Genomic DNA, 143,040 nt, shown 5'->3' with positions numbered 1-143,040 from the left:
TCACAGAATTTGGAGACGAGTGAATTAGATAGGTTTGCATTAAAATATGAACTTAATTTCTCCCCCGTCCCTCCCCCAATGCCAAGGGCTAGAACTGGTCTCAGGATTTGCCAAAGGTAAATCTACATTGAGTGGTGCCCCCTAAACATATCCAGTGGCCTATGCATTTATTTATTTGAAGTATTTTTGCCTCACTCTTCAGCTGATAAAGGTTCCTACATCAGCTTACAATGATCAATATTAAGACAGTGCCTATCCTCAGGCTTACAAACTAAAAGACACGACACAGAAGGAATTGGGAGGAAGGAGGGGAAAAACCAAACTCCAGCACTACTTCTCATTTACAAAGTCCTGATAAGCTTTCTAGTAGGCAGGGGTGAAGCAAGCCTCCTACAGTTGCTCCCTCTCTGGCCAACAGATGGACTCGGGCTGTGTCTCCCCATTGCCATGAATGCTCTTCTTGGGAGGCGGGCAGCTTCCGAGCAACGCTCATTCCCCTTACAGATGGCCTTCACCTCTGCAGTTGCAGAGCAACTGGCACTTGCTGAATGATGTCCCAGGCACTAAGAGAAGAGTTCCAGCTTTTCTAAAGAGACTACAGACAAGGATGCAGATCAGAAACTGTTTCAGGGAATAGGCAGGGACGGAGAGGCAGACACTGGGCAGTCTTAAACCACAAAAGCCTTTTAAGTAGAGATCTTTCCCATTGGAATTGTTTTTAAGATATTTTTATTGTTTTCTCACTTGTTTGTTGCACTGGGCTCCTTGGGAGGAAGGGTGGGATATAAATTTAATAAATGATAAAAACATAATAATATAGCAGTGATGGGGAATCTCTGGCCCATGGGCCTAATTAGGCCTGGCACAAGTCTCCATTTGGCCCACAAAGCCACACCCACCTGCCCCCCCCAACATCAGGTATGGGGCAGGTTACAGATGTGGCTACAAAGGTTCCATCAGGAACTTAAGGTGAGCTCTCATCTGTTCCTTTGCAAGCAGGCCTTCCTGTCCGTGCTGATTAGCTGATTGGCGCTGACAAGGAACTCTGTGGCACTGGGAGCTGCCTTCATGGGGGCTTGCTGTAATTGCCAATCAGGGTTACAAGGAGTCCAACTGAAGTCCCTTTGAATCCAAACCATTTCTTGCATACAGACTGCAAAGAGGCTCCCTGTAACCACAGATCAACCCATCGGCAGTTATAGCACGCCTCTCTGGAGGCACACTTCCAGCACCAGTCAGCTGATAGTACACTTTCAAAAGACGATGTTGTAACCACTAATCAGCTGATCCACAGCTATAGCAAGCCCCTGACAGTTGTCAGTCACCTGATGTCACTGTGGGTGGCCCTGCTCCCTATCAAAGTTGACCCATGTGAGTGGGGAATTCAGGATTCAGCCAGCAGCTTGGATTCCTTATACAATGCCTGCCTGGATATTTTGGGACATAGTCCTCAGCTGGTTAGTCCCCTGATGCCCAAGCTGGACGTGGCTCATTCCAGAGCTACATCTCTTCTTTTTAAGAGCTTTCCTAAGAAAAGGAGACAGGGAGAGAGATGGATAACCATAGAACAGCCACAACACAGAGAGTAAAGGATAAATAGTAACAAAGGATTCAAAAAGGACCACCTGACTATGACAGGGAACCGAGGGCTTGAAGGCCAAATGCAGGTCTCCAGGGATTTCTATGTGGCCCTCAGGACATTTCCTAACCCAAACCCCTCCCCAGACCACATCCCTATTTGCATCAGGATTAATTGATACTCCCCTCCTGATTCAAACAACAGCTTTGGGGAGGGCAATCTGTGTAGAAATCTCTACAATGAAAAGTATTTATTTTATTAATTTATTAAACTTGTATCCTGCCCTTCTTCTCAAAGGAGCCAAGTAAATCAATCAATAAATAGGACCCAGACTTGGCTCTCAGGTCTGGAACCGCTAACAAATAGGAGACTTGCTAAAACAGTTCCTCAGCAGCCAGTGAGGCTGCAAGTGGTCAATTCAACGCACGCATAGCGGAGACAGAGGCTCTAGAAGAGACCTCTGCTAGGCCAGGCCAGGAGCTTAATCTTGCTGCTCCTGTTGACATCCACTCTGAGAGATGTATCTGGGGTACGGTGGCCAAATGAAAAAGTGGACCGGCAGGGCCAGTCCTTTCATTAGGCAGAGTGAGGCAGCTGCCTCAGGTGGCAGTTGCTAGATGGGAGGTCGGAGAGACAGCCCCTGGATTTCCTCCTGAATCCCTCAGCTATTCCCCTGTATTGCCACCTTTAGGCAATGGGGAGAAATTCGATCCAGTTTTTTCCCCCACTTGGCCTGTCTTCCTGCCCCCCCCCCAAATCAGGTCCGCTGCTTCAGGCACAGTGGGGGATGCTGTCCTGAGGACAGGGCTCTTACATTTTCAATAGTTGTGTAGATCTTTTTCACAAGAGGAAGGGGACGTATTTACAGGAGATGAACATAAAGATATAATTTCTAAACCAAATTCTCTTGTCTGTCCTCTACAGGTTTGTCATGAAGAATGGTAAGCAGATCTGTGCTGACCCCGGAATGACATGGGTGAAGAATCTAATGTCACAGCTGAAAGAAAGGAAGTAAAAACAATTTTGAAGAATTGGAGAGAAATTTCTCTGGGACGTGAACGAAGACCATGAATTGTTCCCCCTTTTCCAGATTCTCCTTAGCAGCTTCTCTGCTTTGCACACTATTTCATCACTCAAAGGCAAACATCTACAAACATTTAAACAGCACTGAAAATAGCATAACTGGGGCCACTTATCCAGTGCCCAAAATGCAATATCAACAAAGAGGACTACATAATTTGTATGCATGCATGTAAATGTAGAAATAAGTGGTATAGTTTAAATAGAAAGACAATGCATCTCACCATCATGAGGAAGATGGGGGAACCCAGTGATGAGCAACTTCAAGGCTTCTCCCTTTTTAGGGTACTTTATCTTTAAACTGAACTAAGATAGCTCTTTAAATAGATGGCTGTCTTCCAATAGCTGTTCAAAAAGAGGATGGCCCACTCTATAGGTTTCCCCCTCTCCCCAAAAACTTTAGGAATTGTTGTTTATGGCCTGCAAATAAATGACTCACTCTTTATGCAACTCCAGTTCCCAGAATTCTGTGGGCTGGAAACCATGATCATTAGGCCACGATCAAAACATTTTTAAACTTTGCAGTGCAGACAGAATAATGGCTGAGAGTTGTATCTAATGTTAGTTATCATCAGAGTGGACCCACTGAAATTAAAGGACATTTATTTATTTAACAAAATTTATAGATCTCTTGATTGTAATAAAACCTCAAAGCGATTTACAAAAAAACATTAAAATGATTACTAAAAAGACAGTTAAAACAGATATTTATAAACACTCAAAAACGAATTAAAATTAACAATAAGCTAGAAACAAAACACATTATTTAGGCTTGCCTAAACAAAAAATTTTAAGCAGGTGCCAGAAAGAGTACAACAAAGGTGTCTACCTGATGTCAATAGGCAGGGAGTTCGAAAGTGTAGATGCTGCCACGCTGGAAGGTTGATTTCTTACAACTGCAGAACGATTGTTATGTGGCACCTGAAACAGTGCCAGTTCTACAGATCATAGCAGTCAAGTGGGCATATGTGGGGTAAGGCAATCCTGTGAGTAAACTGGTCCCAAACTATTACTCTCTGAGTAAAACTTAATTGGATATAACCCAGAGTCTTTGAATGCCCCCGCACTACCACTAGCACCGTGGCCTTTCTGGATATAACCTCCCATTTATGAAATAAGCAAACTAACACCAGATTATATATGAAACCACCAACAGCAGCAACTGACAAGCGGGTCATATTCACTACTGTACTAAACAGTGCTGCCATCACTGGGCTATCGATGCCTCCTTCCGGCCTCTCCTGATTTCACTGCAGCATCACCAAGTCCAGGCTTCCTCCCTCATCCAGCCTGCACTGTCCAAGATAGCTCTCACAGGAGGACTCTTCCTCCTCCTCTCCTCTTGGAACAAGACTTCTTCCATGTTTGGTGTACTCCCTCCTGAAAGAAGCTCAGCAATAGCTTCCAAAAGCAAGACACTTTTGGTCCATCAGGCCAAAGGAGCAGGCTGATTGTAACTCTTACTACTGATATTACTTTAGAATGTTCTCATGTTTGTAGACGTTTTAGAGAAGATGGAATATAAGCTTAAAAGAATAAAGATAAAACGAACAGTCAATATGTTGTTTTATTATTTATTTATTTACTAATTAATAACATTTGTAGGCCGCCCCCATTAAACATTCTTCACTTTAAAAGGGGGGGGGAATCCTATAGTCACCGTATGAAAACATTTGCTTTAGAAGCCAGGTAAGAACAGGCCACTGCAGCAGTGTCGACCAAGATAACACAGGTACATATCTGTCACATGTACTTCTGACTTATCTGATGGAGCAAAGATGCACTTCTCAGATGCCGTACTTTCGTCTTGAAGGAAATAGTGCATGGATGCAGCTTCAGAACTTTCTGTGGTAAATAGGGTAGATAGGGAATCTGTCCGTTTTTGTTTCTTTCAGTTTCTAATTTTTCCCGTTTAAAATTCAGTTTGGCACCTTTGCACAGCAATTTACCATTTAAAAAACATTTGTTAGGATTTTAGTGCATATTGCTCCTAACAACATATTTTTGTATGTAGTAATGACTAATACACAGACTTTTGCAAGCAATTTCCCTTAATGTGACACATTGTGTATGTTATTTTCCTAATAAATGCATTTTTATTCATACTATAATATACACATTTTTGTACACATTGTTTGGTGAGAGAACTGCATCACAAAGTTCAAAGAAGTGCAAATTTCAAAGTTGTGTTTAGTTCACGTACTGGTTTAAAAAGTAAGAATTTGGTAGTTTATCATTAAAATGGAAACAAAATTGCAACATTATTTATTGAAAACATCTCTTTGGAGGTGTGCAGATGCACAGGTGCACATGAGAAGTAGCATTCCCTCCTCCCAATTAATATAGTAAATGCTGAATATAGGGGAGGTGAGTCAAGTGTTCCCCTCAGAAGAAAACAAGCCTGCTGAGGCTACAGGTGAGCAGATTCCCTGTTTGTAGGAGACGAAGGAGGAAGCAGTAGGCTAGGACGCCAGCTCAGCATATTGAATGGGGGGCAGCCAGTATCCCACAGCAGTAAGAATATCGAAACAGTCCTAAGGGCCAGATAGAGAGGCCTGGAGGGCTTTATTTGGTCCCCAGGCTTGAGGTTCTCCACCCCTGAAAACCTCAGAAAAGAGTAGAAGCAGGAAGATCAGGAAGAAGAATGTTAAAATAATCAATTGTGGCAAATATTAAAAAATGAACTAACCTGTCTCCATGACCTTAATATTTGAGAAAATAGAAGAGTAGGTAGTAAAATCCTCAAAATAGGAGCCCCACACACACACCTCTGGAGCCCAGGGTAATGTCCACTCGTGGTGTTGGGCCATGGGATTCTCATTGTTTCCTCAGTTCTACAGTCTCCCACACAGAGAAGCTCTTCCTCAATCCACAGCCTGACTATTTCCAATTGCAGAACCTTGCCAGGAATGAACGGCTCCTCCAGGGCATCATAGAAACCTACAGACAGGCTTCTCTGGGAGGCAACAATGAGGTGGCATATTCAAAAGACCAGGCTGCCCAGGCCATCATGGTGCATGAGGTGCTGCCTGAGAAATCGAGCGAGGAGGTGGGCAGAAGGCAGGGGGAATTATGTGTTGATTGTAAGCAGCAGGGGGGAAGACACTGACTTGATTATCTGCGTTAATCTGCCTAATCTGCACTTCAAAAGGAATGTAAACAGGCAATAATTACAGAGTTCAGAATAAAGATTGATTCCAATGGAGACTAGTGAATAAATAGCGATTATAATATTGATAATTCTCTGCAAAGCAGATCGGAAAAATTGTGTGTGTGTGTGTACTGCCTTCAAGTCGATTCCGATTTATGGTGACCCTATGAATAGCATTTTCATGAGGCTGAGAGGCAGTGACTGGCCCAAGGTCACCCAGTGAGCTTCATGGCTATATGGGGATTCGAACCCTAGTCTCCCAGGTTGTAGTCCAACACCTTAACCACTACATCTTCCCTTAAATATTAGACAGGTGCCATCTCTTATATTTTCGGCACCTATTGAAGACCCTCCTCTTTCAACAAGCGTTTTAAATTGAGAATTTATCCCAGTCTGTGTCTGTGTTGGAATTGCTTTTTAATATGTTTTTAAACCTTTTTTTTAAACCAATATGTTTTTAACCTTTTTAAGAAAAGATGTCTTGAAAGCTTTTAAAAAAATGTTTTTAAAGATGTTTTGTTTTAATGTATTTTAAAGTCTGTTTTTATGATGTTTTAAAGTGTTTTTAGTGCTTTTGTTTGCCAACCTGGGCTCCTGCTGGGAGGAAGGGCGGGATATAAATCAAATAATAAATAAATAAATAATAAAAATCTTGAGGAAAAAGGAATCAGATTGTGGGAGGGGCAAGCTTAAAAATGAAGCCTAAAAAAGGAGAGAATTCCATCCCTACCCTAGGCTGTGTACATACCACACATGTAAAGCACATGACTTCCCCCAAAGAATCCTGGGAACTGTAGTTTGGTGAGGATGCTGGGAACTGTAGCACTGTAAGGTAGTACACTACAGTTCCCAGGATTGTTTGGGGAATGACATGTGCTTTAAGTGTGCTGTAAATTGCCCTTCTGGAACTCATCAGTGGGAGGTTGGAGGCAAAACTAGAGTTAGCTGCCTCTGCCTGTCATTGGTTCTGGCTCCACCTACTGTTGGGGTCTTTGCTTTCCACTCTACTAGGCCTAATGAGCACCCGCTAATGCCAGCCCAGGTGCTGATGCTGGGCCTGTTTGCCACTGCCTCTATCTGCCACTGTCCAGGTCACAATTGGGGGGCAGAGTTTCGGCCCTGAACCACAGCCTCATTTGTTCCACTGCCCTCAGAAGAGAACAGCAAGAGAGTCTATGGTGGCAGCCCTTTAGGCACCTCCAACGCTGGTTTCCATTTCTTTGTGGCCTGTGCTTTGTGTGTGGGAGTGAGCAACTATGGTGCCTTATTATTTATTTATTCTTTAGTCCCATTTCTGTACCACTTAATATATATAAAAATATCTCTAAACGGTGTACAGAAGAGTAAAACAACAACAGTTATAAACACATTCAATAAAATCACAATAGAAAATACATAGTAAGACATATACGGAAGGAAGAAGTCGAATCTCCGGTAAAAGGGGTCACTCAGCCTTCCATCCATCCGTGGTCGGTAAAATGAGTACCAGGCATACGCTGGGGGGTAAAGAAAGGCCAGGGACGGAACTGGCAATCCCGCCCCATATATACGGTCTGCCTAGTAAACGTCGCAAGACGTCACCCTAAGAGTCGGAAACTACTCGCACTATAAGTGCGGGGACACCTTTACCTTTTTAAATATAAAAGTCAATTCATTTGCACTCCCCTATTCAATATCTCTCCAACCACCTGTCTCTCACCCAGGACCCAACAAACACAAATCGCGCCTCCCCCCCCCCAAGTCTCAGGAGAAATAAGGTTCCAAGGGGATTCCAAAGATGCATTTAGGACATTTTTTGTAGGCCTGGGTGCCATCTTGAATGTTGGTTTTTCCTTTCTCCCATTAACTTGGTGCTTTTTTGGTGAATGCTCAGAACAGGAGCCCGGGATTGTTGCTCTGAGCTGGCCTGCTCCATTAATATACCACTGGTCAGCATCTTCAGCTTGCCTTTGGCTTACACTCTAGCCAGACAAGAAGGCTTACAAACATGGGGAGGGGAAAAAGAGGGGGGGACACCCTTTAGGCAGCTGAACTTACTTCCTTTGCAGAACGGTTCTCTATCAAAGCCTCTCTTGTTGCTTTTACTGAGAGAGAAAGGGTTAAAGTGCCCTTTGCCTGTATCTCAGCTTGGAAGAAAATTGCTGAGATGTTTAACAGTGGGGGGTTGTGGAGAATCCCGGGGATCAATGGTAATGCTGGGGGCCAGTTTGGAAGCCTTTAGGAGGCAGATTTGGCCACAGGGCTATTAGCTGCTGATCCCTAACCTACTTGGTGCTTTTCATGCATTGGTCAGAAGAGTGGGCAGTTGTCTCCAACAAGGAGCCTTGGCCCATTTTACCTTTTTTGCTACTGCTGCCGCTACAGACCAACATGGATTCTGGAACTTAAACTCCATAGAGGCCCATTAAACACACACAAGCGCACAGCCAAAGATCTGTAGATATTTTGATTTGTTGGTTCTGCCACATGGATATGCCACCTTGAGCTCCTTGGAGGAAATGTGGGATATAAATGTAATAATAAATCAAAATAAATAAATAATCTTCCCCTCCCTTCCCCCACAGCCTTGGTGTCAGACCCCCATAAGCTAGATGAAGTAAGCCTTATCAGTGACACTGAAACTCTTAACATGATAAAAGAAAGTGTTTGATTGAAAGAAGAGCGATTTGGCATCGCTCTAGATGTTCGCTATTTTCACAGCGCAGCTATGGCAGGTTTGCCCTCCTCTGTGCCTTTGTGATCCAAGCATCTCTTGCGTGGGTTACGAGTGTGACACATCTTTCCCCAGTGCCTAGTATGTGTCTTGGTCTTGGCTTTGTTTCTGAAAGGGCTGTTTAGCTTGGGGCACAGCTGGCTGCATTTTGCAGTGAACCAAGCAAGATCTCAGGTCAGGATTTAACTCTTTGAAGCAGCTGGAGTTGGACTGCACCTTCCCTTTGGGCGAAAAAGACAGCTGTGCTCAGAGACAGAGATGAAAAACTATTGGCATTGCCACATTACCAGGCCCACAAGGCATCTGTTTGGGACTTGAAATGGTTTCATGTTAAAATTATGTCTGGGGCTTATATTTTGTTGATTAATTGTGCACATATATCTGGTTTTAGGTGTGTGAGTGTGTGTCTGAGCACAGCTGTCTTTTTCGCCCCAAGGGAAGGTGCAGTCCAACTCCAGCTGCTTCAAAGAGTTAAAACCTGACCTGAGATCTTGCTTGGTTCACTCCAAGTTTTCCCAGGCCAATTCTGTACCACCCTTTGAGAAGAAGAGGGGAATATAGACATTAATCAGCAGAAAAGTCATGGTTCTAAACTCCATTAGGCCCGCTATGGCAATGTTCCCACATGAGCCAAGTTCCTTAATGTTTACATGAAGAGAGGTAGATATCAATATCGCCAGGCCTGCCTTCGGTCTACCTTTTCCTTTAGGAGGCTCGGCAAATAAGTCAATTACCGAGAAGCCATTCAGGTACATTTTTTTGGTAGACCAGGTTTCCTGGATAAAAATCACCTCGTAATTTCTTTAAAAATCCAGGATCCCAGGGCAGTTTTGCTTAGAGACCCATCCGGCTATGTTCCACGTAAGAAATGTAATCTGGTCAGTTTTCATGCCAGAGTTTCTCCAATTATCCCTCGGGCAGACAACATAGTGCCCAGGTGTAGATCTGGTCGGGGAATTGACACGGAGAGGTGTTTGTCAATTTAGCTCCGTAATCTGATTTAGCTCACCATCGTTATCCACAAATACAGAACCAGATCTTACAAGGGGCATAGCCGGCATCATTTTGGTAGTCACAATTGCTGATGTCCTAACGGAAGCGTGTCCCAGTTCCTCAGGGCCAAGATACCTGGATTGTAGCCAATCTGAGCCAGATGATAAGGCCCTAGTCGGGACCTTAAAGTGATGTTCCATAGAGGGAGCAAACGCCTCACCAAGTCTATTGATTGATTTTTGTTGGTGACTCACAGGGGCAAAGGGATTAAGTTCCTTGGGGGGGAGAAGAGATCTCTTCGAAGGTATTGTTCGCATTATGTTGGAAGATCACCTCAGGGTTCCCAGGGTCAGGTCTTACTTGGTTTTTCTCCGAATCCTGAGTCAGGTGCGTCATGTCTTTATCTTGACACATAGCATGGGTAAGAGTGTTTCTTAGGAGTGTGAGTCTGGCAATGATCTCCTTCTGAGGTTGTAGTGGCAGGGACTGAAATGATTTTAGATCTTTTTCTTCCAAAACAGGAGTAAACTTGGAGATAATAGGATGTTGAGGAGAGGAGCATTTTGAGTAACGTTCAAAGAGCTTGGAGTGCTCATTAGGCTGAGGTTCTTCCAGATGGATGAGAGAGCTACATGTATTAACCTTAGTAGCCTTTATAGAATAGGTTGGCAAAATTGTGATTCACAAATAGCCTGGCTAATGGCAGTCCTGCATAATAGAATTTGTCTTTCTCCTTGTATAGCCGCTTCATAGATGCCCAGCTCCCAAGAGTTACTACAGCTCCAGCATTTTGGTAGTCGTAGAATAAATACTCAGTGCCGATGATGTCTTCAATCAAGCCACATTGTGGGGCAATTTTGCTCACCAAATCCAGAAAGTGGGCTTTGCACTGGTGAAAGGGCAACATGCCTTTAGGCTTAGGGAAGTTGGATAGCACTGACTTCCGACGGCTTAGGGTCAATTCCCACTTTTGCTGAATTATAGGGAGAGGTGTATATCTCACATCAGCTTGTTCCGTGAGACCAACCTCGAGTACATGTTGCCATAGATCTTGTATTCCAACACCAGTGGGCATACATTCTGTTATATCACTTGGGGATGCCATTGGAAGCAAGGGTGTATTTATTTTCCCCGTGGAAGGCTGGAGTGGATTAAAACAGGAATCTATATCACCACCGGTGGAATGATCGTTATTGGCCTGTAGCCCTGCCTTACTTTTCTTGGCAGTCTGAGTTGGAGCCTGTTGTTTGTCTTCCAAAAAATTTAAAAGCTTTTTAAAATTAATTCCCTTGCATCGATTTGAGGTTTTTGGTCTTTTCCCCTTAGGGTGAATATTTGTAGACTTGTCCTGTGCCACCGCTTTACACTTTTCTTTACCAGGATTTTGCTTTACTACTTCCTTTTTATTTCTGTGATCCAAGTCTTTCGCCTTGAGTTCAGGAAGGCTTTGGCGTCGTTTTGTTTTCCCAAGTATCCTGGACCTTCTTCGCATACATGGGATTTATGGGATTTGGCTATGACAACCAAGAGGGCATAACATTCTGATAAAAAATTTTTGATTGAGTCTTGTTCTTTGGCTGGTAGCATCAAGCGCATCTCCAATTTAGGAGAGTCAGATTTATCAAGTCTCATCAGCTCAGTTTGTCTATGTGAAGCGGAGAGAGCCAGAGAATTTATATCCTTGCTAAGCCTGAAAGAGTCAAGAGGTGTCATATGTCCACAATTGTTCTGGGTCGATTCAGAAGTTATACACCCCCCAGGTTGGGGAAGAGGGTCCTCTGACTCTTGAACAGATAGAGAGGCTTGCAAAGGGGTGTCAGAGCAGGGGCGTCACTACCGGGGTGCGGAGGGTGCGGCCCGCACCTGGGTGTCACCATGAGGGGGTGACACCCAGAGCCGCGCCGTTGCCCGCTGCTCCAACTCCTCCTCAGAGGCAGGTGGGCGGGTGAGACCGGGAGCAGCGTCGGCGGGGTGAGGGAGGCGCACCGGCATTCCCAGGCCTTCTCCGGCTGGGTGCCCCTCCGGTGCGTGCCCTCCCAGGGGCATGGACGGGGTGGCTGGCATCGAGTGCGCGCGCACGCGCACGCAAGCCCAGCCACTTCGTCCATGCCCCTGGGAGGGCACGTGCCGGAGGTCCGCACCCCCCCCGCACTCCCGCTAGTGACGCCGCTGTGTCAGAGCTGCACACCGCCCCATAGGTAGGGCACGATGATTCAGCTTGTGCAATTTCCGTTGCCAAGTCAAGTCCCTGAGGGGGCCTCTCTGCTAAATATAAACCACACTTGGTATAGTCCACAGACCAGTCAAAACTAGAAGGATATTGAGTTGTCACTGCTTCGTCCTTACAGCCCATTTTCAAGGGAGAAGGGCTTCCTCCCTCTCCCCTGCATTCCTCTTTCATGGGGAAATACGAATTTTGGCTTCTTTCATGCTTTTATTTTTTGGAAGGTCTGGGACTGTAAGTATAGGCACCCCTAGCGCCTTACTTGCTTGGCGTGTAAGGACCATAATTATTGCTTTATTAGTTTGGAACTGAAATTTTTGTGGAACAGCTTGGTGTTGCTGTTATTATTGCAACTGCCGAGAGCCCTGTAAAAAATATGCCAGCTTCATGTTCTATCTTATTTTCTTAACATTGTCCTTATCACAGTGAAGGGGGGGGGATCCTTGGCGTCTTAACTGCTATCAGCTTCAAACTTCCACCAGTCCTCCCCCTCTGCTACTCCAATAGGATATACAGACTGTAGAAGCTATTTTAGTTAAGTTTCGCTGGCTATGTCAAGGTCAGAGCTCACCAGTTGAGATTAAAAGCTCAGCGATGTCCGGGAGCCATTTCAAACGCAGTCAGTATCGCCGCCATCAAGAGCTGATAAGCAGACCTGGGGCAATGTCTTCTTTTACCCCAGCAGGCTCCTCCATCCTCGCCAGGCATCAGTTCAGCTTCATCCTCTGTCTTTCTTTAACAGAGAGAGCCTGCTGTTGCAGTTATGATAATCTGTCCATAAGATTATGGCGAGAAATTTGATTCAGTTTGCATTGAAAGCCGAATCTATAAAATTCACACTTTCCAAAATAATACAAGTACCAAAACATAGCCAGCCTTCAAAATTCGCACTTATTCAAATTTTGTTATGCAGTTCTCCAACCAACCAATGTTTATAAAAATTGCATATACTACAGGGAAATGTGTATTAAAATGCATATATCGATGAAAATAACATACAAAAATACATTAAATTAGGATAACTTGTGAGGAGGATTCTGGCCGCCATTCCTTCTAGGTAGGGGAGTCATGTAGACAATAGTGAATAGAACTGCTGTAGCAGACTGAACATGTGCCAAGGATACTGATATCGCAGGAATGCATAGAGGAGGGTGGCTGGTACAGGGGGCAAGAGCATCACAGTAGCGTAGAATAATTGAATGAAACCGTTGCTATGGCTATGACGAATGTAGGGGTATATATGTGTCTGTACCCAACTTTAGTCGAGTTATGTACTTTGCTCCAGTAAAGCGCTTTGCTGAATAAATAACCATAAAACAGGCGTTGGCTTCGTTATTGAGTCTCCTCCAAAAGAACCTAGTCGTAAATTCCACAACACTCGCTTGCAAATATTAGTCAAAACTTCTTACAAAAATGTTTTCATTATGAGAAATTCGCACTAAAATGATGAACTTTCATGAGGATTTTTTTTAAAAAGTTCACAAATTACTGTAGAAATATGGAGAAAGAATTTAAAATGAGAAAAATGAGGAACAGAGAGAACTGAAACTGACACATCTAATTCTACTGTCTAAGAAGAACGGGGTCTTTTAGATTCTGCTAGCTGAAGTGGAATTTTATGGAGCAGATTTTAATTCCCTCCTGCCCTGGATTCCTGTTTCATCCATTACATCCAGTCCCTACAGCACATAGTTGGTCAGCACTGGTTCACTACCATCGGTTGTGATGGGGGGAAGCCAAAGGGACTGTACAGGCTGAGGGAAAAGGTTGGTATTTTTTCTAAGAACACTAAAAAAAGGAGATACTTCACTTCTTGGCCAAATCCCATGAATGTCCTTTATATTGTGATATAAAGTAAAGGATTTGCTTCTCTAAATGCCACTTAGGAGCTGGCTTGGGAGAGACATTACTTACTCCAAGGGTTGCCAACCTTTTTGAACCTATGGGCACATTTTGAAATCTGAGAAAGTGCTACAAGTGGCAGTCATAAAATGGCTTCCATGGGAGAGCAGCAGAACACAAAATGGATGCTGCGGGGGTGTGGTACAGTAGGGCCCTGCTGTACAGTGATTCGCTTTACAGCGGTCTCAATTAGACGCAATTAGACTAAATCATACGGCGCTTGTTCTGCTTTTATGGCGGTTTTTGGGCATCGTGTGTCATTCTATCCAATGGGTTCCACTTTACAGCGGGGGTCCGGAACATAACCCGCTGTATGAGTGGGGCCCTACTGTATAACACGAACATTAAATTTGTAACACAACATATAAAACACTCATTGCTGATTTTCACTTGCTCCTCCAATCCAGAAACGCATACACACACACTGATGCTACTACTGTCTAATAAGAAGCAGCATTCCAAAGTACTGGGGAAAATATAGAAGGTGGCCACACAGCACACTAACTCTTTCATGCACCCATAAACGCACTCAACGCACATATACAGACCACAGACACAAATCCATCTGTATCTCTCTCTGCCCAACTCCATCACTCCCTCTCTCTCACAGACCATACATACATACAAACCTTCTCCCTCTCAGAGGGACCACACGTACCTCCTCCCCCCTCTCCCATACATATACATGCCCTCCACTAAGTGATTAGGGCAGTCCCAATTCTTTCTTGAATTGTGAGTTGGCTGGGGGGGGAGCTCTGCCAGTGCTGGCAACTCCGGAGGTCTGCTGGTCTGCAATGGTTTCATATAGAAAAAAAATCCTTTGTATGCCTGTGAAAATAAGAAGGTAACTACAATTGTTTCTGTGTCTTTCATCAGAGCCATTTGCGTAAATTCAAACTGATGACATTTGTCAGGAAGGCATCTGAAGGGCTTTCCTCCTGGTTCAAGATATTCCAAATTGCTTTGATCTCTTGCCTTCCCCCTCTTCCTTTGAGGCAAAATATGTTGGGCACCAACATGGTCTATGCATTGCATGGAGACTTAGGAGGACTGGGTTCAAATCCTCTCTGCTGTAGATGTGCTAATAAGTTTCTTCTGGCTAGCCATTTTCTTTTCACCTTGGGCTCCATATATCACATTGGCTTAGGGATGTTGATTATTTGGTGACTAAACTGAATACTGCAAATAAACAAAGACACAGGATGCCACCCTCAATCTTGCAGATTAAAGAGACCACAGGGGAAGGGAACTGAAGGGAGAGGAAGTAAGAAACAAGATGAGATAGAGAATACCTGAGCAATTGTTTTACTATCATTTCAATCCAGTGGAAGCAAGGCTGGTTGTCCCTCTCGCTGATCATCTTCCTGAAACATTTTCACCATTATAACTGAAATGAAGGCAATAATTGCCCTTTTATTCCATCAGAGGATGCTCTATGAGTTGGTGACCTTTCTCCAAGATGTATCAGAATTGTGGAAGTATTTGACAACTTCACAGCTTCTTCATGCAAACTTTTTGTATTTGCTTTTATACAAAGATGGAAAGTGTTCTCTTCGTGTGGCCTCCACCTCCCCTTCCAGCCACCCCTGACCTCCATTCATGTAATCTTTCTGGTGTGAAAGTTGAGGCTGCTTTTCCTTTATGAGCCATGTCACATCTGGCTGCATGGATGTTGTTGCCACTCTCAGCTGCCTTCCAAGTTGTAAAGACACAAATCATGCACCAGCTTTCCAAACATGTCAGTAAGGCAGCACACAAGTTAGGCAGCCCATCTCTGCTGCATGACAATAATATCTTCTCTCCAACCCATTCTGAACTGCAATGGACCTATGCACAAATTTAGTATTTTCAATGACACACACACTCTGAGGGCTTATCCACATGGGAACATTACTGCTGTTTTTACCTCTGTTTTTTATTTGCTCTGTCCACAGTAAGGGTTCAATGCCAGCTGCAAACTCGGTGCTTTCTATTTACACTGAGGGGAAGGATCCAAAACAGAGCTTGCTAATGACAATGCCCTCTAATTTAACATTTCCACTCTCTCTGGTTGCTTGGCAACCAAGCATGCTCTGTTTGTTCTGCCAGCTGCAATAGGTTCCATTTAAAAAATAATAATCCAGAAGTGTGATTATTTGTATTTTCACTGGTACGATACAGCTGAAATACAAATCTTTGTTTGAGCAGTGTTATGCTTTTGTGAATAAGTTAGGGAGAAAAGAAAAATAACGGCACCGTTTGCAGCAACATAAAAAAGGCCAGCAGAACTGAGGAGAACAGCTGGAAATTGCTTGTCAGCCCATAGGAAACAAAATGAAAAAAGGGAGGAGGTGGTAGTGGAGAGAGGAACGATTGACACACCCACCTAAAAGCATCAGAGCAAAGCGTCTGCAAGGAGGAATGCAGTGCAGTGGAGAAGGTTTTTCCTCCCCTTTTGTATTATCAGCGGATTGGGTTAGTTCAGATTTACAGGGGAAAAACTGCGTGATAGCTTCTGTTTGCTAGTAACATCATGTGAACCATGCAAATTAAAAGGAGATGTGAGTAGCACCAAACAGACAGTAAACCACCGTGTAGATGAGCCCTGAATTTGGAGAGTTTGGGAGTGGTGTCTCATAGGCTCATGGTCTTCTTCTAAATGCATCAGAATAATTGAAGCATTCACATCCTCAGAGCTCCTTCCCGCAAATTCCTTATCAATGATGGTCCTTATAAAGTTGAATACAGCAGTTGTGAGCCGGAGAGAAATGCCAAATGGCAGAAGGCTGAGACTTTGCTTGATATCTCTCTGCATCCTGATAGCATAGTATAGGGTATGACTATTAAATGGTCAATATAGAGAAAACATGGTGTTTGGTGGATCCCACAGTGTGGCATCTTCTACAACATTTTTTACCAGAGATTTAGTCCAACATCAGAATATCCACTTTTGCCAGATGACGTGTGGTGGCACAATGTACAGCTGTTGCACAGCATAGACATTGGAGTAAGGAACCTAGATGGGAATGAGGAAGAACTCACCCGTGCACCATTCGAAAAGCTTTCCACCTCCATTCACACAGTTACGTTGACCTAATACTTAACTGTTGATAGTTACCTTTTGACATCCAATGGCTGCATGTCTTGGTCTATCACGTTCAGGGATTACTCCATCTTGATAGGAGCTACTTACATCCCCCCTTGTCCATCTATGGTAAAATAGGTTCAATATTAACAGAAGTGATGCCAGTAATTGCCAGCTGATTACGCCAAACTGCCTGCATCTGCCCTCATATCGCGACTGGCTCTGCCCCTGTGGCTTCTCTACATTTCTTGGCAGTGTTGATTATTTGTCAACCAAACTGAATGCGGCAATAAACAAAGGCAGATGAGGGAGGTTTTTTACAGGTCCTTCAATCCAGCTGAGGCCAGCCTGAGGCAATAATTTCCCTTCTCTTCCACCAGACGGTCCATCATTCTGTGGCCTTTCTCAAAGATGTATCAGAATCATGGAAGAATTTAACATCCTCAGATCTCCCTACCTGCAAATTTCTTACCCAATGACAGTCCTTATGAAGTTAAGGTATTGTTGAATACAAGCACCTGTTGGCTGAGACTTTGCCTGACCTCTCTGCATCCTGATAGCATATATGGGGTATGACTATTAAATGGTCACTATAAAGAAAACATTGGTTGCTGGACCCCATAGGGTGGCATCTTCTGCAGCATTTTGATATTTGAAACCTGCTGCAATATCACAACTGAATTAATTTGCTATCATCCACTTTTGCCAGATGGGGTGGTGGCACAATGAACCGTTTTTGCATAGCATAGGCACTGGGGTAAGGTACTTAGGGGGAAATGAGGAATAGCTCACCTGTGCATCATCCTGAAGGACTTTCCACCTCCATTCACACAGTTACGCTGGCCCATCACATTTGTCAACAATTTAGTGTTACTGGTTAACATCCAATGACTGTACTTCTACGTCCATCATGTTCAGATATGATTGAACCTTGACGGGAGCTACTGACATTTCCTCCCCTTTTCTTTCCGTAGTAAAATAGATTCCATATCAGTAGAAGTGATGCCAGTAACTGCCAGCTGATTATGCCAAACTACCTGCATCTGCCTCCATATTGTGACTGGCTCCCTGTTGCTTCCCACATTCCACTTGGGAGTTGGGAGACCCCTTACTTACTCCTCCAAGCCCTGGTCTCCTGAACTCTTGCATTCTCCTTCCATCACCATTGGGGGTCCCAACCCATCTAAAGAGTCAAATTAAGAGGAAACAATTTTATACCAGTACAGAAGCTGAAACACTTACCTCCCTATTACTGTCTTTTTCTTTGGTCCATTGCATGACTGGATGAAGAAATGCCTACACGGATTCATAGTTACAGCTGGACACAGTATCTTTGCCTCTCCCTTTGCTCATTATCCTATATGATCCAGATGTACAAATGTATGTTAACAAGGTCTTTCCCCACAAACGTTCGAGGAAAAAAGCCATTCAGTGATTTATTTTATAAATAAAATGATTGTCCAACTTATTTGAGAGGTTCTAGATGTGAATGATCACCTTTACTCATCTCTGCTGTGTCACTTTCTTAGGGATGTGGATTATTTGTCAAGGAGCTAAATACTGCAAATAAGCAAAGGCAGATGATACCACCTCAGTCTTGCAGTTTAAAGAGACCACAAAGTAGGGGAAGAGAATGCGGGGGGGGGGAGATAAGAACCAAGATAAGATGGAGAAAACCTGGCTGAATTTTTGACAGACATTTCAATCCAGTAGAGGCAAGGCTGGTTGTCCCTCTTGCCGATCATCTTTCTGCAGCATTTTCACCATGAAAACTGGAATGAATGCAATAATTTCCATTTCATTCCACCTGATGAGGCTCAATGAGTTGGTGCCCTTTCTCCAAGATATATCAGAATCATGGAAGCATTTCACAATCTTAGAGCTCCTTCCTGCACATTTCTTTGTGTTATACAATACAAACACCTGTTTATACTCACTTGTGGGTAGGGATGGAAGGATCTGTCAAATTCTGCAGGGATGGGGAACCTCTTTTGGGCCAAGGGCCAACCCTCCAATGGCCAAGTAGGCGGGTCCAAAGGATGACATATTAAATAAAGATGAACAAAGGTAAATTAAACTCTTACCTTTTATAAAAACAACCCAGAAAGTGTTCTCTTCGTGTGGCCTCCACCTCCCCTTCCAGCCACCCCTGACCTCCTTTCTTGAAATCTCTCTAGCATGAAAGTTGAGGCTGCTTTACCTTTGTCAGCCTTGCCAAATCTGGCTGCACCGTTGATGATTCAAGGGAAAGCTTTGCCCCTGTCTGAGCCTGCTAGGATTTTGTTTTGCTCAGGGAAGGCTGTTAGCATGAAAGTGAAGGGAGCCCAAATTAAGGATACATGCATGGACATGTCCTTGTGTGGAGGACTGTCTTTGGGGGGGGAGAGAGAGAGTTGGTGGCGTTGCAGAGCCATCAGTGCAGTGAGCACCAGGTAGGTCTTTTCCTCCTTGCCTCCTCCTTTTCCTGCTCCTGTCCCTCCAGGAGCTGCATCATTGCCCAGCTGCAGGGCGCAAGGAGGGTGGGAGAAGAGACCAGATTTCTTGTTGCAGGCAAACGAGAGAGAAGAGCAGCAACAGTGTTGAAGTTCTCGGCTTTTACAGAAAGATGGAAAGCGTTCTCTTCCTGTGGCCTCCACCTCCCCTTCCAGCCACCCCTGACCTCCATTCACGAAATGTTTCTAGTGTGATGATCATTAAGGCTGCTTTTCCTTTGCCGAATCTGGCTGCATGGATGTTGTTATATTTATTTATTTATTATTGCATTTATATCCCACTTTTTCTCCAAGGAGCTCAAAGTGGCATACATAGTTCTCCCCCTCCTAATTTAATCCCCACAACAACTCTGAGAGGCAGGTTAGGCTGAGGGGCAGTGAATAGCTCAAGGTCACCCAGTATGCTCCATGGCTGAATGGGGATTTGAACCCTGGTCTCCCAGGTCCTAGCCCAACACTCTAACCACTGTACCACACATTGTTGCCACTCTCAGCTGCCTTTCTAAGTTGCAAAGACAGAAACCATGCACCACCTTTCCAAATGTGTCAATAAGGCAGCCCGCAACTTAGGCAGGCCATCTCTGCTGCATGACAATAATCTTTTCTTTCTTTCATCTTTACCCCATTCTGAACTGCAATGACCCTGTGCACAAATTGAGTCTTTTCCACAATACACTCTTTGAATTTGGAAGGTGTTCAGGTGGCATCTCATGGGTTTGTAGCCTTCCTCCAAGATGCATGAGAATGATTGATACATCCTCAGAGTTCCTTCCTGCAAATGTCTTACCCCGTGGCAATCCTTATGAAGTTCATCTTACTATTGTTGCATACAAGCCCCTGTAAGCTAGCAGGTACTGTCAAATGGCAGAAGGCTGAGACTTTTCTTGACATCTCTCTGCATCCTGATAGCATAGCATGGGGTACAAATGGTCAACGGAGACAAAACAATGTGCTTACTGGATCCCATAGTGTGGCACCTTCTGCAGCATTTTGATAGTTGAAAGCTAGTCTAACCTAACAGCTGCATTCCTCTTGCCATCCTCCAGTTTTGTGAGATATGCTGTGGTGGCACAATGAACCGCTGTTGCACAGCACAGGCAATGGAGTAAGGCACTTAGGTGCGAACGAGGAAGAACTCACTGTGCACCATCCTAAATGACTTTCCACCTCCACATAGTTACATTGACGATAGTTACCTGTTCATAGACACCAAAAGGCCATGGCTTTTGGTCCATCATGTCCAGAGATTATTCAGCCTTGACAGGATCTCCCCCCATTCTTCTTCCCAAGGCAAAATGGATTTGATATCAATAATGATGCCAGTAATTGCCAGCAGCTCTGCTGGTCTGCAGTGTGTTCATACAGAAAAAAAATGTTTGTATGTCTGTGAAAAGAAAAGGTAATTACACGTTTTTGTTCCTTTCATTACAGTCAGCTGTCTAAATTGATAATATTTGACAGGAAGGCATCTGAAGGCCTTAACTCCTGGTCCATGGTGTTCCAAGATGCTTTGATCTCTTACCTTCCCCCTCCTTCAGTGGCAAAATAATTTGGGCACCAAAGGGGTCTATATATTACCCTGAAATGTAGAGAGGACTGGGTGTAAATCCTTTCCCTGCTGTGAATGTGCTGCTGGTAAGTTTTTTTTCCTGGCTAGCCATCTTCTCTGAACTTTAGGGCCCCATACTTTACGATGTTGGCTTAGGGATATCCTCACAGTGTTGATTATTGGTAGAGCCAACTGAATGCTGCAATAAAACAAAGCCATTGCTGCAGTTTTGCATTCCAAAGAAACAAAGGCAGAGAAGGGAAGGGAAGCAGTGGAGGTACGAAACAAAAAGAGATGGGAATACCTGTGGAATCTGTGGATTTTACAGTCTGAGAGCTTCTTCCTGCAAATGTCTTTGTAGTACACAGTGCAAAACTCTTTGTATTGTTGTCTATTCTCACCTGTAGATAGGGAGCTGTCAATTTCAGTTCTCTCAGAGCCTGTCCAGTCTTAAATTCAGTTCTTCACATTTCTGCAGCAATTGGTGGTTTTTAAAAAAACAAAATCCTAATTAAAATTCTCAAGCATTTCAACGAGAATTTAACTCAGATCCACACTCACATATTCAAATTGATTTGCACACTCAAAACCTTCATGAAAATGGCACAGCATAAGAAGGAATCTGTGCCTCATTGATAACTTCAAAAACTATGCCAAAACTTCTCACACTAGACCTGGTCTTGGGTTTTTAAAAGGTATTTTCTTTGTTGCCCTTTGGCACCGTGGCAATGTGCAGAACTGAAGTGCTTCTTTTTGAGTAGCCATTCCCACATACTTCCTGTTGATGCTGTTTTTGTGGGGCTGAGCAAAGGTTTGGCACAGCAATCACAGTCTGAATGTTAACGCTGTAAAGGTAAGCATGTGGTGCCGGCATGGAGTCACAGCGCAAATAACTTATGCTTAAGCGGGGTGATAAAATCGGTGCACGCCTGCTCTCTTTTGCAGTTTGGCGTCAGTGCCTTCGCTTGTGTCAGGAGGAGGTGGATCAAGGGAAAGCTTTGCCCCTGTCTGAGCCTGCTAGGATTTTGTTTTGCTCAGGGAAGGCTGTTAGCATGAAAGTGAAGGGAGCCCAAATTAAGGATACATGCATGGACATGTCCTTGTGTGGAGGACTGTCTTTGGGGGGGGGGGAGAGAGAGAGTTGGTGGCGTTCCAGAGGCATCAGTGCAGTGAGCACCAGGTAGGTCTTTTCCTCCTTGTCTCCTCCTTTTCCTGCTCCTGTTCCTCCAGGGGCTGCATCATTGCCCAGCTGCAGGGCGCAAGGAGGGTGGGAGAAGAGACCAGATTTCTTGTTGCAGGCAAACGAGAGAGAAGAACAGCAACAGTGTTGAAGTTCTTGGCTTTTACAGAAAGATGGAAAGCGTTCTCTTCCTGTGGCCTCCACCTCCCCTTCCAGCCACCCCTGACCTCCATTCACGAAATAATGCATTGCATGAAAGTGGAAGGAGTCCAAATGGAGGATGCATGCACACATTCAACAAGTGGAAGGCTGTGTGCTTGTGCAGAAAAACTTGGGTGGTGTGTGTGTGTGTGTTGGTGGAGTTACAGATGGAGGCATCAGTGTAGTGGGCACCAGGTAGGTCTTTTCCTCCTCCTTTTCCTCTTCTTCCTCCCCCCTTCCCTCCAGGGGCTGAATCTTTGCCTGGCTGCGGGATGCAGGGAGGGTGGAAGAAGAAACGGGGTTTCTTGTTGCATGCGAAAGAGAGATAAGAGCTGCAAGCAAGCTGCTGATGCTTAATTCCAATCCCAGCAAGACCGGAAGCTGCAAGGGGTGGCGGAAAGAGCTTCCAAGAGCCAAATGGGCAGGTCCAAGAGGCCAAGTCCAAAGGACAGCATGTTAAATAAAGTTAAACAAAGTTATATCAAATTCTTACCTTTAATAGAAAGATGGAATGTGTTGTTTTCATGTGGCCTCCACCTCCCCTTCCAGCCACCCCTGACCTCCATTCATGCAATCTAACTAGTGTGATATTCAAGGCTGCTTTTCCTATGCAAGCCTTGCCAAATCTGCCTGCATGGATGTTGTTGCCACTCTCAGCTGCCTTTCTAAGTTGTGAAGACACAAACTGTGCACCAACTTTCCACATGCGTCAATAAGGCAGCCACAAGTTACACAGCCCATCTCTGCTGCGTGGCAATAATCTCTTCTCTCTTTCCTCTTCACCCCACTCACAACCTCAATGAACAAACTTAGAATAGAAACGCACTCACTGTTCTTCCTGTTCCAGTGCGTCTCCACCTCTCTCTTCTGAAAACAGGGGTACAGGGATGCTAGTCAAACCCTGGCCCTTTTTACTGTAAAACCTGGTGGGAGCAGCTTGAGTGCATTTTTAAAAAAATTATTCAGCTTCACAGAGATTTCACCACTGATTGGTAGATCAACCTGTTTCCCCTCCAGGTGTGGCTAATGGAAACACTTTGATCTGCTGCCTAGTGTCTTTACAGCCGTAGTCTTGTCAACAACAATTAGAATTTGGGGGGTGTCTGGGTGGCGTCTCACAAGTTTCTGGCATTCCTCTATCAGAGTAATTAAAACATTTCACATTCTCTGAGCTCCTTCCTGAAAATCTCTTACCCAATGATGGGCCTTGTAAAGTTAATCTTTGTATCATTGAATTCAAGCTCCTGTGGACTAGCAAGAAATGTTAAATAGCAGAAGGCTGAGACTTTGCTCGATATCTCTCTGCATCCTGATAGGACACTATTGTTTGGTCAACACAGAGAAAACACTGTGTTTGCTGGACCCTGTAGTGTGGCAGTGTTTTGATATTTTTGAGTCCAACCTCAGAGCTGCATTCCTCTTGCCATCCTCCACTTTTGCCAGATGTGGCTTGGTGACACAATGAACAGCTGTTGCACAGGATAGATGTTTGGGGGAAGAGATTTAAGTGGGAATGAGGAAGTACAGTTATGTTGGCACATCACATAACTCTTGATATTTTACTTTTTGACATCCAGTGGCTACACTTCTTGGTCCATTATGTTCAGCAGGGATGATTCAACCTTAACAGGAACTACTTACATTTCCCCCCTCTTCTTTCCATGACATCAATGGCTACTAGCCATGATGGCTGTGCTGTGCCACCCTAGTCAGAGGCAGCATGCTTCTGAAAACCAGTTGCCAGAAGCCTCAGGAGGGGAGAGTGTTCTTGCACTCGGGTCCTGCTTGCAGGCTTCCCCCAGGCACCTGGTTGGCCACTGTGAGAACAGGATGCTGGACTAGATGGGCCACTGGCCTGATCCAGCAGGCTCTTCTTATGTTCTTATGTTCTTAAGTGATGCCAGTAATTGTCAGCTCATTACATCAAACTGCCTGCATCTGCCACCATATTATATCTGCCCCTGCTCTTGTTGCTTCTCTACATTCCTCTTGGGAGTTGGGAGACCCTATACTTACTCCTCCAAGACACAGCTGGTCTCTTGGCCTCTTGCATTCTCATCCCATCACCACTGGGAGCACCAAAGAGTGAAAATAAGAGGAAGTTATTTTCCAGTCAAGAGAGCCAGTGTGGTGTAGTGGTTAGTGTGTTGGACTACGACCTGGGAGACCAGGGTTCGAATCCCCACACATCCATGAAGGTCACTGGGGGACCTTAGGCCAGTCACTGCCTCTCAGCCTCAGAGGAAGGCAATGGTAAAACCACCTCTGAATACTGCTTTCTATTCATAGGGTCGCCATAAGTCGGAATCGACTAGAAGGCAGTCCATTTAGCAGTCAAAAGAGACCCGTACAGAAGCTGAAACACTCACCTCACCATTAATATCTTTTTCATTGGTCTATTGGATGACAAGATCAACAAACGGCTGCAAGGACTCACAGTTATTACAGCTAAGCACGGTACCTTTGGCCCTCTCTTTGCTCACCATCTTATATGCTCCAGATGTATGAATGTATGATAACAAGGTATTTCACCTTGAAAGTCTGAAGGAAAAAAATGGCCATTCAGTGATTTATACTATAAATAAAATAACTGTCAAACTTATTTGAGTTCTAAAAGTAAAGGTGGAAAGTGTCCTCTTTGTGTGGCCTCCACCTCCCCTTCCAGCCACCCCTGACCTCCACCTCCCCTTCCAGCCACCCCTGACCTCCACCTCCCCTTCCAGCCACCCCTGACCTCCATTCATGAAATCTTTCTGGGGTGAACGTTGAGGCTGCTCTTTTTTGTGAGCCTTTCCACACCTGGCTGTATGGATGTTGTTGCCACTCTCAGCTGCCTTTCTGAGCTATAAAAACACAAACCGCGCACCAGCTTTCCATACATGTCAGTAAGGCGGCCCACAAGTTAGGCAGCCCATCTCTGCTGAGTGACAATAATCTCTTCCCTTTTTCCTCTTCAAACCACTCTGAACTGCAGTGAACACACAATTTGAATTTGGAGGGTGTTCAGTGGTGTCTCATGGGCCTTCCTCCAAGATGTATCAGAGTAAATGAAGCATTTTGTGTTCTCAGAGTTCCTTCCTGCACATTTTTTACCCATTGATGGTCCTTATGAAGTTCCTCTTAGTACTGCTGAATACTAACTTCTTGTGAAGTTAACCTTTGAATAAAAGCCCCTGTGGGCTAGCAGGAAATGTCAAACGGTTGAAGGCTGAGACTTTGCTTGACATCTTTCTGCACACTAGTAGTATAGTATGAGGTACAGCCGTTAAATGGTCAATGTTGGCAAAACAGTGTGTTTGCTGGATCCCAAGTGTGGAATCTTTGAAGGTGTTTTGATGTTTGAAACCTAGTTTAGAGCTCCATTCATCTTGCCATCCTACACTTTTGCCAGATGTGGTATAGTGATGCAATGTACAGCTGTTGCATGGCAGACATGGGTGGGAGGGACTTAGGTGGGAATGAGAAAGAACTCACCTGTGCACCATCCTAAAGGACTTTCCACCTGCTTTCTGACTTGTTATATTAGCCCATTACATTTCTGTTGCTAGTTACCTGTTGACAGCCAATGGCTCCACTTCTTGGTCCATCATGTTCAGAGATGATTCAGCCTTGACAGGAGCTACTTAATTTCCTCCACCCCTCTTCTTCTTTCTGTGGCGAAATAGATTCCATATCAACAGAAGGAGGGGGGAAAGTCAATCCCTGATTATTTTATAAATAAAATGATTGTCATTTGGAACTTATTTGGGACGTACTACATGTGAGCATTGAATACCACCCAGTGGATTTACTTGGTCCCATAACAGGTCGAGATGGTGAAACTTGCAATTTTGGCTGAATCCAGTGACTGTCCTATGGTGACAGAGAGAGCTTTTGCTTCCCTGCATTCCATTAGGAAGTTGGGAGATCCAATGCTTACTCCTCAAGACACGCCTGGTTTCCCGATTTCTTGCATGCTGACTCCATGGCCACTGGTGGCTCCAACCTGTTTAAAAAGCTATGAGAAAGCAAATTGTATTGCAATCAAAAATGATCAGCTCAGGAGCTGAAACACCCATCTTCCTACCTGCAACACCCACCCGAATTGGTCCATTTCATGAATACATTAACTAATATCAGTTATGAAGGTGCATAGTTATACAGCTGACAGAGGGTCGCATATGCCAGCAAGAGCAGCAGCTGCAAGGGCTGGAGGAAAGAGGTGGCAGACCATCGTAATTAACTTCTGAGTTACCCTCCAAGGGGCTAAGGAGGCGGGTCCAAAGTCTAAGTGGGTGGGTCCAAAGGATGATGCATCAAATAAAATTAAATAAAGTTCTTTTATAGAAAGATGAAACGTGTTCTCTTCATGTGGCCTCCACCTCCCCTTCCAGCCACCCCTGACCTCCTTTCATGATATCTTTCTGGTGTGATAGCTGAGGCTGCTTTTCCTTTGTGAGCCTTGCCACATCTGGCTGCACAGATGTTGCCACTCTCAGCTGCCTTTCAAAACTGTAGAGAGAAACCATGTGCACATCTAGCAACTTATATGAAAAAAGGTTTGAATTCAGAGGGTGTTCAGATAACGTCTCATGGGTTTTTGGCCTTCATCCAAGAGGTATCAGGATAATTGAAGCATTTCACATCCTCAGAGCTCCTTCCAGCAAATTCCTTACCCAATGATGGTCCTTGTGAAATTAATCTTTGTTTTGCTGAATACAAGCATCTGTGCAACTAGCAGGAAATGTGAAATGTCAGAAAGCGGAGACTTTGCTTGACATCTTTCTGCATACCAGTAGCATAGTGTGTGTAATGACTGGTCAATATAGACAAAACATTGTATTTGCTGGATCCCACAGTGAGGAATCATCTGCAGTGTTTTGATATTTGAAACCTAGTCCAACGTCAGAGCTGCATTCCTCTTGCCCAGAGCTTGGAAAAGTTACTTTTTTGAACTACAACTCCCACCAGCCCAATCCATTGGCCATGCTGGCTGGGGCTGGTGGGAGTTGTAGTTTAAAAAAGTAACTTTTCCAAGCTCTGCTCTTGCCATCATCTGCTTTTGCCAGATGTGGTGTGGAGACATAATGAACAGCTGTTGCACAGCATAGACATTGGAGTGAGGCACTTAGGTGGGAACGAGGAAGAACTCACCTGTGGACCATCCTGAAGAACTTTCCACTTCAGTTCAGACAGTTACATTGGCACATCACGTAACTGTTGATAGTTACCTGCAAATAGACACCAAAAGGCCACACTTCTTGTTCCATCATGTTCAGGGATTATTCAACTTTGACAGGAGGTGTCTTCATCCCCCCCCATTCTTTTTTTCAGGGAAAATGGATTTTGTATCAGTAGAAGTGATCAACAGAAGTAATTGCGAACTGCCTGCATCTGCCCCCATTTTGTGACTGACTCTCCTCTCTCTCTCCATCACCACTGTGGGTCCCAACCTGTCCAAAGAGACAAAATAAGAGGAAACAATTTTGCAATCAAAAGAGACCAGTGCAGAAGCTAAAACACTCATCTCCCTATCACTGTCTTTTTCAGTTGGCTATTTTCAATTTTCAACTGTCTAGTCAAATGCATGACAGGTTCAACAAACACCCACAAGGACTCACAGCTAAGCATGGTATCTTCACCTCTCTCTTTGCTCATCATCCAGATGATGGTGCAGATGTGCAAATGCATGTTAACAACCTCTTTCACCACAAATGCCTGGGGGTAAAAAGCCATTCATTGATTATTTTATAAATAAAATGATTGTCAGTTACAACTTAAATTCCAGATGTGAATGATTTTTACTCATCTCTGCTGTGAGCCTGACTTTCTTCTCTCTTCTCTCTTCCCTCTTCACCCCCACTCCAAACTGCAGGGAAACTGGGCACAAATGTAACCTCTTCGACGAGTCCCACTTCGAAATGGGAGATCATGGAGGGATGTGCCTCACCTGTCCAACTGGAAGAGCTGTACTGAGCTAAACAAAACATTACACCCATTGTCATTTTTCAGCAGGCAGAATCTAAGATTCTGCTGCCTGGAGGAAAATAGCAATGATTCCGAGGGTGCCCTTTCCCTTAGTAATCTTATGTAGCCCAGAAGTAAAACACTCTTTCTTCTTAAATATCTGTTTTTGTTGAACTGTGAGTCACAGGAGGTCCTGTGGCAGTACTAGCATCTCCAGGCATCTTGTGGTCTGCAGTATTTTCATAACTGATCTTCTTTGCCTTTGAAAAGAAGAGAATAACTCAAATCTTCTTTGCCTTTGAAAAGAAGAGAATAACTACAATAGTTTCTGTGTATTTCCTTAGAGTCATCCATGTAAATTCAAACTGATGACATTTGACAGGAAGGCATCCGTGATGTTCCAAGATGCTTTGATCTCTTACCTTCCCCCTTTTCCTCGGAGGCAAAAAAGATTGGGCACCAAAGTTTTCTTCGTATGGCATGGAGACTTAGGAGGACTGGGTTCAAATCCTCTCTGCTGTGGATGTGCTGATAAGTTTCTTCTGGCTAGCCATTTCCATAGAAATGTGGGTCCTGTATCTACCATTGGCTTCGGGATGTTGATTGTTTGTCTACCAAATGGAATTCTGCAAATAAAGACACAGGATGCCACCACCTCATTTTTCCCATCTAAAGAGACTGGAAGTGAAGGAAAGGGAGGTGGGGAGGTAGAAAGCAAGATGAGATGGAGAATACCTGAGCAAATGTTTTTACAAGAATCTCCTGTTCTCTGAACCTCAGGCCCCATGTATAACATTGGCTTCTGGATGTCCTCCTAGTATTGATTCTTTGTAGTGTAGAGCGATCTGAATGCTGAAAATGAAACAAAGACACAGATGTCACCCCATCCTCTCTAGGGATGCAGTCTAAAGAGACCAGGAGGGGAGGGGAGGGGAGGGGTGGGGGGAGGTAAAAGGAAAGATGAAATGGTGAATATCTGAGTGAGATTTTTGGAAGCATTTCAATCCAGCTGAGGCCAGGCTGCCCCTCTTCCTGCAACTGACTGAGGGGGGAAACCCGACAGGAGCTGAGAAAGGTCCGGTTCGGAATAAACCCCCCTGGGATAAAAACCAAAGAAATGATGAAATTTTAAAAGGGGTAGGCCTAGAAGTAGGCATTGTGAGAGCAGGGGCACAGGATATAAATTCAGAAGAGCAAAATTACCACAGGCCTAACCACAAGTGCCAAAGACACTTGAAGAGAGACACTGCTTACAAGTGCCTGTACGCTAATGCTAGGAGCCTCCGAACCAAGATGGGAGAACTGGAGTGCTTGGTCTTAGAGAAGAGCATTGATATAGTGAGCATAACCGAGACCTGGAATGTGGAATGGAGAAAACCAGTGGGATACGGTTATCCCTGGATATAAACTATATCGGAAGGACAGGGAAGGACGTATTGGTGGCGGAGTCGCTCTATACGTGAAAGAAGGCATTGAATCCAGCAAGCTCGAAACCCCAAAAGAGGCAGACTCCTCCACAGAATCGTTGTGGGTGGTGATACCATGCCCCAGGAGGGACTTAATACTGGGAACGATCTATCGACCCCCTGATCAAAATGCTCAGGGAGACCTTGAGATGAGATATGAAATTGAGGAAGCATCCAAACTAGGAAATGTGGTAGTAATGGGTGACTTCAACTACCCGGACATAGACTGGCTGCATATGTGTTCCAGTCATGACAAAGAAGCAAAGTTTCTAGTTATTCTAAATGACTATTCCCTAGATCAGTTGGTCATGGAACCGACCAGAGGGATGGCAACCCTGGACTTAATCCTCAGTGGGGACCGGGACCTGATGCGAGATGTAAGTGTTGTTGAACCGATTGGGAGCAGTGACCACAGTGCTATTAAATTAAACATACATGTAACTGGCCAATTGCCACGAAAATCCAACACGGTCACATTTGACTTCAAAAGAGGAAACTTCACAAAAATGAGGGGATTGGTAAAAAGAAAGCTGAAAAACAAAGTCCAGAGGGTCACATCACTCGAAAATTCTTGGAAGTTATTTAAAAACACTATATTAGAAGCTCAACTGGAGTGCATACCGCAGATCAGAAAAGGTACCGCCAGGGCCAAGAAGATGCAAGCATGGTTAACAAGCAAAGTCAAGGAAGCTCTTAGAGGCAAAAAGTCTTCCTTCAGAAAATGGAAGTCTTGTCCAAATGAAGAAAATAAAAAAGAACACAAACTCTGGCAAAAGAAATGCAAGAAGACAATAAGGGATGCTAAAAAAGAATTTGAGGAGCACATTGCTAAGAACATAAAAACCAACAACAAAAAATTCTATAAATACATTCAAAGCAGGAGACCATCTAGGGAGACAATTGGACCCTTGGATGATAAGGGAGTCAAAGGTGTACTAAAGAACGATAAGGAGATTGCAGAGAAGCTAAATGAATTCTTTGCATCTGTCTTCACAGTGGAAGATATAGGGCAGATCCCTGAACCTGAACTAACATTTGCAGGAAGGGATTCTGAGGAACTAAGACAAATAGTGGTAACGAGAGAGGAAGTTCTAAGCTTAATGGACAATATAAAAACTGACAAATCACTGGGCCCGGATGGCATCCACCCGAGAGTCTCAAAGAACTCAGATGTGAAATTGCTGATCTGCTAACTAAAATATGTAACTTGTCCCTCGGGTCCTCCTCCGTGCCTGAGGACTGGAAAGTGGCAAATGTAACGCCAATCTTCAAAAAGGGATCCAGAGGGGATCCCGGAAATTACAGGCCAGTTAGCTTAACTTCTGTCCCTGGAAAACTGGTAGAAAGTATTATTAAAGCTAGATTAACTAAGCACATAGAAGAACAAGCCTCGCTGAAGCAGAGCCAGCATGGCTTCTGCAAGGGAAAGTCCTGTCTCAGTAACCTATTAGAATTCTTTGAGAGTGTCAACAAGCATATAGATAGAGGTGATCCAGTGGACATAGTGTACTTAGACTTTCAAAAAGCGTTTGACAAGGTACCTCACCAAAGGCTTCTGAGGAAGCTTAGCAGTCATGGAATAAGAGGAGAGGTCCTCTTGTGGATAAGAAATTGGTTAAGAAGCAGAAAGCAGAGAGCAGGAATAAACGGACAGTTCTCCCAATGGAGGGCTGTAGAAAGTGGAGTCCCTCAAGGATCGGTATTGGGACCTGTACTTTTCAATTTGTTCATTAATGACCTAGAATTAGGAGTGAGCAGTGAAGTGGCCAAGTTTGCTGATGACACTAAATTGTTCAGGGTTGTTAAAACAAAAAGGGATTGCGAAGAGCTCCAAAAAGATCTCTCCAAACTGAGTGAATGGGCGGAAAAAGAGCAAATGCAATTCAATATAAACAAGTGTAAAATTATGCATATTGGAGCAAAAAATCTGAATTTCACATATACGCTCATGGGGTCTGAACTGGTGGTGACCGACCAGGAGAGAGACCTCGGGGTTGTGGTGGACAGCACGATGAAAATGTCGACCCAGTGTGCGGCAGCTGTGAAAAAGGCAAATTCCATGCTAGCAATAATTAGGAAAGGTATTGAAAATAAAACAGCCAATATCATAATGCCGTTGTATAAATCTATGGTGCGGCCGCATTTGGAATACTGTGTACAGTTCTGGTCGCCTCATCTCAAAATGATATTATAGAGTTGGAAAAGGTTCAGAAGAGGGCAACCAGAATGATCAAGGGGATGGAGCGACTCCCTTACGAGGAAAGGTTGCAGCATTTGGGGCTTTTTAGTTTAGAGAAGAGGCGGGTCAGAGGAGACATGATAGAAGTGTATAAAATTATGCATGGCATTGAGAAAGTGGATAGAGAAAAGTTCTTCTCCCTCTCATAATACTAGAACTCGTGGACATTCAAAGAAGCTGAATGTTGGAAGATTCAGGACAGACAAAAGGAAGTACTTCTTTACTCAGCGCATAGTTAAACTATGGAATTTGCTTCCACAAGATGCAGTAATGGCCACCAGCTTGGATGGCTTTAAAAGAAGATTAGACAAATTCATGGAGGACAGGGCTATCAATGGCTACTAGCCATGATGGCTGTGCTCTGCCACCCTAGTCAGAGGCAGCATGCTTCTGAAAACCAGTTGCCGGAAGCCTCAGTAGGGGAGAGTGTTCTTGCACTCGGGTCCTGCTTGCGGGCTTCCCCCAGGCACCTGGTAGGCCACTGTGAGAACAGGATGCTGGACTAGATGGGCCACTGGCCTGATCCAGCAGGCTCTTCTTATGTTCTTATGTTTAACTATCTCACCATTAAAACAACAATGAAAGAAATAATTTCCCTTATATTCCACTAGGTGGAGATCCATGAGATTGTGTTACCTTGCTCTGAGATGTATCGAAAGATTTCCCATTCCTGCAAATCCATTACCTAGTGATGGTCCCTATGAAGTTAACCTTCATATTGGTGAATACAAGCACCTGCGGGCTAGCAGGAAATTGCTAATGGCACAGGGTCGAATCTTGGCTTCACTTCCTGTCCTGACAGCAGGGTGCAACACATTTCTGTTAATACAGAGAAAACAATGTGCTTATTGGACCCCATAGTAAGGCATTTGCTGCAAGGTTTAGGTATTTGAAATCCACTCCAGTATTAAACCTGCATTCCTCTAACCAGCATCCACTTTTCTCAGATAAGGTGTGATGGCATCATCACAGGTTTTGCACAGCATACCGTCTGGAGGAAAGGGCTTGGATCAGAGTGAAGAATACTAGCCTGTGCTGTGCCCCAGCCTACAGGACAGCACAGGCATTGGGGGATGCGACTTTAGTGGGAATGAGGAAGAGCTCACCTGTACACCAGCCTTAAGGACGTTCCACCTCCATTCAGGCTGTTACTCTGCCACATCATTATACTTGTTGATAGTTACCTCTTGACAGACACACAAAGGCCATGCTTCCTGCTCCTATATGTTCATAGGGGATTCAGCCTTGACAAGAGCTACTTGCATTCTCCCCTTCTTCTTTCCATGGCAAAATAAGTTAAGAGTCCATTATATGGTCCATGTGCTGAATAGAGACATAGGAAGCCTAGTATGAAGTGCTGTCTCTGCTATGGATATAGGTTTTGGTTTTCTTCAGGAAGCCATCTTCTCTGAGTTTTAGTTCCCCATCTGTAGCAATAGCCATTTTCAACTTTTTACTGCACAATGTTGGATAATTTCTTTTTAGTCCTTGGGTTATGTTTCCACATCATCCTCAATCCATCAGGGACCATTGGGTCACATCTATTTGTAAGATTTTACCAGCCTTTGAAACAAGGCCCAAGGAAACTGTGTATCCATGCAGCAACAGATCCACCAATGGGGTAAAAGTTGCTTTGACTTTTTTTACAGACATTTCAGTTGCAGGCAGCCTGATCCTCCCTCCCGCAGGTCATCTTGATGCAGTACTTTTATCACTGAAGCTGCAATTAAAGCAATACTTTCCCTAATTTTCCATCATCCATAAGTCCATGAGTACGTGGCCTTCCTCCGAGATATGTTAGCTGCTGTGAAATCTTTCGTGTTCTCCGAGCTCATTCCTGCAAATCACTTCCCAGGGATGGTCCCTTCATAGTTAACCTTTGTATTGTTATTTAAATGTACCTATAGGCTGTGGGATGATTTATCTTCAGTCACTTGTGTGGGTCTGATATTGCGCAATGATAAATGCATTATAAAAAAAAATCTTACAACATTTACAGTACCTGAAAATAAAAGGATGAGGCTGCAAATGGTTTCTAGAAATTACAAAACATCAACTGCTGCGGTGATTTGATATTCCAAATCTCCTCCAGTATTTGACCCACATTAATTTCGTCTTGATGTAATACATCTTCACCAGACAGAATTGCACTCAGTGGTTGCACAGCACAGAAAAAAGGAAGAATTTCATACCTCATCTCCAGGTCTCCCTGAGCATTTTGATCAGGGGGACGATAGATCGTTCCCAGTATTAAATTGCTCCTGGGGCATGGTATCACCACCCACAACGATTCTGTGGAGGAGTCCGCCTCTTTTGGGGTTTCCAGCTTGCTGGATTCAATGCCTTCTTTCATGTATAGAGTGACTCCGCCACCAATACGTCCTTCCCTGTCCTTCCGATATAGTTTATATCCAGGGATAACCGTATCCCACTGGTTTTCTCCACTCCACCAGGTCTCCGTTATGCTCACTATATCAATGCTCTTCTCTAAGACCAAGCACTCCAGTTCTCCCATCTTGGTTCGGAGGCTCCTAGCATTAGCATACAGGCACTTGTAAGCAGTGTCTCTCTTCAAGTGTCTTTGGCACTTGTGGTTTGGCCTGTGGTAATTTTGCCCTTCTGAATTTATATCCTGTGCCCCTGCTCTCACAATGCCTACTTCTAGGCCTACCCCTTTTAAAATTTCATCATTTCTTTGGTCTTTATCCCGGGGGGAGGTTTATTCTGAACCGGACCTTCCCCAGTTCCTGTCGGGTTTCCCCCCTCAATCAGTTTAAAAGCTGCTCTGCCACCTTTTTAATTTTAAGTGCCAGCAGTCTGGTTCCATTCTGGTTCAAGTGGAGCCCATCCCTTTTGTACAGGCCCGGCTTGTCCCAAAATGTTCCCCAGTGCCTAACAAATCCAAACCCTTCCACCCGACACCATCGTCTCATCCACGCATTGAGACTGTGAAGCTGGGCCTGTCTGGCTGGTCCTGCGCATGGAACCGGTAGCATTTCAGAGAAAGCCACCTTGGAGGCCCTAGCTTTCAGCATCCTACCTAGCAACCTAAATTTTGCTTCCAGGACCTCACGGCTGCATTTCCCCATGTCGTTGGTGCCAACATGCACCATGACCACTGACTCCTCCCCAGCACTGTCTACCAAACTATCAAAACGACGGGCGATATCCGCAACCTTCGCACCAGGCAGGCAAAACACCTTGCGGTCTGCACGCCCATCACACACCCCACTGTCTATGTTCCTAATGATCGAATCACCCACTACAAGGATCCCTCCACCCCCCGGAGATATATCCTTGGCACGAGAGGATAGCTGCTCAGAAACTGAAGCAAAAAAAAATGATACAATCCAAATCATATCTGGGCTCTTGCTGGGAGGAAGGGCGGGATATAAATCAAATAATAAATAAATAAATAAATAAATATCTACTCAGAAGTAAGTCCTATTGAGTTCTATGGGGCTTAGTAAGTTTGTTTATAATTGCAGCCTTCAGGGGCATCCATGTTTACTCCTGAGTGTTCCGTTCTAACATCTCCACACTAGGCTCCTTTCTTCCTACAATGGTCTTCTGGTGACTGACCTGGCCTGAGGGCACTGAAACCCTTTTTGCCAGAAGCGAGTTGGCTAGATTAAATGTTCCCTACTCAGGCTCCATCTTTTAGCTAGGATTTCTATCTTAATTTCCAATTAGAGAAATGTTTTTGTTTGAATTGTATGCTCCAAGCAACAGTGGTTGATGCTTAATGTATCATGCTTAATGACATCACTTGGGGCCGCCCCTCTGAAATCACTAGGGCCAGCTCCTGAAATCTCAGGGTTTGAGATGCTTCTGACCTGGCAACCGTATTGGCAATCCTGACTCTGATCTCCCTCAGTGGCTGCTACAACATTAAGAAGAGCCAGTGGCCCATCTAGTCCAGCATCCTGTTTTCACAGTGGCCAAACAACTATGGAAAGTGTGGCCAATCTGATGTATTACTGAATGATGGACAGAATGCTGTCTGCACATTTTGCCCTGTATATCTATCTAGAAGTAAAGATACCCTTTTTTAAAAAAATGGAAGTTTGGAATCTGGGTCTGGGTGGGCCCCCATTAGTGGTGGGTCTGGAGCAAACGCCTTCTTACGCCCATTGGGGGAAAAACAACTCTGTAAAATGCAGCCTTCCCCAATCTGGTGCTCGCCAGATGTTTTGGACTATTTTTGTGGGTCTATTTAAATGGCAAAAAAGGGGAACCCATCTAAGGACATCAGAGTAGACCTGATGGAACAGACCAAAGGCCTCTACTCTTTCCTAGTAGGTGGCCAACCAGGTCCCCGTAGGAACCAGGAGCCCTTCCAAGCTACTGTTCCCTCCCAACTGCTATTCAGAGGGGTGAAGCTTCAGACCCTGGAGGTAACACCAGAGGTGCCAACAGGATTTTCCTGGGCCCAGAACACGGGGATTGGGCCCTCTGACCCACTAGCAAAAGAGGACGCTGATATGCATAAAATTTGCGTACGCTTTGCATCTTATGCATATTTTTGCCCTCTTTTGCAGGTGGAGGGCCCAGAAATAAATCAGTGTCCACCTACAATAAAATGTCGGACAGACAGCAAGCAGGAATGCTTAGATCTTCCTTCTCCTGCCACTGGTGGTAGCAGCCACGCTGTTTCCCATTGGGGCAGTTAGGGCTGGAACTTGAGGTCCAAGGCCCTGCTGCGTAGGGGAGAGACACCCACATGACAACCCAGAGAGGTGCAAATAACATATCCATGTGCTGGGCCCCTCTGGGGCTCATGCTGGTCATCCCAATATCTTTCTTCTTCTTTCTTAAACTTATATTCTGCCTCTCTTCCCAAAGGAGCCCAGGGGAGTGGGGGACAACAAAACAAAAATCAAAAATACTTAAAATATTTTAAAACATAAAAAACACACATTTTAAGTGTGGGCTGTATGTGGTTACTAACGCTCATGTTGTTATTTTTACTTTAAAAATATAATGTCCTTATTCCCAAGTACTTATTCCCAAGGAAATATGTTTAGCATTGGGATAGTAGCAAACTCTATTTTTTCCCTGGAGTCATGAATAACGGTGCTATGCATAACTTGGGACCAGGTTCCCTCCGGGAATGCCTTACCTTGTATACCACTGCCTGGTCACTTTGATCCTGAGGAAAGAGACACTCTTAGTAGTGTCACAGGCCTCTGAGGTTTGAATTATGTCCAATAAGACCAGGCCTTTTAGCATGGCTACACCTGCCCTTTGGAATGTGCTTCCAGTGAACATAAAGCAGGCACAAAAATGTACACATTTTTGTGAACAATTTCTCCTAATGTATTTTTGTATGATATTTTTATGGTCACTTTCTTCTAATATATGCATCGGTTGTCTGGAGAACTGCGTCACAAAATTTGAGTAAGTGCGCATTTCAAAGGATGGCTGAGTTTTGGTCCTCATATTGTTTCCGAAAGTGCAAATTAGATAGATTCGGCTTTACATGGGAACTGAATCAAATTTCTCCCCCATCCCTATTTTGGGCTACAACTTCCATGAATCCTGGCCGCAGTTATGGGAGTTGTAGTCCAAGAACATATGCAAGCAGTCACATTGGCTACCCCAATTGTAGGACAATTATAGTCTTCTTTTCTACCTTTAACCAACAGGAAAACATGCCCTTTGTTTTTAAACCTCGGGCTACTGTTTTTAAACCTCGGGCTAGGACTGGGTAGGGCAGCTGTGAAAGAACTAGAAAAGATCATATGTTCAAATGCAAAGATGTATCACTGAACACCAAAGTCAGGATCATTCAGACCATGGTATTCCCGATCTCTATGTATAGATGTGAAAGTTGGACAGTGAAAAAGGCAGATAAGAGAAAAATCAACTCATTTGAAATGTGGTGTTGGAGGAGAGCTTTGCTGATACCATGGACTGCAAAAAAGACAAATAATTGGGTGTTAGATCAAATTAAACCAGAACTATCACTTGAAGCTAAAATGTTGAAACTGAGGTTATCATACTTTGGACACATAATGAGAAGACATGATTCACTAGAAAAGACAAGAATGCTGGGAAAAACAGAAGGGAGTAGAAAAAGAGGAAGGCCAAACAAGAGATGGATTGATTCCATAAAGGCAGCCACAAACCTGAACTTACAAGATCTGAACAGGATGGTTCATGACAGATGCTCTTGGAGGTTGCTGATTCATGGGGTCGCCATAAGTCGTGATCGACTTGAAGGCACATAACAACAACAACAACTGCAGTGAATGCAGCATGCAGGAGGTGGAGCAGAGCCTCCAACACTGTGTAATAAACAGGAGCCAAGGCAGCAGCCCTTGTTAAGAAAACAGAGTTGTTACAAGCATGCCTTTATTTGTGAAATGTTAGTGGTAATGGTAGGTCTGTCTGTCCCACTAGATCATAGGGGAACGATTCTTTGTGAGAGCTCTTCAGTCCTTCCATACAATTTCAGCACCAGTTTCCTGCTCTTAATTGCACTTCAAACCATGTTTGCAGATACAAAACCACGTTCTTGATCTTTCAGAGAGAGACAGCTCTGGTTTCACTCCTGCAGGCAAAGCTGACGCACTGCTGCTGTCATGTGTGGTGGCTATTTTGGTCTCAAACTGTTGGTTTCTTCCCCTTGGAAAGGCAGAGAGGTCCTCCTATATTATTAAGTGACATTTTGTGAGTTTTCTCAGGAATTCCATGTCCCTTCTTGGGAATTTCACACTTGGGAGGGGCAGGGGAAGGAAATAGATTAACTGCACAACTTTGTCCCTCAGGCCACATTTTCCAGCTTCTAGAAAGCGGGAGGAAAGTCAACAGAATAGAAGAAACTCCCAGACCTTCAAAAGAATCCATGCCACTATAAACAAATAATGGGAGAGAGATGGCCAGAGGCTCTTCATAGGATGATCTCCACTGCATGCCGTGAGTGTAAACATGTTGCAAGGCTCTGACTGCTAGGAGGGTGGGCCTACCTGGAAAACAACTTTATTCAGCCACACTTGGTGAGGGACAGGACCAGAGACCTCTCCCAATCACAACTGACAGCAGAGACGGATAATGATGCAAGAAAGCTCCTACTCTGAAAGTTAGGCCTTTCCAGGGAACACTCTAAGTAGGATGCCCACTTATGCATTGACAAAAAAAGAGGACACCGATTTGCATAAAATGTGCATGTGCTAATTTTGTATGGATAGATGCAAATTTAGAAATAGCTACTATAATTTAGATAGAAACGCAATACATTTCACCATAGAGGGAAGACTGATCAGGTGATGAGGTTGAAAACTGAACTACAGACTGGAAAAAATGAGAAAACGAGAGAACAACTGAGATTGACCGATTCATTTCTCCCTAGGAAAATGTGCGCGGGAGAGAGATTGTTTACCAGCCATGATCTTCTCAGTCTGTGTGTGTGGGTCCCTAGGGAGCAGATATGAGCTGTATGAAAATTATGTGAAGAGCTCCTTCCTTCCTCATTCTTGACTGAGAGATTTGAAACAAAAATTAGAAAAATAGATCCCCTGTATTGCCCGTCAAAGCATCTGTGTATGTGTGTGTGGGGTGTGTGCATGCATACATCCTGCTGCTCACACGGCGTGAGCAAGTCTGTAAACTCCAAAAGGGCCCTAAACCTGGAAAAACATTCTCTGGGTGGAAACCAGATTGGCGGCTTCCAGACGTGTTGGATTACAACTGGCATCCTCCCGTGTGCCTCATCCAGCACAGTCACACCAGCTGGGGCTGATGAGAGTTGTAGTCCAATAAAATTGGGAAAGCACCAGGTTAGTGGAGGCTGTTATATAGAATAAGCCAGGAGTGCAATCTTTCAGGCTACTAGAGGGCGTGACAGGGTTCACTCTGCGCTGTTGCGCAGAAAGCACTGGAAAACTGGGTTTTTTTTAAAAAAAAATTGTATGTGGACAAGATGGTGCCAGCCTGTTTGTGGGAGACCAGAGACAGAACATGGTATCAGAAGTTTTAGAATGGTGTATTGTTTTAGTTTCGATGTTTGCCGCCCTGGGCTCTTTTGGAGGATGGATGGGATATAAACATAAACATAAACATAATACTAATAATACATGCAAAAAGCTGAAAATGCCACAATAGAAAGAAGGCAGAGCCACCAGCAAGCACAAAGCAAGGATCTCCTATGGACTTTGATAATGGGGGCTACTGATGAAAACTGGGCCCAGTGGAAGAAAATCATGGATGCGGCTGGACGAATCTGTCAACATCAGTTTCTCTTTCTTTCTCATTTTTCCCCAATTCTAAAATCAGTCCTCCACATTCCTTCATCAGTTTTTGAACTTTTTTTAAGAAAAACCTTTTGGGACCAGCGGGCACACTTAGAATTCCACCAATGGCTACTGTAGGGCGTGTGTCATAATATAAAATGGCTACCATATCAAAAAGGAAAAAAAAAGGGGGGGAGACAAGGACACTAAATTATGCAGACACAATTCCCCCCTTGCCCCAGTTGGAAAAAAGCACCTACATGAGCCACCACCATGCTCGCTCCCAGAGAGAAGCTCTTTGCCCATTTCCTCTATTTTGAATGGATGGGAGGGTGGGTGTCCAATACTGGAATCCAGCAGAATGTGGGCATGCTTCGGAAAGAGTGTTCAATGTAGGTGAGACCAAATCAGAGCAAACAGGGACTGAGCAAGAACAGCACAGAGTCATTCATGAATTGTGGTTTTTTGAGGGGACATTTACTGAGATCTTTCGTGAACACCATAAGGGTACTGGCAGGCACACTGGTGCCCAGGGGCACTGAGGTGGTGACTCTTGGAATTTAACTGAGTGCATACAAGCCACTCTGGGAGCTTGTTTTGATGAAGAGCAAGGTAAAAATACTCTAAATAAATAAAGAACTTGGGGGTATGGATAGCAAACTATCTGCAGAGGAAAAAGAGAAATCTACAGTACTGTTTACATCATTCAAAGCATGCTGCACACCCTGGAAAAATGTCTCTATGCAACACAAAATGTTTTATGAAAGACATAAAGGGGTGACTGACACAACAGAGGAGTGGGTGACAAATGGGGTGGCCTTTTATACTGTTATGACCATGGGGGTTGGAATGGATGATCCATGTGGGTCACCTTTCCAGCCTCTGATTTGGAATCCTATGCCTTGGGGTGAGGGGCTGGCTCTGCTGGAGTTTCTTTTGTTAAGCTAATAGAGTGGCCAGGTAGGAGAATGGGTCTATCAGTTGCCCAGCAACTGGTGAATGTGCAGGAAGACCCTTTTGTCACTGAAACTCTTCAGGAAAGCCTTCCCCCCCTCCTGGTGGCTAGCAGAGGTTTGTGCTTTGAGTGTTTTTAGAATTCTCTAGAGAAAGACTGGGAACTGGAGATAGGCAGAGAGGCTATCCCTCTGCCCCATGGCTTTAGGATGCCTTCTGCAACCCAGATGGAAAAGCTGGATATTGGACTGCTGATGCCTTGAACCCCTCCATCCTAAGCTCAGGTTGGAATGTGTGTAAATAAATAAACCATATTTCATAAAGACACCACAGTCTTCGTTGACCTTCTTCCCAAGGAAACCAAACCCTGGAGGAGTGCAGGGACCCCTGAAATCTCACCTCTCTGAGATTGGCGAGGCGCGCAACTCTGGTGTCCAAAGTGGGATTGAGTTTCCTGGGGGAAGCATTGGAAGCAAGGTGTTCCTGAGTCAAAATGGAGGGAGAAACAGCAATCCTGGAACAGCTAAGATTGATGTTCCAACAGCAAAGGGAGGACCAGCAGCAAAGGCAACAGGAGCAGCAGGAGCACTGGCAACGAATGGGAGAGATTAAAAAAACAACCTTGCGGTTTAAGAATGTACCTATAGCCAACAGATATTTCTATCAAACTTTAAAAAGTTTCAAAAAGGGAAATTGGGCAGCTATAGTGAATGCACCAGGGGAGCAGGAGACCTGACCTCCTCTCTGAGATATTGTACTGCCCTACAAATTTGTAAAAATGCAGACACAATTTGAGTTGGTCTTTCACAGTCCAATCCACTTCCTGTGTAGCTTGGAAGAATTTGGTAACATGGGTAGGTGAAACTGACCTGCAGGAGGGGTGGGGTGGGAGGAGGAGGGCAGGAAGGGGAGGGGGAGGGGAGGAGATTGGGTGGGTGGGCAGTGGGCAGAGGAGTAGCCCTTCCCTTTCCAAAAGGAAAACACTGTGAACAGTATCATTCTTTTTCAGGGTTTCCCCCACCTTTTTATTCTACAGTGGGCACATGTAGCCTCCCACCCAAATTTAACCCATAGCTGTCCCTGGTCACATCCACACCAGACCTTTATTTCCCTTTAGATAGACATGGCTTCTCCCAAAGAATCCTGGGAAGTGTAGTTAGTGAAGGGTGCTGAGAGTTGCAAGGAGATGCCCTGTTCCACTCACAGAGCTTCAATCAGAGCGGCTGACTGTTAAACCACTCTGGCCCCTCTGTCAGGGGAATAGGAGTCTCCTCTCAGCACCCTTCACAAACTACACTTCCCAGGATTCTTTGGGGGAAGCCAGGACTGTCACAAGTGAAATAAAGGTCTGGTGTGGCCTCCTGATCAGGCAAGGCAAGCAGCTGTGAGCTTCATGGCTGTGTGAGGATTCAAACCCTGGTCTCACAGGTCGTAGTCCAACACCTTAACCACTACACCACACTGGCTCTCAGTCTCCCAATATATATCAGGGTAATTGAAGGCCGCATTACTACTACATCATGCCTCCTCAAAACATTGGCAATTTGCTTTGCAAACGTTTCACCCTCATCTTCTCCTTGATTGGGCAGTTGGTAGTAGACTCCAACCACCATGTTCTTTTTATTCCTTGCCCCATTAATTTTAATCCAGATACTCTCGGTGGGGCTACCAAGCTCATCCTCCTGTATTTCTGTGCAGAGATAATTTTTTATCATATGGTGCTATTCCACCTCCCTTTCCATTATTACTGTTCTTTTTGAACAAGTTATATGCTTCAATTGCTGTATTCTAGTCATGGGAGTCATCCCACCAAGGTTCAGTTATACTTATCAAGTTGCATTTACCCCTCCTGTATTAAGAGTTCAAGTTTGTCTTGTTTGTTTCTCATACTCTGTTATCTTTCCGGCACCAGGTCAAGACTTTCCTCTTCTCCCAGGCATTTTAGCACGTGTTTTTAAATTGTTTTTTAAAAAAATTAAATTGTGCTTTTAAATTGTTTTTTGTGTTTTAAAATTTGTATATTTGTATTTAATGTTTTTAATTGCTGTAAACTGGCCTGAGAGCTTCAGCTATGAGGCAGTATATAAATGTAATAAGTAAATAAATACATTCATTCATACATACATACATACATACATACTCTGGGCATTACTATACAGACATTGCATACCATGTGGTTTATGGTCTGGCTTCATACCTACATTTTTATGAAGACTATTATTGGGCCCCATTAGAGCCATTCTCTCAGTTTCTGTTACTGAGCACAAGCCTTCGTCAATCATTACGTCCAAGTTTACATCTAGGATTTAGCTTAGAGCCCTCCTGATGAATTTCTCCTTGCAGTGGACAAACACATTCTTCCCAGTCCTTGTGAAGTATAACCCATCACTTGCCAACAGTCCATCTTTCAAGAAGCGTAGCCCACGGTCCCAGAATCCAAATCTCTCACGTCAGCACTACCTTTGTAGCCAGTCATTCACCTGGAGTATTTTTCTTTCTTTTTCCACTCCTCTTCCAAGTACCAGAAGGATGGACAAGAAAACTACCTGGGCCCCAAAGTCCTTGAGTTTCCTTCCCAGAGCTTCAGAGTCTGACATGATTTCTTCGTAGCTCCACTTGGCAGTATCATTTGTTCCCACACGGATGAGAAGAATGGGATATATGTCAGTGGGCTTTATGAGCAATGGCAACTCTTCCGTCACATCTCTAATCCATCCTCCAGAGAAAGAGCATACCCAGTGAGTCCATGGATCTCAGCATACTTGGGTTTCAATCCCATGCAACAGGGAGTCTCCCACTCCTACTACTCTTCTCTTCTTCTTGTCGTGGAGTGTGGTTTCATTACCTCTGCTTGACTGAGCTTCAGCCTCTTGCTTGCTGTCATGCGGGGTCTGCTGTAATTCTGCCTCTGCATACTGTCCTCCAGTCTCATCCTCAAGTGCCTGAAATTGGTTCCATAGTTCCACCGGTGAAAGGTATCTTCTAGTTCTTCTGTTCCTGTCACCCTTTTCCAAAGAATTCCCTCCACTTCGTTGTTGCTCTCCACAACAGTCTCCACTTCTGCTTCAACAGGCTGCTGTTCTTCCACCTCCTGCACTTCCCTTTGCTGTTGTTGTCCCAGCGTTCTATATAACAACTCCTCATCTTGTATTATACTTTTCAGTGTGGCCACCGACCGTTCCAGGCCCCTCACTTTTTTCCCCAACAGTGCCACCAGCTTGCACTTGTTGCACATGTACACCATGTTGTTCTCAGGCAAGAAAAAAAACACTGTACACACCTTGTAGTCAACACCACTGGAGAGTCCTTCCCATTCAGTCTCTATTACCTTTTGTTTCTCCCCGCCCCGTATATAGTTTAAATTGGGGAAAGGGCCTTAGCTCTGTGGTAGAGCATCTACTTTGAGTGGAGAAGGTCCCAGGTTCAATCCCTGGCATTTCCAGGTAGGATTGGGAAAGACCCTGGCCTGAAACCCTGCAGAGCCGTTTTTAACAAACAATACTGAGCTAGATGGATCAATGGTCTGACTTGCTATAAGGCAGATTCCTATGTTCCTTTGAATGTCCACCATGGGGAAAGGTGGCCCATGACTGCAAAAAGAGAAATCGTTTGGCAGAAGCTTGCGCTGCAGAGAATATATGCAGTTGACTTCAGCTTCTGAGCTGAATAATGTTCTTATCTCTTCTGTATCCGCCTTGACTTCCTTTCGTTCCTTGGCTGCCCTTTTTAGTATTGTCAGCAACAGTGCACATTTACTGCCTCTTGCTTCTGGAGAGGCTTCTTCCTCTGTCCTCCGCCTAATCTTCTCAGTAATTTCCCCCAGACTTCTAAGAATATCAGAAGAGCCCTGAAGTTGGATCAGGCTAAAAGCCCATCTAGTCCAGCATCCTGTCCTCACCGTGGCCAACCAAATACCTAGGGGAAGCCTGCAAGCAGGTTATTATACAGCCACTGTAGTCAGCATGTATTTTTCACATTCCGCAATGTTAAATTGAAAATACCCCCATGCCATTCTGATCCTTCCCATAAGCACATTAAAAAAAACCTTACAAAACTTATAGTCCTGAACTCAGAAACGCTTGCTTAACAACCCTCTAAATTTTCATGGTGATACACAAAACAGCCAGAGAGAATCGAGAGTTCAAAGGGTAAAAAGAGAGAGAGAGAAACCAGAGCCCTTTTGGACTTCTTTCTGTCAGAGTTCTCATAACGTGTTGAAATTCATTAAAAATCAGCCATGTTCACAGGGTACTTGTAATCCTATTACTGGCCTTGCCCCATACTCTGACCTTCATCTTCTGCAGTTTAAAAGTTTAAAAATGCCTGGCTGATCTTTAATTAATTTAAGAAGTGTTGGCTTGAACTCAATGATAATGTTGGGCATGCTCAGTAAGAACAACTTTCAGTGTTCTAAAAGCCAGACTCACAGCTGCTTGGCTTGCCTAATCAGGGGGCCACACCCACACCAGACCTTTATTTTACTTGTGACAGTCCTGGCTTCCTCCAGAGAATCCTGGGAAGTGTAGTTTGTGAAGGGTGCTGAGAGGAGACTCCTATTCCCCTGACAGAGGGGCCAGAGTGGTTTAACAGTCAGCCGCTCTGATTGAAGCTCTGTGAGTGGAACAGGGCATCTCCTTGCAACTCTCAGCACCCTTCACTAACTACACTTCCCAGGATTCTTTGGGAGAAGCCATGACTATCTAAAGGGAAATAAAGGTCTGGTGTGGATGTGGCCAGGGACAGCTATGGGTTAAATTTGGGTGGGAGGCTACATGTGCCCACTGTAGAATAAAAAGGTGGGGAAAACCCTGAAAAAGAATGATACTGTTCACAGTGTTTTCCTTTTGGAAAGGGAAGGGCTACTCCTCCGCCCACTGCCCACCCACCCAATCTCCTCCTCTCCCCTTCCTGCCCTCCTCCTCCCACCCCACCCATCCTGCAGGTCAGTTTCACCTATCCATGTTACCAAATTCTTCCAAGTGACACAGGAAGTGGATTGGACTGTGAAAGACCAACTCAAATTGTGTCTGCATTTTTACAAATTTGTAGGGCAGTACAATATCTCAGAGAGGAGGTCAGGTCTCCTGCTCCCCTGGTGCATTCACTATAGCTGCCCAATTTCCATACTTTTTAAAGTTTGATAGAAATATCTGTTGGCTATAGGTACATTCTTAAACCGCAAGGGTTTTTTTTGCCTAATAGTGAATTAATAGATAGTTGTGTTTCAATCAAGCCTCATACAAAGGTACTCGGCTGGTTTAATTTTTGACAACATTACTGAAAATCTGCATGAAACTGCAGAGGATGAAAGACACCCCTTAGGTTTCCTCCACGTTAGGCTATTGCAACAGTATTGTGCTTTGTGGGACTGCTCTCGAAAAGCATCCTTCTTTTCCTCCCACATGCCCCCTCTGCCTTGTCATTTAGTTACCAAAGCTGTCACTGAACAAATGAGAAGTGCAAAAGGGAAGAGATAGTTTGCAAAATGGATAAAACAGCGGCAGAGAAAACGAAAGAAAGAAAGAAAGAAAAAAGAGGAACTTAAGGCAGAGGATGCGACTGGTGAGGCTGAAAGAGGAAAAAGGGCCAAGCTGTTCAGCATCTTCTCTTTTCCCGCAGGGTGGGTCGGGCAGGTCACATCTGGCTGAGAGCGAGCCATCATCTGCCCAGCACACATTGCAGCTACGGATGCTGGATTCTTGCCATTGTGGAGTTGGCCATCGGGAGAGAAGGTGTACTACACAAGGCAGTATGGGTCTCTCTTTGCTGCTGTTCCTTTCCCTGCACATGGGTGAGTTCCCTCTTCTCCTGTTTTAAGCAGGCCCTGTGGCTCGATCAGCCATTCTGTACTTTATGCAGAATGAGAGGCGGCAGGCTATGACTGTGCCATTTTGGATTGTTAGTGGGATTCATTTTTGTGAATGTTACCCTCATGTATACATACATTCCTACCTGTAGTAAGCTAGCAGGTGGAAGAGAGGAGTGTGCTGAATTTTTCCTCTCAGATATGCCAAGTGATTAAAGGCAGGAAGCTTTTTCCAGAGGCAAAGATATGACCCCTGTCCCTACATTCTGAAGGGAGAGAGTCTGGAGTCCAGATCCTGTCCTCATTCTCTGCTGACTGGCTTATAGACTGGGCACTCTCATTGTCTTGGTGACTCATGAAGAAAAAGTACTGCAGTGGCCCCTGTGCTGTTGGGGTAACATGAGATGCTGCGAGTAATGTGGGAGGAGACCATGCTCTCCATGAACCTGGGTTAGCCATGGCATGAGAAGCACTCATAGCGCACATTCTTCTCTCGGGTCCAGGCTTCCTTATGTTATCCAGCGTAGCTGTAGGGGTTTTCATGCCATTGGAGCAGGCTTGGCACCATCATCTGGCATTGCTGGTCAGGGTCCACACTCCTGGTGATACCGGGGGGGGCGGCATCACTGCCTGAGCTCCTCACACCAGTCCCCTCGGTGCAGAGCTTGGAAAAGTTACTTTTTTGAACTACAACTCCCATCACCCCAATCCAGTGGCCATACTGGCTGGGGCTGATGGGAGTTGTAGTTCAAAAAAGTAACTTTTCCAAGTTCTGCCTCGGTGGTTGCGACCACCATCTTTGCTTTCCTGAAATGTGATGTGCTGGAAATTTAGGTTGGTGTTCATTATGGGTAAAATATATTATGGCTTCAAGGAACTGGTGCTCACCCATATTCCCAGGATCGTACCCTGCCAAGGGCCCCCCTGAAACCTTATTTATTTATTATTTATTTAATTAATTTGCATACTGCTTCATACTTCAAAAGAAGCCTCTAAGCGGTTTACACTGTTGTAAAAAATCAAGCACAATTACACACTTAAAACAACACAAAACATTTGAAAAAATTGTCTGAAACATTAACATCTTAACATTAATCATAAAAACCAAATTACATATTTAAGACAATGCAAAGCATTTTAAAAAATGTCTTAAACATAAAAAACCCCTTAAACATTGTTTACTGAAACAATGTGAGAAGGCGTAAGCCACATGAGAGGAGCCCACACTAGCATCAACCCTCTGGAAACCAGCCATTTATCCTAATATAATGCCTTTCTGCATGTTATTTTCACTCACATATTCATTTTTATGCACACTTTTCCCTAATCCATGCATTTTAGTAAATAATGTTTGGTTGACAAATTGCATCGAAAATGTGAGTAAGTGTGAATTTGGAAGGATGGCTGTGTTCTGCTTCTCATATCGTTTCAGAAAGTGTGGATTTGATAAATATGGCTTAAATGAATCCAAATTCTTACCCATTCCTACATGAGGTTCATCTTCCCATGGGTCCCAAAGGCTTCTCACATTACTCAGCAAAAAAAAAAAAAACATTTATTAGGAGAAATTCACACTAAAATGCTGGAGAAATTTAATGAGGACTTTGAAAAATAGCAAAGTTCTGCAGAAATGTGAAGAAATGGATTTAATATTGGGAAAAGGGGGAAGTGAGAGAACCAAAACGGACAGATCCTTCTATCCCTTCCTCCCAGAGCAGCAGGGAGATAATCTGTGTGAAAGAAAATGGCTCAAAGTGACTTACAAATCCATAAAATACGAACAGCATTTATAACAATCAGTTAAAAACCAGATACGAACAGAAAACAAGACTGTATAAACAGAATTCCCAAAGTGCTCATACAAAAAGTGTATAAAAAGGAGAAATCCTTTTCTGCTAAAAGATGAATATCTCCAAAACTGGTATCAATGATACCAAGGTATGATCCAAATTAGCAAACAAAAGCTTACAACGATGGCTCCAGCTCTGTTTCCCTGGGGAGACAGACTGAAAAAGCCCGTGCTCATATTGAACAAATCTGCACCACCTTTGGAGGAAGTTCACAGTCAAGTGTCTCTGCTGGCAGTCGTAGAGCCCAGGTGGCTTTGTGTGCGGAGAGGGTAGTTCCTGTGGTGTATCTACTATACATTTTGGAAAGTTGTTCAGCTGTTTGCTAAGCATTTGGACATCTCTTAAGGTATTGTAACCAAATTTAGCACAGTAGCTCCTGAGAGCAAGGATCAGGTTTTCGTCTATGTTCGGATACAATTGGATATCGTTTTGAATCAAGATGTCAGACTGACCCTTTTAAAACTGCACTGATTTTGGGGTTTCTTAGAAGTCTCGAGTAATGCCAAGTATGAGGCGTTAGTACTAAATAAAAAAACTTGGCATTACCATTAACTTCATTATTCTATAATGACATTTTTTGAGGGTAAGGATAACAAAGTTATTTATTTTTTATTTTATTAAACGATTTCTATACTGCTTTTCATTTTAAAAAAATCAAAGCAGTTGGCACAATTCACCAACTTGGAATGTTTTGATGGGGGGAAAAACTCCAAGCACCTAACGACAGAAACAGATGGTGCCACATACCCTGTTCAGCCAAACAGTCAAATGCACAGTAATGACTGGAGGGGATAAGGAGTCAGCAACTCTTTCAAGTTCACTGCAGATGAACCCATGATTCTGCCCATTCTGAACAAAGAAGAAACAACCTTGCACCCAGTCATGACTGGTGTCCAGGATCTGGTGCAAGACGTAAATGCTATTGACCTTTCAGGAACAGTAGTCACAGGGCTTGTTTTGCTAGAGCAAATCGCTGAAAAATATTTAAAAATCTCAAGGAAGTCACTAAAAGGAAGTTGAGAGGGAGTTGGAAGGCTCAGATCTCCAGAGAATGGTTGAAGGCTATTTAAACCAGAATTATAGAAGAGGAGCTAAAATGCATATTGCACTCTAGAGGATGCTAGCGTGGTTAAAGAGCAGTGTCAAGGGAACTATCTAAAGCAAGAATCCCTGAAAAATGTACACGTCTCGCCCAAATGAGGAAAAATTAACACAAACACCATTTGCATAGTCATATATCCACCTCATCCACATCTAAGGTGGGAGCATCTAAGGGTAGAAACGCACTCCGTATTCTGCCAGTTCCAGTGTGTCTCTACCTCTGTCACACAACTCTACTCAACCCCCACTCCTTTTTACCCTAGAACCTGGTGGGAGCCACATGAGTGTTTTTTGGGTTTTTTAATGACTTCAAAGAGATTTTGCAACTGAAAGGCAGCTCAACCTATTCCCCCTCTGAGTGTGGCTAATGGAAACGCTTTGATGTGGCGACCAGTGTATTACAGCCTAATTTTTGCAAAAGCAATTTTGTAGGATTTGAGAAGCTGAACCCAGGTTTCTCTCCAACCCTATCTTGTTGCTCTCCATCACTTTAAGTACTACCCAGCCGTCAGTGGTCCACTTCTAGTGTTCATAGAATCATAGATTTGGAAGGTATCTTAGAGGTCATCTTAGAGTCCAACCACCTACTCAGTGCATCTTAACTTTATTGGAACCAGGCAGCCAGAAAAGTACAGTAGGGCCCCACTCATATATCGGGTTACGTTCCGGACCGCCGCTGTAAAGCGAAAACCGCTGTAAAGCGGAACGCATTGAAGATAATGGTGTGCGTCGTGCGAAAATGACGCAAAAATGGTTCGCGATGAGCAAAAACCGCTATAAAAGCGGAACAAGCGCCATAGGAGCGGGGCCTTTCTGCAATTGACAACCGCTGTATTAGCAGAACACTGTAAAGGTGAAGCGCTGTAAAGCAGGGCCCTACTGTACCTCCTATCACAGAGTGTAGAGAGGTAAGGTGGGAAGGGTTTCATTTCCTTCGCACATGCACTACTTTTAAGTTGAAAGTAGACACCCATGCACCCAGCAAACTGCTTTATATGCATGTGTGGGAGAAGACACATGAATTACTAATGTGGCTCAACACTGTTGTGCCTAGTTTGGTCTTTAGTAGGAGAAGGTGTGTTTACCCAACTTTGGCACTATTCTGTTGCTCACAAAGAACTGCTCAGAAACCTTAGTGTGTAACTCCAGGCATGGATACAACCAGAGCAGGATGTGACCTCTGGATGACCTCCCATAAGCTGTTCAGCAGGGAACAGCTGAGAGGGAAAGGGGCTTTGATGTGCAAAGTATGCAATTGCTTCCTCTACAAAAAAGATCTGCTGCAAGAAGATCAAAGACAGGCAGATATGTCTCAGTAGAGAGGTGGAACTGTGTTCCTTGCAAATACTCAAAACGTGTCGATACATTTTGCAATTGCGTGCATGCAATTTTCAGGATGCAATTGCATTTTAAAGGTTGTGGCTCAATCACAAATATTATAATAATTAATTTATTTCGGTCGTTGACCAGCAGAAATCACAAATATTGTGCTTTTGATGCAATCTTTCATCTTGTTATCTGTTGGTTTTTTTTACTTGTCCTTTTAGGGTCCACAATGCATACTCCTTCAGTGATTCAGACACCTACCTCTCTGAATGTGACGGAAGGATCAACACTGGATATGAAGTGCAGAATCGATGGAAACCTCTCCAAAATTTTTTTAAATTGGTATAAAAATGGAATTGATGAATTACAAAACTCAACAGAAATTTATATAATTAAAAATGAAACAGATAGATCTAGTCATTTCATTCTGGAGACAGCAGATATAGCTGATTCTGGAACCTATGTGTGTAAGGCTGGAAACATAGCACACAATCTTCCCAATAATGGGACACAAGTGACCATCAACGGTAAATACTTGCATTTCTTTCCCAAATCTTTTTAGCAGGGAATCTTGAATCCTTGAATATTTGTATATTTTATAGACTTGAGTGTTTGTGGTGATCTGGAGCTGCACAACAATTTTTGGGAAATCCACATTCACTTTCCAAAAAAAGAAAATAGTCTAGAGAAACATCAGTGGCTCTCCAGTCTGATATAAGCATCATGGATATTCCAGTCACTGAAAAATGGGGTCCATTTTTCTTCTTGTATGTGCAACAGAGGAGGCAATGGTAAACCACCTCTGAATACCATTTACCATGAAAACCCTGTTCATAGGGTCGCCATAAGTCGGAAGCAACTTGAAGGCAGTACATTTCCATTTTCATGTGCAAAACAAAAGCAACCCTTCATGCATTACTCCTGAAGGGGCATCATGTGAATAAAAAAGCGGCAGGGCCCTCCTTCTGGTTTTACCCCCTCCCTCCACTGACGCAAAGTGGGGTCAGCAGCACCACAGCCTCACAACCTTCTTGCTCCTGTGGTGCCCATTCATGCAAGTAACATTAAAGGGGGATATGAAGACTATTCATTATTCTGATTATGTTGGAACCCTTGAAATTGTTTTAAAGCTTTTTTTAAAAGGATGTTTTTAAAGCTTTAAAAAAACGTTTTAATTATGTTTTAATATATTTTAAAGTCTGTTTTTATTATGTTTTAACATGTTTTTAGCACTTTCAGTTCTTCCTACTGGAAGGAAATGCAGGATATAAATCTAATTAACAACAACATAGGAAGGTGCCTTATAGCGAGTCATAGATTTTATCTTCACTGTTTTTAGATTTTTAATGCCTACATATTGTGTGCCTATGTTGTACGTCGCCCAGAGTGGCTGGACAGCCAGCCAGATGGGCGACTAAGAAATTCAATACATAAATACATAAATAAATAAATATCATTGCTCCATCTAGCTCAATATTGTTTGCACTGATGGGCAGCAGGTCTCTAGGATTTCAGACGGGACGTTCCCAGCCCTATCTAGGGATATCAGAGATTGAACCAAAGAAATAAAAGGCCAAAGTGCAAGTCACATCCAGACATGTGTTAACAGAACCCACCCCCCTCCCCACAGTGCCTTCTGTAAGGTTTCCCTCCCCAGGATTCCAAATTTCTGTGAAATTGCTCCAGACTGTACCCGCCAAAAGCTGCTTTTCCTCAGAAGAAAGGGCTGTCAGGATTTTGTGGCATGCATTTACAAGTCATGTAATTTAACTCTTTGCAGTATTTATTATTTTACTGTTATTTTAAGAATCTAGAAACCACTTAATATCCAAGTGGTGAACAAGAGTACATAAAATATATAAGATAAAAATCAATCATAAAACAAAATTGCAAAACATAATCCTTCATTGTACATTGCATTGGTTGCAAACTGAAAAGGACAATTCAGTTAGGGGAGAAGGCCTACATAAAGGGAGGGAGAGTTTTCTTGCTGCTGTGTGGAATCCCTTTTAGGAAGAGCTTGGATGGACTCGTATGAACTACTGACGTGGTGCTTTTCAGACAGTTACGAATCATAAGGTTGCCAAATTCTATAGCGCTGGACGGTAGTCAACTAAGTTCTACTCTGAGTAGACCCATTTAAATTAATGAACCTACGTTATGTCTGTTAACTTCAATGGGTCTAACTCTGAGTAGGACCAGGTAAACATGCTTTTTAAATGATTGTGTGTTTTTTATATGCTAGAGTTTTTATATCTTTAAGAGCTGCATGACTGGCAGATATTAAAAGCTGGAAGCTATTTATTATTTTAGCTGTTATTTAGAACATTCAGAACAGTTTTGTCCCATCAAGACACTGAATGATGCTATCAAAATATCCTGCCAGTGGAATACCAACATGTGAGGAAGAATGTTTCTAGCCCAGCCTTCTTCCTAATGTGTTAGTTTTCTACATGCAAGGGGTTGTTCTTTAAAAAAGAAATCTCAAGCCTATTCATTTTTGTTATTTATTTTCTGACATTTATGTCCCGCCATGAAATCCCAAGGGGGCATATATGTGGTTTCCATCCAGACTGTGACGAGACCTAGACCTTCTTAACTTCAACCAGGTGGTAGACTCATGGGCTTTTCTTAATTATATGAGTTCTGATCAATTAAAACAATTCATTTTATTTACTGAGCCCAGGGCAGGGAACAGCCTAATAACAAGTACATTACAGCTGGGGTGCTGCCACGGAGAAAGACAATTAAGTAATTTTCTCATTCACATTTTTTTGTAGATTTACTCAATTGCCTAATTAAATTGAAAGGGGGGGGGAGGAAACTTTCTTTGGTTTTAGCAGATGTTGCACAAGTGTTATCGCAGAACAGGGGTTCTCAAACTTTCTACCCCACTCCGAGCCCACTTGAGGCAATTGAACATTACTGAGCCCCACCAGTCCCAAAACAGTAGTGCAGGGGCAGAGCCAATCTCATAATGGTGGCAGATGGAGGCAGAGTATAGCATAAATCAGCTAGCAATTACTGACAGAATTTTCTGCTGATATCTAACCCATCTTTGGAAATTGCTTAATTCTTTGCCACAGTGTTTTCTTTGTGGCAAGAAGTTCCATAGGTCAGGTTTCCTCAGGCCAAGTGCCAACATCTGCTATGGATGTATTGTGACTCAGCCTTTCCATTGTAGGCAGAATGTGCTGATCTAGAGGCTCTATCAGTGGTTCTTAATCTGGGGTGCATGCACCCCCAGGGGTGCGAGACACTTTTTCTAGGGGTGTGAGGCCCAACCAAAGATTTTGGAAAACTGTCGTTTATCTTAGCTACGTTAGGCTAAACCACACATTAAAATAAAATTAAATAAAAAATAAATAAAAAATGGACGGTATTTTTTCAGGGGGTGCGAGAGCATATTTTGGAAATCCAAGGGGTGCTGGCAGTGGAAAAGGTTAAGAACCACTGCTAAATGGAGAGAGATTTTTCTTTTATATTTTTTCCTTTCCACCCCACATGCCTCTCAAAGTATTTTTACCTATTCTCCTTTCACACTGTTTGTATCTTCTTCCGCCCCCTCAAAACTGCCAGTTTCTTTCATCTCTCCTCCCTGGTCCTTTTACATTCACTTCTTCCTCCTAGAATAGCTGTCTTCCCTTATCCCCTTCCTTTATATTCCCAGTTTGTTTATTATTTGTTATTCATTATTAATAATAATAATAAATATTCACCCTCTCATTGTAATATCCTCTGTCCTTTTCCCCTCAGATGAGGGAGATGTACCCTCATCTGTACTCTCTGAATTTCTCTGTCTCTTCTGGTCCTGGCATCGCTCCAACCAAAAGGCTATGGCAGGGTTAGGGGACAGGCCTGGCAAACGAGTCATCAGAGGGCAGGCTGTGGTACTGAGGCCCATCTGAAAGTGGCCCCAACCCATTGGTGGATCCCAGCTACGGATAGAAAACCTGTCGGGTTTGGTTCTCTTAGTGACACATTTTTCCAGTGTTAAATTCAGTTCTGCTGCAATTTGCTATTTTTTAAAAAAAATCCTCATGAACATTCTTCAGCATTTTGGTGCAAATGTCTCCTAAAATTTGCACTGTTTTGGAAAGTGTGCATACCTTCCCAATCATATGCTCCCATCTGTGGTATATGCCCTGGTCTCCTCTCGCCTAGACTACTGTAATGGGCTCTACGTGGGGCTACCCTTGAAAATGGTCCGGAAGGTGAAACTGGTACAGAATGTGGCGGCGCGCCTGATTAAAGGCAGCCGATGACGAGATCATATCACTCAATACCAGTTGCTTACCAGGCCCAATTCAAGGTGTTGGTTTTGACCTTTAAATCCCTACATGGTTTAGGCCCAGTCTATCTGAAGGAGCGCCTCCAGCATCATCAGCGATGCCGCCCAACAAGATCAGCCTCAAAAGACCTTCTCTCCATCCCACCAGTTAAAACAGCCAGACTGGTGAGGACTAGGGAGAGGGCTTTTTCAATTGTGGCCCCCACCCTGTGGAACTCCCTCCCAAATGATCTCCGCCATGCCCCTTCTATAATGAGTTTCCGCCGGGCCTTGAAGACCTGGCTCTTTAGGCAGGCTTTTGGGGTGGGCTAGGTTTTACTATTATTGCTTCAGATTTTTAATGTTTAATGTATTTGTACATTTTATTTTGTACGTCGCCCAGAGTGGCTGGACAACCAGCCAGATGAGCGACTAATAAATTTAATAATAAATAAATAAATAAAATGGATTTGGCTTCAAAATGCAAACCAAATCAAACTTCTCTTTATCCCTACTCCACTCACTATTTGTCTTATGACAAGTTTGGTTTTCGGGTTGTGCAAACCAGGACAATGAAACACTCAGGGCAAAAACCATGTTCCAATAAAAGGCAACAAAAATGTTTTTAGGTGACCCCTGAAAGCCTAACAGCATAGGGGATGATTGTACTTCCCCAGGGAGAGAATTCCCCAGCTGGGGTGGTGCCACAGAGAAAGACAGTTCAATTTGCATATGAGAAAAAAGCAAGTATCTCCTATAGGAAAGAAAAACATGCTTTCTTTAGTTTTAGCAGGTGTAACACAAGAATAATTCCCTCTTTTTTTCTCACACCAGAGTGCTAATTCTAGAATGGCACTTGGCACATGCCAAGTGTATTTTCAAAAATAAAAATATTATTTAAATTAAAAAAAGGATTTAAAAACATAAAAATTCTCTGCTCAGTTACTGGGAGGGCATTATTTTAGTATATAAAGATGTATTTAATTAATTGGTCCATCTAATTAATCAACTCAAGTTACAGCATTTTTTTATTTGTTTATTTAAAGCATTTTATATTTATTTATGTGAATTCAGTTCTTCAGCCAAAAAAAAAAAAAAAAGGCTCCTAGCGGCTTGCCAACAACAATCCCTGCCTTCAAGCTTACAATCTAAAAAACATGACACAAAATGAAAAGGCATAGGGAGGGAGGAGGAAAAAAGCAAACTCGGGCACTATTTCTTACTTATGCAGTTCTTGTAATGACTAGTTGGAATGGAAAGATTTCAAGAAGAGGAGAAGCCAAAAGCTGCTGGTCTTTCAGCAGAGGTGATGGAAAGCTCCTCCCATCTTTCTCTTCTGTGGCCTGATGGAATGGCTATGGATAGATGACAGCTGAGGGAGGCGCCTGATGGAGCTGGTCTTTCAAGCCATTCTGAGGGAAAGGCCCTGTTGCCTCAATTATATTGCGGAGCAGACAAACACACATTCACCCATCCTCACTTCAAAGTGGTACAGTCCTGGGTGCTTTTTCTGAATGAGCGTTACAGTGCTTTTAACCAAGGTGCAAATTCCAACATCTTTTTCCTGCAGAAATTACTGGATTTAAGGTGAACCAGACTCCTAGCCACATCAGCAAAGAGGAAGGGGCAGATGTCACCCTTGAGTGTCACTTCAGGACTGTCGGCAGGAACAGCACCATGTGTGTGAGGTGGTGCAAAGGAGGGCTTGAGGGAGAGCTGACTAACAAAACAGGCTCGTGCAGAATCACTCAGAATCTGAGAAAAGGATTTGCTTCGCTCACTCTCATGAATGCTAACGTGAGCGATTCAGGGTCCTACACCTGTGAAGTCAGGAGAGAATCAAGAAATCACTGGGAATCAGGGAGTCCATCTGCTGTTGTCATCACAAGTAAGTGCTGGGAAATTTTTATCTGGTTAGTAAGAGATGAGCAGAGAAAGGTATAGGAATTCACCCCAGAAGACAGTGGTCACATCACACCAGACATTTATTCCACATTAAACAGTCATGGCTTCCCCCAAAGAATCCTGGGAAGTGTAGTTTGTGAAAGATGCTGAGTGTTATTTGGAGTCTCCCATTCCCCTGACAGAGCTCCAATGGCCAGAGTGGTTTAACAGTCAGCCTCTCTTCCCAGGGAATCCTGGGAATTGGAGCTCTGTGAGGGGACTAGCAGTCTTCTAACAGCTCTCAGCACCCTTCACAAACTACAGGTCCTAGGATTCTTTGGGGGAAGCCATGGCTCTTTAATGTGGAATAAATGCCTTCAGGGCTCCTTGGCGAAAAGGTCAGAAATACTCCAAGGCCCAAGTTGATATATTTACTCCATGAGGTGTCAAGGGTGGGGAACAGGCCTTTTTCATCCCAAGCGCTGCATTCCCTCCTAGGCAACCGTGCAGTGGCGGGCAAGGCAAGAGACAGAACTGAGAATGCTAATTTTGCCTTTGTACAGTAGGCTGGGTTCTAAACACACTCACACATCCCTCTCTGTCTTCCATTCAGACAAAGAAGAAGCATGATCAGAGTTCAAAGGAGCATTCTAGCCAGGCAAAAACACTCAAGAAATGTGCCCTTCAGGGCCAGTGGCTGAGGAGCACTCCTGTTCGTAGTGCCAGCCAACCAGCCACTCCCTCCTCCAAGATAAGCTGCCAGAGTCTCATGCAGGCCATCTCCCTCCCTCCCTCTCTTTTCTTTGCTAATGGAAACTTAACAGTCCGTAGCTACTGAGTATGTTTCCATTCTCTGTATGGGTCCCACCCTGTTGTTATTATCATTGCTGTTGTTTTGAAAGATTTTTTTCATTCCGAAAGCCTCAGAGTTCCCCTAAGCACACAGAGGGGGGAGAAACTGGATTCCATTTGCATTTAAAGCCAAATATGTCAAATTCGCACTTTCTGAAATAATATGAGAATCGAAATACAGCCATCCTTTGAAATTTGCACTTCTTCAAATTTTGCAATGAGGTTCGCCAACCAAGCAATGTTTACAAAAATGCATATGTTAGAGGAAAGAGTGCATAAAAATCAATATATGTGTGAAAATAACATGTAAAATGCATTGTATTAGGAGAAATGGCTTGGCAAAATGTTTTGATTAGTCAAAACTGCATATAAAAATGTGTTAAGAAGATTAAGAGAATGTTGGAATAAAATTAATGCAAACTGAATTGAATTTCTCCCCCGTTCCTAGGCTCATGTACCTTCAGTAACAGCAATCCAACAGCTATCATCAACACCAGCCACTGTGACCATACTTCCACCGGCTCCAACCGTATGACCATGGTGAGTGGTGCTGATGGAAGCTGTAGCTCAAAACATCCGAAGGACCATTCTTTGGGCCCAGTCGTGTAGTGGCAAATTCAGATGTGCAGGGTCCCTTCATGTTAGTCACAGCCATTGCCCCCTCCCCCTTTTTTTGCTGAGAGGTTGAGAATGAGATCATTGTTAAGGCCTCTCACAACAACAGACATCTCTAGGGGCCAATAAGCATAAAAGAGAAGTGTGTCAGCTACAGAGAAGTCTTCTCAGTGGTTGACACACCTCCTTTCATTCTGACTGGCTCCAATCACCAGGAAAGGACAAGCAAGCATGTTAGAAGACTCTTCTCAGTGTCTAACTCACTCCTCTTTCATGCTGATTGGCTATTGGTTGATGCAGACATAGGGACCCTGCTCTCAAAACAGTAAGGGGTATAACTCTTTCTTAAAAGTTTTTTTTAAGCTTTTTTTTTTAAAAAAAATGTTTTTAACATTGTTTTGTTTTAATGTATTTTAAGGTCTGTTTTTATGATATTTTAAAGTGTTTTTAGCATATCTGTTTGCCACCCTGGGCTCCTGCTGGGAGGAAGGGTGGGATATAAATCAAATAATAAATAAATAAAAATAAGATCCCCCTGAGACCCTGGGCGACTACACCCCTGTCTGGGTCCTGCTAAAAGTTGCACTGTCCCCCACACCAAAAGCCAGTGCATTTGGCAGCCTTAGTGGTGCTCAGTCTCATCAGAGAAAAGCCAATAATACAATCACAGAAGAGGTTAATAATCACCAGCACAAGTTCCCCCGCTGTGTTTCAGCTCAAAGCCACAAACATGGAATTCTCTTGTGAAATTATGCCTCACCATAATTATCTGTGAAATCTCACTCACAGAAGCAGCCTTCTTTATTTGTGTTTGGTCCTTCTCTGGCTCTTCGCCAAGGTTGCACGCTGAAGTTGTCAAATACTTTGTTTGTTTTCTGTCGGTCATCCAGTCGCCTGCTTTCATCCATGGAAGGGAAGGGCAAACACTCATTACAACCTGCAGCTTCAATGTGGCCAAAGGTGCAGGACTCTCGTACAATGTTGCCCGGTCCAAAAACAGCACTGATGGATGTGAGAAAGAGGTGGCAGCAGGTGCAGGCAGGGCTCTGAAAGCCACTGAGGGCCCGGCTTCTCTCGTTTTGCAGGACATCAAAAGGAATGACGCTGGGACCTACAGATGTGCCATCGGTCGAAATGGCCAAGGGCATGGGACCAGAGTGACAGTCCTTTTTAAACAGAATCATTCTGATTTTCCTCCTATGGAGAATGGGAGGCAAAGGTGGCATGAGCGGCTGGCATTGTTAAGCTGGGAATTGTGCAGAGGTATAAAGGTGTGTGTGTGGGAGGGAGAGAGCAGATTCCAGCTGTGGAAAGAAAAGAGTGCTGACTTGCCTTAGGCCCAAGCTAGATGTTAGGGGCAAACATGTAAGCTCCTGACTCCCATCTACCACCGCATCTTCCCAGTAACGTCTAGTGCAGCCTTCTGCAACCTCCATGCATCTTGGGTTGCAGCCCCCATCAACCCCCCCCCATCCAGCACAGCCGTGGTTCTATTGGCCACAGCCAGCATAGCCACAATTTCAGAGCTTGGAAAAGTTACTTTTTTGAACTACAGCTCCCATCAGCCCAATCCAGTGGCCATAATGGCTGGGGCTGATGGGAGTAGTAGTTCAAAAAAGTAACTTTTCCAAGCTCTGCGCATCATGCTGAGACTGATGGGAGCTGTAGTCGAAAACATCACAGCTGGGGAAAGCTGGTGTAGCGAAAAGGAGGTATCCAGCCCAGGGACATCTCATTCCGCTTTTCCCCACCCCTGCAAATAGCAGCCAGGGAGGTGGCGCGGGGAAGCCCTGAGTGCGAGGGTGGTGCATCGGGTGTCCCTGAGGGATGTGGCTTTTCCAACACTATATGTGTGTGTACGTGTTGCAGAAGGCATCATTTCAGGAGAGACACTCTCCCTTCTCCCCTTTCCCCTTTCCTCTCGTCCCTGTAGTTTTCCCAGCTTGAAGAAAATGCTTTTTGAGCCAGAGGTGGAGGAGACATAGCAGCTTTTTCTTCCCCTCCAGCTTGCCCGTGAAAAACAGAAATGAAGAGAACTCTTTGTCAATGGCTTTTCAGCTTCAAATAACCCCAGCCCTTTCTCTCTCTCCTCCCACTAAAGTCCCTGCTGTTGTGTGGGAAGAGAACTTTCTTTGTTAGGTTACAAGTTCTGCTTTCTGTTATTGCCGAGAAATAGCTGCCTCTGGTGACAATTAATAGAGGGTTTTTTGGTTGGTTGGCTGGTTTCCTCCCCAGAGAGCTGAAGGTGGTTTGAAAGTCTGAAGGGCCTGGGTGTGTCCACTGGCCTCACTTCCACCTTTGCTAAAGAGGTCTGGAAAAATAGAAAGTCAAGTCAATCCCAATTTATGGCGACCCCATGAATAGGGTTTTCATGGTAAGCAGTATTCAGAGGTGGTTTGCCATTGCCTTCCTCTGAGGCTGAGAGGCAGTGACTGGCCCAAGGACACCCAGTGAGCTCCATGGCTGTGTGGGGATTCGAATCCTGGTCTCCCAGGTCATAGTCCAACAGAGCTGTGCTGTGCTATATTGGTAAATTCTGACACGCAGGAGCTTCTCAGGACAGCTCACTTAGATAGACTCCCAGGGAGAGTATTTTATTCATTCATTCATTCATGTATAAACCACACATAAAAGTATATCAAGGCAGCATACAACATACAACATTATTGTTACAGGATTGGGGAATTAGTCTGGATGATATATTTGGGTCCAAGATTGAGCCATCATAAAATCAGCAAAAACATCCATAAAAACATAATTTTAAAACTTCAATAAACCATTTATAAACATCAATAAAACATCAAAAGTTTGGTTAAAAGAAAAATTCCTATTGGAAAGGCCAGTCTAAACAATCTAGTTTTCAGAAGACCTCTGAAAGAACGTAAGGATCCTTCCTGCTGAACTTCTACTGGTAGGGAGTTCCTCAGGGCAGGGCCTTCCACACTAAAGACTAAAGTAGCTTCACGTCCGTTTATTTGTATCTAATCTTCAGAAAACAAAAGTTTTAACAGTGTGAAAGTAACATGAGGTAACCTCAGTGGAGGTTACCTCAGAGTCAAATAATCTAAAACAGAAACAAACTTGAAATGCCAAACAGCCCTGGCAGATCACAACATGCCTCTTTAAAAAGGTTGTTTGTTTCCCTCCCCTCTAGGTAACTTTAAAAGCTGGACACCTTGCCGGAGTCAGCTGGGGGAGGAATCTGCTGGGATTCTGGGCCTGTCTTCTGCAGAAGAGTAAATAGTCACTAGGGATGGAGGAGAAATTCAGTTCAGTTCACATGTACAGCTTAATTTATCAAATTTGAACTTTCCAAAATAATATGAGAACCGAAACACAGCTGTCTTTCAAAATTCACATTTATTTGAATTTTGCAATGCAGCTCTCCAACCAACCAATGTTTGCAAAAATGCATTATATTAGGGGAAAGTGTGCATAAAATGAATATATGAAAATAACATGCAAAATGCATTGTATGATGAGACATTGCTTGCAAAAATGTATACATTAGTCAAAACTAGATGTCAAAATTAGATGTATCACCGAACACTAAGGTCAGGATCATTCAGACCATGGTATTCCCGATCTCCATGTATGGATGTGAAAGTTGGACAGTGAAAAAAGCGGATAAGAGAAAAATCAACTCCTTTGAAATGTGGTGTTGGAGGAGAGCTTTGTGCATACCATGGACTGCGAAAGAGACAAATAATTGGGTGTTAGAACAAATTAAACCAGAACTGTCAATCGAAGCCAAAATGATGAAACTGAGGTTATCATACTTTGGACACATCATGAGAAGACATGATTCACTAGAAAAGACAATAATGCTGGGAAAAACAGCAGGGAGTAGAAAAAGAGGAAGGCCAAACAAGAGATGGATTGATTCCATAACGGAAGCCACAGACCTGAATGTACAAGATCTGAACAAGGTGGTTCATAACAAAAGCTATTGGAGGTCGACCAGGAGAGAGACCTCGGGGTTGTAGTGGACAGCACGATGAAAATGTCGACCCAGTGTGCGGCAGCTGTGAAAAAGGCAAATTCCATGCTAGCAATAATTAGGAAAGGTATTGAAAATAAAACAGCCGATATCATAATGCCATTGTATAAATCTATGGTGCGGCCACATTTGGAATACTGTGTACAGTTCTGGTCGCCTCATCTCAAAAAGGATATTATAGAGTTGGAAAAGGTTCAGAAGAGGGCAACCAGAATGATCAAGGGGATGGAGCGACTCCCTTACGAGGAAAGGTTGCAGCATTTGGGGCTTTTTAGTTTAGAGAAAAGGCGGGTCAGAGGAGACATGATAGAAGTGTATAAAATTATGCATGGCATTGAGAAAGTGGATAGAGAAAAGTTCTTCTCCCTCTCTCATAATACTAGAACTCATGGACATTCAAAGAAGCTGAATATTGGAAGATTCAGGACAGACAAAAGGAAGTACTTCTTTACTCAGCGCATAGTTAAACTATGGAATTTGCTCCCACAAGATGCAGTAATGGCCACCAGCTTGGATGGCTTTAAAAGAAGATTAGACAAATTCATGGAGGACAGGGCTATCAATGGCTACTAGCCGTGATGGCTGTGCTCTGCCACCCTAGTCAGAGGCAGCATGTTTCTGAAAACCAGTTGCCAGAAGCCTCAGGAGGGGAGAGTGTTCTTGCACTCGGGTCCTGCTTGCGGGCTTCCCCCAGGCACCTGGTTGGCCACTGTGAGAACAGGATGCTGGACTAGATGGGCTACTGGCCTGATCCAGCAGGCTCTTCTTATGTTCTTATGTTCTTATGTCACTGATTCATAGGGTCGCCATAAGTCGTAGTCGACTTGGAGGCACAAAACAACAACAGTCAAAATTGTCTACACAAATATTATTAAGAGAAATTTGCACTAAAATGCTAAAGAATTTTCATGAGAATTTTAAAAAAATTCACAAATTGCTGCACAAATGTGGAGAACCAAATTTAAAATGAGACAAAATGAGAAACAGACGTATCATTCTGTCCCTTATAGCTACTCCATCAAGGGAACCCCCAAACTGAGACAGCTGTGTTGATCTCACACCGGTAGGGAATGTTCAGCCCCTGGACCTAAGTAGGTACGCCAGGCCTCAGGGATGCACCTGCTCAGCTGGTGGTTTTGAAATTTGAAACATTTTTTCAAGCCCTACATTACCTATGGATACTAAAATATTTTATTCAAACTGGAGAGAGAAATGGATCCATTAGAAAAAGAATCCACTAATGGTGGGCTGGGGACCATAGTCTGTGAAAGGAAATGAAGGCACCCTCAGACGGTTAATTTTATAGCATTTTTAGAGTGCAGAGGTGAGGTTTGGGCAGTAAATGTTTCATTTGTCTGAGCAGCAACCCTATGAGGCGAGCCATTAATATTCCCATTTAACAGATAGGACACTGAGGCGGAGAATGGTTTAGGAAAGTTTAAACACACAACCTGGACCACATTTGGACCATACATTTATTCCACTGTTATTCCACTTTAAACAGTAATGGCTTCCCCCAAAGAATCCTAGGAAATGTAGTTTGTGAACAATGCTAAGAGTTGTAGTTCTGTGAGGGGAATAAGGGTCTCCTACAGTAGTGTACTGGCAAATTCAGAAGTGCAGGGTCCCTTCAAAATAGTCACAGCCACAGCCCCTCACAGCCACACCCCCTTCAAATATGATAGAATCATCTGGCCAGGCTTGAATGCTGCTCTCTGTTTCTTTATCTCTGTCACCATTCGACTGTCCTTTCTTAGTCAAAGACATTGCTTGAATTACTGGATTCAGTGTCTGCACCTTTATCTCCTGCTGCTAACAAACTGCTCGGTGATGTAGATGGGATGCTATCATCAGAATTCCCTGTCTCTTCTTCTGCAATTAGAGAATTCTCACTCTACACAACTTGGCTTTTTAAAGTAGGAACTAATAGGAACTCCTCCGATTGGCCCCAATCAGCAGGAAACAACAAGGAAGCAAGTTAGGAAATTCTTCTCAGTGGCTAACACACTCTCCTTTATTGTTGATTGGTTCGCAGAATGCTGCAGACATAGGGAGCCTGCTGGGACCTGGCTCCCAAAAAAGTAAGGGGTCTAAGACCCCTTGAGACCCTGAACGACTACAACCCTGGTCTACTAACAATTCTTAGCACCCTTCACAAACTACACTTCCCAGGATTCTTTGGGGGAAGCCATGACTGTTTAAAGTGGAATAATAGGGAAATAAATATATGGTGTGAATGTGGCCAGTTATCAAGACAACTAGATAATCCACTACCCTGCTGGTCCTATTTTTGTGTGACCAAATGTTTGGGGCCCCAACTTTACCTCTCAAATCAATCCCTGTCCAGCAGTATAATCATTGCTTGCCTTACCCCTACAAACCAGGGTGGGGAGCATTAAAGAGAGTTCCTCTTCTTTTGTTTTGTTCTTGTTTTCTTTTGCTTCTTAACTAGAACATAACAAGCAGCCTGCGAGCAACAGTGGAAGCTCTGAATCCAGAGCTAGAGCTGGAATTGGAGCCGGAATTGGAGCCGGAGCCGGAACCCTCCTGCTGTTGCTGCTGCTAAGTGTCTTTGTGTGCTGGAGATATAAGAAGCAAGCCAAAGGTAAGTCTCTCTCCTGTGACAACATGACTCTTGGAGAGGCCATGGGGGAGGCAAGCAGATTAGCTCATGCCATGTGGATTTGCAGACATTCCTCTAGTCATGCCAGGGATGGGGAAGAATGTAGATTCAGTTCACGTTTAAAGGTGAACCTACTGGATTCACCACTTTCCAAAACAATATACAAACTGAAACACAGTCATCCTTTGACATTCACACTCTTCTAAATTAGAAACGTGCTAGAATTCTGCCCAATTCAGATTTGGTACCAAATTTCCCATTAATTCACTTAGGGCTCATCTACATGGTAGTTTACTGTGTGTTTGGTGCTACTCACATCTCTTTTTAATTCACATGGTTCACATGATGTTACTGGCAAACAGGAGCTATTACGCAGCTTTCCCCTTGTAAATCCACACCAACACAATCCACTGATAATACGAAAAGGGAAGAAAAAAAATCTTCACTCTGTATTTCTAATGCTTGCAGATGCTTTGCTCTGATGCTTTTAGGTGGGAGTGTCAATCATGCCCCCCTCCACGCCCACTCCCTCCTCCTCCCTTCTTTCATTTTGTTTCCTGTACGCTGACAAGCAACTTCCAACTGCTCTCCTCTGTTCTACTGGCCTTTTTTATGTTGCTGCAAACTCTGCTGTTATTTTTGTTTTCATCCTAACTTGTGCACAAAAGCGTAACACTGCTCAAACACAGATTTGTATTTCAGCTGTATTGTACCAGTGAAAATAAGTAATTACCAAGTAATCTCATTTCTGGGTTGTTGTTGTTTTTAAATGGAACCTACTACAGCTGGTAGAACAAACTGAGCATGCTCGGTTGCCAAGCAACCAAAGGGAGTGAAAATGTTAAATTAGAGGGTGTGGTCATTAGGAAACCATGTGATTGATCCTTCCCCTCGGTATGAATAGAAAACACTGTGTTTGCACCTGGCACTGAGTCCTTACTGTGGACGGTGCAAATAGAAAAAGGAGGTAAAAACAGTGTCTTTAGTACGAAGCAATGCTCCTGTGTGGATAAGCCCTTATTCTCTTTTGATGCAGATTGCATTTTTATGTGATGATTTTCCTCAGCTATTTTCAAAAACAATTTTTTTTAAAAAAAATACACCTTTAAAATATTGATATTATGAATGATAATTTTATCGATATTTCCTTTCATTTCAAAGAGCTTTCCTTTCAAAACATAGATATTAATATAAATATTTTTTGCAAGGGGAAAAAACAGATTGGTAAAAGCAGTGGGTAGCAGACAAAGACCGAACTCAAATCAATACCAATCTGTGAGGTCAACAGAATGCTTTTGAATTGGCACTGGCTAACAGATATACTATGGTAACGTGTGCATATAAATGCATATACTGGTGAAAATAACATGAAAATTCCATACTGTATATTATTGATTTATTAATTTAACAAAATGTATATACTGCTTACTAGAGAAAAGACCTCTAAGCAGCTTACAAGCGTAGGTTTTTATCTGGAGAAATTGCACATGAAAATGTGTATATTAGGAGAAATTGACATGAAAATGCTGATGAATTTTCATGAGGACTTTAAAAAAAAATCACAAACTGATGCTGAAATGATGAGAACTGAATTTATGATTGGCAAAATGAGAAACTGAGAAAAACCAAAATTGGCAGATCCACCCATTCCTCGTTGCAAACGTGTGGGGAGCCCCAGGCCCTTCTTGCAGGGCTTCTGACAAAACAATGAGGCAGGTGAAGCAGGGTTCCCAGCAGGAGAGGTCCCAATGAGTAAGCCAGGAGTAGAAACAGGAATGGAACTAATGGAGCAAAACTGGTAGTAAATGGTCTTGCATGGCCAGGATGGTGCGGAGAGGGACGAAGCAGGGATCAGGCCAACAGGGCTGGCACCAGAGGGTGGCCAGGTTGGGCCCTCACTGAGGGTTCTGCAATCCAGAGGTGCCCCTGAAGGGCTGCTCCTTGGGGTGGGAGGGTAGCATTCCCGTTCCGCGATCCATGGCAGGGTCAGCTCCCCACCCTGCCATGGATTGTGCAGAGGGAGCTCCCAGGCACCCTCCCAATACAGTGAGTGTGGGCTTCAATAAGCTCACACGCACACCCCATCTATCTCTCCTGTTCCTGTTAATGATGTGCATGGTGCTCACACATGCCTACCATCAACCAAGATGGTGGTAGAGGCTTCCTAAGGGGCTCATGCCCCTGCTGCCATTTTGGTTGATGATAGACATGCGCGCACAGCACGCATTTCATTCACAGGGACAGGAGAGGTAAGTGGGATGCACAGATGGGCTTATTAGCCCTGTACCGCCTGTATGGGTGAGTTGAGCTATGGTGCCATGGGCCTGGGGGAGCTGGTGCCCAGGGGCTCAGTCATGCCTGGTGCCAGCCCTGCAAATCAAGGCCCAGAGTGTGAGGGGCTTTGTACTGCCAACAGGAAAGGGAAGCGTACAAGCTCATTGGGTGACCCCAGGCCAGTCTCTCAGTCTAACCTACCTCATAAGGTTCTTGTGAAGATAAAATGGGAAGGGGGAATATCATGTTTGCCATCTTGAAATCCTTGCAAGAAAGGTGGAATATAAATGTAATAAATAAATAAATAAATAAATAGGAGCAGGAAAGGTGAGGAATGTTCACAGAAGGGAAGGGTGGAGCAGCTTGTAGAGTGCCTAAAATGTGAAGGGGTATCCATTTACACATCACCAGAAAAGGGGTCCATATTAATTTGCATTGTAATATGCAAATTTAGAAATAATAATAATACATCTCATTTATGAATTGCTTCCTATGAAGCATCTCAAAGCTATTTTGCAATATAACAGAACCACGGGTAAAACAACTGCATATATAAAAACAACTAAAAGGCTTTACAAATATAAAAACAGCCAAAACAAGTGTGTGTGTGTTTGTGTGTGTATGTCAAATCCAGTATAGGTACTGACTGAGATAAAAATCTCCTCTTAGAAGGCTTAATGTTGCCACTGTCAACAGAAATACAGTTCCTCTCACCATAGCGGAGAAGAGGGTTACCTGCTAGGTGCCTGCCTGTCAATGGCAGCTTCACCCAGTGAGCTTCATGGCTATGTGGGGATTCGAACCCTGGTCTCCCAGGTCATAGTCCAACACCTTAACTGGCTCTCATGGGTGGTATAAGAAATGCAGATTGAAAACACATGGGAAATGAGAGGGACAATCCTGTGCTCGCTGGGGCCGATGGGACTTGGGGTCCAAAGCATCTGCAGCAAGCTTTGAGTCTTCTTTCCCCCCCCCCACGCTTTTTCAGACTTGAGTATTTTGTTTATCGATTTCCTTATAGCATTGATTTACACAGAGCAGCTTACAAAGATCAGAAATAAAGCAGTCCCTGGCATCCACCTTACATTCTTAAAGACACGACACAAAAAGAGACAGGATGGAGAGGGAGGAGGAAAAACCCAAACATGGGCACTAGTTTAACTTAGAGAGTTCCACAGGTAGAGTAATTCAGCAGGTCAGGGAGTTGGGATCTTTAGGCACAGCAGACGGGCTGCTGCTGCTTCTCCTTCTGATGGTCTATGCAATGGGAGCTGGGAGCTGGAGGGATGGGTCTCTCAGCTGGAGCTGTGTTCTAGGCACAACAGAGGCCCACCTCCCTCAAGTGGACTTAATGCAGTCCTCAGGATGCATGACCTATAGCTAGGGAATTTCCTTTCAGTTTGCATTTCGAGCAGAATTGATCAAATTCGCACTTTCTGAAACAATATGAGAATTGAAACACAGCCATCCTTCGAAATTCACATTTATTAGAATTTTGGGATGCAGTACGCCAATTAATTTTTTTTTTACAAAAATGCATATATTAGGGGAAAGCGTGCATAAAAATGAATACATGAGTGAAAACAACATGCAAAAAGCATGAAGTGATGAGAAATGGCTTGCAACAATGTCTCCCTTTGTCAAAACTTCCTACAAAAATGTGTTTATTTGGAGAAATTTGCACTAAAATGGTGGAGAATTTTCATGAGGATTTTTTTTTTAAAAAAATTGCAGATCGCCGTAGAAGTGTAGCGAACTGAATTTAATGTTGGAAAAATGAGAAACTGAGCAAACCGAAAGAGACAGGTCTTTCCATCCCTACCCGTAGCCCACCCAGTTTGATGAAAAGAAACTTGCTTGGTTCCCGACTGGTGTTTGTCTTAAGGCCCTCAGAAGTGGCGCCGTAACTAGCAACTGCTGTTACAGACCCTCTAACCTTGGGGCTGGGTTGCCAACCTTTTTGAGGGGGCTGTGGGCACATGGGCAAAACAGAGAAGCTGCCATGGGCATTGCCCACACACACTGTTCCACCGGCTACAACAGAATTGTTCCTTCAAGCCTAATTTTTTTTGGGGGGGGGAACCTGTGGGCACCAGGGGAGGCCTCTGTGCCCACAGGCACCACACTGGCAGCCCCTAGTTGACTGCCCCCGGCCATTACTTCTTCTAGCCCCACAGCTACAGCCGTCCTCTGGGACTCCCAGGAATGGAAACAGGGAGCGCATTCTATCCAGGATGGTCTGTGAGGAATATCAGTGGGACGGGCCATCCATCCTCACCAGTGTTCTTGACTCATTCACTCCATTTCAATCCTTTAATGTGCCCATTCAAGAAGATCCACTTTTAAATGTCTCTTCATTCCCTTCCCTTTAGGGACTCCGGTAAGCACGTCAGAGACAGAAGCCGGGCCAACGAAAGAAGGCCAGCCGGTAAGAGGGACTCCCTTGTTATAGAACGAAGATGCACGTCCCCATCCTGTAAGGAAGAGCCACGGACAGAAAAGATTCCTGGGCTGTGCTAGGCTTTGAGTGAGCCACTCTAGGCTTTCTCTTGTCTGCTCAGAGGCTTCCCCTGAAAAAAATCCTGGGAACTGTCATTTGCCAGTTGCTAGGAGGCCTCCTATTCCCCTCACAGAGCTACACTGTCCCAAGTGGTTTAATAACCCATCCCTCTCCACAGAAAACTCCAGGAATTGTAGCTCTGTGAGAGGAACAGGGGTCTCCTAGCAACTCTCAGCACCCTTCACCAACTACGGTTCCTAAGATTCTTTGATGGGGGGGACCCATCACCGTTAAAATTCATATAACACTGATTGAAATGTATAGTGCGGATGGGGCCTAAATCTTGAAAATGACGCAAAACTCTTTGTTGTGTTTGCCCAGCAGCCTCCAACTCTCACTTTGTAAAAGACCAATACTGGTTCAGTCATCAGACTTCCCTCTATATGAGGACGTCTGCTTTTTTCTTGTTTGAAAACCATATGGGCCTTTATTCAATTTAACGTTCATTCAGCTCCCAGGAGAGAGTCAACCCACAAACTTTTTAAAAAAAGTTTGTAAAGCTGCTCCTGGGATGAGGTAGAGGAGGGACTGCGATGAATCAGCTGCCAGCCAATCAACACTGTGCACAGGCAGCTTGCAGGACCAGAGTAGGGATGGGCGAAAAGTTTGATTCAATTCACATTTAAAGCCAAATTTATCAAATTCCCACTTTCTGAAACAATATGAGAACCAAAACAAAGGCATCCTTCAAAATTCTCACTTACTCAAATTTTGTGATGCAGTTTGCCAACCAAGCAATTTTTACAAAAATGCATATATTAGGGGAAAGTATGCACAGTATTGGTGAAAATAATATACAAAAATGCATTATATTAGGATAAATTACAGTCCCTGCCATCAGGCTTATAGTCTAAATGTGACAACACAGGGAAGAGGGTGGGGTGGGGGGAGGAAAGAGTTCTTGTAATGATCACCTGGAAAGGAAATATTTTAAGGACAGGAGAAGCCAAAAGGGGCTACAGAGGCAATGAAGAGGCTCTGCAGTCACATCTCTCTCCCTTTCCTGTAGCCTGATGGAATGGGCGCTGTAGATTAAAGGTGAAGAAGGAGCCTGATGGATCTGGTCTTTCAGCAGAGCTGAATCCTTTACAAGCTGGCAAATTTGGAAGGAGGACATTGACAAGTGGGACTTCCAACAAAACGTTGCCTTGTCTCCTCCTTTCTAACAGGACAACACTTGTTCCGGGGGCTAATCAGCCAGTTATACTGTCCTCAACTTGACCACTCTTATCCCCACTAGGGATGGGATCCATTGGCCAGTGCCAGGTTGAAAACACTGTCAAATCTAACAGGCTGAAAACAATTTGAGTTTATTTTTTGTCTGCAAAAAAATCGCTGCTCTCACCGATCCATTTTTTCCCCCTTGGAAAATTATTGATATTCATACTGATATTTTGAAAGGAAATATTGACAATAATATCAATATTAATATCAGTATTTAGATTTATATTTTTAAAAAAAATCAATTTCTGAATATAACCACAGAAAATCACTACTGTACTTAAAAATCTGATCCACAACTATAGTGAATAAGCGAATTAATGGAAAATTCCGTACCAAATCCGAATTGGGCAGAAGTTTAGCACATCCCTACCTCCAGTTCCGTTTTTCTTTTCCAACATTCAACGTTCTACTGAATATGCTTAGCCATTACTGGACTGTTGTTTGTCTTAGGCTGTTTGTTACAAAAAGATTTTTGTCCCCTTAGGTTGTTGATTTTTTTTTTAATTGTGCTTCTGCCAACCGTGGGTTTCCCCTAAATATGCTGATACCCTCCCCGCCTCTCCTGTTTCTTAGTGGCTTGGTTTTGACTCCAGTTCTGTTGGGGGTTGGCACTTGCCACATGAGTCCACTATTTTAGATAGTAAAAACAATGGCACCTGCTGTTGTGGTGCAACATTTTATTCTACCTCCCCAGGATAGCGAAGCAGTCTCAGAGTCTCTCTCTTTGCAGGAGGGCAGGATTGTGTGTGTTGCATCCATTTCCTCTCCCTTCTCCCCTGCTAGCTGTCAATCAGAAATTGAGTCCTGCTTGTTTCAGCCAGCAGAGGAAGGGGACAGCCTCTGTCCTGCTTCCAGTTCCTACTTGCAGGGGCTCAAAAGCTCCTGTATTTATTTACAATCCTGTAGGACAGTGGTTCCCAACCTGGGGGCCGGGACCCTCAGGGGGGCCGCGAAGTAATCCAGAGGGGGCCGTGAACAGTAAAGAAATGAATTATTTATTAATTTTTTTTAAAAAAAGTCTTCACTCCCTCCACACTGTCTGCTTTCCACTGCCGCTGCAGATGACACCTCCCCCTTGCTCCAAATGAGAGGGGAGGCCTTTTGCTGAAGCGCCAGAGCATCTTTCAGGCGCACTAAGGGCAGGCATCTGCCTATAAAATACATGGCAGATGCCAAAGGAGGCTGAGGGTGGAGCCACCAGGAAGAAGAGGGGATTACTATCACTCATTCCCGTCTCCTTGCACTGCCACTACTGGCAACGCCCTTGCTTCGAATGAGAGGGCTTCTTGTGAAGCAAAAAGAAGCAAGCCTGCAAAGAAAGGCTGCTTTCCCCCTTCCTGGCAGCCAGCCTGCCTCCCTGGGGGGAGGGGCTCACAAAACAATTTCAGCTTATAAAGGGGGTTCCTTGCTCATAAAGGTTGGGAACCACTGCTGTAGGACAAATGTAGTTGCAACTCCTGATGTCCTACACAAACAATATGCTTTCAAGACCACCACAGAGTCAAACAGACCATCCATTATCTGTCTCTCTCTTGCCAGCATTCTCCTGTAGCCAACCAAGAAAGCAATATAACCTACGCCGCCCTCCGATTCAACAGAAAGGAAGTGCAACCAGATGCTGAAGTCATTTATGCAGAAGTGAGAACAAGTCAACAACAGCAAAGCGGCGAAAAGGGCCGGATCCAGCCCCAAACTGGCCACTCCCGCTAGAGGAGATGGTGTGGAATAGGAGAGAGGCCCAAGCCCCTTTCAAAAGCCCCTTGGATCCCCTTTTCTGTGAGATTGTTCCTTGTTCCATTATGTTGAAGACCCACAGTCTGGAAGATATGCTGACGCCCTTGTTCCTCTTCCCTTAATCTGATGGCTGGGCAGCTTGAGTCTATAAAGTCATGATGTCTGGCTCTGAAGATGCTGCTGAAGCCATCACTGCCTCTCCCCCCCCATGAGGCCATCTGGCCCTTGCCCCCCCCCGTAGATATAGGAAGAGTGTGGTGGCTGCTGCAGAGAGGGTGACTGCCAAGGGTGGGCTCCCTCAGCTGGCCTGCAAATGGGACGTCCTCTTGAGGCAACTTTGCAATGCATACTCAGGCCTTAGAGTGGCTAACTCAGGCCCTCTTGCATGCCCACCTGTAGCCATGTGGCTGCAATGCGCATGTGACTACTTTAACCACTTGGGCAGGGGGCGGTTGTGTGGCTTAGTCTCACCCAACTGCAGATCCTGCCACAAGCAACCATAACCATTGGATGAGAGAGATGGACCCACACATCTGGTTGCACCCCAGAGAAGTGGCTGCAACACAGTTGTGAACGTGTGTGAAAGGAACCACTGTTAATCAGCTATAGGCCTGGGCTTTAACTCTTACACTGTCAGGATGGGGAGCAATCAGCTAGAAGAGGCTCAGACTCAGCAATTCAGCAGCACTAAGTCTCCACTTCTCATCTGCCAGAGCTGTGGGCTGAAGTACATGTTCAGTTGATGGAATATTGTATGGTATAGTCCTTCCTAGGAATATAGTGTAGTACAGTTGGCCTGCACCCCTTCAGGACCTCAGGTGGGGAAAATAACATGTTTCAGTGTACCCTATAGTTAAAACAGAAAACCCTTTCCCCAAACACAGAAAATTAGTGCATCAAGGATACACATTGGTTAAATTCTTCTTAACATGCTATATTTCAATGTTCAGACAATATTTCCCAGAGGGAAGTATTCAAACATGTGACAAACCCCCAAAATCTGAAGTGGTACAGTCCAGGGCAGAGCTTTGGGGCAGGTGTGCAGAATGAGAGGATGGGGGGTGGGTAATTATGGCAGGGCTAGCTTACCACATCTTGAAGTAACACTCTGTAGAGCCCTGCCAAATAGTTTAAACTGACAACTAATTGCACCACTGAGTCCAGGAGCCCCTTTTTGCCACCTTTGGGGATTTTCTCTTTTATTTATCTGCTAAGCATCCTGTGACCCCAGTCCAACAGAGCTCATTGGGAGCAGCTGGGAATGTGTGTACAGAAAGCCTCACTCATCAGCTGCTTGGCAGGAAATTGGGGGGGGAGCTGAGGCAGGGAGAGTGAATGCAGCCCAACTCCTACAGAGCTGAGTGCTCTGTTTAAAGGTCTCTGCACCTGTCCTGCTTCAGCCCTGGATGTTGGAATGGGGAAGGGGAATTACACTGGCAACCCCGGAGATGTCTGGGGGTGAATATCTCCTCACTTGGTCAAGCCACAGAGCTGCAGATCCTTTGCGTTGTTTGGCTACTTAAACCTCATGGACTCTTTTCTCCCTGACTTCAGCAACTTGTCTGTGCTCCCCTTCCACTGCAGTGGCCCAGCACAGCTGTCTCGTGGGCAAAGAGAGGGCAGAGCAGGAGCGTACAACCAGTGGCCCTCCAGATGTTGCTGGATTCCAACTCCCACAAGCCCTGACTATTGGCCATGCTGGCTGGGGCTAATGGGAGACGGAGTCCAGCAACATTTGGAGGGCCAACGGTTGCCCAACCCTGGTGTAGAGGTGGCATGTCTTTCCTTTTACACAAATGTTCTTGGGATGGGGGCTCCAATGGGAGTCTACCACCATATTTATGAGGGAAACTCATGTCTGCAGGAGGAGAGGGTGGGGGGTGTTCCAATGCTGCCTGGGGAGCAGAGAGGAGGCTTGTGGGCCTGGGGCACCAATTGGGAGAAATTCTGGCATGAGGAGTGTTGCTTGAGAGCAATGGTGTAGCTGTCGAGGGTCTCGGGGGGCCTTAGACCCCTTACTTTTGGGTGGGGTACCGGGTCCCTGCAGAGTCCCTATGTCTTCAGCATGCTACAAGCCAATCATTATTAAAGGAGAGTGTGTTAGCCACTGAGAAGAGTCTTCTAACTTGATTCCTGTCATTTCCTGCTGATGGGAGCCAATCAGAGTGAAAGGAGTTCCCATTAGTTCCTACTTCAAAAAGCCAAGTTGTGGAGAGTGAGAATTCTGTAACTGCAGAAGAAGAGACAGTGAATCCTGATGATAGCATCCCTTCTACATCACCAAACAGTTTGATAGCAGCAGGAGATAAATGTGGAGACCCAGAATTCAATAATTCAAGCAATATCCCTGACAGTGAGAAAGGACAGTCAAATGGTGACAGTGATAGAGAAGCAGAAAGCAGCATTCAAGCCCGGCTGGATCATTCTATCATCAGTTTACCACTACGCTTCTGCTAGAGAGGGGAGGAAGAGGAGAGTTATATGGGAATCAAAAGCTACAGTAACTCCAGTGGGTCAAAGGAAGCATCCTCAGATCCAGTCTCCCCTCTGCCAGCCATGTGCTAGATCAGCTTTCCCCCAACCTGACACCCTCCAGATGTTTGGCTGTGCTGGCTGGAGCTGATGGGAATTGTAGTCCAAAACAGCTGGAGGGTGCTTGGTTGTGGTGGAAAGGCTGTACTGTTACAGAATCTGAGAGCCCAAACTGCACAATATGTGTGAGAGAGGCAGGATCAGATCTGATGTTTCTGTTTTTCATTGAAAGCCACAGGGTGGGTGGGTGAGAGGGAGTGAGAAACTGGGTTGGGGGGTAGCAGCACTGGAGAAGTGAGGTCATTCTCCTCCTCCCCCCCATTTAAAACCCTCCCCCAGTCTGGTAACCCTATAGTGGGAAAGCTACAGGCTCTCCTGTCTTTTCTAGAGTGGAGCTAACAGCAATTGGGGTGGGGTGGGTAATATAGATGAGCATGGAAACAGCACGGGAAGAAAGGTTTAATAAAAGCCTTCCCCCAGAGCTGCAATTCCAGTCCATTTTGCCAGTCCCTGCAGCTGTTCTAAACTAAAAATAGAAATGCCAGGAAATCACATCTCGATTCCCTTGCACCTCATGTGGCTTAGCCCTTAGCCAAAGCCAGTGTTATTTGCTCAGCCTCAAAGCCCCAGCCCACCCATCTGCAATATAAGCATCATAATAGTGGTCTACTTTACAAAGCTGTTGTAAGGATTACTGAGATAATACATATGAAGCACTCTGAATCCTGGAAAAGAATGTCCTACTTAAAAAATTAAGAAATGCTATTATTGCTGTAGTTCATGAATTGGGGAGACACACCAGTGTTCAGCAATGCTAGGAAAGGCAGCTCGTGGGTGGGTGTATATATGCATGCGCTCTCCCCTCTTGGCAGCAGAAGCTTAGCTAGGGATGCAACAAACCTGTACTGAAAATGCAGATGTTTGGAATTCACGCGCCAACAGGTCTTCCTGCACTAGCACCACAAAAGGAAAGGGTGGCTCTTAGGGTGCCTTGGACCGTCAGTATTTTGCGGGAGCGATTCAAGTGCACACCAGAAATTTAGATTTGAGCAGTTAAAGTTCTCTCTCACCCTATTGTGACAAATCCACTTTAAAAAAGAGACTTTTTGTTGTTTAGAAAGTGGCAGAAGAAAGCATTGAAAAGTATGGGGGGATTGAATGACTAACAGGAAGACAAATAAACACGCTGCAAGCTGATCAGGATGAATCCGGGATGAATGCTCATTACAGAACTGCCCAGCAAACCGATCAGAACAAATGCGCAATAGACTTGGATATAATCAAACCTACATTTAAGCTTTGGGCAAGCAAATCAGGTTGAACGTTCAACAAACAGGTCGTCTGGAGGGGCTGTCACAAAGGGCTACCCGCGTGAGACACAGCCACGACGCTCGCTCCCTGGCAGATGGGTAAGCATAGCAGGGTTTCTTCTAAGCTTTTTTCCCTACTGCACAAGCAGGCAGCACACTGCCCGCCCCTGAACTAGTCAAGTAATTTGTCCCATAATATTCTGTTAGCAAAGCTATTTTTTGTGACAGTGCTCACCAGGATGAAGCATGTGCACCTATTTTTTTTGCTGCCTATCCCAGCCATTTTCTGCTGGCACCCACAGTGCTTTTATCAGTATATGAGTACCGGGACCTCATTTTTTTTACCAAAAAAAGCACTGACTAGTAGTATAAGGTTATGAAATTTTGAAAGGAACCAGTATTTATCTTCATTTTCTATTTCTTTTGATCTTGTCCCATCTATTTCCTTTTAGAAGCTACCTAGCTCATTAAATGCCATGTGCTCACCTGCACAAAAACTTATTTCACACTGCACAATGTTTTTGACACTGCACCAAATGTGTCTAGTTGCACATTAGAATAAACCTTGCACTGTAGCTTACCGCAAGGGGTGGAGGAGCTGGTGTGGTGCAAACGCACTGGCAGGAGACCCATTGTGTCTCTACTGGCATGACTGCACTGTGCCAAGCCTAACAGCAACCCACCTGCCAGGAAGTGAGCACAATGACTCTGCCCTGCCTGGCAAACCACTTCTGGGGCCTGCTACTCTTAAGTTCATCCCCTGCAATGCTCCTTCCATGGAGGGAGCCTATCACTCGTTTTTATTTTCTGCAACTAATATCAGATGCCAGGAGGTGAATGTTGCCAGGAACCCAAAGGCCCATGTGAAATCCTGCCCTCATCTTTCTACACATAGTCCTTTCTGGCCCTAGATCACCCACCAGCTTTTCCCTGCTGAGTATGGCAGAAGTGCACAATGGAGCAGGTGGCCGGGTTCAGCCTCCACCCCATGATTCCCACTTCCTTCATCAATTTGTCTCCATCACCCTTTGTTCTGCCCCCTGACTCCTCCACTTGTTCTGCCCCAAGCTTTTGCTTTTCCTTTCTCAAGCACTCCCCCTCAGGCTTCCCTCATCTGATATTAATTACTTTCTGCCCTGTCCTGCCTTCCTCTACTTTCCCATGCCCCCTCAATCAGTCTTCAGTGACATCACAGCAGCTCAGCCAATGGCTAGGGAAAGCTCTCAGAGTAGAAGTAACAGCCAACTTTTCTCTCTCTTTTTTTAAAAAAGTTTCTGCAAATGTTTTGGCAAATTACAGGAGATGGGAATATTTTGATTAATGTTCTGTGATTTAATTTGACAGCCTATTCATATTGCGGATGACATGCTAAGCAGTTTAAAATAGTATCAGCCCAGAACCTTTGGATTTAGTTTGATGACATGGACAAGTGGAGGTGCATTATAATCACAGCTGAGAGGCAGACTGAGAGTCAAAGCAGATGGGTTACAGAATAGTTACAGCGAGTGGGGTGGGGAAATGTAACTTTCTTCCCTCTGCTAGCAAAAATGGCCTCTCACTGGCTGGTATTTGCATTTGAAGGGAAACCTCCATTGGTGAGAACATAAGAACATAAGAAGAGCCTGCTGGATCAGGCCAGTGGCCCATCTAGTCCAGCATCCTGTTCTCACAGTGGCCAACCAGGTGCCTGGGGGAAGCCCACAAGCAGGACCCGAGTGCAAGAACACTCTCCCCTCCTGAGGCTTCCGGCAACTGGTTTTCAGAAGCATGCTGCCTCTGACTAGGGTGGCAGAGCACAGCCATCACGGCTAGTAGCCATTGATAGCCCTGTCCACCATGAATTTGTCTAATCTTCTTTTAAAGCCGTCCAAGCTGGTGGCCATTACTGCATCTTGTGGGAGCAAATTCCATAGTTTAACTATGCGCTGAGTAAAGAAGTACTTCCTTTTGTCTGTCCTGAATCTTCCAACATTCAGCTTCTTTGAATGTCCACGAGTTCTAGTATTATGAGAGAGGGAGAAGAACTTTTCTCTATCCACTTTCTCAATGCCATGCATAATTTTATACACTTCTATCATGTCTCCTCTGACCCGCCTTTTCTCTGAACTAAAAAGCCCCAAATGCTGCAACCTTTCCTTGTAAGGGAGTCGCTCCATCCCCTTGATCATTCTGGTTGCCCTCTTCTGAACCTTTTCCAACTCTATAATATCCTTTTTGAGATGAGGTGACCAGAACTGTACACAGTATTCCAAATGCGGCCGCACCATAGATTTATACAACGGCATTATGATATCAGCTGTTTTATTTTCAATACCTTTCCTAATTATCCCTAGCATGGAATTTGCCTTTTTCACAGCTGCCGCACACTGGGTCGACATTTTCATCGTGCTGTCCACTACAACCCCGAGGTCTCTCTCCTGGTCGGTCACCGCCAGTTCAGACCCCATGAGCGTATATGTGAAATTAAGATTTTTTGCTCCAGTATGCATAATTTTACACTTGTTTATATTGAATTGCATTTGCCATTTTTCCGCCCATTCACTCAGTTTGGAGAGGTCTTTTTGGAGCTCTTCGCAATCCCTATTTGTTTTAACAACCCTGAACAATTTAGTGTCGTCAGCAAACTTGGCCACTTGACTGCTCACTCCTAATTCTAGGTCATTAATGAACAAGTTGAAAAGTACAGGTCCCAATACCGATCCTTGAGGGACTCCACTTTCTACAGCCCTCCATTGGGAGAACTGTCCGTTTATTCCTACTCTCTGCTTTCTGCTTCTTAACCAATTCCTTATCCACAAGAGGACCTCTCCTCTTATTCCATGACTGCTAAGCTTCCTCAGAAGTCTTTGGTGAGGTACCTTGTCAAACGCTTTTTGAAATTCTAAGTACACTATGTCCACTGGATCACCTCTATCTATATGCTTGTTGACACTCTCAAAGAATTCTAGTAGGTTGCTGAGACAGGACTTTCCCTTGCAGAAGCCATGCTGGCTCTGCTTCAGCAAGGCTTGTTCTTCTATGTGCTTAGTTAATCTAGCTTTAATAATACTTTCTACCAGTTTTCCAGGGACAGAAGTTAAGCTAACTGGCCTGTAATTTCTGGGATCCCCTCTGGATTCCTTTTTGAAGATTGGCGTTACATTTGCCACTTTCCAGTCCTCAGGCACGGAGGAGGACCCGAGGGACAAGTTACATATTTTAGTTAGCAGATCAGCAATTTCACATTTGAGAACTCTCGGGTGGATGCCATCCGGGCCCGCTGATTTATCAGTTTTTATATTGTCCATTAAGCCTAGAACTTCCTCTCTCATTACCACTATTTGTCTCAGTTCCTCAGAATCCCTTCCTGCTTTTTGAGGCTTCCCTTGAAATGTACAGAGGAGCTTCTGAGAGGCTATATTTATGGGAACACGGCAGGCAGTGAAAGAGTCAAACTGCTCAACTTGCTCAAGCTTCTCTAGAGCTGCTATTTACATAACAAAAAAAAAGATGTGTGCAATCATTGCAGTCATGCAATTAACCTAATGTCTCATTTGGACCTCAGGTACCTTGCACTCCCTTATCCCTTCTATATGCAGTGGAGGCATATGAAGGGCACAGAGAAGATTTCTTCCCTTTGTAGTTTCTGTTCCCCACTAGCAATGGCTAGATCCCAAGGGCTGCCAAGGGGGGATGAGACTGGGATCTTGAACCCCCAATAAGGGGTTGATAAAAGAGCAGAAGTGCAGTGGCAAATTCAGAAGTGCAGGGTCCCTTCATGACGGTTACCACACCCCCTCACAACCACACCCCCTTTCCCACTTTCACCCATCTCCTTTGCTGTACTCCACTACAACAGATGTCCCTAACAACCAATCAGCATGAAAGGGGAGGCAGTGTGTTAGCTACTGATTCTGAGTCTTCTCAGTGGCTGACTCACCTCCTTTCGCTCTGATTGGCTCCAATCAGCATGAAAGAACAAGGACTCTTCTCACTGGTTAACACGCTCCCCTTTCATGCTGATCGGTTTATACATAGGGACATGGCTGGGAACCTGATCACCCCAAAACAAGGGGTCTACAACCCAACATGACCCCAGATAAATATACCCTGTCAAAGAGTTCTGAGAAGCTTTCAAACAAAGGTGTAGTCAGTAGAGGTTTGCATAAAGGAATGGTGCTGCTTACCTGACCTCCCGATACCGGTGTTGCTGTCCCTTACTGGGAGGGAGAGGAGAGGCAGCAGGGAGGTCAGTGCAGAGCCAGTCTGGTGCTCCTGCTTCTGCATTTGCACAACACCTCACCTCTCACCTGCTCCCTCCCGGTAAGGTGTAGCAATGCCAGTGATTTGAGGTCAGGTAAGGGGCGCTGCCCCTCCATGCCAACCACTACTTGCAGTTCTGCCCTAAGAAAAAGTGTTTCCCTTGGTGTTCTCGTGGCTTCAAGTTTCCAGTGTTTCCTGGAAAGAGAGAAGGTGAGAGGAAGAGAAAAGAAGACTAATGATAACTAAGGTAGAACAAAAGTATTCTTTGATCATTATACTTTGCACTGTCACATCAAGGAAGAGGTCAAGAGGGTTGAAGGAGCCGTTCCCAGTGATGGCTGTGCGAGTATTTGGAGTACAATCAGATATAAAAACGGAGGTGTTCAGACAGGCGCGGGTCCTTGCACAATTTCTCTTCTAGTGCCATGTATTTCAGTGGAGCTTTCTCTTTGTGCCTGGGAAGGGAAGAAGAAGAGGAAACTAGAGGCATATCCACAAATTGCAGACTTATACCTCTCCTGAGGCCAGAGAAGGGTAGAGATTTCCATAAAAGCAATGATCAGTGAAGGAAGAGTGCTTCCAAATGGGAAATTAATATTGCCTATGGTGAACGGGTAGTTGGCAGCAGTTTTTTTTATTATTTATTGGATTTCCTTCCAGAAAAGATAATTGTAAATTAAATACTTGCGCACAAGTTTTAAATAAGAGTGTAAGAAAACACCATGAATCAGAAATAGTTTTTAAAATACAGACAATTTTGACTCAGAACTCATCATCTTTTAAATCATTGCGTCTTAGTTTTGATGGCTGCAGCAAGAAATACAGCTATGTTTTCTGTAATCTTCTGGGGTTGGAGTTTGCCATTAAAATTGAAATACAGAATTCATCTGAGTTCCACCAGTGTAGAGAAAGTACTAAGGAGATAAATTGGGATCTTATATTTTCCTGTACCATTTGCAAGGCAGAAGAACATGGGCTAACATTTCAACTGAGCCAATTTTGCAAGGATTGAAGGGGGTGGGTGGGAGGGAATACTGGCATTTTGATGTTGACCTTGTTGTGTGGCTGCTGTGAAGGATTTGCATGCCTGAAGAGCACCCGTCCCAGACACAAATACCTGCCTGGAAGCATCCCGAATCACAACAGCAACTGAAGATTGTGTGGTCAAAGGATCCTGGAGTTCCTTTCTTATGCCAGCCGGGGTCAAGATTTATTTATTTATTTCCAAAATGACTGAAATGCTGCCCTTTGGGGGCATAGCCTACTCAAAGCAACTTACAATGTCGTAACATGCTATGGGCTAGTCATACTCAAAAGTAAACTCATTCAAGTGAATGGACATGGCTAACTGAACTTAATGGAGCTAAAAGAGTCATGTTCATTCATTTCAATGGGTCTATGGCAAGGACTACAAACTCCACATGCAACCCCATATAACCAATAATCTAAAATAAATAAAGCAGCACCATTAACATCCATTAAAAACAGCTTTGCACCAAGCCTAAAACATAGGACCAGATAAAAAAAAATTGCAGAGAACTAATGAAATTAATACACGTTACAAATTAGCCATTCACTTACAGCTGTCTTGAGAGTAAACCTACTCAGAGAAAAGAGGTCCTCAAAAGCTGGATTTTTAAAAAATCTGATTTAAATTCTGCATCATCAAGACTATGGATATCTCTGTAGGGAGGGAGTTCCACAGACCTGGGGGCCACCACAGAAAAGACCTCATCTCTTATGTTCACCGCCCAGAGAGCTATTGCTAGTCGGGCGGTATATAAATTTAATAAATAATAAATAATAATAATAATAATAATAATAATAATTGTGCCTGCCAACTAGATAGACCTAGCAGGCATACCAGCAGGGCCTCTGAGGCATATCTTAATGCCCAGGCAGATTCACATGGGTGAAGGCATTCCTTCAAATAATTAGGTGTCAAAGATCTGTTTGTTATACCTGCTAAGACGGAGCTCCAGGATTCGAATGCGGAACATAGCATCCGAGCAGTAGTTCAAGTAGGCATCCTCATCCTCCAAGGTCATGTTGAGCTGGTTCTGCTGGTACCATTGCTGCTTCTTCTGAAGCTCTTGGGTTTCCTGTGCAAGGAGGGAGAGCCAAGGAATAAATTCAGGGAGGGAGAAAGGAGGGGTTTTCTCTCAATTTCTCATTTTTACAATGTTCAGTTCTCTACATTTCCATATCAGTTTGCAATTTTTTTCAAGTCCTCCTGCATTTCAGTACAAATTTTTCATAACATGCCGCAGGCCGTTTCCGTTTCGGACTGGTGTACCGCCCTTTGAAATCCCTCCGCCTGTGCAGCCTCTAAGACGGGCTCCCGTCTTGGATGAAACTTTTTCAGTTTTAAATCGAGTCAGAAGGGTTTTTTTTGACTGGGGATAATTTCTTCTGGATAAGGAAGAAACGTGAGATCTCCCACACAGCTTTGTTGTGTTTGTTGGAGACTGGAATTCGTCAGAATTGTCTGTGAAAGAAGGTCTTCCAGCAGCTCGGACAGAGCTAGGATTTCTAGCTAGCTCAGCTGAATAAGTGAGCCGTTTTTTCTTTTCTTCAAAGAAAAATGGTCTAACAGGCAAACATTCTCCTGTCTACGCTCATTATTTTGTTATCTATACAGCTAAAGAGATTTGTCAAAGAACCAGCAATTAAGAAAACCTGGGTGAGTCAAACTTTCTCTTTTACTCACGGAACTAAGGGGGAAGAAAATGAAAATAGCCTATCTTTTTTTTATTGCAAAAAGCTGATATGGAAATTAGCATTATAAAGATGACAACGGATGAGGGGTTGCTGATTGGAAGAGAAAAGAAAAATATTTTTGATTTATAAGTCTTTTGTGTAATATATGTCTGGGACTATTTTTTCTGGTCTACTTTTTTTTTTTGACGAATCTGCTCATTCTCTCAGCTACTAGTTATTTGGGCGCTGTGAACTAAAGCTGTTTTTGCACTTCTGGGCATATAAGAGATAAGGGCTGCCTAGAGTGTGACGTCAGTTGGTTTGAAAGATTAACTCCTTTGTAACTGGATAAAGAAATAAACTGCTCTTTGCTTGGGACATTGAAAATTGAAGGAGTTTTGTTTCTTTGGTTTTAAGAATGACAATTAAGAAGATCTTGGATGTACAAGAAGGGACTTTAGATATGTTTCAGAAAATAATGAATGGGATTAAGTCAATAAAACAAGAACTGAGAAATAATAGTCAAGCGTTGAGAATTGAATTTGACGAAATGAGACAGGAGCTGAAAGAAATTCAGGATTCTATGAGAAAGGAGAATAAAGATAGATCTGGAAAACCAAAAAAGGATGAAAGAAAAATTAAAGGCAAGGTTCAAACTATGGAGATTGGATTAAATATGGACATGGAAAAAGATTTGGATTTCCTGGCTGTGATGGATCCTGGAGACAAATATTACGGTTTGGAATTCAGCGCTGTTCCTGAAGGAATTGATGAAGCGTTTGGAGATAAAGATATTATCGGTTCGAAAAAATTCTTGGACTGGAAGGATTTGATGGAACTTGAAATGGAGAAAGTTAACAGAATTAATCCCTGTTTTGTGTCAATGGAAAAATCTTCAAGAGATGTGCTAGTATATTCTGTAAAAAAGAGGAACAGAGATGCGGCTTTGCAACAATACTTCAGTGATACGTTCAGAATTGATGGCAAGGAAATATCTGTGATAAAGGAAATTCCTATCAGACTCTTATTATATGACTATGGCAGCAAGATTATTGGGTGCGTAAAGATGGAAGATGGAAGATGGAACTAACACGGATAATGGAAGAAGAGCGATTTGAAATTACTGGACTTAGTAGACTTGATGAGTTGGATTAATTGACATGTTTATCTAGAAAAAAAATTGATGGACATATATCTCAAGGATTGGAAACTTCTCTTTGACTTTTTGTGGAAGAATAAAATGATATGACGTTAATGAGATTTGATACCAATTAAGATAACCGCTGGAGGAAGGTGATTTTATAATCTATTAAGAGACAGGCTTGTTAAATATTATAAACTTATAGCTGAACTACGACAAATTGGAAGTCAATATTTTAATATTTTTTTCTTTTTTTATTGTATTAGTTATTGATTTGTGTTTTTTCTTTTAGTATTGTTTTGGTTTTGAAAATTTGAATAAAAATTAATTAAAAAAAAAAGAAATAGCTGTAAGTTCAGGAGAGATGGATGCCTTTCCTGGATATTTTTTCTTAATTAATGTTATTTGCTATTTAATTTAATTTTGTGTACAATGTATTGCCTTGTTGATGTATTTTTATATTTGTGTTTACTTTTTCTGTAAGCCGACTTGAGGGCCTTTTGGCCGAAAGGCGGGGTATAAATAAACAAAGGGACCTGGATAGACTAGAAAATTGGGCTGAAATTAATAAAATGAAATTCAGTAAAGACAAATGCAAGATTCTGCATTTAGGCCACAAAAACAAAATGCACGGGTACAGGATGGGAAATACCCGGCTTAGCAGTAGTGCATGTGAGAAGGACCTTGGAATTGTAGTGGATCGCAAGTTGAACATGACCCAGCAGTGTGATGCTGCGGCAAAAAAGGCAAAAGGTTTTGGGCTGCATAAACAGAGCTATAGTTTCCAGGTCGAGGGAAGTAATAGTCCCACTATATTCTGCATTAGTCAGGCCTCATCTGGAATACTGCGTTCAGTTCTGGGCGCCTCATTTTAAGAAAGATATAGACAAGTTAGAGCGGGTTCAGAAGAGGGCGACGAGGATGATAGCCGGTATGGAGAACAAGTCTTATGAGGAACGGTTGAAGGAACTTGGCATGTTCAGTCTGGTGAAGAGAAGGCTGAGGGGTGACATGATTGCACTCTTTAAGTACCTGAAGGCCTGTCACATAGAGGAGGGTACAGATTTGTTCTCTGCTGCCCCAGAGGGTAGGACTAGGTCTAATGGTTTTAAGTTGCAGGAGCGTAGATTCAGATTGGACATTAGAAGGAACTTCTTGACAGTAAGGGCAGTTCGCCAATGGAACCGACTGCCTAGGGAGGTGGTGGGATCCCCTTCGCTGGATGTCTTCAAGCAGAGGCTGGACAGCTATCTGCGGGAGATGCTCTAGCTGTGGATTTCCTGCTGTGAGCAGGGGGTTGGACTCAATGGCCTACAAGGCCCCTTCCAACTCTATGATTCTATGATTCATAACATAACACATTTTTGTATGCAATTTTGCCCATGATACACCTTGTTTGCAAAGCAATTTTCTTCAATATAGTGCATGAATTTACAGAACTTCATTTTCTAATGAGGTCGCATATTCCTTTTTTAAAAATAAAAACCTAGTGCATGGCTTGGTTGCTAAAACAATCTCTTGGTCTATGGGTTTTGGCCTTAATTTTGATGCTTTTGATCTTTTTCTGGCAGCATTTTTTTACTTGCTATTACAGCATTTTTGGCTATTGTCTGCTTAGGACTTGCCACCCAGATCATTTGAGACCCCCTGATTTGTAGACACTTTTTGATGAAAGCCCTTCTCTACTGGTGGCTTGTCTTAATGGCCTTTGCGTAACATTTACTACCTCAGTCTCCATACTTAACCAGCAAAGTGCTGCCTCCTATTCGTAGTGCCATAATCATTCTAATCTTTTTAGCTTTTTAATCTTGTATAATAATCCTTTTATTTTCTTATATTTTGTTTAATTGTATTCTGTTTTTTTTCTTTATGTCATATATGTTTTGTGATTTTATTATTACGATGTATGTATTTTATCTTATGCTGTTTACCGCCCTGAGAGCTACTTGCTATGGGCGGTATATAAATGCAACAAAATAAATAAATAAATAAATGTTTGCATGTCATTTTCAGTCATATATGTATTTTTATACGTACTTTACCCTAGTATATACATTGTTGTACATATGACTTAGCTGGAGAAGGGCCTTGCAAAAGACAGCGAAGGGCGAATGTCAAAGGACAGCCGTGTTTTGGTTCATGTGTTGTTTTGGTATGTGCGTTCGCCTTTAAGTGAGAACTGAGCTGAATTTCTCCTCCATCTTGGGTAGAGCCCCAAGAGGCAGAGAGGCCCATCCAGACAAACCAACTCTTGCTTTGTCCCTGCCCCCAAACGCCAAAAGGATGGGGGGAAAGGGGAGGCACCTTCTCAAAACGGGCTTGGATGAGGTTGGCCTTGTCGACAAGGCGGTGCTTGAAATCGCTGAGACAGTCCTCCTTCAAGCGCAAAGCAAGCCACTTGGTCATCTTGTCAACGCCGCCCACCTGGATCAGGAAAGGCGCCAGGTAGTCCAGATCCTGCTCCACTTGCCGCTGGCGCTCCTCTTGCTGGAGGCGCTCCTAGAGGGACAAAAGAGCTCGTTGCTTTGCTCATGGCCCCGGAAAGGACCCCAAGAGGGGGAGGCCTCTCAGCTCCTACATTTGCATCTGAGGCCTAGGAAGAGGTTGAGCCTATTGGGGGGGGGGTTCTGGGGGCACATCCAGGTGGCCCTTTGGAAAAGGAACAGATGCACAGAAAACGTGAAAGGCTTAGCGTTGTCCTGGGGAATTAGGCACAGGGTTGTGGGAGTTTTCGTTCCCACATTACTTACTAAGCTGCCCCTTATATAAGTCTCCAAGGTTGATATTTCTTTCCTGCATCCTCCGGCCCTTGTCAAATAGACCTCCCCTGGAGCAGCTATGTGTTCTGCTAGCAGGCAATGACATATTTATAACCACTCAGGTGGCAAAATTTGCTCTAGCTGCAGGAAAAGTAAGACTTAGATACCAAAATCACCTGGTGGATGCCCCAGTGTTATCCTGACCGTAGCATCTATACACTAAGACCTGAGGTGGGTCAGGGTATCTACCGCTCAGGAGTGGAAATTTTATTTGAAATGTATTTATATTTTTCTACTCTATGTTGTTGAACCACATTTTACTGTAATATGATTTGTATTTTAATATGTTTTTTGTATTTTCCTCATAAATGTATTTAATTGTGGCGGCCTATAGATCTGAACAATAAAGATTCATTCATTCACTGGAGGAACAGGATCCTGGACTGCCTGGGCCTTTGGCAGTGCAGACTGGGGGCTCCAATGTCAGTGGGGCAGTGAATCCACTCCAGGTTTTACTCAGAACTTTTAGTACCTTGGACAGCTCCTTGAATGCTCGGACTAAAACCTGGAGTGGATTCACTGCCCCACTTTGGAGCCACCAGTCTCCACTAGCTTTTGGCCTGGTCCAGCAGGAATCTTCTTATGCTCTATGTCAGGGATGCAGAACCTCAGGCCCTCCAGTGCTCTCTGTCTGGCCCTCAGGGCACACCCTAGGGCATGCCTCCTCCCCAAACCACACTCCTCACTGGCTGTGGGCCTGAGGCTGTCTGCCTTAGACAGAGGGGCTGCACAGAAGCTATCTTGTACAGTGTCAGAGCATTGGGCCATCAAGCTCAGTATTGCCTACACTGACTGGCAGTGGCTCTCCAGCGTTTCCTACCCCTACCCCGAGATGTGGGGATTGAGGCTGGGGCCTTATGCATGCAGAGCATAACTTATCCCACTGATTTACAGCCCTTCCTCAAATGACTTGCTGGTCCACATGAGCAAACATTAGGATCTGTCAGAGGTCCAACTTTAGCCCTGGAGACTAAGAGCATGTCTATACTACAAACATCTGTCAGGTCCCAACTATTTAGCTGGCGTGGATACCCCAATACACCCACTCCAAAGAATCCTGGGAAATGTAGTTTGCTAAAGTGCTGAGAATGATCTGATTTTGATCCCTGTCTCGCACCCCTTAAAGGGGTGGGGATGGGCTCTAGGAGGAGGGAATGACCACTACACCAGCTTGAGTCTGTAGTGTGGGTATGCCCAGACAGGAGGTTGTATTCCTGTGATTAAAGACACCTTTAATTAGTCTGCGATTAAAGACATCTGTGATTAAAAATGCCTACCATTGCCTCTCGCTGTTCTTTGCTCTTCTCATTTCTTTCAGTATCATAAATAGACACGGTCAACTTACTGGCTACTTCTTCTTCCTCTCGAATCCGCAAAATTTCCAGGATCTTTAATGGAACAGAAATGTTAGAGAAATAACTTCATTGCCAGCACACCTCTTTTTTCTGGTATACGCAAGACACGCTGCACATGAGAGATTGTTTGCAAGGCCTGTAGACTGAGCTTAGAAAGAGATCAGAGACCCCCATGTTGATTCAGAAAATGCTAACCAACCAACCAACCAAACACCACATCTGGAAAAGGGGAGCAGGTGGTTTTGTGTGAAGCGAACCCAAAATAAGCTGTATGATCGTTAATGGCAGACATGGCACTTTTGAACAAGGGTGGGAAACCATTTTCAGCCCAAGGGAGGCAACCTACTGACGGCCACATGCCAGTGATGGGCAGATAAATGAATGTAGATTTTAACTTTGTACAGTAGGCTAGTTTCTAGAGAGAGAGAGAGAGATCTCTCCTCCATCCAGGCAATCAAGAGGCATTGTCAGAGTTCAAGGGCACGTTCCAACCAGGCAAAAACATGTGGGATGTAGACAGGGCCAATGGGGAGTGTGGCCTGTGGAGAGAGGGTGTGGTCTACAGAAAGTCCTACAGGCCAGATCAAGAGGGCTGCAGGGCCATATTCAGGCCCCAGGCTTGAACTTGCCCACCCCTATTTTAGAATAAGTAGGCATCTGAGACTGTACTCACAGAGCCTTTTCAATGGCGGCCCCCATTTAGGAATGCTCTCCTCAGGGAGGTTTGGATTACTGTAATGCTCTCTACGTAGGGTTACCTTTGAAAACGATTCGGAAACTTCAGCTAGTGCAGAATGCTGCGGCCAGAGTTCTTACTGGGACGAAGAAATTCGACCACATAACACCTATTCTGGCCCAACTGCACTGGCTTCCAATATGTTTCCAGGCCAGATTCAAAGTGTTGGTCCTTACCTATAAAGCCCTTAACGGCACTGGACCGCAATATCTGATGGAACGCCTCTCCCGCTATGTTCCTACCCGTTCACTCCGCTCGACGTCTAAGGCCCTTCTCTGGGTCCCAACCCATACAGAGGCCCGGAGAACAGTAACAAGATCTAGGGCCTTTTCGGTGGTGGCCCCCGAATTATGGAATGCCCTTCCAGATGAGATACGCCTGGCGCCTTCTCTGTCATCTTTCCGGCGCCAGGTAAAAACCCACCTCTTCACCCAGGCATTTTAAAGTATTTAAGCTTTTAATCTTATTTTTTTTAGTTTTCTTTCACTTTGTTTATATAATGTTTATATTGTCTGTGCAATACACACTTGCTGTATTTTAAATATTGTGGTTTTATCATGTTGTACACCGCCCTGGGAGCTGCTAGCTATAGGGCGGTTTAGAAATGCAACTAAATAATAAATAATAGGACTTCCGGGAAGGGTGACTTAGCCTGTGCCTGCTTTTGAGACGGGCTCCTGCCTCAAAAGAAGCTTATTCAGATATATCAGTCAGTTTTTTCTTTTTTTTTTGACTGATTAAACTTCTCCCGGGTAGGGAGAAACGAAGAGATTAACCTCAAAGCCTATTTTTGTTGGGACGACCAGATCTCATTAATTTATGGGACGAGGTCCAGCCGACGAAGGTGGGACGGATTTTCAACAGCAAGCTCTATCTGTTAAAGCGAACGTTCATCTTATCTTCTAAGAGAGAACGCACTAACAGGCAAGCACCCTTCTTTCTATATTTTTCTTTTACTTGACTTAAATTGTTGCTGTTTAAAAGAGATTTGCCAGATTGATCGGTTTTTGACATCTCACTGGGGAGCCGTAACTTCTCTCTGCTACGCACTAATTAATAGCTTATCTCTGTTTTTGTTGCAAAAAGCTGTCCTGGATTTGCATTCTAAAGATACACACAGAAGAGGGATTTCTATTCCAGATTTTTATTTTGAAAAATATTATACTGTTTTGAGACTACTCTCTTTTTGGTCTATTTTATTTTGACGAATCTGTTTCTTGACGATTGCCATTAATTGCTTCGATCCTGGGAACTGCATTTTGTTTACTTAACTATTGGAGAGATAAGGCTGTCTGCTCTGTTTATACTGTGATGTCACCAAGTTTGGAGTATTAACCCAATTGTTGCTGAAATAAGAAGTGGTTTTCCTATATTTTTCTTTTAAAATGGCAATTAAGAAAGTGGCTGAGAATCTGGAAATAACTATGTTTCAGAGAATAATGAATGAGATTGAGATAACGAAAATTGAATTGAGTAAAATGAAGCAGGAGATTAAAGATATAAGGGTCCCTGTGAGAGAGGTGACCCTGGAAGGGGTCCCTGTGAGAGAGGAGACCCCGGAGATTGGAATAGGGGTCCCTGTGAGAGAGGAGACCCTGGAGACTGGAATAGGGGTCCCTGTGAGAGAGGAGATCCCGGAGATTGGAACAAACGTGGAACAGGAACAAGATTTGGAGTCTATGGACTTTAGAAATAAAATCTATTGTTTGGAACTCAATGTTATCTCTGAAGAAATTAATGAAGATTCTAGAGATAAAGTTATCAATGGCATGGATTATCTTCTGGACTGGAATGATGTGATGGAGCCCAATATAGAGAAAATCTATGGAATTAACTGCAGCCATGTGACAATGGAAAAACTTTTAAGAGATGACCCAGTGTATTTTGAAAAAAAGAACAGAGATATGATTTTACAGCAGTATTTCAGCAACTTATTCAGAATGGATGGCAAGAAAATATTTGGGATAGAGGTAATTCCCATCAGACTCTTATTATATGACTATGGCTTTGACAGCAAGATTATTATGGAATACTGATAATGGAAGATTGGATATTGAAATTACTGGACTTAACAAGACTACTGAAGATGGAAGATGGAAAATGGAACTAATAGAGATAATAGAACAATGGCTACTGAAATTACTGAACCTAACAGATTCTGATGTGATGGATTAATTGAAATGTTTATTTTGACTATGGTTATGACAATAAGATTATCATAATTAGTAATGAGATGGATTAATCGATATGCTTATCTGGAAAAAAAAATTGATAGATATATTTCTTAAAGAATTGAAACCTCTCTTTGACTTTTTGTGGAAAGAATAAAGTAATGTTTATGAGATTTGATGATTAAGTAAGATAACTACTGGAGGAAAGTGATTTTATAATATGACTTAAGAGACAGGATTGCTATATATTATAGACTTATAACTGATTTGATCTTTGACAAATGGGAAGTCAATATTTTACTCTTTATTTTTTATTTTATTTTTTTTTTTTCTTCTTTTCTTTTTTCCTTTTTGTTTAACTATTTTTGATTTTGTTTTTTGTCTTTGAATGTTTTATGATTTTGTCTTGTATGTTTTATGAAAATCTGAATAAAAATTATTGAAAAAAAAAAAAAAAAAAAAAAAGGAAATCTTAAGAAGTAAAAAAGGAAAGAAAGATAAAAAAAAAAAAAAAAAAAACTAAATAATAAATAATAAATAATATATCCTCTTGGCAGCAGGCAAAAACATTTCTTTTTTCCCAGGCTTTTGAGTTTTAACTATATTTGCAGCAGCTGGTGGTATTCCTTGGGGAGGGGGGAGCTTCTGTAATCATCAAGATGTATGTTGGGGGGGGGAAGAGATTTTTTATGGTTTGATTACCTTGTGCTGTATATTGGTTTTAAGTATTTTGGATTGTCTAGTTTACTATTCTTTGTAAATTGCTTTGAAACATCTGTGTAAAGTGATAATAATCGTACGAATCATACTAATATTACTACTACTACCACTATTAAGTTCCAGGCTATGGCCTGAAGGCACATGAGGCCATCACCCTGTTGAAGCTAAGCAGGGTCAGGTCTGGTCAGTGCCTGGATGGGAGACCGCCTGGGGACCACATGTAAGCCGCCTTGGGTTTCTCTCATGAAAAGAAAGGCGGGGTATAAATGTAATTAATTACTTACTACTACTACTACTAATAATAATAAAACAAATCTAGTACTTTTACACGAACTACATACACCTTTGCCCCCCTGGTGCCCTCCAGATGTGTTAGACTACAATTTGCATCAGCCTCAGCGAGCACTGAGGTTGGCCAAGGCTGGATTTGATGGTCCAGCCACTGCAGAAATGTGGAGAACTGAAAAATGAGAAACTGAGGGAACGAAAACAGACAGATCCTTCCATCCCTAGTCCCTTACAGTGTACCGCTGGCTTATGAATGCAGCAACTTCTGATATTCAAAATTCAGTATTGCCTCCTCCAACTGGCAGCGGCCGAAGGAGTCTTTCCCAAATCTGCCACCTACGATCTTTTGCTTGCAGACGAATCCTTTGACAGCTATTAAGCGACGATCCACCCACCTCCTCCAAGGCTGCCTCTCCTTCCCCATTACCTCCATCTCTGATTCCCAGACTTGGTGCCGGGCAAGCTTCTCCTCTTCCATTAGGTGCAGCATCATTTCATACAGGTGGAACAACTTCTTCTCCTTCTCCGTTGACCCCGCCTGAAAGCAAGCGAGCCAGTGAGGAATGACCAAGCACTACAAGGCATGTCTGCCATATCAGGTTTAGGGGAGGGGCTGCTCCTTGAAAGTCCAGATGGCACATGATTCATGCACTGTAAGTTATCTCGCCTGTGTGCCCAGCAGCTTCAAAAAGGCAGCTGCGCTGGCTTTAAAAGAGCAGACAGATTCATGCTAGTACTAGTAGACACAGTGGCTCTGTTCTGCCTCCATTGCTGGAGGCAGGATGCTTCTGAATACCGAACTGCAAACAGGGAGAGCACTGCTGCATTCAGGTCCTACTTGCAGACTTCCCATTGGCCACTGTGAGAACAAAATGCTGGACTAAAACATAAAATCATATCATAGAATCATAGAACAGCAGACTTGGAAGGGGTCTATAAGGCCATTGAGTCCAGCCCCCTGCTCAGTGCAGGAATCCATCTTAAAGCATCCCCAACGGGTGGCTGTCCGGCTGCCTCTTGAAGGCCTCCAGGGTTGGAGAGCCCACCACCTGCCTAGGGAATTGGCTCCATTGTCGTACCATTAGAAAGTTTTGCCATGCCACTCTAACCATTAGGAAGTTTTTCCTGAGGTTCAGTCGAAATCTGGCTTCCTGCAACCAGAGCCCATTATTCCATGTCCTGCACTTTGGGACGATCGAGGAGAGACCATGGCCCTCCTCTGTGTGACATGGATTTTTGGCCTGATCCGGCAAGGCTCTTCTTATGTTCACTTTATATTTATTTAACTAATTTATTTGATTAGCCTGTTAAAGTTAATCAACTTAAAAGTTCTTCATCAGTAACTACATAAAAATGGGTGAGCTAATGGCAACCTTACCATATTTCCTATTATTTCCTATTATTACTTTTCTACCGTACCCTTCCTCCAAGTAGCTCAGAAGGGCTCTCTCTCATTTTATCTTCACAGCAACTCTATGAGGCAGGATAGGCTTAGAGGTGGTCACTGACCCAAGGTCACCTGACGAGCTTCACAACCAAGTTGGGATTTGAACCAAGCCCCAGCCGTCCAACATGCAAACCGCTACAACACACTGGTTTAGTTGATATGTATTCTTAAACTATAGTTTGGCACTAAGAGAATGAACTTAGCAGCAGCCTCAAGCTCACATATTCCCTCACATGCAGATTCCTTCGGTCCTTTCCTTCTCCTCTGTTTCATGTTTAGAGACAAATCTTAGATTGCCATGAACATCCCAAACTGGCAACTACTGATTGCAACAAACCAGGATCAAACTATGATTTCTAATTCTGGTTTTCAGGGCAAACGCAAACCATGGTTTCCACGTTTGCATGCAATGGCAAACCACAGCTTGCCTGATACAAGGAAGGAGGGAGGGAACACAGCACATGAAGGGAGGAAGAAGCATGTGAGGACCAAGGCTGGCCCTACTATTAGGCACGGTGAGTGCTAGTACATCTGACTCCCACCAAGCCAAATGTCTGTCACATTAAAAAATAATATTCCATTCATTGCATGCCTAGCAAAGACTCTCATTCAGTTCCCTATCAAACATCACCTTCTTCTCTAGCTGTCCTGTGACATGCAGATGCCTCTGTCTTCTTTTACCTGATAGCTGATGCACCTGTCGCTCGTCATGACAATCTTATTCCCGGTGCTGTCCACATCTGACCGTTTGTTGAATTCCCTCTTTGAAGGAGTGATGTAGTTTTCCTTGCAGTGGTAGGTCAAGAGGATCTTTTCCTCCACAAATGAAAAGATGCGTTCCGCCACATCTTCATCTGCTGGTTTGTGCAGGTTCCTGTGGAACCGCTCAGTGATTTTCTACAAGCATGCATGGAGGAAATAAAAACTAATCTGGAATCAAGTCCCTTGCCGTCAAGTTAACAGAACCTGCATGGAGTGAGTGGGTGGAGAGGCAGGTAGGTAGACTTATGGCAGCTAGGTTGTATGATGCCAGATGCTGAGCCAGCCCTAACGTTAGACAGTGTGAGATGCTGGATGCTGGGAATGAAGGCAAAGATTTGGAGGCCAACCTGCTTGTGCACCCCTAGGCTAGCCTGCTGCCCACAAGTGTGATGGTGGGCACTATCCCGTCACTGATAGTGTTGATGTAAAATCCAATGCCAGTCCACAGTCAACCAGTTTCAGATTGGCAGGCAATCTTATCCTTTGCCACAGGCAGCAAAACATCTTGGGCCAGTTCTAGCCACACACTAATCTTCTTATCGCAAATACAGGAGAATCAATCAGTGACTTTAATCATTCAAATGATTAATCATTCAAATGACTCTCACCCGAGACTTCCCTGGCTCTGGGTAGGCACAGATGCTTGGACTTGGCAAAGGGAACTAGTTCAAGGCCAAATCAGGATTTGAGGTGACCCTCGCAAAATGTCTTCTGATGGGCCCCCTCCTACTTCAGTGGGCCCGTGGCAGAGGCAACAGAAGGCAGCCATTTTAATTTCCCACATTGCTGAAAGTAATGCTACTTGGGGGGCATTGGGGAAAATGGCTACCCACCAGGGCCCCAAGGTAGGTCTGTATCATCTCCACAGGGAAGATGGAGGCCAGAGGCTGAGAGAGAGAAGCTTGTGGGTGGACCAATCAATGAGATCATCTCAGAGGAGAGATCTGAATGGAGAATTTCATGATCTGTAGCTTTGTCTCTTGGGGGCCCCATGCTACATCTGCTGCACTCACCCACCGTGCTTCTCTTACCAAAATGGGCCGGGCATTGGTTTCAGTGATGGCCAGAGCATTGGCAGGTTTCTTTATTCTTTTGCCAAACTCAACGTGCCGGTAATACAGGAAATCTGACCGCCCTTCAAAATATTCCATCATGTCTTTGGAAGTTTCCACACGTTTCTGAAGGCCATCCACCCGGGTCTCGTTGTAGAACTCCATAGTGCGCTCTGTCTCAGGATCCATGGTCTTGTAGATGTGTGCTAAGAAACCAAAGAGGTGGAATCTCCAGTTAGAGAAGGTGGTATCATTTTTCTTTATTCGGTTTTGTACATTTATATCCTGCCTCTCTTCTGTCACGGAAGCCACAGTGCACAGATGTGGTCTCCAGGCAATTCCCCCATCCAGACACTGACAAGAACCAGACCAGCTTGGCTTCAGCAAGGTAGTGGCCTCATGTGCTTTCAGGCCAGAGGGAGCTGATAAACTAGATTGGGGGGGGGAGTGTCTTCCACAGCTCCCCCCCCCGAGAACTAGCAACACTAGAATAAATTATGCCAAATTGTAAAAACTGCAAAATAAAAATAAAGTATGCCCCAATTACACCACTTGCATGATTTACAGTGCAATTTGGTGCACATTTAAGCCCCACTACATTCAATGAGATTTCCTCTCAGGTAAGTATGAATAGGATTGCAGCCCTAGAGACATATCGCACAGTTTTTCCTTAACGCAAAATGTGACTGATTTCAGGACAGAAATGTAAGCCCCTGCCTGGATCAGGACCAGGCTGAAAATCAAGAGAGCTGAGAACCAGGAATACGCTTTCCATGTGAAGAGACAGCTCTAGTCTCAAGTGCCTGAAACAGGTCATGGGCTAGAGGCTTGGATACCTTTGAGGCCTTGCACATGTCCAGGCATGAAGAACTCCATAGTCACTCCCGTTTGCTTATTCAGTTCTCTCGTCTCCATCATGTCTTCTCGATTCTTGAACCACTCCTTCACTTCCAGCACTTTAGTACCTTTTGAGGAGAAGTGAACAATCTGTAGCCATGGTGGCTTATGAGCTAGGCACTGATCCTTGGTGATGATGCAAAGCAAATTCAGAGCCTTTCCACACAATCAATCAGGGGTTTTTGCAACCTAAATCAGCATTTGCTACCAATTACTTATATTTATTTATTTATTGGCTTTATTAGACGCCCACCTGGCAGGTTGTCCCACCACTTTGGGCAACGTACAGTAAACACTCAATATAAAAACATATACACAGAAATTAAAATCACAACTGATAAAATCACAACTACAAAACCTGTGAAACCTAACCCACCTCAACAGCCTGATTGAAGAGCCATGCATCCTTGTGTGTGCTTTTGGTGCAAGATTGTGTTATATTCCCAGCAGGATAACCTGCCTTTTGTAATATGTGTCTCTATTGCTGTTAGGAGGACTGTTGAGAGTACTGTGACTGAGTGACAAGGACCTATTGGTTAGTATCTGTGTCATCATTAGGGCTGGGCAGCACAGCATCTCCATTCCCATCCTCTAGCATCTGTACCATTTTGTGAGAACCTATTTATTTTTATTTTTCAGTCCTCTTATGCGGTGGGGATTATAACTGACACCAAACTGATATTAAAATATGTGCACTCCCCCCACAACTGTATCACTCCATACTCCGTGTACTCTCCAGCAATTAGTTCTGTTGTGCATCAACACCTCAACTCCCTTGTGGATTTCACTAGAACGGCATCAGAAGCAGTTAGACCTTGCTTGCAGTAAATGAGGGGCAATAAAACATTGCAAGCTGAATGAATAGGCAGGCGTAAAAGATTACATTGCGAAGACCTGCTTTCCCCAACATGGTGTCCTCCAGAAGTTGGTGGACTTCAACTCCTATCACCTTAGCCAGGACTAGGCAACTCAGGCAACCTGCAGCAATGGCAAAAAGGTAGCTCAGCAGCAATGGGCAAATCTGTCAGTTTTCATTCTCTCAGTTATTCATTTTTCCAGTCTTCAATTCTCCATATTTCTGCAGACATTTGCTATTTTTAATTTTAAAAATCTCATGAAAATTAATTGGCATTTTAGTGCAATTTTCTCCTAATTAACAAATTTTTGTAAGCCGTTTTGACAAATGTACACATTTTTGCAAGCCATTTCCCCCAATTTTTGCACTTATTGTTTGCCTGGAGAACTGCACTACAAAATTCAAAGTGCAACTTTCTTGGGATAGCTGTGTTTTGCTTTGTGCATTGGTTTGAGAAGGTGCAGAGTAAGTAGTTTCTCATTAAAATGTAAACAAAATTGAATCTCTCCACCCTCCCCACTCAGTGGGGAAGCATCTGCTTCGCATGCAGACGGCCACAAGTTCAATCTGCAGCTTCTCCAGGTAGGGCTGGTTGAGACCCCTGCCGGAAATCCAGGAGAGCCTGCTTACAGTCTGGATCCTCATAGACGGTGAGGCGAGTGATCAACCCGCTGCCGTTCAGATACGGCGCCCATTTTTCCAGCTTGGCACTCTTATACTGAATCACCTTCACCCCTAGGGGACAGCGCGTCTCAAATTCTAGAAACAAAAAGATGAACGACATTGGCATTGGCCATATAAAGGGCATTTTAATTGTATGAAATGCTTTGCAAACCTGGAAATAATTATTAGAATAATCGAATAGAGTTGGAAGGAGCCTATAAGGTAGGGATGTGCTGGAATTCTGCCAAGTTCGGATTTGGTAACAAATTTTCCATTAATTCGCCTGTTCTCAGTCACTGAGGATTGGATTTTAATGTAGCAAATTCCAGCAGCTATTTTTGAAAATGAACTTTTTAAAAAAATCCACTTCTAAAACATCAATGGTAAGAATGATAATTTATCAATAAATTTAAAGATATTATTTTCTTCAAAACATCAATATTTCATCTATACATTTCAATATCAATACCAGTTTTTAAAAATAGTATTAATATTAATGTTTTTTCCAAGCGAGAAAAACACACGGATTAGTAAAAGCGGCAGCTAGTGGATAAAGAAAGAACTCGAATCAATGTTAGGTCGATAGAATGCTTGCGAACTGGCACCAGCCAATGGATCCCATCTGTACTATAAGGCCATCAAGTCCAACCCCCTGCTCAACGCAGGAATCCAAATCAAAGCATTCCTGACAGATGGCTGTCCTGCTGCCTCTTGAAGGCCTCCAGTGTTGGAGAGCCCACCATCTCCCTAGGGAATTGGTTCCATTCTCGTACCGCTCTAACAGTTAGGAAGTTTTTCCTGATGTTCAGCCAAAATCTGGCTTCCTGTGACTTGTACTGTATTATTCTGTGTCCTGCACTCTGGGACGATCGAGAAGAGATCCCAGCCCTCCTCTGTGTGACAACCTTTCATGTACTTGAAGAGTGCTAGCATATCTCCCCCCCAGACTTCTCTTCTCCAGGCTAAACATGCCCAGTTCTTTCAGTCTCTCCTCACAGGGCTTTGTTTCCAGTCCCCTGATCACCCTCATTGCCTTCCTCTGAACCTCTTCCGGTTTGTCTGCATCCTTCTTAAAGTGCGGGGTCCAGAACCGGATGCAGTATCATTATTTTACACTGAGTTAATTGAAGCTTTGTCAAGCAAGGTTTTCAATGACATGTCCGCTGTTGTCTATACACCCCCCCATCCAGAGTCTTGCATATGCAGGCGTTCCTCTTTGCTCCTGTGGAGGTTGCAGATCCACCCATTACAAAAATAAAAATGCACATACAGACAGACTCTCTCCATTGAAATGAATGGGGATTGCTTCCTGGGGTATGCAGGGGAGAATTCTATACACGTAGGGATGGATACAGCCATTGATCTGCCATCCATGCTACTGTCACATGTGTTTTGCCCAAACTTTGTTCCATCCCATTTATGTTTCATTATCTTTTTTTTTAATCCACATTAATTTTTTCAATTTACTACATTACTTACGGTTCTACATAAGATGGTAAAAAAGCTACTATTTACGTTTTAAACTCTTTTAGCTCTCCCAGATTCTGTGCATAGCACAATTGCGGCCCCGGCATTCCTCTAATTCACTTACCTGGTATTAGCAGTACCTACTTGTCCCCAGACACCAGCCCGGACATGACTGTAGCTTCTCTCAACCCCTCCACAGGGCTGGCCCAAAACATTCTGTTGCATGGGGCAAAGGACAAGATGCCCCACCACCATTCTGTGTACAGAAGCCAACTGGGCTGGCAGCTGAATCTTATTTCACAACATGCGAGAGGACAGGAGAGCGCTTGCTTAGGAGGTGCGGGGCAGGCCATGTACATACACAACTCTGCCTTCCAACATATTTCTGCTGCTCCTGGCCCCTTTATCAGCTGCTGGAGACGTCCACCTCTGCCTAATGGTAGGGCTGGTCCTCTGCCCCCATAGCCTTGTCCTCCTCTGTTTCTGTCCTGAACCCCAACTGCCCCCCTGCTCCTTCCCTTCCTCAGCCCATGAGCTCTGGAAAGTCACCTTCCTCAGAGCCCTGCAGGTCAAGAAAACCTGACCTCTGTCTTCCCCAAGCGCTTTCAGTCACAGGAAGAACAGGGAGAGGAGGAGGAGGAGGAGGAGGAGGACAAAGTCTCCATCTCAAATGGCCTCTTTCTCAAATGGTCCAGAAGCTGCGCCTGAAACGCTTACGAGCTGCATCTTTGGCTTCTGATGCACACTTTGGCCACTCACAATATACAGGTAAGGCGGCGATGGTGGGAAGAAGAGTACCTTTTGGAGTGATTTGGATCTGCTCCACCCAAGATGCGGGCATGTCAAAACCCTTTGGCTCCTCTTCTTTAATCTGTCAAGAGACCCAGGAGAAGGACCCATTAGGAGGCTGGATCCTGCTCTGCCTCTAAATAGCCAGTGTTATCTTTTTGATCTATGACTTTCTGGAAAGGTTTGCAAATCCATGGATTGCTTTGACAACTCCTTCATAACAGATGACAGTACAGAAAGAGATAGCAGGTGCGTTTTACACCTGTATCAAACAGGATGTAGCTGCATCCACAACAGAAGTTCTCAGACTGCAGTCTGTGGACTGCTGATGGTCTATGAGCTCCATTAGGTGGTCCATGGAAAGGTTGCAGAAGAGTTGAGAATAGTTCTGCTTGGTCCTGCACTTGATTATTTCTCTTGCCCTCCAACGATGGAGATAGAGGCTGTTTTGATCAGGGCCGGATTATCAAACCAGATAACAAAGTTCTGGCCTCCAGGCCATGCTTTTCATAATGCCATGCTGGTGCGAGATGGGATTTTCCATCACTTGCCAACCTCAGCTCTAAATGCAGAAGCTTGATAAATGGGGAACATGACTTGGAGGCTGAAATCGAGAAACATTATCCCTGACTTCGCAGGACTTTGCCCACCACAATTACAAAGCCAAGACTACAGTTATTAAAACAAAAGTTAGGTGTGTGCTTTAACTTGTAGAACAACAAAAAAGGCTTCTGTGTGGTCTGTCAAGACACCCCGCAATTTTCAAGTGACCCACTGGAGGGGGGGGGAAATGTTTGAGATCTATCACTGATCCACAATACAATCCTTAAGTGCTTTAACACCTTCCTCAAAGGAATCGTGAGACGCCTGCCCCCATCCCCACCTGAACTTGAGCTGGACCAAATGGGTTTGGGAAAAAACAACTGGTGCATCTTTCCACTACTGCTGAGGCAACGTTATGGGCCTGAGTGGTTCCTTAGTCTGGAGGGAGGCCTTGTCATGTGTAAGTATCTGTGCCAGTATCTGTGCTCTGGTGCTCTTGGCCTGACCGGAAGTACGTACAGGTGGGCCAGAAGTGGCTTTGTGCAGCTGCGGCATATCATTGGAAATGTTCTTGCCTCCCTCATCAAACTATAAAGCAGGAGGGTGGCAGTGGGGAAGGAGAGCAAGAGCACACCTGAGAGAGTGGCTTTGGCTTTTCCTCTCCCCGGAGTGCATTTAGCAGCAGAGGATCAAACGGAGCAGTGCAGGAGATCAGGAAAACTTTATTCTGAGGCTGGCTGACTCAGTGGCGAGCTGGGATGGCCAGACCTTGCTAGTGGCGGCTGGTGGGCTACGCGGGTGAGGTTGCGTTGCTCTCCTGGCTCCCCAACACCACGCTTCACTGCCAGTTAACAAGTGGGAGAGGGAGAGGGGCAAGGCAGAGGGCAGCTTGGCACGGCACAATGCCATGGCGGAGCAAATCCAACACTCCAACACTGTGCTTGCCCCGCGCTGAGCTTCCCGTTGCCTTGCACGCCCCACCACCCTGTCTCTCTCAGCAACGTGCAGCATTGGGATGCCGGAGATCAACCCAGCCCCACTTGCACAGACCTACCGGCCGCTAGGTGAGTGGTGGGAGTTAACTGGCGCAGAGTGGTGAGCTCTGCTCATGGCCGGAGTTCGATTCCAACGGAAGGAGGAAGTCGAATCTCCAGTAAAAGGGGTCAAGGTCCACTCAGCCTTCCATCCATCCATGGTCGGTAAAATGAGTACCCGGCACATGCTGGGGGGGGGTAAAGAAAGGCTGGGGAAGGAACTGGCAATCCCACCCCATATATACGGTCTGCCTAGGAAACGTCGCAAGACATCACCCTAAGAGTCGGAAACGACTCGCACTACAAATGCGGGGACACCTTTACCTTTTTATATGCAAGGGGGGGGCAGGTGTGTATAGAATGGAGAGCAGATGAAAGCTCAATGATGAGCTGAGTCTGGGATGTCCTTACACAGATACAAAGGCTGCCTGAGGTAAAAGGCAGGATTGGGGGCAATCTTAGGATTCTACCCCCCTTTGTCCCCCAAAAGACTTCTGTCGTAATGTAAATAGCTGTAGAGCAACCTTCTTCAACCTGGTGTCTTCCAGATGTTTTGGACTACAACTCCCAGAAGCCTTAGCCAGCAAAGGTTGGGGTTGCTGCAAATTGTAGTCCAAAACATCTGGAGGGCACCAGGTTGGGGAAGGCTGCTTCATGGCATGAGCCCGGTGAAGAAAACATCCTGTGAGGACTCTACTCTTGCACAGTCCATCAGCACAGCACTGAACACTCAGGCACTGACTGGTGCACAAAGAAATGGCTTGATCGCTTACCATATCTTCCACCTCATCCTCCCCGAGGTCCTCTTCCTCCTCCATTTCCGGGAGTGACAGGAGGGGCTTGTCAGAGCCGAGCAGCATGAATTCCCACCGCACAGGGTCCCCGAGGTCAAACTGGAGATCCTAGGAAAAGCAACAGTTGCCGATGGAATCAGGTCTTGGAGAGCCTTGCAAGAGTCCAGTCCGTTTGGAGACCCTGCCACCCTTGTGCCCCCAAAACAAAGCCTGAGTGACTTGACAATTAAAAGTAGGGGGAACTCATCCAGGGATGGGAGAGAAATTCAGCTTGGTTTTCATTTTAATTGCAAATCCACCTAATTTGCACTTCCTGAAGCAATACACACATGAAAACACGGCCATCCTTCAAAATGCATGGCCTCTGAATTTTGTAATGGAATTTGCTAACAAGAGAAGCGAATAAAATGTTTATTATTATGGGAAAGCACAAAAATGTGTATCTTAGTGAAAGTAACATGCAAAATGGTTTTCATTACGGAAATGGCTTGCAAAAATGTGTATGTTATTTATTTACTTATTTAAAATGTATATCCTGCTTTTCTCCATCTAGGTCTCAAAGCAGCATATAGTGATAAAATATGCAACGTACAAAATTTAAAACATAAATTAAACCTCAGAAATTTAAAACCTCAGAAAAATAAAACAAGAGCATGAGAAAACATTCAACATCAGAGAAGCATTCATGATGCAAAGCCCTCCTGAAATAAGATGGTTTTAACCAGGCACCTGAAATCCAGAAGGGATGATGCCTGCCTGACTACAAGTGGGAGGGAGTTCCACAGAGTTGGGCCCACAACACTGGGGCATGAGTCATGCTTCTGGTCCATGGGGAACCACTAATAGTGCTTCCACAGATATTAGACAAAAACATTTACCTAAATGTGGATATTAGGAGAAATGTGCATGAATACACAAATTATTGTGTAAATTTTTTTGTTTGCCTTTAATTGCAAACTATTGCAGAAATGGGGTGACCTGAACTTAAGAAAAGTGAGAAACTGAGAGCAGCTGAAATAGATTGATTCTTCCGTCCTTCAACTCAGCCTATAACATCAATTTGGGCTTTGCAGAAGTCAGTTGTCTCCCCTTGCCCCCCCCCGCCTTCTTAGTTTCTGCTAGAGTGTCCACTCAAGAAGCCAGAGCTGACGTTTCTGTAATACCTCTAGGTGGATCAGTCCACCCCAACCTCACATCCCATGCTTTCAGCAGCAATTCCCAACCTGGGTGCTGCAAGAGGGGCTGGTTCCTACCCCATGCAGTCGTGATATCTTGTTTCTCTCTGCCCATATATGGGCAGTGACATCACCCCCAACCGAAAGAGTAAAGGTGTACCAGCTGCCCCTGCTGCAGCTGATACATACAGGGGAATCCCAGAGGCATCCCCATTGCCCAGAACTAGGGATGTGCTAGAATTCTGCCCAATTTGGATTTGATACCGAACTTTTCATTAATGTGCTTATTTGCTGTCATTACAGATTGGATTTTTATGCTGTGATGTTCTGCAGGTTTTTTTGGAATATTGATAATATTGACATTTTATCGATATTTCCTTCCATTTATCAACATTTCCTTTCAAAATATTTCATTTTAAAATGTCAATATTAATATCAATATTTTTTCTGAGAGGAAAAAAGGGTCAGTAAAGGCAGCAGTTTGCAGACAAAAAATGAACTCAAATAGCCCATTAGGTTGACGGAATGCTTTGGAACCAGCACCGGCCAACGGATCCCATCCCTGCCAAGAACCCACAGTTTCATCCCAGGAGAAATGCAAATTTTGTGGGATAGCTCCATTTCGGTTCACATATCGTACTGGAAAGAGCGGATTAGGTAGGCTTGGATTCAAATGCAAACTGAGCCGTCTCCCATAATAATGCTGTTCCAGGACACCCCCATTATGATCTATGTGCCATCTTGACTTCAGACCAAAACCTGCCATGCGAGCTGCAGACCAACACCTCCTTCCCCTTTTCGCAGACCCCTTTCTCCGTTTTGTCTTCCCTCCACTTTCCTCGTCCTTCGCTCAAGGCTTCTTCTCGGCAGTTTAGGGGAAGAATGTGCAGAAGACAGAGCTCAGTTGGAGAGGAAGGTGCCTTGCGATGGATGCATGGAGGGCTCCAAGAGTTACACGGCCATTCCTCCTTGCCCCTCCCCAAGAAGTTTGTTCCCCTCTGACTGGCCGCTGTGGGAAATGCTGGACTAGAAAGGCCATCGGTCTGCCACAGAATGGCTCAGCTTATGGTTTCATCTATAGCCCTCGGTGTGTCTTCCAAGGATGCCCTCTGTGTAGACTAGGCAGCAAAACCATATTCTCAACAGAGAAGGGAAACTTCCGTTTGCTTACCCTGCACGCGTTCCAACAGTCCTGCATATTAACCCAGTAATTCCGGTGGTTCCAGACACTTTCAATACCAAGGAAATAATCGTCAGTGGTAGCATAGCTTTTTCCTGTAAAAGGGTCGATAAAGAAACTCTCCGGCACTTCACGCTTGCCTGAAAGAACCAGAACCCAGGCATGGACACGGAGACCATACAGGGGGTCTGGATGGGGCTTTTCAGCTTCCTGCGGCAGAGAGGAGCAATGATTATAAAGCAAGCACTTGTCCTTTCCCTTGCCTTCTCATTGGCCACGTTCGCACACAACACTAAGCCATGGTTTACATATGAGCAATCAAGCCATCATTTGTTTCTCCAAAACTTGGTTTGTTTTCCAAACCTTCTTGCTTTGGGCTGCTGTGGCTTAATGAGTGTTTGGGGTGGAGTGGCCAAACAAAGCCTGGTTAATTAAGCAAGGCTGTTGGGTTCAGACATAACAACAAACCATTGTAAAAGTAACCCAAGGTTTGTAAGCCAACAACAAATCATGGCTTCATATCATGGTTTGTTGTCAGAAAACAAACCATGGGGGTGGTATTTAACTAAGTCCTACTTACAGTAGACCTATTGAAACTAAGGAACCTAAGTTAGTCATGTCTATTACCTTATCTATAGATTATTATACACGAATAGCGTTTCCCAAACTGGTTCTTTTCAGATGTTGTTGAAGTACAACTGCTATCATACCTCACCACTGGCTACACTGGCGTGGTTGGCATGATGGAAGTTGTAGTTCACAAACTCTAGAGGGCACCAGCTTGGGGAAGGCTGCCTTATAAGACTGTGAGAACTGCCTGCCATAGCAAGTATTTATGGCAGGCAGTTAAGCAATTGTCAGTCATGTAGCCTATCTGCATCAATTTGAGACTTTGTTATATTAACATGTCATGTCCAGTTTCACTTTTGGGGGTTGAAAACAGCAATTTTCACAGAATAGCCATTTGTCCTGGAGAATGCTCGATGAGAATAATCCATATTTTTCATAAATGTTTGGTGCCACTATTTTCCCCTGGCTACCACTACTTTCTCTTTCCTGGATTACATAGCTGGTACATCCCAGCCAATCGGAGATCACAAAGGAAGTCCTGATGCTATGTAGCCATCAGTTTGTCTGCATGATGACATCACCTGATCGGGGAAGACATAGTGAATGGGATAATGTCTCAGTGCAATGTAGCCATCAAGCTTGGGTGCGCAGTTATGTCACTGCGGGCAAGTGAAGGCAATTCTGAGTAACAGCAAGTGAGGGGCAATGTAAATGTACACATCTTTTTTTCTTTTTTTGCGAAGTGTGGTTAAAAAAAAATCATTGGAAACGGGAGGAATGTCTGATGAAAATATTGTTCAAAAAGCCATGTGAGTAGCTTCAGCTCACAGGATACTTTCCAAGGGGCACTTCCCACATCCCAGACTGCATGCCTGCAGCAAGAGGGAGCTCCCAAGCCCTTGCTCACCGCTGTCCTTTCGTCCTGCTCCTTCCGTTGCTTCTCCTCAGCTGCCTGCACTATTGCCTCCTGCTTGGCTTCCTGACGCAGCTCGAATTTGCTACGGAGATCCCGCGGGGGCTTGATGGCGTACCTCTTGGGCTTCTGCTTTGTGGCCTCTACTGGGACCTGCACCCAACAAAGCAAAAACAAAGCTGTTCCAGTGGAGGCCTTTGCCGTTGGGGAAGAAGTGGGGCACAGCCTCTGCAGCCTCAAGCTGCCCTCACCTAGCCCCCCGCTGCCGCCTTGTTTACAGCCAGTCCAGGGGGTGGCCCTAGGTGCCAGTTTCCCTCTCCTTAGGCTGAGCTTTGCCCTTGTGGAACTCAGCAGGCAGGAGGATGGGACAAGGCGAGCATTAGCTGGCTCTGCCTAGGGATGGGCAGGAAATTCAATTCAGTTCTCGTTTAAAGCCAAATTTATCAAATCCACATTTTCCGAAACAATGCAAGAACTGGAACGCAGCCATCCTGAGAAATTTGCACTTACCCGAATGTTGCGACGCAGTTCTTCACCTAAGCAATGTTTGCAAAAATGTGTGTATGAGGGGAAAGTGTGTGTAAAAATGAAAATATGAAAATGCAATATATGATGAGAAATTGCTTGCAAAAATGTGTACATTGGTCAAAACTGCATACAAAAATATGTTGATTAGGAGAAGTTCTCACTAAAATGCTGGAGAATTTTCATGAGGATTGTTTTTTTAAAAAATGCAAATTGCTGCAGAAATGTGGAGAACCAAATTGAAGATTGGAACAATGAGAAAGAGAGAGAACCGAAAGGGACAGATCCTTCCATCGCTGGCTCTGCCTATAGGTGGCTTTCACACCACCTAATGTTGGCCTCTTTGCCTCCTGTCCTACCAGTCCCAAAGGGCGCCAGCCTGATATACCATCCCTGATATATATTCGCTGTATTTCTGCACTGGCCTCCATCCAGTAGAATACCACATTCTGTCTATCTTGCAATTTACTGAACTGCCGTTAAATAGAGGATGCCTGTGAACAGTCAGGAGGCAAGGGCTGTGTATGTGTGTTAATTTGGCAGTCTTTTGCACCCTGGCAGTACAGGGGGAGCTGCTTAATGCAGTTCAAACTAGCAATCCATGAATGAGGCAGAGGCAGGGATGTACAATAACAGAGCTTCCCATACTATAAGCAAGAGGCCCACCGTATAATCCAGTTGTGGTATAGTGGTTAGAGTGTTAGACTTAGACTGGGGAACCTGGGTTCAAATTATTGCTCACCTGGCTGTTGCAGCCACAGTTGCTCAGCCTCACCTACCTCGCAGGGTTGTTGGGCAGGCAACAGGAAGGAAGAACCATGTGTGCTGCCCTGAGGTCTTTGGAGGAAAGGCAGAATTTTTTTAAAAGAGTAAGCAGTTGCTTAGAATCCCAAGGTCAACATTGCTTATTGTAAGCTGATTTAGGAACTTTTGGGGCTAAAATGTTTGGGGGAGGGGCCCCAGGCCTACCACTGGCTGTAAGAAACTCCTCCTTTTCAGCAGGGAAACCAGAAGCCGTGCAGCGTAACACAGAGACTGGACACTGGAAGAGACCTCACCCTCAGAAGCTCCTAGAACCACTACAGTCATTGGACCATTTGTGCAATAAATATAAAGAGAGCTTAAGCTTGCTGGATTAGTGTAGACTGCATGAAAGATATTATGAGCTTGCTCTTATAAAAACTATTTATAAATGTTTATTAACTATTATATTATAGTTATTACATAGCCCTGCATGCAGTATGCAACATAACGTCTTCTTACATAATGTGCAATATTCAGCATTTATACATTTTCAAATAGGATTTTAGAATATATATATAGTGAAAGTATAAGTGAGACATGTAAGTAGCCTGGATTATTTTTGCATTTGCATGTAATATACAGTATTTATATGCTTTTATGTAATTCTTTAGATATGTCTAAGAATGCACCGTTGAAATGCAAGAATGTATACAGAAATTATTAAAAAAGAACATAACAAGAACCTGCTGAATCAGGGCGATGGCCCATCTAGTCCAACACCCTGTTCTCACAGTGTCTACAATAAACCTAAAAAAAAATAAAAGAAAAAGAAATGCACAAAAATAACAGACGTATGTAATAGAGAGATAAATTCTGCCAGTCCACCATCCCTTCCTCTGCCACAAAACCTAGGATTTCCCTTATGCCTTTTTAAATTATGCCTTTGCTGCCCCCTAGTGGCCATTGTTGGGAGAGTATCAGTAAAGCTTCCTCAAGTCACAGTCTGTGGCAAAGGAATCAACTGAAGTTTTGCCTCTCAAATTCCCCACCACCCTTTCCCCCCCCCGATCCTAACCCCTGCCACTCTGCTTAGCTCCAAACACGCCCACAGCTCTCACCTGTTTTGATTTTTGCAAGAGTGGGCACACCTCCCTGGACTCGTCCATCATGCATATCTCCCGGGTGGCATAGCCGTTCACGCAGTAGGCATCATAACCCGCGCCAATCAGCAGAGAGCACAAGAGGACACTGAAGTCAAAACAGTTCCCCCGCTGGTATCTCAGGATTGTAGTCGGGGAGTACAAGTAACCGGGCTGCATGGACGAAAGGCCACGTTGTCAGCAAAATCCCCCAAACCCCACTTCTTCCGGCAGCCCAAACAGTCAAGAAGAGGGTTGGGAACAGAGGAAGCTGCCTTAGACAGAATCAGACCATTGGTCCATTTAGCTCAGTATTGTCTTCACTGACTGGCAGCGGCTCGCCAGGGTTTCAGGCAGGAGCCTTTCTTCTGCCTTCCTTGGGATAGAACCTGGGACCTTTTGCATGCAAGGCAGCTGCTCTATGGCTGAGCTAGGGCCCCTTTCCCTGAGGCTTGGGGAGCAGAATTTAAGAGCTTTCATCCTGGGTTAAAACCAACGTTAGGGGTGGTCCAAAATCCAAACTGATAAAAGAGGAATTCAAAAAAAATTCCACCCACCTCAAAATCTACAACTTCTTGTCAGGTTTATCACAAGATCATGTAAACAGTTACACACACCTCAGCAGAGTAACCAGTGGGAGAAGCACCTGGGCAGGGGTGCCATTGTGCTGCTTTGAGTGATGCTGTCGTGCCTCCAGGCTCCATCCAGGGCACAGGCCGGGGAGCGACAGGAACAGAGTGCAGATATTGCTCGCATCCTCAGGGCGAGCCTCAAATAGGAACTGCTGCTCTCTCTCAATTGCTAGCTGCACCATCCGTGCATACTAATAAAAACTGCATGCAAAATGTGTTAAGAGAAATTCTCACTAAAATTCTGATGATGTTTCATGAGATTTTTTAAAGAATATCTATCACTAATTGCAAGAGAAATTTGGGGAACTGAATTTAAGACTGGAAAAATCAGAAACGGAGACTGACCGATTCATCCTCCCGATCTCCATCTGCAGCGGCGGGGTGGGTGGGTGGAGTGCAGCATGGGATGTTCTGATGAAAAATGACACACTCACCTAATTTTTTTAGAAGACCCAGACATGGTTGCTACTGACATATTTACTATGGTCTCTCATTGGGCCCTAACCAGCCTCCTGAATTGTTCTTTGCGTTGGCTCGTCTTGTGAAATGCCTCAGTGGACACACACACACACACACACACACACACACACACGGACACGGACACACACACGGACACGGACACACACACACACACACGGGTGCTACTGAAAAAAGGCAGGTGAGGAAAAAGCGAGTGCACAAAGCCCCTGTCTCTTACCGGGGTGATTGGAGACAGAAGAGGCTCCATGGTGAGATAGTCGGCCACAAAGCGGGCGCAGCCATCCCAGTTGTACAACTCTGAGTGAGGGAGCAGAGTCGGGCGCACTGTCGTGCTCACAAATTTCTGCAACAAAACAGCATCAGTTTGTGAATGTATCAGGGAAGTACAAATCTGTACCCAAGGCAGGAGTCTCGGCTTGAGCACATGATCCTGCACACACAGTTGTGTGGATTTTTCACTTTTGAAAATCCCAGCTTTTAAAAAAATTGTGTTTCTGCATTCTAGTTCTCATGAGTATTAGTTAAACATGTTACTGGCTCTTTTCAGGAAAATAAACCCCTTCTTTTGGGGTGAGTATAACAGACTCTGCACAATGCTTAAGCTCATACCTGTTTGGAATTTACTCTTTGTGCAAATGATATACAAATTATGCTAATTGCATGTAAACATCCAGTCCTTGAAAATCAGCTGCATTTGTAGCTTCAAAGTGATGTTTCCAGACCTTCTATCCATGCAAGCAGATGCAGCCTGGAGGATCCTCATATCAAGTGTTGCACAAGCAGATCTGAGCTCTCCCTCTGCCTCACAAGCTGCACCAGTACTCAGGAGACCTGAGGTGGTATTCACCACTAGTCCTGCTCAGAGTAGACCCATTAGGGTTAATGGACATGACTCACAGGTTCATTAATTTCAAAGAGCACAATCCAACTCACCTTTCCACTGGGCTGGAGTGAGTTGGATGCTGTGGATTCTTGACTGTGCTGGCAGACTCCGGCTGTGCCGGGCTCTGCCGGCAGCAGGCCTCCACCGTGGCTGAGCGGATGGAGGGCCAGCAGAAGCCCTGAAAATGGGGTGTTCTGGGGGTGTGGTGGGGAATGGGGGGACTTACGCGAGATCCTCCTCGCGTTCAGAGCCCTCCTCGAGGTCTCACTCCACCCAGAAACTCTGCCAGCCAAAAGGCTGGCGCAGTCAAAACATTTCCATGTGGCCTATGGGGAGCGCTTACTCCCTGGGAGGCCTGTTCGTGGGAGCTGTTCCCTGCTGACTCGCGCATGCAGCTCGTAAGAGAGCCAGTGTTCAGCCGGGAGTGGCAGCTCCTGAGCAGGAGGAGGGTCCTGTGGAGCTTTCCGCCGGCTCCTCCTCCGCCGGCCCCCCAGCATTGGGATTGCTCTGCCTGTTGAATAGCAACCCTATGCCCTCAATCAAATCTTTATTTACAGTCCACTGACCACAAATACAGAACATAATATTAGATGTTATGAAATAAAAAAACTACAAAATAACACAAACTACAACATACAGCATACTGGATTATAAAAATAACTCAGTTAGTTTAATTGCCATTAACAATCATACGGGGTCTGGTTAACGATGGCCAAGTTCAGGAATTTTGCCACTTGCTCAGTGATTTCCTTATCTGAACCCTCAAGTAAAACAAACAGAAGGGACTCAGAGGAACAGCCTGGGGAAAACCACGTAATAGGTCTTTTCTGGCCCCTTCCTAATAACTGCAATTGATCAAGACGTGTGAAATAGACTCCACTTCGTCATTATCACAGGGGCAACATCTGTTGTTGCTTGGAGTTTTTTTGTATCTGCCATCCAGACGTTTGGAAGGTAAAACATTAAATCGAGCCAGAGAGAATGCCCTCCTATACTTGGGAATAAATAACCAACTTAGGTAGGGCATCCCATCTTTTCAAGGAAGACCTGGTAGACCCAATGACTGGGGGGAACAACCCTATGCCAAAGTTTGTCCTTTGAAGAAGTACAATAAGCTAGCCTTTGCCAACCTGGTGCCCTCCAGATGTTTTGGGCTACAACTCCCATCAGTCCCAACAAGCACAACTGTGCTGTCATTCGCTGATGGGAGATGTAGTCCAAAACACCTGGAGGGCCCAAGTTGACAAAGTCAGCAATAAGCTGTTACATGAAAAGGTCAACCTTACACAGAGACAGTGGACAGCTAAAGACCATTGCACCAACTGTTTGCACGGCTTTTTGTATGAGATCCTGTAGGAAAACTACTTGTCTGGCTGTACTCCAAGGCAGGGGTGAGCAGACTTTAGCCTTCCTAGCTCTCGGGGTGTTTTTACTACAACCCTAAGGTCCAATAAAATAATGGCTCAGCCAGGCAGAGATACATTAAGGAACAGGGTGCCTCTGAACACATGTTCAGCCCAGGAATTTGTGATCCATACCAGAACCAAGCCCACAAATCATCTCACACACAAATCCACTCCTGGCTTTTCCTCACGCATTCTTTTTCAGCAATCCAATTTGGGGGGGGGGGTTAGCTGTCACTGTTGCAAGACAATTGGGGATCAGAAGTCCCTGCCAATCTTCTACAAATCACCCAGAGATCTACCTTCTGCCCATCCCTGCCCTGAGAGCACAACTATAGTACAGACCGTCAGAGAGCCATGGGAGCTCTAGTTCTCTGATGGGGGCTAGGATCTCTATCTGAGAATTCTCAGCACCCTCATCAAACGTCAGTTCCAAAGGTTCCTTAAGCCATGGCAGTTAAAAGGGTGTAACACAAATATGAGCATATCCTATACCACAGTCTTAAACTGGTTTAAGAATTATTCATTCTTCCTAGGGAACTATAATGTGGGGCAGGGGGGAGCCTGGGAAACTCACTAAACTGTAGTTCCCAGGACTCCTTGGGAGAACAGAGACGATAGGAAGAAACCTTGTTTCTGGTCTGGAAGGCCTTACCACCCACACCCAACTGTATGATTCAGTATCATTTAGCACTGAAACACACTGCACATGCTCAAAGGAGCGCTTTCATTTTCTCCCCAGATATTGCGGAATCTGATCCCAACACTCAAAAGAGCTCTAAAGCTAAGACATGGGGAGCCGTACCCCATGAAAAACCATGGCCACATAACATAAGCCTTTCAAATAAGGCACAGATCTTGGGCCAGTCCCAGCCTCTCCACTTACTTCCACCGCACATTCATTTATAGGGTGCAGGAAGAGGGGTTCACGGTCTGGACAGAGGTGCGCATACTGTCGGTGAAAATTGTTGGCCACCTGCAACAGCATCTGCTCCTTGGAAGAATTCGTCTTGTAGGACTCTGGCAAACTGGCGGTGTCAATGGAACTCCAGTCGAATTCACTGTAGGGGGAAGGGGCACAGGAGAAGTGGGGGACAGAACGAATGCACAGATGTACCATTTGCAGTGGAATAGGCCAGGTTTGATAGTGTCCTTGCAACATTCAGCATAAGTAAACTCCTTCCTTTAGGGCAGGGAAGTGTTTTCTGCTTGAGGGCCACATGGGAATTCTGGGGAACTTTCTGGGGGCAACATAGCAGTGGTAGGCAGGGCCTGAGGCAAAAATGGGCAAATAAATTAATCCAATCTTTACCTTTATACAGTAGCCATGTGTATTTGTGTATACAGTATGTGTATATATATATATGAACGTAATTGCGATTAACAAAACAGAGGTTTTTATTGTATTAACAAAACGTTTCAGCTTCCGCCTTCATCAGCTGCTAACATACAAATGCGGTTACCAAGGTGGCAGTTATAGAGCTTTGAGGATGGAATGCTCAGAGGGGGTGCATTAGCAGAAGCTAAGTGATGCTGGTACTGTCCTCCAGGTTCAGGCCATGTGGTGCCAATGTGTCCAGAGAGTAAATCCAAAAGATCTCCCTTTTGGTCAATGCTGCTGGATCTGCTGGCATCTCTATCGCTGTAATAGAAAAGTCCAACAGGCTGTGACCCTCAATGTTGAAATGTTTTGCAACTGGTTGCTCCACTTTTTTTTGTTAAGATATACGATTTGTGGTTTCTGAAGCATTTTGCATAGGTCAGTTGTGGTTTTTCCTACGTATTAGATATGACATCCTGGTCTTCTGCATTTTCCTGCAGGTGATGTTCTGTTTGATGTAATAGGTCCTGCCTGTCCTAGTGCTTGTAAAAGTAGCTGAGGTACACACAGGTGATACAGCGTTTGGAGTGACATGGATGAGACCCTGGATTGGTGATTGGTGGCTTAAGCACAGCTCTCACTAATAGTCTGCGCAAATTAGGAGGCTGGCGAAATGCTACAACAGAGGCTCTAGCAAGATGTTCAGAGTTTGCCAGCAATGGGTAGCTCTCCCTGATCGCTCGGTGATAGGAGAGGCTGGATGGAGATAATTAGGAGATGCTAGATGTTACTTTCAAAACTGTCTTATATGTGTATATATATATATATGTGTGTGTGTGTGTATAAATGAACATAATTGTGATTAACAAAACAGAGGTTTTTATGTATTAACAAAACGTTTCAGCTAATTAGTTAGTTAGTTAGTTAAATTACATCTTAATTACAGCTTCTGTATGTTTTATTTACATGTTTTTAACTGGATTTGTTTTTAATTTTTATAAGCTGTCTTGAGTCTGGGGAAAAGCGGAATATAAATGCATAAAAGAATTACATACATGCACACACACAACCACCACCACTCCTGCTCTCTCACCTTCATCCAGGGAAGCAAGAAGCACTATCAGAGTTCCAGGGCTCATCCCAGCCAGGAAAACAAACCCACTCAAGGAAGATGTGTAGCAAGGACAATGAGGGGTGTGGGGCCTGGGGAGAGCCCTAAAGGCCAGAAAGAGAGGCCTGGAGGGCAGCACTTTAGGTATATAGGAAGCTGCACTACACAGGGTCAGGCCATTGGCCCATCTAACTCAGTTACTGTACACCTACATCAGATTTACCCATCCTGTTGTTGCCCTCCAGATGTTTTGGACTATAACTCTCATCAGTCTCGGCCAGCCGGGTAAGGCTGATACCTGCAGTGAGCAGCAGCTGCAGCTCTCCAAGGTTTCGGACAGGAACCTTCTTCCCAACCCTACCTGGAGATGCTGAGGATTGAACAGGGGCCTTTTTGCAGGCCAAGCCAGTGGGCCTTCCCCACCATTCCAAGCCCTGGTCTAAATTATTATCTTGCAAGCCTGCATCAAAAGCCTAACAGCATTTAATGTTCCAAGCACCCACCCTGTTTCCGATTTCTGGAGCAGTTTTGCAACGATTTGGAAAGAATTCCCATTCTTTTTAATTAAGTACAAATGAAAACACGCCGTTTAAAAAACCAACAAACCAAAAGGCAGACAGCCCATCTGAAGTACAGAAGAGGGGCAAGCCATATGGCTGACTCACCACTGGATTTAACAAAACGTGGACGAGGCAGCCAAGCTGTTGAAGCCGAGAAGCTGGATTTTCACACAATGAAAAGTGGGTGTGCAATGTGTTGTGACCTCTTTAAATATTATGTCTGTCTTCACCTTGTAACGGTCTCTAGACAAGTTTCCCACATCTTTCCCCTATAGGATTGCCAGCCTGCTCCCAGCAACTCTTCTCCCACATCCTTTCCCTTAGATTGATGTAATGGGTTCTACTTTGGATTGGCCCTTGATGACAACCAGATGATCTAGAATGGCATGGGTAGACTATGGGAGCATATTCCACGTGTGGCTTCAGCAGCGACAGTCGCTATCTGTTGCCTTCCAAATCAGCCTTTCCCAACCTTTGGGTCCCCAGCTGTTGCTGGACCACAACTCCCATCAGCCCATGCCAGCATGGCCAGTGTTCAGGAATGATGGGAACTGTAGTCTAGCAACATCTGCAGCCCCAAAGGTTGGGAAAGGCTGTGTAGATATTAGAGAACCTAGAAAACTTGAGTCTCTCTTATGTTGCCAAAAACACAGAAGAAAACATCCTGGTGGTAGCTCGTAACTCTAGCACGCGTCTCCTTAAGGCTTAAAGACTGTGTGAGAACATCTTTTAGGCTATTGTTGGACACCATCAACCCCATCCAGCGTGGCCAATGGTCAGGGACGATGGGCGTTATAGCCCGGTAACATCTGGAGGACAACAGGTTTCCCATCCATTTTAGAAGCATTGCAACATCTTTTGATCTGGGCTGGGATTTGGTAACAAAGACTAAGCTGGGAAGGGATGGATGGGGCTGGCATAGTCATCAACAAACACACAGGGAGGGAGTTAAGACACGCCTTACTATACAGCTTCAGGAATATGGACTTGGATCTGAGAAAGCTTCTCCTCTAGATCTTGCAGTTCGTCACCAAGGTGGAAGGAGGAGAGCTCCTCTTCCTCCTCCTCTAGCAACGATACAAATTCCTCCTCACTGCTCTCCATTCTCTCCTACAGCAATAAAAATGAATTACTATTATCATCATCATCATCATCATCATCATTGTCATTATTATTATCATTAACATTATTATCATTATTTTGTTTGCATAATACAAAACTTCCCTAGGCCACTGGTTCCCAAACATCTCTCTCCCCCCCCCCCATGGACCATTTGAAAATTGTTGATGGTCTGGGCGAACCACTTAATGACTTTTCTGCCTGCCGCAGGCATCGTAATACTGTGTGATTTTTAGTCACATTTTTATTGCTTCTTTTATTTCTTACGTTTTTTTTCTGTATTATAATTTGCATTCCATAGAATTCAAACTGCAATGCAATAAAATACAACCTCAGAAAGAAAAGAAACAATAAAAACACAATTAAAATTAAAATGAACATGTTGAATGCATCTGTTCCACCTGAATGAAGCTCACAGACCACTGGAGGTCCACGAACCACAGTTTGGGAACTAGGCAACAACAGGCTGGAGCCAGAGAAAGTTAGCGCTGTTTTATAGCGCACTAACCATGACTGCTCAGAAGTGTCCTATTGAAGTCATTAAGAACATAAGGAGAGCCTGCTGGATCAGGCCAATGGCCTATCTAGTCCAGCATTCATCATTCATTCACTGGCGATCACTCATGGCCGAGTAAGATTGTCTTCCAAGAGAAGGTCTTTAACGGTGGGTCTGTAAGTGACTGTGGAGGCCAATTCTGGATCCACACAGCCTCCCACAGTGAGGACGTAGGTTTTCCGATGGAAGATGGTCACGATGAGGATTTGTTTGACGTGTCTTCCACTTAGCTCATTTCTCCAGTTCTCACAGTGGCTAACCAGATGCCTATTATGGGAAACCCGCAACCAGGAGCTCAGCGCAACATAACATAAGAACATACAAAGAGCCTGCTGGATGAGGCCAATGGCCCATCTAGTCCAGCACCTCACAGTGGCCAAGCAGATGCCTATGGGAAGCTCATGTGCATTTCCCAGGTACAGGGGGTTAGGATTGTGGCCTTCGTCCTTCTGAAATCAATAGGGCTTCAGTTAGTCATGACTGTCAAATCTTATTGCTTTCAATTGGTCTAAAACAAGATTCATTTCCTTTGGATCCAACCAGAACAATGTGAGAAACCCACAGGGAACTCCTTCTCTATGAGCCCTACTGAAAGAAATAAGAGCTGCATGCGGGCATGTCCTGAAAGGCACATGAGGCCACCACAGAGGAAGCTGCCCTTCTACTGAGTCAGACCATTGGTCCATCTCGCTCACTGTGGTCTACACCAGGATTCCCCAAGGTGGCACCTGTGATGAAACTGACCTTGAAAGAAGCATTTGGCTGCAGTCAGTGAAACAGGTTGTGGTGTGAAATGTGGTGCCCGTGACAGTTTCTCTGTTTGGCAAATGTGCACTCCTGCTGTAACCCTACATTTATTATTTATTTATCATTTTATTTATATCCCGCCCTTCCTCCCAGTAGGAGTCCAGGGCGGCAAACAAAAGCACTAAAAACACTTTAAAACATCATAAAAACAGACTTTAAAATACATTAAAACAAAACATCTTTAAAAACATTTTTTTAAAAAGCTTTGGAGACATCTTTAAAAAAAGGGAAAACGGTTAAAGAACATATTGGGTTGTTGTTTTTAAAGGTTTAAAAACGTATTAAAAAACAATTCCTACACAGATAAGGTCCCAAAGGGCTTGTTGAAAAAGCAAGCCGCTGAACTAGGAATAAGCCCAACTGGAATGAATGGGGCTTACTTCTGAGCAGACATGGTAGGGTGGCCCCATAACCTGCACACAGACTAAAAGCAGCATTAGCTTCGGAACATTTGTTGTGCTTATTTTTAAACAACCTGACAATGCGATGCAGTATCGCCAGCACAGGTGAAAGGGATTTGTGCTTTACATGGGCCTGTTCAATTGTTTCTAACACCCACCGCCGCAGTGATGAGCTGAACAGAAGCAGGCATGCTAGTCATTCATGGCCTGGAACAGGATCGAGGGGGGGGGGCATTCTCCCTATCCTCACCCCCACCCTGGACAGCTAATGAAACTGAAGTATTTTCCCAGCCCTGATGCAGAAATTAAGATGGAAAAGCATTTTTCTGTCCTGGACCATCTGAATGCAAATTCCCATTTGTATCTTTATCCGTCACCATTCTCCAAAATTAGCATGATTAGAGAGGAAATTCCGGGAAGATAAATAAACGGGTAAAGAGGAGAAGAGACAGAAGAGAAGGACTGGGGATTTCATTTCAGGTCAAGCTGCCCCCCAGATTTTGTTTTTGTGCATACAAAGATAACAAAGTGACAACAGGACTTCAACTCTCCCCTTTATCTCGGGTTGTTTGGGAGGAAAGAATGAGAATTACGCAGAGAGATAAAGACAGTGCCATGTGGGGGCTTGTTCATCCAACTGGGCCCTGCCAGGCAGAATGCCCATCTGGAGTTTCCCCTGCAATGCACGGGGCAGGGGGGAACACATCTAGAATTGACCAGGATTGTGCAAAAAAACGGTCCGTGTAGGGCTTTCTCACAAGATCAGTTCACCCACAATTATTGTTGTTGTTGTTGTTGATTACATTTGTATACCGCCCCATAGCTGGAGCTCTCTGGGCGATTTACAACAATTAAAAACATTAAAAACAAATATACAATAATAATGTGTATTATTGTATATAATAATGTATACAAGAATAGTGCCAGAGCACAGGTGTTCACTAGGTGAATGGGTCCTGAGTTCAGGCACTTCCTTCTCCCTCTCTCCCCCCCAAAGAAGAAGCAATATATTGGGCCCCTTTTTCACAGGAATAAATATTTTAAGGAAACGGGCGGGGTTGCAGGAAATATGTTAAAGGTGTCAAAAGACAGCTACGTTTTGTTTCATCTAGTTTCAAAGACATTTGTCTTGAATGTCGTATTTTCATTTAGAGATTTTCATTATATTATGCGCAGTGGTGGCTGGTAGGCATTTGAGACCCACAGCAAGTAGGGCCAGAGCAAAGGACAGGCAGAGTCACCTACTCCATCACACACACACGGGTTGGAGGGCGGACTGAGGTTGCCATTACTGACCAGCCTCCACTGCTTTAAGCAGTCTAAAAACTGTGTACAGCAGGGCCCCACTCATAGAGTGGGTTACATTCCAGACCCCTGCCTAAAGGTGAAACCTGCCAAAAAGTGGAATTCATTTAATAGAATGGTGCCCGATGCCCGAAAAATGCCGTTAAAGTGGAACAAGCGCCATATGAGTGGGGCCTTACTCTAATTGAAAGCCGCCGTATTAGCGGAACACCGAAAGGCAGGCCGCCGAAAAGCGGGGCCCTACTGTATATAAACAGTGTGTATTGCAGTGGCAAATTCAGAAGTTCAGGGTGCCTGCACAATAATCACAGCCATACCCCCATCTAAAATTATAGAACCTTCTAAAATTATAGAATAATAATTATTATTATAAGTTTATTTATACCCTGCCTTTCGGCCAAAGGCCCTCAAGGCGGCTTACAAGAAAAATAAACACAGGTATAAAAATACAATAATATACAAAATAAACAATACAATATATAAAAATTAAATAGAAGTGACATTCTTAATCTAGCCGCACTTTCTGCTTCTCTATCAGTGTCACCATTTGACAAGCTTTCTCACTGTCAGAAATATAGATTGGATTACTGAATTCTGGGTCTACATGTTTTATCTCCTGCTGCTACCAAACTGCTTGGTGATGCAGATGGGATGCAGCCATCAGGATCCACTGTCTCTTCTTCTGCAATTAGAGAATTCTCACTCTTCCCAACTTGGCTTTTTGAAGTAGGAACCAACAGGAACTCCCTTCACTCTGATTGACTCCAATATGAGAAGATTCTTCTCAGTGGCTAACACACTCCCCTTTAATGCTGATTGGCTTATAGGACACTGAAGACATAGGGAGCCTGCTGGGACCTGGCTCCCAAAAAAGTAAGGTGTCTAAGGCCCACCCACCCCGAGACCCTAGGCGACTGAACCCCTGTTCCAGTGTGAACATAGATACTCTGTGGCAGCTCAGTTAACACAGCAGCAAAACCACTCACATTATGGGATTGAGGGATGAGATAGAGGATTTTATTTTTATTTATTTATTTATTCAATTTGTATCCCGCCCTTCCTCCCAGCAGGAGCCCAGGGTGGCAAACAAAACACTAAAACACTTTAAAACATCATAAAAACTGATCTTAAAATACACTAAAACAAAACAGCATTAAAAACATTTAAAAAACAACCTTAAAAAAGTGTTAAAAACATTATTAAAAAAACATATTAAACAATTCTGACACAGACGCAGAGTGTGATAGGTCTCAACTTAAAAGGCTTGTTGGAAGAGGAAAGTCTTCAAAAGGCGCCGAAAAGATAGCAGAGATGGCGCCTGCCTAATATTCAAAGAGAGGGAATTCCACAGGGTAGGTGCCGCCACACTGAAGGTCCGTTTCCTATATTGTGCGGAACGAATCTCCTGATAAGGTGGTATCTGGAGGAGGCCCTCACCTGCAGAGCGCAGTGATCAAAGATGATTCCTTTGTGCCCCCTTCAAGCCTGTAATCTTGTATCTAGGTTGGTGGGTACTAGGGAGAGAGCCTTTTCTGTGGTGGCCCCCACTCTCTGGAACTCCCTCCCATGTGATCTTCGACATGCCCCTTCCCTAGATGTATTCCGCAAGGCCCTGAAGACGTGGCTATTCCAACAGGCCTTTGAGGTCCTTGGGAAGGGTAAATCTCCATGATTTTGTCATCTATCGTATGCTGCTAAAATAATTGTTTTATATATGTATTGATGACTGTCCAGTATTTATTTTATCTACTGTTATTAATGTGACTGCATTTGATATTACTGTATTTTATTTCATTTTAATGTATGTCGCCTAGAGTGGCTAATTGCCAGATAGGCGACACACAAATTTATTATTATTATTATTATCATTATTATTATTATTATTATTATTATTATTATTATTATTATCTGAAGTTGAGATTGGCAAGCAAGAAATCTGCTCTGCTGGTCAGGCTAGTTTCCTTTGTTCAGCTAGCCTGTCAGCTAATGGACTTCTTGAATGGTCAATCTGCATATCCAAAGGGAGCTGTTGGAATTCTTTCAGGTGAGGGGCCCTCCTCCCCCCCATCTTGAAGCCAAGGAGAGGCTTGTGTTTTCAGTCTAGTCTGGAGAAGCTGGGAACTAGGGAAGACACTGAGAGGCCTGCTTTCTGCACCATGGCTTTGAGGTGCCTCCTGCAAGCCTGGCGAAAAAGCAAGATCTATGGGACTGCTAATGCTGTGAACCCCTCCATCTTAAGCTCAGGTCGGAATGTGTGTGAATAAAAGCCACATTCCCTAAAAGGCACCTGGGTAAGTGCAGGAACCGCTGGAAGTCTTGCACCATGCAGAGATTGGGGCGGCACACAACACCCATAAAAACATTGCTGGCAAGGTCATTAGATCAGAACTGGGACCATTTCCAGCCCGTGTGCCCTTTTATCTACCCAACGACAGTTGCCATTCAAGGGGGCACCCCACAACTTAAGGGCCTGCTACCAGCTGGAAAGGCCACTGAAAAAAAGAGTTTCAGGATATGGCAGCATGGGGTGGGGGCCGGGGAATAAAGGGTGCATTGGGCATAGAATTCAAGCTGGCATTTCCCCCTTGCCTCTTTGGGGAGCGAAGGGTGTGGTAGGATATCTGCCAATGAGCCTGGTTTGTTTAGATGAGCTTAAGCACGCTTCCTTTCTCAAAAGCCCTCGCGCACCGCAGCTGCCAGCCACAGATCAGTCGTCCTTCCCACTTACTCACCTTTCCAGCCTTTGGCCTGTTTTCCCAGGTCTGTTGATTTCCATCCCTATGGCAACCACCTCCTGGAAAGCTGAGGCTTCTGGGAGTTGTAGTCTCTTTCCATTTCTCCACATAGAAAGAGCTGCATTTGTTCTCAAGGGTTGGCTACTCCCCCTTTTCAGTGGAAATCCTGTTTTACAATTTAGGAAGAATGTACAGTCTAACAGGAAGGAATCCAGCAGGTGCAGCTCTCCCAGTGCTCAAATTACAAGCAGGTGGAGAGGGCCTGGGTCTTTACTTTTTTCTGATGGTCACCTTAGCTATTTTTCCCGCTAGAAGACTAAGGGTGCATGATTTGGTTACAACTAGGTAAAGTCAGGCGGTGGGGTTTGTTGATTCCATTATGCCCCCCCTTCATAGAATAAATCAAGCACTAGGGATGCTCATAGCAGGGGAATATATTGATGGGGATCAGCATCTGTTGAATTTCTGCCTGTCACATAAATCCATACTGGGGTTCTTTTAAATGTAAGACTGCAGCTATTGTGCTTCCATTCCCCCCCCCCAACTTCACTTAGTTCTTGTGCCTAATCTGACATGGCCAGGCGGCTGTTAAAATGTTGACCTCACGGCAGGGACTGGAGGAAAATGGGGGAGGAAGAACTGAACAGTAAGAGGATGTCAGGGGACTCTAGCACATTTAGGAATAGGGAAGTTTCCTCCAGAGAAGTATCTGTCAGCCCAACCGCTTGTAGGCACTGGATGAGCACTCCTGCATAGGAGCTGTATGGGGAATGTTCCTTCAGAAAAGAAATACTATCTCTGTCTGTGTCTGTCTGTCAGGTTTACTGGCTATCCTTCACAGGGCCAGCACCAGGCATGACTGGGCCCTTGGGAACCAGCTTACCCTGGGCCCACAGTGCCTGCCCACAAGCCCCGCCTACCTCTCCCATCACTTCATATCAATTCCCCGCACGCTGCACAAGCATAGCTGCCATCAACCAAGATGGTGGTGGGGGCTTACCTAAGGGGCTGATGCTCCTGCCACCATCTTGGTTGATGGCACACATGCGCACTACGCTATGCATGCCTACCATCAACCAAGATGGCAGCAGGGGCATCAGCCCCTTAGGGAAGCCTCTGCTGCCATCTTGGTCGATGGTAGGCATGCGCGTGCAGTGTGCACAACATTCACAGCAATGGGAAAGGTAGGTGGAGCATGTGGAAGGGGGCCTCATGGTCTGTATGGGGGGGTCCTCCCTCTTTGTGATCTGCAGCAGGGTTCAGAGTTGACAGTGCTGCAGATCACAGAATGGGAGCACTACCCTCCCACCCTAAGGAGGGCCCCTTTGGGGCCCCTCTAGGCTGCAGGGGGGCCTGCCTTGGCCCCATCTGGCCATCCTCTGGCGCTGGCCCTAATCCTTCACATCACAGCCAACATCGGTCCAATAGCTCACCATAATAGGTCATCTTCCATACAGCAATCACATTAGCTAAGAGAAGGACCATATTTCCCCCCTGACCAGACATTACTGACTGCATGGAAACATGAAATAACAACAACAATGTTGTTTCAGAAACATAAACTCAGAGTGACTTCTCTGCTGCATGACAATAATCTTTTCTCTCTTTCCTCTTCACCCCACTCTGAACTGCAATGAACAAACTTAGGGTAGAAACACACTCACTATTCTTCCGGTCCCAGAGCATCTCCATCTCTCTTCTGAAAACAGGAACACATGATGCTAGTCAAACCCTGCCCCTTTTTATTCTAAAAACCTGGTGGGAGCAGATTGAGTGCGTTTGTTTGTTTAAAACTCGGTTTTAAAGAGATTTTGCAACTCATTGGCAGATCAACCTGTGTCATCCAGGTGTGGCTGATGGAAACACTCTGTTGTAGGCGACTTGTGTGCTCCGTGGCTTAGAATGTCCTGCCACAGATGAACACCAACTGCACATTTATTACACACTAGGGGTGGAAGGATCTATCAATTTTAGTTCGGTCCAGTTCTCATTTTTCTAATCTCAAATTTGGTTTCTTCAGATTTCTGCAGTAATTATTATTTTTTTGTAAAAAGTTCTCATGAAAACTCTTCAGTATTTTAGCGTGAATTTCTCCCAATAAATACATTTTTGTATTTGACTAATGTACACATTTTTACAAGCAATTTATCCTAATATAATGCATTATGTTATTTTCACCAGTATATTCATTTTGTGCACACTTTCCCCTAATATATGCATTTTTGTAAACCAATGCTCGGTTGGAGAAGTACATTGCAAAATTCAGATAAGTGCAAACTTTGAAGGTTGGCTATGTTTTGGTCCTCATTTTGTTTCAGAAAGTGTGGATTTGATATATTTGGCTTTAAATGCGAACTGAATCGAATTTCTCCCTCATCCCTATTTCTCTCATATACATAAAGTGACCATGTGGGAAAACCTTAAGAATCTGTGGAATTAGATCCTTGTAACAAGGTCTACCATTCACATGCAAACCAATCAAGTCCACTGCTATGATTATAGATCAGAGGTCAGAGGGATTTTCCTTATGGTTCTAGATGGGAAGGTTAATTTTTTTAGAATGCAATTGTATACTCAGTTTGTTGAGAGTAAGCCCAACTGGACTCAATGGGACTTACTTTAGAATAGAGGAGACACATAATTGGGATGGGGAACCTTTTTATACTATTTTTTATAAATATTATTTTGATTTATCCTTCGTGTGTAGGATTTCTACTATATATTTCTTTTGTAATATTACAAAGGGGGTTCATGGCTTTGGGGTCCTTTGGGCCCAAAAGTGGTATATAAACAAACCATACTATACCATCGGTTGGAATGCCTTGTCGGCAGTCTTCCAGGGGCCAGGGCTAGTGGCGGTGGATTGGACCAGAGGCAAAGTGGGCAGAACAATGAATGTGACTCTTAGCTTTTGTACAGTAGAGTATATTCCAGCCACGCAAAAGTCAGAGGTTTCTACACACACTCACTCATCTCTTCATCCCCCATCCATCAGGCAAGCAAGAGACATTATCACATTTCAAGGGCACATTCCAGCCAGGGAAAAGCTGTCAAGGAAATCACAGAGCCAGGCTGATGGGGTAATATGTAGCCTTGGGAGAAGCCATGAGCTAGAGAGAGTCTCAAGGGCTAAGTAGAAAGGCTTGGAGAGTTGCATTTTGCCCCAGGGCCTGAGGACCCCATCTCTGATGTGCAGGCATCCAGCTGAAGTCCAGGTGCTTTCAGGTAGAACTCATAGTCATTCTTCTCATTTTATGTGTATCCTCAAAGGCTTAAGCTGCAAGCATTTTACATGTTCAAAAAGGTGAGAGCGTGACTTTTTTGTTATGTTCCTCCAATCTGAACTGCAAAGTTCTGTGAAGATCTTGTAACAATACGCATGAAAAATATCAGCCCATCTTCTAATATTAACCTTTGACTTTGCTAACAGAAGGGTTGCCTATGACGCAGATTTCCATAAAACTCGCATATGATCATTTATATAGCATGCCACCCCAATATCTGAGCGGTGAGAGATCTCCAGGGGTCCCTGTGCTTGCCCAGGGTTTGGTTTTCTTGGAAAGAAGGCCAGCGGAGACTGAGGTGTCTTTTAGGAAATATGTTTTTTATTTACACACATTCCAACCTGAGCTTAAGATGGAGGGGATCACAGCATTCGCAGTCCAATAGATCTTGCTTTTCTATCAGGCTTATAGGGGGCATCCTAAAGCTATGGTACAGGGAGCCAGCTTCTCTGTGTATCTCCAGTTCCCAGCCTTTGCTCTGTCTCAACTCAAAACACAAGTGTTTCTTTTTGGCCCCAGGAGAGGGGGGCTCTCTTGAGGAGTTTCAATAACAATAGGATCTCCCTTGCCCATTCGCCAGTTAATGGGCACTAGGCAGACCCTTTAGCCCACCTGGCCACTCTATTAGATGAACAAAAGAGACTCTTCTGACCAGTGGATCAGGTTTCTCATCTCCAGGTGCAGGGTTCCAAAATCAGAGGCTGGAAGGGGACTCATGGAAATCATCTATCTCAACCCCCAAACCCATAACAACATGTAGAGATGCAAATTCAGGCCAAGTTTCATGCCTGTAAACAAAATCATTTTTAAGAACAAAGTTTAAAGGGGGAAAGGAGCAGAAGACCCTCAGCTCAACGATGCACCCCTGATAAGGACAAGTCCATTTCTTTGTTTGCTTCTGCTCTCTACCTTACAAGGGCCTGGGGTAACCAGGTTCAAAAGAGAAGAGGGATCCTGCACCTTTAATAGGAGCTTGTACAGAAGAAGGAATTTCAGCAGGTGTGGCTTGCATGACAAGCTACCTGCTGAAATTCCCCCTTCTGCAAAGCTATTAAGGGAGAAGGACAGGAGCTTGCTCACCTTTGCATCTTGCTATCCTACAAAAGACTCGAGCATTCTCATCTATCCCAAAGGCAAACCCAACTGACTGTGGCCTTTTATGTTTTCAAAGAGAGAGGCTGGACGTTACTTCATTGTCCTAGCATGCCTTGTTGCAGACTCAGATCTATCTATTTATCTATCTGTCAATCTCCATTGTGAGGCATATTGAAACATAGGAAGCTGTCTTACACTGAGCCAAACCTTTGGTTCAGTCCAGTTCATATTGACTGGCAACAGCTCTCCAGGATTTCAAGCAGAGGATGTTCCCACGCTACTTGGAGATCCTGAGGACTGAACTTGGGGCCTTCTGCATGCAAAGCTAGTGTTCTCCTATGGAACTGGCTACAGCCCTGCAGAGCTTCCATCATCTTCACTACCGCTGCCAGCAGCTTTTTTTTTTCTCTTTTCACCCTCCTCCCCCTTTAAAAACAAAATAACATCCAGGTCGAGGAAGAGTTCCTTGAAACTCGAAAGATGGCTCACTATTTTGAGACTTTCAGTCAGTGTTAATAAAAGCACTGGAGACAACTACTGCTCTTTGCGTCAGTTTCAGAAGGAACTTTTCTCTTGCCTCATTATAAGTGCAGACATTTCTTTGGAAGAAAAAAACAGAAATCTTATCTGCAACTGCTTCTAGATATAAACGTGGATGTATTTGAACATCTGCTGTGTTTGCATTCGCATTATGAGGAACATCTGGCAGAACCCAATCAGGACAATTGATGGGAAAAGCCTTGAGGAGAGGGAGGATACCAAGGTTTCTCTAAATTAGAAGTACCAAAAACAATGCAGATCCTGACAGTGCCTTGAGTGGTTGTTGATGGAGAGACCTGAAATTAACGGTAGGGAGATGGAATGACAGCTGCAATGAGGAAATCTTGAACTGGCACCTAAACAATCATTGGGGAAGCTTTGGTGGGATAGGAAGGCTCAGCTGCTGAGAGAGGAGATATAAGGAGCAGAGTGGGTGAAAGGGGAAGAGTGTGTGGATGGCGAAGGGGGAACTACAAGGCTGCAACAAGCTGGTTATGGTGAGTAAGAAATCATAAATGCAGCCTGATCCCATTTACTCAGAAATAAGTCCAACTCTAGTCAAAGGGACTTACTTCAAACTAAGTGTGCAAAGGATTGTACCCTTAAAAGGTTTGGAGAGGGTGCATTGTATTATCATTGTTTAGTCTTGTCTTTCTAGGTTTAATGGCTTAGAGTTTTTTTTATCTAGTTTTGGCAGCAGTCTATCTTTGCATTGTGCCCCAGTCCTGAGTCTGTTTTCTTTTCTTTTGAGTTGCAATATTTGAAAGCAATGTTAAAAAAATATATATTTCCAAGCGATGAACAGTTAAAAATGACTTGGTAAACGTCCTTGAGGTTCTGGGGTTTAAATGGCCATGCTGATAACTAATTTATTTGGCTTTTGTTCAAAGCACTGAGGTGATACAGTTGTGGAGACTCTGACATTCTAAATGTGGAAGACAATTATTCCAGTGTCTGCTTGCTTCCAAATTATCTTCTGTAAACGGCCCTGCGCTTTTAACAGGTGCCAGAAATAGGTTTAGTTGGTTACCTAAAGATATTTTAGTTGGTCAAACTTCTCCTGACATGAAGATGTAGTTATGGGAAAAGTCAGATCCATTCAACATCTTCCTGTGAAGCAGCACTTAAAGGCGCTGAGTCTTGCCTGAAAAAAAAAGTTGGCAATCATAGCTAGACTCTCAAGTTCTCTACCAACACTAACTTTGCAAATGATTGGTTGAAAATTCCATGTACTGTTAGACAAAGCATCTTTTCCCTTTATAATACAAAGATTATGGATATCTACCTGCTTGGCTAATTGTTCAGTTTTTTAAAAAGTAATTGTGCTGTGAAAATTCTGTTGCTCCTTGCGTGCCTGCAAATTCTTTGTAATGATGCAAACCTGATTTAACATAGCGAATAGTGTAAATATTTGTTCAACTGAGATCGTTCAGGTAAAATGTAATGTGATAACGTGTTTGCCTCCTCTGCACTCACTTGAGAACTCTGTTGTAATACTTGCTACAATTCTTTCCCGCTACTGTTAACTATTCCTGCATTGAGCAGGGGGTTGGACTTGATGGCCTTATAGACCCCTTCCAACTCTACTATTCTATGAGCAAGACAGCCGTCCCCCCAGCCAGTCCTTGTGCCAGTTTGGTTTTCTGATCTAAAAGGAAATATTTTGGTACCAGTGTGGCTCTACACTCTCTCCCCACTGTGAACATTGGAAAACCTCTTCCATGGCATTCCACTCCTAGCTGGTTAATATTTTTTAGCTGGTTGCAGGCTTGCTCCCTCTTTCTACAGATGACTGGAGCACTCATTGACTCTCACTAAAGAGTGGGGCAAACTGCGAGCAGCACCATGTCATTTAGGGTGGCATGAAGGAGTTCTGAATACTCAAGTATTTTTTTCAAATACTATTTAGTAGTACTTATAATAGTAAATAAAAACAATAAAGCTGTTATTTATATTAGGGAGGCTGCTACAGCTTAAAGGTAGAGAATAGGTTTAATTCTTGGCATTTATTTTTCCCCCTATACCTGGGTGTCAAGGGCCAGCCAAAGATCACCCCCACAGGGAGTGGCTCGGGGTTACGTGCCTTGCCACCTGTGCAGATGTGGGCAAGCTGCAGAGTCCCAAGGAGCCCAGTTGCCCCCCAGCTGGCAGTTGCGGACGAGGAAGGGGCTGGCTTGTGCAGCTGTGGCAAGCTGAGCAGGCCCTAGCCAGGTGGGGAGGACTAGTCTCAAAGGGAGGCAATGGTAAACCCCCTCTGAATCCCGCTTACCATGAACACCCTATTCATAGGGTAGCCATAAGACGGGATCGACTTGAAGGCAGTCCATTTCCATTTACCACTGGTGGCCATGATAATGGGAAAGATTCTCGCATGAGGCCTTTAAGAGCCAGTGTGGTGTACTGGTTAGTATCTCTCAGCCCAGGCTACCTGCAGGGCTGTTGTGAAGATAAAAATAAGGAGAGGAGAAAGACCCATGTTCACTACTGCCCCGAGGAGCCTGCTGGGGTGGGGAGCCCAAGGGAGCATGCCCTCCTCTCTTTAATGCCCTGAGGGAGGGGGAGGGCCGAGCGGGGCAGATGTCACTTAGTGGAAAGGGAAAGGCACTTGGCACACGGTCAGGGGCATTTTACTATATTCCTTGATCAGGATGAAGGCCCATCTAGTCCAGCATCCAGTTCTCACAGTGGACAGTCAGAAATGGCCTAGGGAAGCCTGCCAGCAGGGCCGTGGCTCAGAGCAGAGCACCTGCCTTGCATGTAGAAGGTCACGGGTTCAATCCGTGGCATCTGCAGGTAGGGCTGAGAATGGCTGAAACCCTGGGGAGACACGTCCAGTCAGAGTAAATCAGCCTTTCCCAACCTTTGGGTCCCAAGATGTTGCTGGACTACAGTTCCCATCATTCCTGACCAAGCTTCCTATATTCCTTCCTAAGGGGGACCCACGTGCAACGGCACCATCTCTGCTTGCAATTCTCAGCAACGTGCATATAGAGGCTTCCTGTCTCCAGCATTGGAGGAAAGACATAACCATCTTGGCTAGTAGCCTTTGATAGCCTTATCCTCTATGAATCTGTGTAATTCTCATTTACATCTTGTAGTACCAAATTCCATAGTTTAACTTTGAGCTGTGTGAAGAATTGCTTTCTGAAAAGAACATGCATGATGACGAGTAGAAATAATTGCTGGCTACCAAACCTGGAGGACACAGTTTGCTGATTCCTGAGCACGGTGGCAGACCCCAAGCTGCCTTGCATGCGCTCAGTGTAGTGTAAGCACAGACCCTATGCGCCATACAAACCGCATGCAGTATATGTAGGCTCTGCGCACATGAATGATATATCTGCAGTGGATTATGTTTAAAGGCTGTGGGTTTCAGGCAGAAAATTAGAAATGCCACTGAAAGACGGCTTGCTCACCAGTACCACAGATGTTAAGCAACTCACTGCTACTGCAGTTGGCTGATGGGTACGTTTTTAAGGGGGCCTTTTGCACATTGCCAAAAAAGAAAGAAAATGCATCACCAAAGGACAAGGCAAGAGAGGATACACATTGGCATAAACTTTGCAAATTTACAGGCAAATTTACAAATAATTGCTATGATTTCAATAGAAACACATCTCACCATAGCTGGAAAGACTGGCCGGGTGACCCGTCTGCCTGCTCAACCTGCCCTCTGGATGTTCACTGTTAATCGACAGCTACAAGGCCACTTTGCTCTCCCTTCTTAAGAGTCTTTATCTTGAAACCAGACTTTCATCCAAACCGGACAGCTCTTCGGCCTTGGATTCTCAGATGTTGTTAGACTACAACTCCTATCATCTCTAACCAGTGGCTGATCCATTTATTTAAATCCTTCCGCTCCCAACAAGTCGGCATAATAACAACCAGCTTTAAAAATGCAGTAAGCCCATCGAAGTAGCATTTGTTGCATCCTGCTGAGAGGCTCTATGTTACACGTGGGTTCTTTCTTTTTTTTCCAGAAAGTGATCATGATGAGCTTCCTTTTGGTTCCGGCCCTCCTGCTACCTGCTGTTGAGAGTGATCACAGTAAGTGGCCAGCCTTCCTGCTTGTCTGGGAGGCGAGAAGGCAGGTGGCACATGGACAGGGGACTGTGCAGCTATGCATAGGGTGGCCACTGACAATGGAGGCTGATCCACTGGGGCTAGGGGGGCACTGCCCTACCAACCTCACTCTGCCCTCAGCCAGCCCCGGCCTGTCAATCTTTGTGGCCCTGGCTGTAGCCTTCCTCCTCCTCAGTTTCAGCGTTGCCCTTGCAGAGGTCAGCAGAGACAAGGAGAGCGGAGACACAAGCAGGATTTGTTGTCTCTGCCTCTCGTTGGCTCTGGCGCCCTCTGCTGTTGGGCTCACTGCCTTCTGCCCCATCAGTGCCACTGAGCACGAGCCGCCGCTGGCCACCGAGGCATCGCCAAGAATGAGAAGACAACAAATTTGTGTGCTGTTTGCCAATGTATATGCATAGATGCAAAATTGGAAATGGTGACTACTGTACAATTTAAACGGAAATGCATTTCTCCATTTTGGGGAAGACTGTGGCCAGGGGAACTGCGTGCCCACTGGAGTTTGGTGTCCAGATGCTAATTCTTGGTAGGCAACTTCAAGACCTCAGCTGCTCCCCTTGCTTTATGGGACTTTTCTCTTTAAACCAGACTTAGACTGGATGGCCCCTTCCAACAGAGGACTGTCCCCTGTCAGCCCTTCAAATAGAGGACTGTCCTCTGTGAAGTAGGACACGTGACATTCCCCTCCCCCTTTAGCTCGGGACAAATGGACTGACAGATTCCCTCTACTGTAGGTCATATCGCAAGAGGAGAAGCTGCCCTGCATCCTCGGAGAGGTCTGGGGCCTTGCTTTCCAAACCCATGTTCTCACCAGGGAAATTGCACTGTAGTTGAAAACACTGCAAGTTGCACCTGTAAGCCAGGCTTCACTGGCCCACACTGTAAAGGTAAGGCGGGCCTGCTGCACCAGGATGCCTCTATGTGGTCACTCCCAATCTCCCTGGACTTTGAAGGAGTTCTGCATCTGCATTTTCCCAGCTGTTATCTCGCTACCTCCACTGTCAGAGGCACTAAGATTCTGAAGAACCGTTGCTAGAAACAGCAAGAGGGGAGAGTTGCTGTTGCGCTCGGGTCCTGCTTGCGCTTCCCACGGGCATCTGGTTGGCCGCTGTGAGAAGAGGATGCTGGACTAGATGGGCCACTGGCCTGATTCAGCAGCCAGGCTCTTATCTTCTCATATTCACAGCTCCTCCCCAGCAATCTCTTTGCCATGTAATATTTTACATTGCCAAGGATTCTGGGAGATTTCTAAAGCAGGGGTGGGGAACCTTTTTCACCCTCAGGGTGACCAGCCTTCTGGGGACCGCATGCTAATGGTGGGTGGGGCCAAAATGAAAGTGGGTGGGCTCAGAGCTGGGATTGGGTCACTGCACATGCTCTCTCAAGCATGAACATACATATTCAGTGTACAGATGTGTACAAAGATACATACAGAGTCCCACTGCCCAGATATTTCCATGTCACACAGAGACAATGATTTGGGGCTCATCGGGATCACTAGGGAGTAGAGGCTTTGACTTTCCACCCCAGCAGTTCTGATGCTCTCTCTGTGTGTGTTTTAATGGTCCTGCCTACCAGCAGCACTGGCTAACCTGCTGGCATTCAGCCCACCCACCCTCAGAGGCAGGAAAAAATGGAAATGGACTGCCTCCAAGTTGATCCGAACTTATGGCAACCCTCTGAATAGGGTTTTCATGGTAAGTGGTATTCAGAGGTGGTTTACCATTGCCTCCCTCTGAGGCTAAGAGGCAGTGACTGGCCCAAGGTCACCCAGTGAGCTTCATGGCTGTGTGGCGATTCAAACCCTGGTCTCCCAGGTTGTAGTTCAACACTCTAACCACTACACCACACTGGCTCTCTAGAGGCAGGAAGGTTGCCCTAACTAATGAAGGTTGCCCTAACTAATGATGGAATGTAGTACTGTTTTGGCTCTTTGTTGTCCAGCTCTTATAAATTGATTGTCTCCTAGAAATGATGGTGAAGCTGCAATGCGAGGAGGAGTTCATGAGCATGCTGGTGAGAAAGGAAGTGTTTGAGATGCTGAGGATCCCCTTGGCGTCGCTCCACCTGAATGGTCGTGCCTGCCAGGTCTCCGAGCAACTCGTCGATGGGATGAATTACTTTGGTGCAAGGCTGACTGGGGAGAACCATACAACCTGTGGCTCTGAGATTAAGGTAAGTCTCTGACGTAGCTTGCAGAGAAGCTCCTGCTTGAGCATGCCTCTATTTATTTCTTGTATTTTGTTTGCGAGTTGCTGCCTGTGAAGCTTCTCAAAACAATTTCACAATAACATGTGTAAAAACGTGTGTAAAAAAACCCACAATTGTATATATAAAAATCATTTCAAATTCAGTACATATACCAGCTAGGATAAACATCTCCACTTAGAAGGTGTTGAAAGTTACCATTGAGTTGATGGATGGGGGAGAAATTTGATTCAGTTTGTCTTTAAAGCTGAATCTATCAAATTTGCACTTTCCAGAACAAGATGAGGACTGAAACACAGCCATCCTTCTTAATTTGCACTTATCCGAATTTTACAATGCAGATCACCAACCAAGCAATGTGTACAAGAATGCATATATTAGGGGAATGTGTGCACAAAACGAATATATTGGTGAAAATAACATGCAAATATGCATTATATTAGGATAAATTGCTTGCAAAAAAGTGTACATTAGCCAAAGGCCTACAAAAAAGTATTTATTAGGAGAAATTCACATTAAAATGCTGAAGAATTTTCATGAGGCTTTTAAAAAAAGATTCACAAATTGCTGCAGAAATGTGGAGAACCAAATTTAAGACTGGAAAAATGAGAAGCTGAAAGGACCAAAATGATGGGCAGCCCACCTGAAATATGAGTGGTGGCGGTGGGGGAAGGCCTGAAGAAGTGCTTGATTCACGATGTCCTTCTGCAAAGTGGGCGCGAGAGCCTTGCTACAGATGAGGAGCTGCCAATCCCCACAGAGTGACCTCAGAAAAGGGGCAAGAGGAGATCATGCAATTTTTTGGGAAGGGCCGTCTCTCAGTGGTAAAGCATCTGCTTTGTGTGCAGAAGGTCCTCAGTCCAATCCCAGCATCTCCAGGTAGGGCAGGGGGAGGCCCTTGTCTGAAATCCTGAAGAGCCACTGCCTGTCAGTGTAGACAGTGCTGAATTTGATGGTCTGACTTGGTATAAGGCACCTTTCAGTGCTATGCAGCTGATGGAGCCTGGCTCCCTTCACCCTCACCTGTGGCTCTAAATCCCCTAATGCAGCGTCTCGTCTGTTTCCAGGTCAATGGTTCTCATGTGTCTTACGCCAATGTGATTGAGTCTGAAGGCGAGGACCAGGGTGTGATCACCCGGAGCATCCTTACCCGGGTGCACTTCTCCTGCGTCTATACCTACAAGCGTGTGGTCAGCATGCTGTACCCTCTCAAGGCTGTGGACAAGTATGTGGTGGTTGTCTGGACTCAGGTGTATCTCTTTTTGACCGACTGGTGATGCTGCGATTGCCACCCACAGCTGTTGGCCTGCGCGTCCCTTCCCCCACTGTGGCGTGTGCGGCCTGCGCGGCTGGTGAATAGGGTTGGGGGAGGAATTAACATCTGAAGGCACTGAAACACAGCCATTCTTTGACATTCACACGTCTCGGAATTTTGCAGTGCACTTGTACAGCCAAGTAAAGTGTACAAAAATGCATATACTAGGGTAAAGTTGGATAAAATGCATATGTTAGTGAAAATTGCATCCAAAAATACACTGTATTACAGGGGGGGGGAGTGTATATCAGACAAAATTGCATTAACAAAATGTGTACCTAGGAGAAATTAGTGCTAAAATGCTGATGAATTTTCAAGAGGATTTAAAAAAAAAATTGCAAACTGATGCAAAAATGTGGAGAATTTAATTTAAGATTGGGAAACTGAGAAACTGACAGATTTGTCCATCCCTACAGATGAAGCGAGATGTTTAGGGATTTCCCCCTTTTCCTGAGGAAAGGATGTTTTCCATTTGTAGAGCACACATTTTGCACGCAGGTCAGTTGCTAGCTCTGAGGCTCCATGTACCAGGACTGAGGAAGTCTTCTGCTTTGAGACCCTGGATTGTTGGCTTTGACAGCAATTGCCAGACATGCCAGATGCGATGATCCATGTGGGAAAGCCGGTAGCTCAGTGATAGAGCATGTGCCTTGCACATGAAAGGTCCCAGGTTCAATCCCCAGGATCTCCAGAAAGGAAAGACCATCCATCTGGAACCTTGAAGAGCCTCTGCCAGTCAGTGTAGAGCAAGGGTGGGGAACCTCAGCAGCCCTCAAGGCCTCTCCATATGGCCTTTGACACTTTCCGTAGACCACACCCATCACCTTGAGCGCTGTTGTCTGTGAGGGGACAGGTGTTTGTGGAGACATCTGTATGGCTTGCAACTTGCAAGGACATCACAAAGCCTGTCCAAGTGGGTTGCGCAGGTTTCATAAGTAAACCCCAAAGAATGTTTGCTTGCAATCCTTAACTTGGATGATGAATACCTTTTACAATTCTTTGTTTTGTTGGCATATTATAATGCTATGTTGACACTTGTACCGGAACGTCAGAAAGGCTCAAGTCTTACATTTTAACCCTTGGGAACTGGCAGAAGAGAAGATCTAAGGCTCAAACTTTATGGGACAATAAGTTGATGGATCACCATACCAAATAAATTTGGACTTGTAAGTCGCCACACCAAAAAGGCTGGCAATCACTGCTGTAGCCAACTGTAACTAGGCAAGAGTCGCATCTGTTGCTCTGTCGGCTTTTGCATTGGGCCTCACCTGCCATGGATGGGCAGCCCTCAAAAGCCATCCACCAGGGAATCCAGCAGCTCTTGGGTTGCAAAAGATTCCCTATCTCGGTGTAGATAGTACAGACCTAGACAGACCAATAGTCTGCCTTGGAATGTACCAGGTTTTCCTGTGCATGTTGGACACCTTTTTTAGCAGCCCCATTTTGGCTCTGTGTTGGTTGGCACTAGGGAGGGGTGAGAAATTAAATTCAGTCTGCATTTCAAGCCAAGCCTATCAAATTTGCACTTTCCGAAACAACATGGGAACAGCCATCATTCGAAATTCACAGTTACTCAAATTTTACAATGCAGTTCGCCAACCAACCACTGTTTTCAAAAATGCATATATTAAGGGAAAGTGTGCATAAAAAGGAATATATGAGTGAAAACAGCAGCCAAAATGGCATTATATGATGAGAAATTGCTTGCAAAAAATGTGTATGTTAGTTTAAACTGCCTACAAAAATGTGTTTGGGAGAAGTTTGCACTAAAATGCTGGAGAAATTTTCATGAGGAAACTGACAGATCTTTCTATCCCCTGAGTTTGCTATTAGAGAGAATTATTTAATTTCCTGGCAATTTGCCCTGAAGCTCCAGAACTGGGTGGGCAAATTGGGGGAGGGGGAGAGAAGGGCAGATACAATGGACAATTGGGTTAATTGTATCCAGGCAACCTCCCCACTGCATGAATTCCTGGCTGACTCTGACTCTTTCCTAGGATTGTGCAGTTTGCAGTCAAGGAAGGGGACTTCAAGGTGACCATGGCACTGTACGAGAGTGCCACCTATGAGCATGCCCACCATGCTTCACCACTGTCGCTCCCCATCACAGACATCCTCTATGTCCTCCTGCAAATAGAAGGGCAAGATCAGGTGAAGTACTTCTTCCTGAGTGTGGAGGACTGCTGGGGGACTCCGTCAAGCAACCCACACGACAGCACAAAGCACTTCCTGACCATGAAGGGGTGAGAGCCCAGGATGGGTCTATGATAAGTGAGCAGTGGTAATGAGCAAGGATACAACTGGTTCCTCGAGCCGGTCCCCTTGGTGTTGCTGGGCATAGCAGCTGCAACTCACGACATGTGCGTCCCTAGTTGAGCCTTCTAACTGCCCAACGCCTTTACTGCTGTTCAACTTTTCTGGCCAGTCTTAAAAAAAACACAAAAAACCAGCCAACAGTTGAGAGATCAGCTTCAGCCAGAGAACAAAATAACTTAATAATAATGTGCACTCTCTCTGTCTCTCTCTCTCTCTGTGTGCTTATTACCATGTCATTTAAGAATAGAGAAGTGGGGCATCCTTGACTTTAAGGATGAGGGTTGTTTCTTTGGCTTTACCAGTTTTCTTGTCTAGCCCCTTTCAGGTTGCAGTCCTGTCCACACTTACTTGGGCAGAAGTCCTACTGAACTTAAAAGGACTTTACTTCAGAACAGGTACACACAGGATTTCACTGTGTCTAACAAGAAAGCTGTTACGGTGAAACAACTTCAGATTGCTTTTAAATTACTATTAATGGTGTATTTTTAAACTCTTGTGACCCACCCTGGGACCTTTGTGTGAAGGACAGGCAATAATAAGCAATAATAATACTACAAGTGACCTTCTACTGTGGCTACTCAGCGGCGGGGGTTGAAAGGCACTTTGCACATGATCAAAGTAATTTAGTGTGTCCCAGAGCTGCATGCTCGCAGCCTGGACTGTGCTGGGGACCTGAACATTTAAGCTTGTGCTTGGCCTCTTCCAGGTGTCCCCATGACAAGACACTGACTTTCCTAAATGCCATTGGAACCAGCACTGTGGCAAAGTTTAGCTTCCAGATGTTCCAGTTCAGAAACTTCTCTCAGGTGTTTCTGCACTGCCAAGTACGCCTCTGTGTACCAGAGAACCAGGAGCCCTGTGCCAAGGTAATTTGTGTGTTTGAGATGTTGGGCAGATTTCCACATGTCTTTGCGACATGGATCGCCAATGTGTGTCCCATGTACCCTCGGAGGTCTTTCCTGGTGCTGCAAGGTCCCATCCCCGTCTCCTACTTTTTGCTGAAAGAAGCCTTCTTTAGCCAACCAAAGACTTTATTTCAAGCCTAATTGTGGTGTGGGGGTGATTTCAGAGGGGGGTTACAGTGGGGAGGGGAGACTTGGGACACATTCACACTGTACATTTATTCCACTTTAAACAGTCATGGTTACCCCTAAAGAATCCTGGGAAGTGTAGTTTGTGAAGGGTGCTGAGAGTTGCTAGGAGATGCCCTATTCCCCTCACAGAGCTACAATTCCCCGAGTAGTTTAACAGTCAGTCCTTTTCCCCAGAGAACTCTGGGAATTGCCGGCCTGTAAGGGGACTATGGCTTTCCTAACAACTCTCAGTATCCTTCACAAACTACACTTCCCAGAATTCTTTGGGGGAAACCATGACTGTTTAAAATGGAATAATAGTGGAATAAACGTACAGTGTGAATGTGACCTTGCAGTGTTCATGGGGTGCCCACAGCTGTTTCTTCAGTTTGCAAATGTATCCATGGGTCAAAAAAGGCTAGCAGCCCCTGCTAAAATGTGTGAATATTGCTCTAGTGCCATAGAGGAGCCTTTTTCCTGAGTTTTACAGTACTGCCAGCCTCCATCCTGGAGAAGTATGGTCACCACAGCCTCATGCGTATAGAAGGGGAGGGTACCCTTCTTCCAACAAGATCAAAGCTTGGGTGTTGTCTTTAAATGAACCATGATCATGCCTGTGTGGGAAAGTCAAACAGTAGAGCTGAAATGAAAAATTCTGCAAATTTTTGAATACCATTTGAATTTCAGAACTGAAATTTTGACATAAGAATAAAATTTCCTGAAGTCTGTTGCAAGTCATCTATCAGATGCTGACTGCTGCTGCATGACCACCTGTCTGGTGCTGTCCAATGCTGACTGTGGCGGCAAAATCCTTAGGTGTCAAATGCTGAGGGTGAATGAGAATTTTGATAATTAATGGAAAATTGGTATGTGCATTTTTTCCAACTCCAATGTAGACACAGTCTTCTTAGAAAAGTGGTGTTGTTAAGATCATTTAATTGGCAGGGCTTGCTAAAAGGAAAAAAAAAACATGCATAATAAAATATAGAAAAGTATATTGCTTTGCAAAAGTACATCGCAGGCAAATACTGTCCCTTTAAAGATTTTTTTAAAAATTAAGAAGGGATTAACTTCCACATATACACACCTTTTAAAAACCCCGTATGAATGAAGCACAGCATGAAATGGACATTTGTCTCTTTTGGCCTGTAAATTCACAGCCACTCTCTAATAGGGGTAGCAATAGTTGATTGAAGAACGCAGCCTCAGCAGTCTCCATAGGAAGAGAGGGGCAACTGAGGGAAGGTGTACATTTAAGCAGCACCATCACAATGTGCTTTGGAAGGTTCTGTACTCTGCAGCTAAGAGACAAACTACAAAAAGTACGCTACAGGAGCTAGACAGATTGACTCCCAATTCAGTTTCCCTCAGATTCATTGTCCATCCAGGAACACTTGGGGCACTAAGAAAAATATTTGGGGGCCTTTGTCCCTTGGGCCCACCTCCAGCAGCCCCTGTGCTGCAGTTTTAGTTAGGATTGGACACATTAGTGGAAGAGGGCTATTTGACAGTCTCTGTTAGCCGAATCTGATAATCTCCAGAGGCAGAGGGCCCAGGCATCTGAACCACAGGTACAGTGGAGGGGTGTGGCCTTCATGCCCTGCTGGTGAGCTTTGCACAGGTATGTGGCTGGCCACTGGGGATGCTTAAGAAATTTGACTTGTATGAATTCTGACCTGATCTGGACCTTCTGCAGTACTGTACAGATGAGAACATCATCCTTCAGTAGAGCTGCTGTTGCATTTTAAGTATTGTTACTGATGTATTTTAGTAGTTGTAAACTGCTTTGGGAGACTATTATTGTGAAAAGTGGCAGATAAACCTTTAAAGTAAATATTTTTTTAACACACTTTTTCTCAACACATTCACTTAAATATGTTTTAAACATGCATTTTTGTGCAGATAAAAATGATTAATGGGCAAATGGGATGAAACAGATTTATGAGTGAACGCATGTGAATGTGACACAGATCAAAAACAGACTGATTTGTCTTTACCTTCTGGCTGTTCTTGGAAACTGAATGTTGGACTGCAGTGGCCCATGGTCTGGTTCAGTACAACAATTTTTAGATTCTTAGTTACTCATTTTTCACAAGAGTTATTGCAAGGATCAAGTGAGATTGCTTGCATATTGTAATCTCCCCATAACTCTTTGGCGAGGAGCTGATCTGTTTTTATTCATTTAAATGATCTTCAAAACACAAAGCTGAGGGGCTTGCAGAGAGGCTTCTTAATTGGCTATAATGGTTTTGCTAAAAGATGATGCATCCTTTCATACACTCGGCAATGGAATAAGATTTGCCATTTTTGCTTCTTGACTACAGCAGTGCCCCAGCAAGCAAAAAAGCAAGAGGGAGCTGGTTGATGAGTACAGGAAGATAATCTCCTATGGTCCTATTCAGTTCGTGGCCTCATCATACCTGGAAGCATGGAATACTAAAGACCAACTCTCCCTTTGGAGTATGTACATATTTTCCTAGATCGGGTCATGAATGGCCCAGACAAGCATTCTCCAACCAGGTGCCGTCCAGATGCTTTGGATTACAACTCCCGTCAGCCTCAGCCAGCATAGTCAGGATGGATGGAAGGTGTAGTCCAACTGGCACCACCAGTTTGGGGAAGTCTTGTCTGGGCCAGTGTTCTTTTCACCTTGGGTCTCTCTTGCTGTTGGACTTCAGCTCCCACGATCCCCAGCCAGTACAACCAATGGTCAAGGCTGATGGGAACAGGATGTAGTCATCCAGTGTCTCGGGGTGTGTGTCTTAGACTCCTTACTTTTTGGAAGCAGGGTCCCAGCTGGGTCCCTATGTCTCCAGTATCTTATGAGCCAATCAGCATGAAAGAGGAGTGTGTTAGCCACTGAGAAGAGTCTTCTAACATGCTTCCTTGTCCTTTCCTGCTGATCGGAGCCAAACAGAGTGAAAGGAGGCGAGTCAGACAAAGAGAAGGCTCTTCTCAGTAACTAACACTCTCTCCTTTCATGCTTATTGGCTCCTAGGGATGTCTGTTGTTGTGGGAGAAGGCATTAACAAGGATCTCATTCTCAACCCAGCAGCAAAAAAGAGGGGGGAGGAGGAAGATGTGAATCCTGATGATAGCATCCCTTCTACATCACCAAGCAGTTTGATAGCAGCAGGACATAAATGTGTAGACCCAGAATTCAGTAATTCAAGCAATATCTCTGACAGTGAGAAAGGACTGTCAAATGGAGACAGTGATAGAGAAGCAGAAAGCAGTATTCAAACCTGGCCAGATGATTCTATAATCTTAGAAGGTTGTGTAATCATGGGAATTATAGTGTACCCTCTAGCCTCCAGATGCTGGCCCATTCTTGCTGGGCACAGTCCCCATCCTCAACTATGCTGACGTGCCTGTCTCCCTCTCCCCTTTTTCCTCCCTCAGGACTGCAGCTGTGGATCCCTGGTGCCGTGGTTTCAGCAGGCATTGCTATAGCCTTTATCTTGATTGCTGTTGCAAAAGCCATGAAGAAATGAGCAACCTGTAAAACAAAAATGCACAGCAGAATTCCAAATAAATCTGATAATTGCAAATAGAGGTGGAGCAGGTGTGTGCTTTTCTCTCTCCAGAGGGGTATCTAACCCACAGACCTGCTTATTGGGGGGGGGATTTATTATTATTATTAGTTATTAATTACATTTATACCCCATCTTTTCATGATAGAAACCCAGGGCAGCTTATGTGGTTCCCAGGTGGTCTCCCATCCAGGCACTGACCAGACCTGACCCTGGAGTTGGCCTCATGTGCCTTCAGACCATAGCCTGGGACGAAACTTTTTTCTCCAGGGTAAACAAAACCCTATTTATTTTTATGTACACAAAAGCATGTCAGGCCAAAGCTTCCAAGTCTGAAGTCTCATTTAAGCCATCTTGGTAGCCAGGCGCTTAATCCAACTTAATGAAGCGGATGTCCTTGGTGTACTGGCGAAAGACATGATGGGGGGCAATGATTGTTTTGCCTGTCTGCTGCCCTATTTGCACATAAAGTACGAGGCTCTAATTCTTACACCACAATTGCTGAAGAGAGCAAAACACTCCCTACCTTAACTTCCACGCATTCTATGACTTCAGGTGTTTTCCTCCCAGGTTTGCTTAGGCACCAGAAGTGAGTTAGGTTGGGGAAGGAAGCAGTGGTGGCTTCAGCACCTT

General features: G+C 44.4%; 3 protein-coding genes and 3 long non-coding RNA genes across 14 annotated transcripts in view; 4 read left to right on the top strand and 2 right to left on the bottom strand.

The window, feature by feature from the left end:
• LOC133369296 (uncharacterized) overlaps window positions 1-4,569 on the top strand; it is an 8,908-nt gene extending 4,339 nt beyond the window's left edge. Inside the window, exon 3 of the long non-coding RNA XR_009758860.1 lies at window positions 2,504-4,569. This is a non-coding gene — a long non-coding RNA (uncharacterized LOC133369296). The remainder of the gene's footprint in view (window positions 1-2,503) is intronic.
• Window positions 4,570-12,333: 7,764 nt separating this feature from the next.
• Window positions 12,334-20,906, bottom strand: LOC133369136 (uncharacterized). The gene is made up of 6 exons (XR_009758829.1): window positions 20,777-20,906; window positions 20,395-20,582; window positions 18,644-18,715; window positions 17,949-18,063; window positions 16,740-16,830; window positions 12,334-12,511 (listed from the first exon to the last, which is right to left on the bottom strand). It is a non-coding gene; the product is annotated as an uncharacterized LOC133369136 (long non-coding RNA).
• A 1,149-nt stretch (window positions 20,907-22,055) lies between these two features.
• LOC133369137 (uncharacterized) lies at window positions 22,056-27,820 on the top strand. The gene is made up of 3 exons (XR_009758830.1): window positions 22,056-22,323; window positions 24,418-24,585; window positions 27,442-27,820. It is a non-coding gene; the product is annotated as an uncharacterized LOC133369137 (long non-coding RNA).
• A 10,585-nt stretch (window positions 27,821-38,405) lies between these two features.
• LOC133368982 (basement membrane-specific heparan sulfate proteoglycan core protein-like) lies at window positions 38,406-85,087 on the top strand. Of its 3 annotated transcripts, XR_009758800.1 has the most exons (9): window positions 38,406-38,454; window positions 38,553-38,700; window positions 46,587-46,758; window positions 51,272-51,577; window positions 56,891-57,208; window positions 65,124-65,276; window positions 69,941-69,996; window positions 72,892-77,027; window positions 84,288-85,087. XR_009758800.1 is itself a non-coding variant. In XM_061593735.1 (8 exons), exons 3-8 carry the CDS (start codon window positions 46,656-46,658, stop codon window positions 73,060-73,062), a joined length of 1,107 nt encoding a protein of 368 aa, XP_061449719.1. In that variant the 5' UTR covers window positions 38,406-38,454; window positions 38,553-38,700; window positions 46,587-46,655; the 3' UTR covers window positions 73,063-77,287. The 3 variants fall into 3 exon arrangements, 2 of the variants coding, with proteins under 2 accessions (XP_061449719.1, XP_061449720.1); XM_061593735.1 differs by lacking the exon at window positions 84,288-85,087 and having other exon boundaries at window positions 72,892-77,287; XM_061593736.1 differs by lacking the exons at window positions 72,892-77,027; window positions 84,288-85,087 and adding an exon at window positions 58,505-58,596.
• DRC7 (dynein regulatory complex subunit 7) lies at window positions 81,439-131,523 on the bottom strand. 5 transcript variants are annotated; one of them, XM_061593727.1, is made up of 19 exons: window positions 124,628-124,661; window positions 122,961-123,129; window positions 117,005-117,150; window positions 113,935-114,109; window positions 110,980-111,105; window positions 109,630-109,824; window positions 107,237-107,395; window positions 105,751-105,969; window positions 103,384-103,512; window positions 101,043-101,115; window positions 98,745-98,873; window positions 97,198-97,326; window positions 96,341-96,567; window positions 95,229-95,444; window positions 93,528-93,638; window positions 89,108-89,218; window positions 87,316-87,510; window positions 83,133-83,272; window positions 81,439-81,625 (listed from the first exon to the last, which is right to left on the bottom strand). In XM_061593727.1, the coding sequence occupies exons 3-19, from the start codon at window positions 117,142-117,144 to the stop codon at window positions 81,532-81,534; spliced, it is 2,568 nt and encodes an 855-aa protein (XP_061449711.1). In that variant the 5' UTR covers window positions 117,145-117,150; window positions 122,961-123,129; window positions 124,628-124,661; the 3' UTR covers window positions 81,439-81,531. The 5 variants fall into 5 exon arrangements, with proteins under 5 accessions (XP_061449711.1, XP_061449710.1, XP_061449712.1 ...); XM_061593726.1 differs by lacking the exons at window positions 122,961-123,129; window positions 124,628-124,661 and adding an exon at window positions 131,505-131,523; XM_061593728.1 differs by lacking the exon at window positions 122,961-123,129.
• On the top strand, window positions 127,813-142,424 carry LOC133368981 (uromodulin-like). Of its 3 annotated transcripts, none has more exons than XM_061593733.1 (9): window positions 127,816-128,190; window positions 131,863-131,929; window positions 132,697-132,849; window positions 133,932-134,137; window positions 135,238-135,395; window positions 137,483-137,728; window positions 138,508-138,667; window positions 141,199-141,334; window positions 142,277-142,424. In XM_061593733.1, exons 2-9 carry the CDS (start codon window positions 131,872-131,874, stop codon window positions 142,366-142,368), a joined length of 1,209 nt encoding a protein of 402 aa, XP_061449717.1. In that variant the 5' UTR covers window positions 127,816-128,190; window positions 131,863-131,871; the 3' UTR covers window positions 142,369-142,424. The 3 variants fall into 3 exon arrangements, with proteins under 3 accessions (XP_061449718.1, XP_061449717.1, XP_061449715.1); XM_061593731.1 differs by having other exon boundaries at window positions 127,816-128,379; XM_061593734.1 differs by lacking the exons at window positions 131,863-131,929; window positions 132,697-132,849 and having other exon boundaries at window positions 127,813-128,190.
• The last annotated feature ends 616 nt before the right edge of the window (window positions 142,425-143,040 follow it).

This window comes from Rhineura floridana, chromosome 13 (genome assembly GCF_030035675.1).
Source record: "Rhineura floridana isolate rRhiFlo1 chromosome 13, rRhiFlo1.hap2, whole genome shotgun sequence".
NCBI classification, from domain to species: domain Eukaryota; kingdom Metazoa; phylum Chordata; class Lepidosauria; order Squamata; family Rhineuridae; genus Rhineura; species Rhineura floridana.
Note: the sequence above shows the minus strand (reverse complement) of the source record. Positions and strands in the feature narration are given on the sequence as shown.

What these genes read in the sequence shown, in the direction of transcription:
- LOC133368982 (XM_061593735.1), top strand. Translation starts at nt 46,656, where the DNA reads ATGCTGGATTCTTGCCATTGTGGAGTTGGCCATCGGGAGAGAAGGTGT. An exon ending in GTTCCTTTCCCTGCACATGG is followed by an intron (nt 46,759 to 51,271) that starts GTGAGTTCCCTC and finishes TTGTCCTTTTAG; the next exon opens with GGTCCACAATGCATACTCCT. An exon ending in ATATAAGAAGCAAGCCAAAG is followed by an intron (nt 65,277 to 69,940) that starts GTAAGTCTCTCT and finishes CCTTCCCTTTAG; the next exon opens with GGACTCCGGTAAGCACGTCA.
- LOC133368981 (XM_061593731.1), top strand. Translation starts at nt 128,338, where the DNA reads ATGGCGAAGGGGGAACTACAAGGCTGCAACAAGCTGGTTATG. An exon ending in CACTGGCCCACACTGTAAAG is followed by an intron (nt 132,850 to 133,931) that starts GTAAGGCGGGCC and finishes ATTGTCTCCTAG; the next exon opens with AAATGATGGTGAAGCTGCAA. An exon ending in ACCAGGAGCCCTGTGCCAAG is followed by an intron (nt 138,668 to 141,198) that starts GTAATTTGTGTG and finishes TCTTGACTACAG; the next exon opens with CAGTGCCCCAGCAAGCAAAA.
- DRC7 (XM_061593726.1), bottom strand. An exon ending in AGGATGAGGTGGAAGATATG is followed by an intron (nt 101,116 to 103,383) that starts GTAAGCGATCAA and finishes GTCTCTTGACAG; the next exon opens with ATTAAAGAAGAGGAGCCAAA. An exon ending in GATCCAAATCACTCCAAAAG is followed by an intron (nt 98,874 to 101,042) that starts GTACTCTTCTTC and finishes TTTTGTTTCTAG; the next exon opens with AATTTGAGACGCGCTGTCCC.